At 64.7% G+C, this 121,896-nt stretch overlaps 14 protein-coding genes across 18 annotated transcripts; 9 read left to right on the top strand and 5 right to left on the bottom strand.

Moving 5' to 3' along the window:
- Nucleotides 1-929: 929 nt before the first annotated feature.
- Nucleotides 930-3,936, bottom strand: LOC132084013 (basic proline-rich protein-like). The gene is made up of 5 exons (XM_059489008.1): nucleotides 3,932-3,936; nucleotides 3,146-3,442; nucleotides 2,480-3,078; nucleotides 1,278-1,444; nucleotides 930-938 (listed from the first exon to the last, which is right to left on the bottom strand). The coding sequence occupies exons 1-5, from the start codon at nucleotides 3,934-3,936 to the stop codon at nucleotides 930-932; spliced, it is 1,077 nt and encodes a 358-aa protein (XP_059344991.1).
- On the top strand, nucleotides 2,987-17,243 carry SLC4A1 (solute carrier family 4 member 1 (Diego blood group)). The gene is made up of 22 exons (XM_059489063.1): nucleotides 2,987-3,091; nucleotides 4,536-4,627; nucleotides 4,732-4,828; nucleotides 5,764-5,833; nucleotides 5,929-6,026; nucleotides 7,095-7,168; nucleotides 7,329-7,506; nucleotides 7,586-7,721; nucleotides 7,922-8,063; nucleotides 8,446-8,515; nucleotides 9,293-9,477; nucleotides 10,557-10,767; nucleotides 10,857-11,060; nucleotides 11,437-11,585; nucleotides 12,291-12,485; nucleotides 12,925-13,092; nucleotides 13,217-13,306; nucleotides 13,416-13,582; nucleotides 13,692-13,945; nucleotides 14,030-14,199; nucleotides 14,387-14,560; nucleotides 15,740-17,243. The coding sequence occupies exons 2-22, from the start codon at nucleotides 4,610-4,612 to the stop codon at nucleotides 15,818-15,820; spliced, it is 2,931 nt and encodes a 976-aa protein (XP_059345046.1). The 5' UTR covers nucleotides 2,987-3,091; nucleotides 4,536-4,609; the 3' UTR covers nucleotides 15,821-17,243.
- A 4,589-nt stretch (nucleotides 17,244-21,832) lies between these two features.
- UBTF (upstream binding transcription factor) lies at nucleotides 21,833-39,582 on the top strand. Of its 3 annotated transcripts, XM_059489064.1 has the most exons (22): nucleotides 22,037-22,164; nucleotides 24,626-24,759; nucleotides 27,616-27,791; nucleotides 28,054-28,137; nucleotides 28,727-28,882; nucleotides 29,586-29,650; nucleotides 30,177-30,306; nucleotides 30,755-30,865; nucleotides 31,148-31,281; nucleotides 31,850-31,991; nucleotides 32,283-32,324; nucleotides 32,993-33,106; nucleotides 33,223-33,378; nucleotides 34,126-34,281; nucleotides 34,482-34,592; nucleotides 34,687-34,775; nucleotides 34,938-35,127; nucleotides 35,361-35,408; nucleotides 35,650-35,718; nucleotides 36,044-36,190; nucleotides 36,496-36,615; nucleotides 36,989-39,582. In XM_059489064.1, the coding sequence occupies exons 2-22, from the start codon at nucleotides 24,702-24,704 to the stop codon at nucleotides 37,100-37,102; spliced, it is 2,412 nt and encodes an 803-aa protein (XP_059345047.1). In that variant the 5' UTR covers nucleotides 22,037-22,164; nucleotides 24,626-24,701; the 3' UTR covers nucleotides 37,103-39,582. The 3 variants fall into 3 exon arrangements, with proteins under 3 accessions (XP_059345048.1, XP_059345049.1, XP_059345047.1); XM_059489065.1 differs by lacking the exons at nucleotides 22,037-22,164; nucleotides 36,496-36,615 and adding an exon at nucleotides 21,833-21,860 and having other exon boundaries at nucleotides 30,177-30,297; XM_059489066.1 differs by lacking the exons at nucleotides 22,037-22,164; nucleotides 30,755-30,865; nucleotides 36,496-36,615 and adding an exon at nucleotides 21,834-21,860 and having other exon boundaries at nucleotides 30,177-30,297.
- A 736-nt stretch (nucleotides 39,583-40,318) lies between these two features.
- Nucleotides 40,319-46,765, top strand: ATXN7L3 (ataxin 7 like 3). The gene is made up of 13 exons (XM_059489098.1): nucleotides 40,319-40,485; nucleotides 41,943-42,049; nucleotides 42,140-42,272; nucleotides 42,636-42,807; nucleotides 43,273-43,370; nucleotides 43,575-43,597; nucleotides 43,671-43,716; nucleotides 44,123-44,154; nucleotides 44,269-44,337; nucleotides 44,581-44,624; nucleotides 44,731-44,802; nucleotides 45,366-45,499; nucleotides 46,047-46,765. Exons 2-13 carry the CDS (start codon nucleotides 41,999-42,001, stop codon nucleotides 46,196-46,198), a joined length of 1,026 nt encoding a protein of 341 aa, XP_059345081.1. The 5' UTR covers nucleotides 40,319-40,485; nucleotides 41,943-41,998; the 3' UTR covers nucleotides 46,199-46,765.
- Nucleotides 46,766-48,074: 1,309 nt separating this feature from the next.
- On the bottom strand, nucleotides 48,075-50,022 carry TMUB2 (transmembrane and ubiquitin like domain containing 2). The gene is made up of 3 exons (XM_059489099.1): nucleotides 49,949-50,022; nucleotides 48,975-49,705; nucleotides 48,075-48,699 (listed from the first exon to the last, which is right to left on the bottom strand). The coding sequence occupies exons 2-3, from the start codon at nucleotides 49,436-49,438 to the stop codon at nucleotides 48,330-48,332; spliced, it is 834 nt and encodes a 277-aa protein (XP_059345082.1). The 5' UTR covers nucleotides 49,439-49,705; nucleotides 49,949-50,022; the 3' UTR covers nucleotides 48,075-48,329.
- Nucleotides 50,023-50,504: 482 nt separating this feature from the next.
- Nucleotides 50,505-53,103, bottom strand: ASB16 (ankyrin repeat and SOCS box containing 16). The gene is made up of 5 exons (XM_059489085.1): nucleotides 52,669-53,103; nucleotides 51,890-52,157; nucleotides 51,047-51,539; nucleotides 50,854-50,967; nucleotides 50,505-50,776 (listed from the first exon to the last, which is right to left on the bottom strand). The coding sequence occupies exons 1-5, from the start codon at nucleotides 52,967-52,969 to the stop codon at nucleotides 50,591-50,593; spliced, it is 1,362 nt and encodes a 453-aa protein (XP_059345068.1). The 5' UTR covers nucleotides 52,970-53,103; the 3' UTR covers nucleotides 50,505-50,590.
- Nucleotides 53,104-53,318: 215 nt separating this feature from the next.
- Nucleotides 53,319-57,080, bottom strand: HROB (homologous recombination factor with OB-fold). Of its 3 annotated transcripts, none has more exons than XM_059489084.1 (10): nucleotides 57,020-57,080; nucleotides 56,719-56,769; nucleotides 55,772-56,608; nucleotides 55,222-55,305; nucleotides 54,968-55,108; nucleotides 54,650-54,758; nucleotides 54,481-54,566; nucleotides 54,022-54,126; nucleotides 53,715-53,907; nucleotides 53,319-53,599 (listed from the first exon to the last, which is right to left on the bottom strand). In XM_059489084.1, exons 1-10 carry the CDS (start codon nucleotides 57,020-57,022, stop codon nucleotides 53,526-53,528), a joined length of 1,683 nt encoding a protein of 560 aa, XP_059345067.1. In that variant the 5' UTR covers nucleotides 57,023-57,080; the 3' UTR covers nucleotides 53,319-53,525. The 3 variants fall into 3 exon arrangements, 2 of the variants coding, with proteins under 2 accessions (XP_059345067.1, XP_059345066.1); XM_059489083.1 differs by having other exon boundaries at nucleotides 53,728-53,907; XR_009420035.1 differs by having other exon boundaries at nucleotides 53,586-53,599; nucleotides 54,650-54,789.
- A 760-nt stretch (nucleotides 57,081-57,840) lies between these two features.
- On the top strand, nucleotides 57,841-77,064 carry HDAC5 (histone deacetylase 5). Its single transcript, XM_059489056.1, has 27 exons — nucleotides 57,841-57,937; nucleotides 59,217-59,330; nucleotides 61,384-61,458; nucleotides 63,248-63,453; nucleotides 64,090-64,222; nucleotides 64,312-64,426; nucleotides 64,531-64,658; nucleotides 64,759-64,890; nucleotides 65,875-65,981; nucleotides 66,209-66,337; nucleotides 67,037-67,271; nucleotides 68,332-68,525; nucleotides 68,815-69,084; nucleotides 69,328-69,478; nucleotides 70,284-70,417; nucleotides 70,498-70,618; nucleotides 71,413-71,462; nucleotides 71,533-71,640; nucleotides 72,136-72,191; nucleotides 72,284-72,371; nucleotides 72,451-72,570; nucleotides 72,651-72,748; nucleotides 73,710-73,828; nucleotides 73,920-74,053; nucleotides 74,302-74,386; nucleotides 75,344-75,497; nucleotides 76,225-77,064. Exons 1-27 carry the CDS (start codon nucleotides 57,841-57,843, stop codon nucleotides 76,262-76,264), a joined length of 3,393 nt encoding a protein of 1,130 aa, XP_059345039.1. The 3' UTR covers nucleotides 76,265-77,064.
- A 1,389-nt stretch (nucleotides 77,065-78,453) lies between these two features.
- G6PC3 (glucose-6-phosphatase catalytic subunit 3) lies at nucleotides 78,454-83,556 on the bottom strand. Its single transcript, XM_059489095.1, has 7 exons — nucleotides 83,477-83,556; nucleotides 82,343-82,584; nucleotides 81,429-81,535; nucleotides 81,188-81,278; nucleotides 80,772-80,890; nucleotides 80,545-80,686; nucleotides 78,454-79,436 (listed from the first exon to the last, which is right to left on the bottom strand). The coding sequence occupies exons 1-7, from the start codon at nucleotides 83,492-83,494 to the stop codon at nucleotides 79,085-79,087; spliced, it is 1,071 nt and encodes a 356-aa protein (XP_059345078.1). The 5' UTR covers nucleotides 83,495-83,556; the 3' UTR covers nucleotides 78,454-79,084.
- A 158-nt stretch (nucleotides 83,557-83,714) lies between these two features.
- On the top strand, nucleotides 83,715-91,382 carry LSM12 (LSM12 homolog). The gene is made up of 5 exons (XM_059489103.1): nucleotides 83,715-83,874; nucleotides 85,684-85,817; nucleotides 88,702-88,811; nucleotides 89,136-89,262; nucleotides 90,401-91,382. Exons 1-5 carry the CDS (start codon nucleotides 83,754-83,756, stop codon nucleotides 90,491-90,493), a joined length of 585 nt encoding a protein of 194 aa, XP_059345086.1. The 5' UTR covers nucleotides 83,715-83,753; the 3' UTR covers nucleotides 90,494-91,382.
- A 428-nt stretch (nucleotides 91,383-91,810) lies between these two features.
- Nucleotides 91,811-95,324, top strand: TMEM101 (transmembrane protein 101). Its single transcript, XM_059489101.1, has 4 exons — nucleotides 91,811-91,956; nucleotides 92,490-92,670; nucleotides 93,176-93,322; nucleotides 95,016-95,324. Exons 1-4 carry the CDS (start codon nucleotides 91,820-91,822, stop codon nucleotides 95,322-95,324), a joined length of 774 nt encoding a protein of 257 aa, XP_059345084.1. The 5' UTR covers nucleotides 91,811-91,819.
- Nucleotides 95,325-99,433: 4,109 nt separating this feature from the next.
- LOC132084108 (peptide YY-like) lies at nucleotides 99,434-100,255 on the top strand. The gene is made up of 3 exons (XM_059489104.1): nucleotides 99,434-99,612; nucleotides 99,721-99,792; nucleotides 100,231-100,255. The coding sequence occupies exons 1-3, from the start codon at nucleotides 99,434-99,436 to the stop codon at nucleotides 100,253-100,255; spliced, it is 276 nt and encodes a 91-aa protein (XP_059345087.1).
- Nucleotides 100,256-106,133: 5,878 nt separating this feature from the next.
- Nucleotides 106,134-113,389, top strand: MPP2 (MAGUK p55 scaffold protein 2). The gene is made up of 11 exons (XM_059489096.1): nucleotides 106,134-106,280; nucleotides 106,748-106,906; nucleotides 107,015-107,164; nucleotides 107,970-108,197; nucleotides 109,389-109,520; nucleotides 109,957-110,062; nucleotides 110,320-110,388; nucleotides 110,491-110,652; nucleotides 111,637-111,839; nucleotides 111,919-112,047; nucleotides 112,768-113,389. The coding sequence occupies exons 1-11, from the start codon at nucleotides 106,164-106,166 to the stop codon at nucleotides 112,942-112,944; spliced, it is 1,632 nt and encodes a 543-aa protein (XP_059345079.1). The 5' UTR covers nucleotides 106,134-106,163; the 3' UTR covers nucleotides 112,945-113,389.
- Nucleotides 113,390-115,308: 1,919 nt separating this feature from the next.
- Nucleotides 115,309-121,172, top strand: LOC132084012 (all-trans-retinol 13,14-reductase-like). Its single transcript, XM_059489007.1, has 11 exons — nucleotides 115,309-115,480; nucleotides 115,774-115,956; nucleotides 116,648-117,041; nucleotides 117,317-117,726; nucleotides 118,140-118,337; nucleotides 118,637-118,762; nucleotides 119,329-119,467; nucleotides 119,550-119,659; nucleotides 119,880-120,046; nucleotides 120,129-120,288; nucleotides 121,027-121,172. Exons 1-11 carry the CDS (start codon nucleotides 115,309-115,311, stop codon nucleotides 121,170-121,172), a joined length of 2,205 nt encoding a protein of 734 aa, XP_059344990.1.
- The last annotated feature ends 724 nt before the right edge of the window (nucleotides 121,173-121,896 follow it).

Below are 121,896 nucleotides of genomic sequence, written 5' to 3'. Positions count from 1 at the left end.
GGGGGGCTGAGCATCACCCCCCCATCTCCCGGGGGTCTGATCCCACCACCTTCATGGGGTGGGCGGGGGTGGCGGTGCCAAGGGGCAGCGCCCCCACCGCGTTCTTCAGCGTGCCTCAGTTTCCCCGTCGTTGTGACGGAGATATTGGGAACAAGGCTGGTGAATCCGGCAGCAGCAGCGTAAACCTCCACCAAACAGCCCCCAAATAAATCAGTCACCCTCAGCACGCAGACACCCCAGTGGGGACACGTGCCACCTCCCTGTGCCCACCACCGGGGTGCCACACGCCCGCTGTGCCCATGCCAAGAGACTGGGGGGGACAGGTGGGCACAGGGCGGGGAGGGACCCCCAAAATCCCCGAGGCTGGGCAGGGAGGGGAGCCCTTGGCAGTGCCCAGATAAGGCCGGGGCTGTTATCGGGACACCCAGACCCAGCACCACCCCTCTGTCCCCTGGGGGTGCCACCAGGTCCCCAATGTGTGCCATGAGCCCCCAGGCTGGATGGCACAGCGGGGACAGCTCTGGTGTCACCTCACTGTGAGGGGGCCCTGTGGGTGTCCCCAGGGACCAGGGGTGGGATGGGAATGTGTGTGTGCACAGGTGTGTGTGTATATGTGTGTGTGTGTGTGTGTGTGTGTGCAAGGCTCACCCACCTCGCCCTGGGACTGGAATTGGGATTTTGGGCCTGAGATCCTTTTAGGAAAGCTGTAAATGTAGAGACACACACATCTGTGTGCACACACATCCACAGGTGTGAGCACAGGTGTGCACACACACACACAGGGCCACGGGCCCCTCTCACACACACACAAGTGTGCCCATGGGTGGGCACTAACACGGGTGCGTGCACAGGTGTGTGCATGTGTGTGTATGTGTGTGCAAGGCTCACCCACCTTGTCCTGGGATTGGGATTTTGGGCCTGAGATCCCTTCAGGAAGGCTGCACATGTAGAGACACACAGGTGTGTGTGCACACACGTACACAGGTGTGAGCACACGCACACACACAGCGACACGGGCCCCTCTCACACACAGGTGTGCCCACGGGTGCCCTCACCCCTGCCCTCCTCCAAAGCATCCCCCCCTCTCCAGGGCCCCCCAATCCCACGGCGCACAGGGACACCCCATTCCGTGTCCCCCTGCTCCTCCTCCCCGGGGAACCTCCCCAGGAACCCCCCTTTTTTTTTTTAATTTTTTTTTTTTTTTAACGAGAACACCCCAACCCCGCGGGAAGGGAGGGGGGACACGGGGGGATCCCGGGAATTCCCTGCGGGGAAACCCCAGGTAAACAAGATTGGGGGGGCAGCGGGAGCAGCTCGGGGGTGCCGGGCTGGGCGAGGGACGGACAGGAGGACAGCGGGAGCAGGCGGGGCTGAAGCGGGGCGCAGTTTTGCAGATGTTGCACCCCGATAACCTTGTTTTTCCGGGGGGGCCCGGGGGGGCCGGCTGAGCCCGAGGGGGGCGAGATTAGGGAGGTGAGCGTGACTCAGGCATCGGCGCTCACAGCCCGGGCACCGCACAGAGAGCGCGGCAGGGCCGGCGGAGGCACCCAGGGGTAGGTGCGGGGTCACCTCGGGGTGTCCCCGGGGCTGCCGGGGGGGACACGGGGGGACCTGGGGCTGGGGGGGCACCCTGGGCTGCCCCAGGGGGGTGCTGGGGTGGGAGGTGCTGCGGGATGGGGGATTTGGGCTCCAATGGGGAGCCAGCAGTGCGGTGTGGATGGCCTGGGATGTGCGGGCTCCGTGCTGAGCCGTGCCGGGCGCTTTGCGGGATGAGAGATCCCAAATACGCTGCCAGGGACGGCCTGGGATGTATGGACTCCATCGGGAGCCCCGGGGCTGGCCCACGGAGGGAAGGAGCAGTCCCAGGTTGTGTGAAAGGTTCGGGATGCGCCGGCTCCAGACGGAGCCCAGCCAGGAGGCAGGAGGGGTCCCGGCCGTGCCGCAGGGATGCTGAGGGATGTCAGGGCTCCGCGGAGCCGCGGTGGCCGCGGGAAGGATCCCGGTGACCGTGCGGGGCTGGCGGGGGGGTGTGCGGGCTCCGTGCTGAGCCCTGCGCGGCGTTTGGTGCGGGAGGGGCGAGCCCAGCCCTGAGCCTGGCAGGGGATGGATGGATGGATGGATGGATGGATGGATGGATGGATGGATGGATGGATGGATGGATGGACGGGCCCCATGGGGCTGTACCCACTGAGGGGGACCCCATAGCATTGTACCCACTGAGAGATTCCCCATGGGGCTGTACCCACTGAGGGTGACCCTATAGGGCTGTACCCACTGAGGGGGACCCTATAGGGCTGTACCCACTGAGGGATTCCCCATGGGGCTGTACCCACTGAGGGATTCCCCATGGGGCTGTACCCACTGAGGGTGACCCTATAGGGCTGTACCCACTGAGGGGGACCCCATGGGGCGGGCTGTACCCACTGAAAGGGACCCCACGAGGTTGTACCCATTGAGGGGGTTCCCCATGGGGCTGTACCCACTGAGGGGGACCCCAGCCGCGCCCTGGCTGCCGGGGGATGTGCGGACCCCACGGGGACGGCGCTGTCGGTGCGGTGTGGGGCTGAGGGCTCCGTCCCGCACACACCGTGTGGGACAGGAGCCCCGCACCGAGCTCCGTCCTGCCGTGCCCGGGGCTCTGCGGGGCAGGGATGAGTTCGGCGGCTCCCGGTGACCTCGCTGCCGGTGCCGCAGCCCCCGCGGGTCCCGGTGCCGCAGCCCGGCCCGGGGCGCGGTGGGGCAGAGCGGGTGGAGCGGGGCAGGGGCCGACGCCCGGTGTCGGGCGTTATCAGCGGGGCACAGCCCGGCGCACCGGGCTGATGCAAGAGCCGCCGGCGGGCTGGGGGGGCCGGGGGGGCCCGGGGCAGGCCGGGCTGGGGGCCGGGGGCCGCCGGTGCCGGGGCCAGGCGGGGCAGGAAGGAGACGGCCGAGTCAGAGGCTCGCCGTCCATCCCGTGGCCCCGCCGCGGCTCCCGCGCCCCGCCGGGGATCCCGCGTGGCCCCAGCGGGGATCCCGTGGCCCCCGCGGGGTGTCCGGGACCCCAGCCCGGCTCCCCCAGCCCCGGCCGGGAGCGAGCTCCTGCATCACCCTGGTGAGATCGCGGGGGGCTGGATCCCCCCAAAGCCGCCCATTGCCCTGACCTTGCCCCCGAGCCCCCAGCGGGGTCACCGGGCCGGGGGGGCTGGGGGGGCGGCCGGAGCCCCTCGGCCCCCCAGGCTCGGGGGGTCCCCAGGGGGCGGCTGGAACCGCGGCTTTGGGGGTCCCGGACCCCTCCTCAGCGACTCGGGGCGGGGGCGGGCGGGGGGCAGCAATGGGGGGGGTTACAGGGGGGGGGTCCGGAGCCCCCCGGGTCCCTCCGGGGCTGCCCCGGGGGGGGCGGGGGGGGGCGCAGTGCGGGCAGGGCGCCCCCTGGCGGTTGTGCCGCGGAACAGCCCCGGGGCAGCTTGGGGGCGCAGGGGACACTCAGGGACACAGGGGTCACACAGGGGACACAGGGGTCACAGGAGACACAGGGGACACGTAGGGGACACCCAGGGGACACAGGGGACGCAGGGGAAGCGCAGGGGACACAGGGGTCACAGGGGACACTCAGGGGATACAGAGGACACTGGGGTCACAGGGGACACACAGAGGACACGGGGAACATGCAGGGGACACGCAGGGGACACAGGGACACAGGAGACATAGGGGACACACGGGACACAGGGGACACAGAGGGGACACAGAGGACACAGGGGTCACAGGAGACACAGGGGTCACAGGAGACACAGGGGACACGCAGGGGACACGCAGGGGACACGCAGGGGACACGCAGGGGACACAGGGGTCACAGGGGGTGCGGGCACTGCATGCTGCAGGGATCTGGGGCTGATGGAAGGGGGGCAGAGGGGCCTCCCCAGCTGAGCACCCTGGGTGGGTTTGGGGTGCTCACCCCATCCGGGTTTGAGCTGTCCTGCGAGTCCAGCTGTGCCTCAGTTTCCCCCCTTCTACCTTTCCCCTCTGCCAGGGGCTGGGGCTGTGTGTGGGGGATTTGGGACCCCAACCCCCGTGTGTGGGACTGTATGGGGCCCTCATACAGGTGCAAGGGGCTGCAGGGGGCTGTGTAGGACCCCAGACACATGCCTGGGTCTATACAGGACCCCCACCCACACACGAGAGGGTGGTGTGGGGTCGCAGCCCCTGAGCGTGGGTCCCTAGGGGACCCAACCCCGGCTGTGACCCCAGCACAGGGCACGGCGTGCGTGGGCACGGGTGGCTCAGGGCAGCATGCCACGTCCCTGGTGGGAAGCTCTGCCGTGCCCTGACGTCCGTTCCCATCCCGTGCGGCGGCAGGGCAGGGCATGACCTCCCTGGGGACCCCCAAGCCCGGGCCCTCCCGGCCCGTGGGGAGCGGGTTGGGCGGGCAGGGGCTGCGGGAACGGCCACGGGGACAAACAGCCCTTGGGACAAACGCCACCGTCGCGGGGGCACCGAGCGATGCCCTGCCTGCTCTCTGCTAACTTGTTCTCTCTCGTTTCCCCGTGCCCGCCCCGCAGAGCGCCGGGTTATGGTGGCACCGGGCTGAGCGCCGGGACGCGCCGAGGCGGCAGCGGGGGCCGAGCCCGGAGCCATGGAGGGGCCTGGCCAGGTAGGGACCCCCGGCCCCCGCCCCGGCTCCGCGCTGCGCCCCGGCACGGCCCCGGCACGGCCCCGGCGCGCCCCAGCCCGCTGACCCCTGTCTGTGTCCCGCAGGAGGCCTACGAGGAGGGGATGAGGAGGAGCCTGGACCCCGAAGGCTACGAGGACCCCGGGCTAAAGAGCTCCCACCTGTCGCTGGGCGAGATGAGCAGTGAGTGGCTCTGGGGCGCTGGTGGTGTGGGCACCACGGGGCTGGCATTGCATGGGCACCAGTGTCACAGGGTGCCAGCGCTGCGGGGCGTGGCAGGGCATGGGTTCCGATGTGGCAGAGGTGACAGCGTTGCATGTGTGACCACGGCATAACACGGGTGACAGCTTTGCAGGGCTGATGGCACCACAGGGGCACTGGCGCCAGCTGGGTGCCAGCGTTGCAGGGCCACCAGTGGCTCAAGGTCAGGCGTTGTGTGGGCAGAGTTTTGTGGGTGCCGCTGGGCAGGGACACCAGCATGGCTCAGGGTCATTGCATGGGCACCAGCAGTGCGTGGGCACAGGTGTTTCATGGCTGCCAGCTTCTTGTGGGCACGCATGGCACATTAGCACTGCGTTGCATGGGTGCCAGCAATGCATGGGCACAGGTGTTCCATGGCTGCCAGCTTCTCATGGGCACGCATGACTCATTGGCACGGTGCTGCATGGGCACCAGCAGTGCATGGGCACAGGTGTTTCATGGCTGCCAGCTTCTGGTGGGCACGCATGGCACACCGGCACGGCGCTGCATGGGTGCCAGCATGGCGCAGGCACGTCGCATGGGTGGCACAGATGAGTTGCATGAGCACACAGGTCTTGCACGGACGCGTTCCCCGGGTGCCAGCGTGGCAGCGGCAGCAGGGCCAGGCAGGGACACCCCCTCAGGGCAGTGAGTCCCTCTGAGGTGCCACCTCCAGCTGCGGGTGCCCGGAGCGGGGCTGAGCCTGGGGACACCCAAGCTCCTTGAGCCCCCCGAGAGGGAGGTGAGGGCAGTGTGGGCACTGGTGCCGCACAGCACCCCCCGCCCAGGCACGGCTGTTTCGGAGCTGCCACCCCGAGGGGCTGTTTGTCACCGTGGGGTGGCACAGACGGGGTAACGCTGCCCCCTGTTCTGCGCAGGGGCCGGCGCTGGCATCGGGTCCCCGCTGCAGGCGTGGAGAGCCAGGGCCGAGGAGATGAATCCCCTGCGGTGAGTGCCCAGGTCGGGGCTGGCACCCCGGGGCAGGCTGGGGGCACCCGCGGTGCCCGCGCTGAAGCCCCGTGCCCGCGCTGTGTGTTTTGCAGCCAGTATCTGCCCGGCCGCCGGGGATTTTATGACCTGGACGGGAAGCGGCGCTCGGCCGGGGCTCCCCCGGGCCCCCCCAGCCGTGGCGAAGGGCAGCGTGAGTGACCGCGGGGGCCCCGGGGGACAAAGCCCGGCCCCGGCGTCCCCCCCACCCCGAGCTGCCCACCCCCGTGTCCCCCCATCCCGCGTGGGGACTGTCACCCACCCGGGCGTCAGGGCGCGCCGCGGGGTGACCGCTGCCACTTGCCCGTAATCGCCCACTGATTGCGGATAAATAAACTCTTTGTTTGGGGTGAGGACAAGAACCGCTCGGGGCTGAACGCCGGCTGGCGCCGGGCGGCTCGGTGGCGGTGGCGGCGGGCAGGGACGGGGACACGCTCGTGCCCGCGTGCCAGGGCCAGCGCCGTCGGGGACACGGTGCCAGGGGACGCGCCCCACGCCCGCTCCCGAGGGCGCAGCATCCTTCCCCTGGCAGAGCGGGATGCGGCTCCTGCAGCATCGCCCCGCAGGGCGGGTGACACGGCCGGGGACGGCCAGGGGACCGCGGTGGTCCCCGCCGGGGGTGGAGGGACGCGGGGTGAGCCCGTCCCCGCCGTGGGGTGACAGCGGGCGGGCGGGAGCCGCGCCGGTGTTTACTGTCAGCAAAGGAAGGGCTGCGGGATTTACGGTGCGCACGGGGCGGCCGCGGGGATCGGTCCCCGCGTTATAGGGACGGCGCTGCGGGGACATGGGGAGCGCAGGGGGGGCCGCAGGTAGGCAGGGGACGGGGATGGGGACACGGCGGGGGTCAGGCTGGCCGGGGATGTGCTGTCCCCGTGTCCCCATTCCGGTGCTCGGTGCTGGGGCTGTGCCACGAGCCCTGTCCTCACCCCGGCTCCAGGGATGTCCCCAGGCTGTCACCCTGCCCCAGGGTGGATGTGAGGGACCGAGGTGGGCACGGGCAGGGCGAGAGATGGCAGAGTGGCACATCCGGCAAACTCCAGCTGGGTGTGGGGTGGGACAACACGGGAGGCACATCCACAGTGCCCAGCAGGGCTGGGGTGGGGATGATGGAGAAGGGGACACGTCCAGGTGACCCCAAAGGGGCTGGGATGGGTGTGATGGTAGAGGCACCTCAAGCAGGGGGTTTGGGCTGGGGCTGACACCTTGGTGGCTCCACTTGCAGCTGTGTCCGTGACCGATGTGGACCTGGAGGCAGCAGGGAGCAGGAGGCTCCTGTCCCAGCCGGACAGCCATGAGGTGGGTGCTGCCCCAGGGACCCCCATTGCCTCCCCATTCTGGGGCTGGGTGGGCTGTGGTGACCGTGGGACCAAGCTCACGGGGCACTGAGGGGGATGCTGAGTGTCCTGGGGGTCACAGTGTGACCAGGACGTGCTGACCCCTCCATCTCTGCCTGCAGGGATACGTGGAGCTGCACGAGCTGGTCCTGGACAATGCAAAGGACTTGTGCTGGATGGAGGCCGGCCACTGGCTCAGGCTGGAGGAGGACTTCCAGGAGTCCGGGGACTGGAGCCAGCCCCATCTGTCCTTCCTGACCTACCACAGCCTCCTGGAGATCCGCCGGGCCCTGAGCAAAGGTGGGGACAGCTCCGAGGACCACCAGGAGGGTGGTGAGCGCCCTGCGCTGGCCGGATGGTGACAGTGCTGTCCCCACAGGTGCCATCCTCCTCAACCTGGAGGCCAACTCGCTGCCGGCCGTCGTCCACATCCTGCTGGACCAGCTCATCTACGAGGGGCAGATGAAGCCGCAGGACCGGGACGATGTCATGAGGACGCTGCTCCTGCGCCACAGGTACGGCCAGGGTGGGGGTCCCGGGGGGTCCCGGGCTCTGGGACCCTCCCCGGTGTGTGCAGGGAGCTGGAGCTTGGCTCTGGGTGGGAAAGCTCTGCCTCTCATCCCTCTTTGGGGGTTCCCGTGCACCCCCGGGGCTGGGGCTGTGCTGGGCAGCAGTTGGGGGCGCCGGGGCGTGTGACACCCGCCCGTGTCCCCAGCCACCCCACCGAGGACGAGTCGGTGTGGACGATGCCGCCGGCGCTGGTGCAGCGCTCGGGCACCGGCAGGGCCGACGTGGAGCGGCCTCTCCTGAGGGAGCAGCGGCCCGTGGAGATGAGCAGGATGGCGGGGAAGGAGCAGGTGAGGGGGACAGGGGGCTCGGGGGGCGCTGGGGACATTGGGGTGCGGGCTGGGAGTGGGAGATGCACACTGGGTACGCTCACGCTGTGGCACACGCAGGTGCACACGCGCACACACGCAGGGAACAGTGGGGACACTTTGGGGACAGAAGGGGGACTCAGGAATAGTGGGGGACATGCAGGAGGTGGAGAGGGACATACAAGGAACAGAAGGAGGGTCACGGGATAGAGTGGGACGTGCATGGAGAGGGAGATGCAGGGGAACACGCAGGGGGTGGTGGGTGGCACACACAGGGGCAGAGAGGGGGGACATGCAGGGTACACAGGGGACCACAGGGGACAGCCACCAAGGCTGATTCCTGCCCTCCATCTGCCTGCAACAGAGCGGGGTCCCCAAACCCCAACTCCTGGAGACGATCCCAGAGGGTGCTGAGGCCACCCTGGTCCTTGTGGGTGAGTGGTCAGCAGGATGGGGGTGCTGGGTGCTGGGCGCTGGGTGCTGGGCGCTGGGTGCTGGGTGCTGGGTGCTGGGTGCTGAGTGCTGGGCTGGGTGCTGGGTGCTGGGCGCTGGGCGCTGGGTGCTGGGTGCTGGGTGCTGGGCGCTGGGTGCTGGGCGCTGGGTGCTGGGCTGGGTGCTGGGTGCTGGGTACTGGGCTGGGTGCTGGGTGCTGGGCTGGGATCAGGGTGCAGGTGGAGGGTTGGGGTGCAGGGGGTGCTTTGCCATGTGCCCCTCGCTGTGCTCGCTCACACGCTGCTTTTCTTGTGCCTTTTTTGCCTCTCCCCCTCCTCAGCTCTCGCCGCCGCCTGCTGCTGCTCGGCGCTGCTCTCTGGGTTCCTCTCCCCATGTCCCTTGTCCCCATGTCCTCATGCCTCTATGTGCCCTGTGTCCCCATGTCCCAATGTCCCTGTACTCCCATACCCACCCATCCGTGTGTCCCTGTGTCCCTGTGTCCCCGTGTCCCAATGTCCCTGTACTCCCATACCCACCCATCCGTGTGTCTGTGTGTCCCTGTGCCCATGCCCCACGTCCCTGTACTTGCACGCCCACTTACCCCTTTGTCCCAGTGCCCTTTGTGCCCCTGTCCCATTCTCCTTGTCCCCTCTGTGTCACCTCGTCTCCATTCCTGATGTCCCCACGTTTTGCTGTCCCCGTGTCCCTGTGCTCCCACGTCTCCTGTGTCCCTGTGCATGCTCCCCCATGATCCCTGTCCCGTGCCATCCTCCCCCCAGGCTGTGCAGCCTTCCTGGAGCAGCCCATGCTGGCCTTTGTGCGCCTGAAGGACGCGGTGACACTGGACGGTGTCCTTGACGTGTCCATCCCCGTCCGCTTCCTCGTCGTGGTGCTGGGGCCCGACACGCCCCAGATCAGCTACCACGAGATCGGCCGTGCCATCGGCACCATGATGTCCGAGAGGGTACGGCCAGCACCAGTGCCACCACCCACCCCTGAGCACCTGGGGTGCAGCGTGTCCCCCTGTGCCACGTCCCACTCTGATCCCCATGTTCCCAAGACTCCGTGTCCTCACCTCCCTGTGTCCCCTCATCCCCAAGCCCTGGGGTGTCCCCTTATCCCCCTCTCCCTGTGTCCCCTCATCCCCAAGCCCTGTGAACCCACGTCCCCAAGCCCGGTGTCCCCACGTCCCCAAGCCCTGTGTCCCCTTATCCCCCAGCTCTGGGGTGTCCCCATGTCCCCCTCTCCCTGTGTCCCCTTATCCCCAAGCCCTGGGATGTCCATACATCCCCTCTTACCCCATGTCCCCTTATCCCCAAGCCCTGGGGTGTCCCCATGTCCCCCTCTCCCTGTGTCCCCTTATCCCCAAGCCCTGTGTCCCCTTATCCCCAAGCCCTGGGGTGTCCCCATGTCCCTCTCACCCTCTGTCCCCTTATCCCCCAGCTCTGGGGTGTCCCTATGTCCCCCTCTCCCTGTGTCCCCTTATCCCCCAGCTCTGGGGTGTCCCCACGTCCTCCTCACCCTGTGTCCCCTTATCCCCATCTCTGTGTCCTCTTGTTCCCAAGCCCTGTGTCCTCTTATCTCCAAGCCTTGGGGTGTCCCCACATCCTCCTCTCCCTGTGTCCCCACATCCCCAAGCCCTGGGATGTCCATACATCCCCTCTTACCCCATGTCCCCTTATCCCCAAGCCCTGTGTCCCCTTATCCCCAAGCTCTGGGATGTCCCCATGTCCTCCTCTCCCTGCATTCCCTTATCCTCAAGCCCTGTGTCCCCTTATCCCCAAGCCCTGGGGTGTCCCCACGTCCCCCTCACCCTGTGTCCCCTTATCCCCAAGCCCTGGGGTGTCCCCATGTCCCCCTCTCCCTGTGTCCCCTTATCCCCAAGCCCTGTGTCTCCTTATCCCCAAGCTCTGGGGTGTCCCCATGTCCCTCTCACCCTCTGTCCCCTTATCCCCAAGCTCTGGGGTGTCCCCCTGTCCCCCCTCACCCCGTGTCCCGTGGTGACACCCACCACGGCTCAGTCCCCGGCCCGTGTCCCCGCAGGTGTTCCGCCGGGACGCGTACCTGGCCGAGGGCCGGCAGGAGCTGCTGCGGGCCGTGGAGGATTTCCTGGACGCCAGCATCGTCCTGCCGCCCACCGAGGCCCCCAGCGAGCCGCTGCTCCGCGCCCTGGTGCCGCTGCAGCGGGAGCTGCTCCGACGGCGCTACCAACCCCTGGAGAGGCTGCACATCGGGGACTTCCTAAAGGATCTGGGTACGGCAGGGACCCCCGCAATCCGCTGCGCCCGGTGGGACCCCCTCCTGGGACACGGGGTCCCTCATGGGCACCTGGTGTGTCCCCAGGGAAGGACGAGGCGGCTGAGGAGGATGACGACCCCCTGCGCAGGACGGGGCGGCCCTTTGGGGGGCTGGTGCGGGACATCCGCCGCCGCTACCCCAAATACCTCAGCGACATCAAGGATGCCCTGAACCCCCAGTGCCTGGCCGCCGTCATCTTCATCTACTTCGCGGCGCTGTCCCCCGCCATCACCTTCGGGGGCTTGCTGGGTAATGGGGGGACAGGCTGGGGGCGCTCCTGGGGACGGGGATGTCCCCGCAGCTGGGTGTGGGGCTGGGGGTGTCTCTGCCCAGGGGGGCTCTTCCCCCCAGTCCCGGTGCCCAGAGATGTGGGGTGTGGGCACAGCGCTGTCTCCCCAGCTGGGTGTGGGGCTGGGGGTGTCTCTGCCCAGGGGGGCTCTTCCCCCCAGTCCCGGTGCCCAGAGATGTGGGGTGTGGGCACAGCGCTGTCCCCCCAGCTGGGTGTGGGGCTGGGGGTGTCTCTGCCCAGGGGGGCTCTTCCCCCCAGTCCCGGTGCCCAGAGATGTGGGGTGGGGGCACAGCGCTGTCCCCCCAGCCCGGCACCCACCGGCTCCGCTCCCACCAGGTGAGAAGACCAAGGGGATGATGGGGGTGTCAGAGCTGCTCATCTCCACCTGTGTGCAGTGCGTGCTCTTCAGCCTCCTCAGCGCCCAGCCCCTCCTCGTCGTCGGCTTCTCGGGACCCCTCCTGGTCTTTGAGGAAGCCTTTTACTCGGTGGGTGCCCCCTGTGCCCCTGGGTGCCTCCCAGCTGCCACCAGCTGTGCCCACAGTGAGGCTGGGGTGTCCCCACCAGCTTTGGGACAGGAACAGGGACGGGGATGGGGATGGGGATGGGGACAGGGACAGGGACAGGGACAGGGACAGGGACAGGGACAGGACAGGGATGGGGATGGGGATGGGGACAGGGACAGGGAGAGGGACAGGACAGGGATGGGGATGGGGACAGGGACAGGGACAGGGATGGGGATGGGGATGGGGACAGGGACAGGGACAGGGACAGGGACAGGGACAGGACAGGGATGGGGATGGGGATGGGGATGGGGACAGGGACAGGGAGAGGGACAGGACAGGGATGGGGATGGGGATGGGGACAGGGACAGGACAGGGACAGGACAGGGATGGGGATGGGGATGGGGACAGGGACAGGGTGCAGCTGTGTGGGGGATGGCACAGGGGGATGGCACATGAAGGTGATGCCACCCATGTGATGACCCAAGGGTGAGAGCACACAGGTAGAGCCACCCAGGTGCTGGCCCTGGGGTGATGTGACACCAGGTGGGTGATGCCAACCAGCTGCCCCCGTGTGGGTGACACCCTAGGGGGGTTCCCAGGCAGGTGCTGCTGGGTGGGTGACGCCACAGGGGTCCAGCCCAGCTGGGTGCCCACACCCTGACAGGGCCGTGCCCTCTGGCTGCCCAGTTCTGCAGCAGCAATGGCCTGGAGTACATCGTGGGACGGGTCTGGATCGGGTTCTGGCTGATCCTGCTGGTGCTGGTGGTGGTGGCGTGCGAGGGCAGCTTCCTGGTGCGCTACCTGTCCCGCTACACGCAGGAGATCTTCTCCTTCCTCATCTCCCTCATCTTCATCTTCGAGACCTTCTCCAAGCTGGTCACGGTGAGGGGCACCGGGGTCCCACGGTGGGGGTGGGGGGCTGCAGATTGTGGTTATCACCCAGATTTCCATGGAAACAGTGGGATGCAGGTGAGGGATGGAGTCTCCTGGTGCTGCCTCCCCTTTTCCAGGTGTTTCCCAGCTCATGAGGCCCCTTCCAGTGCTGACTGTTCTGTGATCCTGTGATCCACGCTTCTCTCTGCAGAGGGATTTTGGGGCACACTTGTCCATCCCCACTGCACCACGCAGCCCTTGCTCTGTCCCCACTTCCAAAACCACAAAAACACCCCCTGCTCAGTCTGTGCTGAGCTCTCAGCCTCTCCCAGCCCCTGGTTGCCATCCTGAACCCACATGGAAGCTGCCACAGGGCTCCCACCACGGCAGGGGGGTGCAGAGCATCCCCATCCCCACTCTCCCTCACCCTCTCCCCTTCTCTCCCCAGATTTTCAAGCAACACCCACTGAAGAGGGAATACAGAGTGCAGGCTGAGGTGCAGCCCGGGGTGCCCGAGCCCAACACGGCGCTGCTGTCCCTGGTGCTCATGGCTGGCACCTTCTTCCTGGCCTACTTCCTCCGCGTGTTCAAGAACAGCTCCTTCCTGCCCGGCAAGGTGAGGGTCCCCCTGCGCCCAGGGGGGACAAAATCTGGGGGTTCAGTGGCCGTTCCTGCAGGGGAAGGGGTGGTGGGACCCCCGGGATGAAGGGCCCTGCAGGTTTCTCATGCTGTCCCCACAGGTGCGGCGCCTGATCGGGGACTTTGGGGTGCCCATTTCCATCTTCATCATGGCACTGGCCGATTTCTTCATCAATGACACCTACACCCAGGTCTGGGAGGGCAGGGCTGGGGGGGAAGGGTGTCCCCACATGGGGACATGGGAGAGGGTGCTCGTCCCTGTGTCCCACCCCTCATTGTCCCATCTCTGCTGCCCTCCAGAAACTCAGCGTCCCCAAAGGGCTGCAGGTCACCAACGCCACCGCCCGGGGCTGGTTCATCCACCCCATGGGGGACACCACCCCCTTCCCCATCTGGATGATGTTTGCCTCCGTGATTCCCGCCCTTCTGGTCTTCATCCTCATCTTCCTCGAGACACAGATCACCACGTGAGGACGGGGATGTGGGCAGGGGAGGGCTGTGGGGTGCCTGGTGGGCTGGGGATGGAGGGGACCTCCCCTGGCATTGTGTCACCAACTGCTCCCTGCGTCCCCACAGCCTCATCGTCAGCAAGCCCGAGAGGAAGCTGGTGAAGGGCACCGGCTTCCACCTGGACCTGCTGCTGATCGTGGCCATGGGGGGGCTGGCAGCCCTCTTTGGCATGCCCTGGCTCAGTGCCACCACCGTGCGCACCATCACCCACGCCAACGCCCTCACCATCATGAGCAAGACCTCGGCCCCGGGGGGCAAATCCCAGATCCTGGAGGTCAAGGAGCAGCGCATCAGCGGCCTGCTGGTGGCTGTGCTCATTGGTGAGCTGGGCAGGGGTCCCCAGATGGGCAGCGAGGGTCGGGGGTCCCCAGGGACTCTCCCCAACCTCTCCTTCTCCCCCACAGGCGTCTCCATCCTGATGGAGCCCATCCTGAAGTACATCCCCCTGGCTGTGCTCTTTGGCATCTTCCTCTACATGGGGGTCACCTCCCTCTTCGGCATCCAGCTCTTTGACCGCATCCTGCTCCTGCTGAAGCCCCCCAAGTACCACCCTGATGAGCCCTACGTCACCAGGGTGAGTGGGCTGTGGGTTTGGGGTGTCCTGGGGCTCCCCAGGGAGCCAACTCCTCCTTCAGCACTGCTGGGTGGGACCCTGCACTGCTCCCCCAGCAGCCAACACCCCACAAAGGTGTGGGACACTGTCCCTGTCCTCAATGTGGGACGCTGTCCCTGTCCTCAACCCTCTGCTCCTCGTCCCACAGGTGAAGACTTGGAGGATGCACCTCTTCACCTTCACCCAGATCGTTTTCCTCGTGGTGCTGTGGGTGGTGAAGTCCACGCCGGCCTCGCTGGCTCTGCCCTTTGTCCTCATCCTCACCGTGCCCCTGCGGCGCTTCCTGCTGCCCAGGATCTTCCGGGACATCGAGCTCAAATGTGTACGCAGCCCTGGCACTGCCAGCCCAGTGCCAGCCCCACCTCTCTCCCTGCTCCTGCTCCTGTCCTCGTCTCCATTTCTGCCTTATTCCTGTCCCTGTTCTCCTCCCCATCGCCGTCTCCATCCTCCCTCTGTCCCCATCCCCATCTCTGCCACCATCTGCATCCCTCATTCCCACCCGTGTCCCCATCCCTGCCCCATCCCTGTCCCTATCCTATTCCTTTCCCCAGCCTCATCCCAGCCCCTCCCTCATCTCCAGCCCCAGCAGTGTCCCTGTCCTCCATCCTGTCCCCATTCCATCCCATTCCTCAGCCTCATCCCAGCTCCTATTCCCACACTAGCCCCATCAGTGTCCCTGTCCCATTCCTGTCCCCATCAGTGTCCCTGTCCTCCATCCTGTCCCCATCCCTGTCCCTGTCCCGTTCCTGTCCCCATCAGTGTCCCTGTCCTCCCTCCTGTCCCCATCGCTGTCCCCATCAGTGTCCCTGTCCCATTCCTGTCCCCATCCCTGTCCCTGTCCCATTCCTGTCCCCATCAGTGTCCCTGTCCTCCATCCTGTCCCCATTTCTGTCCCCATCCCAATCCCAGCCCCTATTCCCACACCATCCCCGTCAGTGTCCCTGTCCTTCCTCCTGTCCCCATCAGTGTCCCTGTCCCATCCCTGTCCCCAATCCTGTCCCCATCCCAGCCCCTATTCCCACACCATCCCCATCAGTGTCCCTGTCCCCATCCCTGTCCCCATCCCTGTCCCTGTCCCCAATCCTGTCCCCATCCCTGTCCCCATCCCTGTCCCCAATCCTGTCCCCATCCCTGTCCCATCCCTGTCCCTGTCCCATCCCTGTCCCCATCCCTGTCCCTGTCCCATTCCTGTCCCCAATCCTGTCCCCATCCCTGTCCCTGTCCCATCCCTGTCCCCATCCCTGTCCCTGTCCCATCCCTGTCCCATCCCTGTCCCTGTCTCTGTCCCTGTCCCATCCCTGTCCCCATCCCTGTCCCATCCCTGTCCCTGTCCCATCCCTGTCCCATCCCTGTCCCATCCCTGTCCCCATCCCTGTCCCTGTCCCCAATCTTGTCCCCATCCCTGTCCCTGTCCCATTCCTGTCCCCAATCCTGTCCCCATCCCTGTCCCTGTCCCCATCCTGTCCCATCCCGTCCCCCTCATGGCCTCCACTCCCCTCAGCTGGACGCAGATGACGCCGTGGTGACCTTTGACGAGGCAGAGGGGACAGATGTGTACAACGAGGTGCAGATGCCCAGCTAAGGGCGCCCCCAACGCCCCCCCAGCCCCGCTGCCATCTGCACTGCTGCCATCCTGAGGCCACCGGGCCACCAACAAGGACTGGGGACACAGTCCCCACCTGCCCACCCTTGGGAACGGAGCCTTTTTGTTGTTTTTTCCCTTTTTTTTTTTTTTTTTTTTTTGGGTCTATTTTAAAAATTATTTTGGATGATGTGATCTCACCCCCACTTTGCTTCCTCCTGCTGGGGAAGGGGCTGGGCTGGCCGGGCCCCATGTGCCACCCGTGGCAAGGTGGATGTGACACTGTCCTGTCCCCAAGGCCACCACCAGCGTGGGAAAGAGCTGGAGGAAGACCCTGGAGGGAGGAGGAGGAAGGCAGGGACAGAGATACAGCAGGATGGAGTTCTCCCACCATCCTCCTCCTCCTCAGGGAGCCCCCCCAGCCCAGCCCCTCTCCCCAGATGAACTTTGAACAAGCTGGGACAGACCCATCACCATGTGGAGCCTTTTTCCCATTTTCTCCATCACCTGCTCCACAGGATGGTGGCAGCTTCTCCACTGCACATCCCAGATCCAGGGTGTAAATAGCCCAGCAAGGGGGTTTATACATTTACAATGAAAACAATCATGCTTAAAACACACAGAAAAATACTTCCAGTTATGCTGATGCTTCTGCAGGTAAAATTCACTTAGAGCCAAGCAAAAATTAAAAAAAAAAAAAAAAAAAAGCTGAAAAAGTACCTCAAAAATAGAAAAAAAAAAGAAGAAAAAAAAAAGAAAAAAGAGTAGCTGCAAGGAGTGATCTGTATATTTGATGCTACTGGGGGGGTTTGTAATTTATTTTTCTGGCTGGTTGTGCCCCCACTGCAGTGGGGCCAAGTGTGTGTGTGTATATACTAGAGAATGATAGCAAAACCTAGAATTTTCTAGAAAAGATGATTTTAGAGAATCCTGGTCAGGGCCTAAACTCGATGGACCAGTCTGGCAGCGTCATTTAACTGATAAGTTAGTCTTAATTAGTTAATTAGTCCTCTTTATTTTTATAGCGTTTCAGGTAAATCCATGTAGGTTTTCCTTGATTTTTCCCTTGCTTGCTCACCGTGTTTTGCCCCATTTCCCTTGGGATTGCTCCAAGGGATGCCCCAATCCTGCCAGGGCTGGTTCTGCTCCAAGGGTTGGATGTGACCAAGGTTGCAGAGCACCAGATCAGGCTCCAAATTTGCTCATTTTTGCATAAATCAGAGTAGGGGACCTCAAAATCAGCATTGGGGGGTGGGAAGGGGCAGCCACACCCAGGGCTGCGCTGCCTCACGTTTGGGTTGGTTTAGTTTTATTAATTATTTGTCTGAAATAAAAATGTTTTGATCTTTGGGGGTTTCTCCTTCCCTTCCCCACACCTCTGCATCGGGCTTTAATAAACAAATTAATAAAATCAGAAAGGAAACGGGGGTTTTCTTTCCAGCTGGGAATTGTCTGGGATGGAGCCTTAATTCCCTCCCAAAGGAGAATTAATTGGGGGATTGGGAATATCCCAGTCCCCATTCCAGGGGGATTGGGAATATCCTGATCTCCGTTCCAGGGGGATTGGGAATATCCTGATCCATGTTCCAGGGGGATTGGGAATATCCTGGTCCCCATTCCAGGGGGATTGGGAATGTCCTGATTCCCATTCCAGGGGGATTGGGAATATCCTGATCACTGTTCCAGGGGGATTGGGAATATCCTGATCCCCATTCCAGGGGGATTGGGAATGTCCTGATCCCCTTTCCAGGGGGATTGGGAATATCCTGATTCCCATTCCAGGGGGATTGGGAATATCCTGATCCCTGTTCCAGGGGGATTGGGAATATCCCAGTCCCCGTTCCAGGGGGATTGGGAATGTCCTGATCACTGTTCCAGGGGGATTGGGAATGTCCTGATCCCTGTTCCAGGGGGATTGGGAATATCCTGATCCCTGTTCCAGGGGGATTGGGAATATCCCAGTCCCCGTTCCAGGGGGATTGGGAATATCCTGATCACTGTTCCAGGGGGATTGGGAATATCCTGATCACTGTTCCAGGGGGATTGGGAATATCCTGATCCCCGTTCCAGGGGGATTGGGAATATCCTGATCCCCATTCCAGGGGGATTGGGAATATCCTGATCCCCGTTCCAGGGGGATTGGGAATATCCTGACCCAGTGCTGCTGGCACAGGACCCAGAGCAGCCCCTGCCCTTCCCCCAGCCCCTGGCACGGGGCTGACCCCGATTATCCATAATCCCATTAAGGAACGGGGGGGGCACCGGTGGGGCCGTGGGAAGGGCCGTGCCCGCTCGCCCCCAGGCTGTCCATGGGGCAGGAACTGGGAGCAGCATCCATGATCCCAAACAGAGCCCCAAACTCTCTCTGAGGGGCTGGGATAAACCCCAGCGTGGCTCCCAGCCTGTCCATGGGGCAGGAACTGAGAGCAGCATCCATGATCCCAAAACAGAGCCCCAAACTCTCTCTGAGGGGCTGGGATAAACCCCAGCGTGGCCCCCAGCCTGTCCATGGGGCAGGAACTGGGAGCAGCATCCTCGACCCAAACAGAGCCCCAAACCCTCTCTGAAGGGCTGGGATAAGCCCCAGCGTGGCCCCCAGCCTGTCCCAAACCCAGCAGAGCTGCTGCCTCCTCTTTTTCAGAGAGGGAAGCACACGGATGGCACTTCCAAACCCAAGGGCCAGCTCGTGTCCCTGTGTCGCTGTGTCCCTGTGCCACCTCTCGTGGGCAGCCCACGCCGCTGCCATCCCCAGGGCTGCCATCCCTGCCTGCATCTGCCTGCAGCCCTGGTTGACGCTCCCCAGCCCGGGAAGGGCTCGCTGTTCCCCGGGAGATGGCAGCGAGGTCACTGCTGCAGGATCCAGCCCGGCCTGGGGTGGGAATTTAGGTCAAGCTCCTCTTTGAACCCGCCTCAGCCCTGGGAAACGGGGAGGGAATTAGGGAAGGTCGGGAGAAACGAGGGGGAGATAAATGCTGATTAATTGGTTGCTAATGAGGGAGGGAGCACGGAGTTCCTGAGGGGGATCAGTCCTGGAAAGGGAGAACCCCAGCGCCTGCAGCATCACATGCCTCCACACCATCCACTGGCATCTGCTGGCAGTGCCACTGAAAAAGCAGAAAAGTAAACAAAAAACCTCCAAACCTGCGGCTTTATTCCCCAAAAATATTAACTGACACAAGTAAGAGCAAATAAAAAAATTCCCGTGGTCAAAAGGAAGGCCTGGGAAGGGCAAGGAGAGAGGGGGTGGCATTTAGGGGGGGGGGGGTCCCCATTTCCAGCCCACCCGCTGCAGGGTCTGTGGTTGATTCCCAGGTCTCCAGTGTGTCCTTGCTGGTAACAAAAGCCCCAAAACCACGTTGGGAGAATTGTGACTGGAGCACATTGACAACTCCATTGATTTTTTAAAAAACCCTGAAAAATTATAAATGTCAATTTTCACACGTTGGGCCTGATTTGCTCTAAATATTTTATGTTGCCTTTTTTTTTCTTTTTTTCTTTTTTTTTTTACTTTTATAATTTTTCCCTCTTGCAAAATAGCAACAATTCCTGAAATTCAGGGATCCACCCCAGGCCAGGCCCTTTTTCCACGCAGAATTAATACATATATATTTATTTTTAAGCTCTCGCAGGAGGGATTAACCACCCGGCGCCAGTGCTGCCTGGCCGGGCTTGGCACAGCTCGGGCAGGACGTGGCGGAGGAGCCGGCTGTCCGCCTGTCCCTCCCTCCGCCTGATCCTTCCCTTCGGAAAAAGCCAAAATAATCCACTTGCACAGCCAGGCACTGCCCCCGCACCCCAAACCAGCCGGGGGGGGTGTGTGTGTTACCCACATTTAGGGATTATTATATTTATTATATTATATTTCTATATAAACAGGCGTGAAAACCCCGCGGATTTCGGCCATCCCCATGCGGTCAGCCGGGGAGATGCGCGCAGCCCACCGAGCCGGGTGTGAGTGTGTTACCCACATTTAGAAATTATTATATTTATTATATTTCTATATAAACAGGCGTGAAACCCCCCAGATTCCGGCCATGCCGGGAGATGCGCGCAGCCCGCCGAGCCTGGTGTGTGTGTATTACTCACATTTAGGGATTATTATATATTTTATATTATATTTCTATATAATAGAAATATAATTTCAGCCATCCCCACGCGGTCAGCCTGGTGCGTGTGTTACCCACATTTAGGGATTATTATATTTATTATATTTCTATATAAACAGGCGTGAAAGCCCCCAGATTCCGGCCATGCCGGGAGATGCACGCAGCCCACCGAGCCGGGTAACCGCACGTTCCCAGCGCCCGTCCCGCATTCCCGGCGGGGCCGTGCCGGTGTCCCCGGTGCTACCGGAGCCGGCCCGGCCGGGAGCAGCGCCACGGAGCACGCCAGGGCCGGGCCTGGAGCGGCCGTGCCCGGTAACCGGAGCCGCCCGGAGCTCCGGGAGCAGCGGGGAGGCCCGGCCAGCCGAGTTGCTCGGTGCCGCGGCGGCATCCGGTGCTACGGGAGCTGCCGGTACCGGCGGGGTGCTCGGCACCGCGGAGGCCGCCGGGCCGGCCTGTGGCACGGAAGCAGCCCGGGATGGCCCGTACTGTGCCGGCAGCCGGGATGGCCGGGAATGTGCAGGCGCTGCCCGGCCGGGATTGGCTGCGGGGAATGACGCCCAGCACAACAAAGGTGGAGTTGGAGAAATTCCATTAAAAAAAATTAAGAGAGAGAGAGTGAGAGAGAGAGAGAGAGGGAGAGGAGAGAAAGGGAGCGGAGGGAGGGAGGGAGGAGGGGAGGAAGCTGCCCCTCGCCCGCCCCGCCGGGCAGAGCCCCCCCCGCCGCCGTGTCCCGGGGCCGCGGGGCGGGCAGGAGCGCGGCCCCGCCGTGCCGAGGGGGCCCGGCTCGGCTCCCCCCCCCTTCCCCTTCCCGCTTCCCCCCCCCTTTATTTTCTTTTTTTCTCATTTATCTTTTTTCCCCCCTATTTTTTTATTTTTTTTTTCTTTATGCAAACGCCGGCCGAGGATTGTTGCACATGTAAGGAGATTTTTTTTTTTTCTTCCTCCCTTCCCCCCCCCCCCACCCCACCCCCCCCCCCTCCTTTCCCTCCTCTTCTCCTTCCTCCTCCTCCTCCTCCTCTTTTTCTTCTCACCACAGTGTTGCAAAAGCAAAGAGCAATAAAAAACCCGGCGGAAAGCGGCGGCGGGGCGGCGGGGCTGGCGGGGAGATCCCGGCGGATCCCGGCGCGCTCAGCCCGGCTGATTGGAAGAGCGAACGCAGCGCCATGGAGGCGGGGGAAAGCGCGATCGTCTCTGCGGGGACTGGAGCGCGTCCACGCCCGGGGCCAGCGCTGCAGAGCTGGCCGCCGTTCAACCGCCGCTCCCCCGCCCCGGCCCCGCCGAGCGAGCCCCGAGCCCCCGCCGCCCCCCAAAGCGGCGGCCCCGCCGGTACGTGCCCGCGCCGGGGGAGCCGCCGCCGCCGTGCCCCGCCGCGCCGCGCCGTGCCCGCCGCCCGGGCTCGCCATTCGCCGCCGCGCCGCTCCGCCGGCGGGGCTGGAGGAGGCGCTTTGTTCCTCCCCGGGCTCCCGCTGCCGCCGCCGCCACCGCCGCGCTCCGGGCTCGGTAAGGCGCTCCGCCGCCGCTCCGACGGGAACGGGGAGGGGGTCGCGCCCACCGGAGCGATTTTTTTTTTTTTTTAGAGAGAGAGAGAGATAGATAGATAGATAAATATAAAAGAGAGAATATTTTTTTTTTTTTAGAGAGGCTGGTTTCGCGCAGGCCCCGCGGGCAGGAAGCCGCCGCCGCCACCGCCGGGGCTCGCCCGCCTCGCCCGCCCGCGGGGGGCACCGCGCTGGGGCTCGGGGCGGGGGGCAGCGCCCGGCTCGGCGGCCCCGGTGTGCCCCCCCCTTCTCTCCCTCCTTTTTCCCTTCCCTTCCCTCTCCTCCTCCTCGCTCCCTCCCTCCTTCCCGCTCGCCTTCCCTCCCTCCTCCCCGGTGCCGCAGCTGGATTTCGGGGGCAGGCTTCCAGCGCTGCCCGCTTGTTTTTCCCGAGCCCGGGTGAGTCCCGCGCCGCGGCGGGAGCTGGGCGCCGCGCTCCGCCGGTGCGTGCCGGGGCTCGGCCGACCCCCCCCGCGCTTCATCTCCCCTTATCCTCGCTCTATCCCCTCTTTATCCCTTTTTTCTCCTTATTTTCTTTTTATCTATTTTTTTCCCCTCCCCCTCTTTTATTTTTTTTTTTTTCCGCCTTTCACCCCCCTTCCCTTCCTTTCTTCCCTCCGGACCGGGAGCGGGGCTCCAGCCCCTCGCTGGGTGGATGGGTGTTTGCGGGCTCGAGGAGGGGTCGCGGAGAGAAAAGAGGGGGGTAAGAAAGGGAGGAAAGGAAAGGAAAAACGAGGAAAGGAAAAGCGAGGAGGGGGCGGCGGTGGGGAAAAAAGAGAGGGGGGGGAGGATCGGGTAGGAGCCGCTCCCCGGGGGTCGGTGCGGGGAGGTCGCGCTGCCCTCGCCCGGCTCGCTGCAGCTGCCCGGCCGCCCCCAGCCGGGCATCCCCGCCCCCCCTTCCCCCTCCTCCTCCTCCTCCTCCTTCTTCTCCTTCTCCTTCTTCTTCTTCTTCCCCCAGCGGCTCCGGCGGCGGGGTTGGGGCTGCGGCGGCTCGGTTAGAGCTCCCCCCCACACCCCCCCCCCCTCCAACCTCCTCCCTCCTTCTTCCACCACCACCTCCTCCTCCTCCTCCTCCCCCTCAGCAGCCCGGAGAGGTGGGTTTGTCTCGGCTTTATAACCGCGGGTGGAGGGGAAGGAGCGGCGGGCGGAGGCGGGCGCAGCCCGGCCATTGTGTGCCGCGGCGGAGAGCGGCCGGTAACGATGGGGGGATGCGGGGGGGGATGCGGTGAGGGGGGGGATGAAGCAGCGCATCGCATCGCTCCGGGGGGCCGGGGGTGCGGAGAGGGGCCGGGGGAGCGCTCCGCGTTCCCCCGGCCCCTCTCCGTACCCCCGGCCCCCCGAACTCGCCTTCCATTGTCTGCCCGGGTGTTGTTGGAGGGAAAGAAAAAAAAGGGGGGGGGGCTCAGCTCGCTGGCGCCCGGGTGGGAACCGGGGGCGGGGGAGGCGCCGCCGGGGCCGCCCGCGCTCGGTCCCACCCGGTTCCTGCTGCCTGCTGGAGGAGGAGACTGGAGCTGGCCGGCGGCGCAGGGCATGTGCGGGCTCCCCGCCTCCGCCCGCCGGCCCGGCCCCTTCCTCCCCCGCCTCCTCCTCCTCCTCCTCCTCCTCCCCCCCTCCGGGCGCGGGATCCGGTCCCCCCCCGGCTCCCCCGCGGGGGGATCCCGCACCCCCTCCCCGCGCGCCCCCCGGGGATCCCGGTGCGCGCGCACCGCCCCGCCCCGCCATGATCCCACGGATCCCTCCCCCTGTCGCGATCCCGCCTTTCGCGACACCCCCACGCGTCCCCCCCCCCCCCCCCCCGGCTGCGATCCCCCGCTCGCAGCCCGGGGCGATCCCCGCGTTCACGCCGCCCGGGGGCCGGGCTTGATCCCACCCCGCGGCGATCCCTCGGCCGGCCCCGGGGGTGGTCCTAGGTCCGCCCCCCGCGGGGGTTGATCCAAGGCTGGAGCGGTTCCCCCCATCCCGTCAGGGCTCGTCCCGCCCCGGGCGCTCCTCGGTCCCACGCTGGAGGGGTCTGCGCGCCCCTCACCCGCCCCAGGTGATCCCCCAGGCCGGATCTCCCTCTGGGGGTCCCGCATTCGGTCCCCCCGGGGCTGGCCCGGCCTCCGGGCCTGGCGGGGCCTGCACCCCGCGGTGCTCCCGCATTCGCCTCCCGCAGCTCGTCTCCCCCGGGGCCATCCCGGATGCTGCCGGGCTTTCTGCACTCCGGTGCCGTCCCCGGGTGCTCCTCCCTCAGGCCCAGGGCCCGGCTCTGCCCGAAGCCCCTGGACCCTCTCCCCAGGCCCCCCCCAAGCCTGGATTGCCCCGGGGTCCCCCAGGCCCAGCCCGTCCCCAGGCCTGGGCCTGCTCTGCCCCCCAGGCCTGCGGCCTGTCCCTCAGGGGATCCCCCTGAGGCCTCCTGCCCGCTCTGCCCTCCAGGGGCTCCCCCAATGGAATCCCCCGTGGGGATCCCCCCTGGCTACTGTCCTGCCACCCCCCCCAACCAAGTTTCGGGATCTCCATCGCTAGGTTATCCTTCCCCATGGAGACATAAGATGCTTCCTAATGGGGACTGAAGGCATCCTTCTCCTGGAGCCCCCTTGTTGAAATACTTTCCTCCAGCTTGTTCTCCTCCCTTGGGAGACCCCTGAATCCCCCTGAGGTCCCCAAATGCCCCCCCCCCAGCTCCCTTGGATCTGGGGGACCCCTCTCTTCTCCAAGCATGTCCCCACCTCTGGGGAGGATTTTGCTGGATCTGTGGGCCTTCCTTTGAAACCCTGTTTTGCAGTGAGGGGAGTAAACCCCCTTACAGGAGATCACTTGGAGCCCTTGATTCAGATTCTCTTGATCCCAGGCTTTTGGATCCCACCCACCCCAGGGAGCCACCTTGAACGTGTCTCCTCTGGGATTTATTGGGATCCCTCTCAGATCCTTTTCCCCACCTTGGGGACAAACCCCTGGACCCTTCTCCTCTGCCCACAGACCCCTTTTCTCCTCTCCTGCCCAACGTGGGAGTCACATCACCAGGAAGGATCCCCCATGCTGGAGCTCTCTCCAGGGGATATTCCTGCACTCGTTCATTGGGAATGGAGAAGATGGGTGGATCACGTTTGCCCCACTCCCCGTTAGGAGTTGGGGTCCTGCCATCACGGTGGGGATGCCTAGCAGGGTTCTCCCTTTCCTTGCAGAGCCGTGCGGGAGTGATTTCGGGAAGAGGGTGAGGAGGGAGCCGGCGGGACCGTGCTGGGCACAGGCAGGTGGAGGATGAACGGCGAAGCTGAGTGCCCTGCAGACCTGGAAATGACAGCTCCCAAAAACCAAGGTGAGCCCCCGGCAGCCCCCCCCAGCATGTGCTCCCAAAGGAATGCTGCTGCCACGCTTAAAAATAATAATAATAAATAAACCTCAGAGCGGCCGTTTTCTCAGAGGGATGGCGGAGGAGGAGGGATGGAGAGGGAGGAGCGATGGAGGATCCGTGATCCCGGCTGCCAGCAGGGTGAGGTGGGGGGGAATCTGCCTCTCCGAGTTCTGATCCCCCTGGGGAACACACACACACGTGTACGAGCACACGGATTCACGCTCCAGTGCACCAGCAACCCCTTGGCACTGGGATGCTCCTGGGGGGGATTGGGAAGGGGGGGCTGGCACGGAGGTGCTGCCCTCCCTGCTCACATCTGGGCTGCATTAAAAGCCGAGCCGTTACCTTGGGCCTCCAGCTTCCAGACCCCAGCATGACATCAGAGCTTCAGCTTTTATTGGAAAAGGGGCAGGAAAACAAGGGAAACAAGAGAGATGTTTGTTTAGGGCGGCTCGCAGGGCTCTGCCACTCCACCCCTTAAAAACCCCCTGGCTCCCCCAAACCTGTGGAGCGCCGTCCATCCCCTCACACCTGCCGGGTCCCCCCGTTTTCCTCCGTCCCTGCTGCAGTCGGGGTTGTTGCCTCGAGCGAACCCGGCCGAGCACGTGTCCTTCTCCGGGACTTGAGATGGATTTAATTACACCGGGGCAGCTTTCCTAATATAGGCCCGGCCGGTGCCAGGAGAGCCGGGATAAATCGGTCCCAGGGCACAGACAGCCCCATTCATCCTGCTGGGTGAGCGCCGCAATTCCAGCGTTCCTCAGCGTGCCCCAGGTCGAGGGATGGGGATGGAGGGCTGAGTGTGGGGGTCCTGTTGTCCTCACCGTGCTGCCAGCGAGGATTTTAGGATGTTTCCACTGGTTTTAATGTTTTGCTTTGGGATGCGGTTGTTCCGGCTGTGTGCCAGTGGAGGGTTCACACAGGGCCAAAGGTCTCCGGGTGTTTCTGTATTTGAGGGGGAAACTGAGGCACTGGGCTTGATGGGGGTGGGTTTAGGGGGGTGTCTCATCCCCTTCTCCATCCCCTCTGGAATTTTGTGGCTGTGCTGCTTTTGGTAATTCCTCCTGATTTCTGCGAGTAAAGTTGGCACCAGCTTCCCAGCCCTGTTCTGCCTCATCGGTCCTTGCCTGGGAGGCTTGGAAAGTGGACGGGAAAAACAGGAAGACAGAATTTGGGGCTGTGTTCTCCCTCCCTCAGCTCTGATCTCCCCCAGCTCTGTGGGGAATGGGAGTTTCCCCATCTCTTTTGCCTCCTCATGGTGTTTTGGGTTGAAGCCATGAGCATGGGGACACACCCCAAGCCACCAGGCTTTCCAGGGGGGCTTTTTCTGTCTTCTCCCTCCTTATTAATTCCTAATGAGGTCACTCAAGGGACCAGCTGGATCCCAAACTGTTCCTACCTTGACCCCAAACCAGGCAGGTCCAGGAGGGGACATGGGATCCTGTCCTGGCTTTGCTTCCTTCTCCAGGTGCCATATGTCCTTTAACATCCCTTGCTTGGATTTGGGAATCCAGGGGAATTGTCCTTCCCCAGACCCCTGCAAGGGCAGGAGGTGGAGGTGTTTTTCCTCATGTTGAGTTTTGAGTGGAAGGAGAGCTGCAGCTGGAGAAATCAATGCAGCTGGATATTTCTGGGAGCTTGCTTTCATTCCCGGAGATGGAGGCAGAGATGCTCCACTCAGATCCATGACGAGCCACCCTGTCCCCATCTCTGGGGGCCTCCATGTCCCCAAACACCTCGGCCTTCACCTGACACCTCGGCCTTTCACCTGACCTGCGGGAACCCCGGCGCCCATCCCGGGCTGAGGCAGCCGGGGCTTTGTGGGCGGGTGGCTCCGGGCTCTGCTCCGCCTCCAGCCCATCCCTAGGGAATTTTCCTTCCGCTCCCAGGCCCCGCTGCATTCCCCAGGGCCACCCATGTTTGCAGAGCGCCCTGGGCTGTGCTCCCCTGCTGGCCTGGAAGCTCGGAGCAGGGAGGAATTCCCCTGGCAAGGAAGCAGCCCCAAGGTTGGGGCAGGATGAGATGTTCAGGGCTGGGATATCCTGCCTGCTGCCTGTCCCAGCACGGTGCTGCTGCCTGTCCTGGCCTCCAGGCTGCTCCAGGCTCTCGGGCTTTGCCACGTGCCCATCCCACCATTCCAGTAGCATGTTCCTATGGGAGCTGGGGATGCTCCTCCCAGCAGTTTGGGGGATGTTGGGGTGACATGAACATCACCCTGCACTGTCAGAGACCCCTCTGTGAGACAGGAGGGCTTTGCTGGGCTCTGGCCCCCCCCACTTTGTGATCTGGGAGCTTTGACCTTGGCAGAGGTCACGGTGGAGCTGGGCCCAGGTGATCACAAAGCTGTCTGAGGTGCAGGAAAAGCAATGCTGTGGTTTTCCACTTTCTCTGGACACATCCACTTAGAAAGTGGGTTTCTCTGATTCCTGCTTGGCTGGAGAGCTCATTGCCATTGCTCCTATGTCACTCTGCAGGGCTATGAAATAGCCCTCTGCTCCCGTGCAGCAGAGCCATCCCTTATCTGATGGTTCTCTGGGATGAGCGAGTCTCTCTGGTTTGCGCCGAGTGGAATTTCTAGCTTTGCCCAGATTGTTTTGGCCCGTAGAGAGTTGCTCGAGGGTGATGGAAACAGCCACGTCCCTTTGATCTTTAATCTCCAGAGGCAGCATGTGGAGATTACGTGTCCTGGCGTGCGGTCCGGAGCGGCACGCCGGGAGCTGTAGTCCCTGGGAAGGGAAGGGAAGGGAAGGGAAGGGAAGGGAAGGGAAGGGAAGGGAAAAGGCTTCCTGCCCCTGCCTGATCCTGTTTCTCACTGCTCAGACCGCTGGTCACAGGAGGACATGCTAACCCTCCTGGAGTGCATGAAGAATAACCTGCCCTCCAACGACGGGAGCAAGTTCAAAACCACCGAGTCCCACCTGGATTGGGAAAAAGTGGCTTTCAAGGACTTCTCAGGGGAGATGTGCAAGATGAAGTGGATGGAGATCTCTAATGAGGTAATTGACACCTTGTGGGGCTTCCTGGGGGCATTGTGGCAGGGTCTGAGCGTCCTACTGACATTCCCTAGGCTGTTGGAATTGTCCAAATTGAGTGCCCAGAGCCCTCGGCCCTTGGTGCAGGCACCATCCTGTGACCCCCTCAGAGGGGCTGGGATCAGTCATTTTTGGGGTGGCATCACAAAACCCAGTGGCCTTTCTGCTATGCTGGGGATCTGCCCTGCCCCCTATTCAACCCTTTGTCTCTTCATTTCCTGCCCAGGTGAGGAAATTCCGGACCCTCACAGAGCTCATTATGGATGCTGAAGAGCACGTGAAGAATCCTTACAAAGGCAAAAAGCTCAAGGTATTGGGCAAGAATTTGTCTCAGTCCCTAAAGGGTGACCCCACACTTCCCCAGGATGTGGTCCTGTTGTCCCTTTGGCACCTCAGATCCACGTGGCTCCACAGTGGGAGCCCCTGCAGGCACCTCAGTGCCCCTAATCCCGGTGTCCGGCTGCCCAAGGCTCTGGAGGCCGTAGCTCTGGGCCTGGGCCAACTCCTGGGTACATTTAATATGGCTGGCCGTACTGCTGGCAGCCTGCATCCAAGTTTAGCTCCAGAGGGGCTGGGAGCTGCTGTCCTATTCCTGGCCTGCCGGGTCCATCCCTGGGAGCTGGGTCCCATCCCCTCCTCCTGCCCCAGTGTCCCCTCTTGCTCTGTGCTGACAGCTCTGGATGGCTGGAGGCTGCTCCCAAGGCTCCCAGCCATGGGATGCTGTAGTTCCTTGGGGAGCCCTCATTTCCAGCAGTTTCCCCCTCCTCGCCTGCTGTGCCTGGATGACCAGCAGGGCTGGATGGAGGCAGCCCCCAGGTCTGGGGAGCCATGGGTTAGGCTGTGTCCCAGTGGTGCTGCCAGCTCCATGCTCAGTGTCCTCCACTCTGCTGTCTCCCCAGAAACACCCCGACTTCCCCAAGAAGCCCCTGACTCCCTATTTCCGCTTCTTCATGGAGAAGCGAGCCAAATACGCCAAGCTTCACCCCGAAATGAGCAACCTGGATCTCACCAAGATCCTGTCCAAAAAATACAAGGAGCTTCCCGAGAAGAAAAAGGTATGGGGGAGGTGAGGGAGGGGTCAGCAAGCCCCTTCCCACCATGGGCCTCTCTGTGTTGGGCTCTGCTCAGCTCTTCCAGTAAAACCAGCAGAGCCCAAGCTCTGCCTGGCCAGGGCTTAATGCAGCTCTCGATGGGAGAAGCCAGGTGTTCCTTTAGTCCTGTCAGACCTGTAAGACTTCCTTGGCTTTTCCTGTCCTGGTTCCCAGGATCCCTGGGGTGGAGGCCGGTTGGGTCTGTCCGTTGGTCCGTCTCTTCCTGACGGACCTGGATGGTGGCTTTGCCACTGGGTGGGTCTGTGTTTAAAGGGGTTAAGGCACACGCCCCACTGTGCCACCCTGTCCAGGTGAGGGACACAGGGACAGGCTCTGGGAGAGGCTGGGAGCAGAGATCTGCCCCCCTGGAGATGCCAGAGCCCGGGCAGGGCTTTGGGGTGCCCATCTTTAACTCTGGGGTGTCCAGGAAAAGTCCAGGGCACAAGGTCCTGCTGTGCCCTTTGCCAGGGCTGCTGGGGTACACAGAGAGGGGAGATGCCAGCTGCTGAGTCTTGGGCAGGCTGGAAACTCTCTGCAGGACCATTCCATGGGCTGGAGAGCCTCTTGGAGTGGTGGGATGCCCAGCCAGGTGGATGGGGATGTATCTTCCTGCCTGTTCCTGGTGCTGACGTCCCTCTCCACCTCTGTGGTGGCTTTGTGTCCCCAGATGAAATATATCCAGGACTTCCAGCGAGAGAAGCAGGAGTTTGAGAGGAACTTGGCGAGGTTCAGGTGAGCAGGCAGCCCCACTCCCCATATTTCCCCAGACCCCTTCAGGCAGATCCAGATTGCCCTCCTGCGCATAGCTCATAGAGCCCACTGATGGGCTTTTGGCTTGAAGAGAAGGGGGAATTCAGCAAAAAGAGAGCAAGGAAAAGGTGTCTGAGAGCAGCCCTCCAGCTGGGAGACTAGATGAGGGACCAGCCCTGTTCTGGGGGTCAGGGGACAGCGCTGATAAAAGCTGAAGTGCCCCCCCAGTCACTCCAGACCTTCCCTTTCGACGTGATTGTTGTGATCCAGGTGGATCCTTGGCATTCCCAATGACCTGCTGCTGCTTCAGGGTTGCAACTGAGCTGTAGGCAATGCTCCCCAAGGAGTGATGAACTTAAATCTGTCCTAAAACCCTCCTGCTCTTTTTGGGGACCCCCCAGCACCTGAGCCCATGGAGGCTCTGCCCTGCAGTGAGGTTTAGGGGTGCTCTCCTTGCCACTGTCACCTCCCTGACGCTCTCCCTTCCCCACCTGCCCTCCTGCTGAAGGGAAGACCACCCGGATCTCATCCAGAACGCCAAGAAATCCGACGTCCCCGAGAAGCCCAAGACGCCCCAGCAGCTGTGGTACAACCACGAGAAGAAGATCTACTTGAAAGTGCGTCCAGATGTGAGTACGGTGGGTGGGAGTGAGTGCGAGTGTGAGTGCTGGGGGGTCCTGGACCCCGCTGCTGGGGCAGGAGGGGGAAGGGAGAGAAGCATTTCAGGGGGTCGGGATGGAGGACACCGCTAGCAGCTCCCGGAGCCTGGACCCAGGTAAGGAGGGGCTCTGCACACCTGGAAGAGGCTCAGGGATCCAGCCCCCACTTTTTGCCAGGAAGGGGTGACCACAGCCTGAGTCAGGGCAGGAAAAGGAAAGGATTCCAGCACAGACATCCACCTCTGGCCATGCCCCCCACTCCCACACAGCCCCACGGCTCCCAGCCACCCCATGCCGGGTGCTGTCAGGCCCCGGCAGGCCACGCCATTTTTTTTGCCATTTTTCTGCCATTTTTTCATATTTTTTCATCCCTCTTTTTTTTTTGGATTTTACCCCTCTGCCCTCACCTCTGGCTTTGGGTTTTCAGGCCACCACGAAGGAGGTGAAAGAGTCGCTGGGCAAGCAGTGGTCTCAACTCTCGGATAAAAAGAGGCTGAAATGGATTCATAAGGCCCTGGAACAGCGGAAGGAGTACGAGGTAGGGAGCAGCCTCACCCGGTCCCCTCCACACTGGTCCCAACATTCACTCTGAGCCTCTCTGCATCCCAGCCCTGCAAGGCCTCTCCCGATAGCCAGCGTGGGGATCAGGCAGGTCCTGGCAGGTCCCTAGTGAGTGTGAGCCCTGCCTCTCCAGCCATGTGTGAGGCAGGCAGCAGCATCCCAGGGCACAGGATCAGGGCAATGGTTGGCTTCTCTCTCCTCCTCCTCCGGGCCCAGCAGCGGGGGTGGCAGCCCCTCTGACCGCTCTCCGTTCCCACAGGAGATCATGCGGGATTACATCCAGAAGCACCCGGAGCTGAACATCAGCGAGGAGGGAATCACCCGCTCCACCCTCACCAAGGCCGAGAGGCAGCTCAAGGACAAGTTCGACGGACGACCCACAAAACCTCCCCCGTGAGTCCTGTCCCTCCTGGAGCCAGGGCCTGTGGGGTGCTGGTTCTTGCCAGAGAGGAAACTGGGCTTGGGGAGCCCAGATAACTTCTGGGGTCACAGACACCGAGGGGTTACATGGGGTTTGTAGGACACATTTTTCATGGACAAGCCTGGGAACAGGCTGCCCAGGGCAGTGGTGGAGTGACCATCCCTGGAAGGGTTCAAAAAGTGTGGATGTGGCACTTGAGGACATGGTTTAGTGGTGGCCTTGGCGGTGTTAGTTCATGGTTGGACTAATGATCTTAGAGGGCTTTTCCAGACTTAAAGATGACATGATTCTGTGGTGATCCCTTTAAACCAGTTCTTGAATATACATCAAATACACATTTTGGGGAGCATCTGAGTGAGGTTTATGATGATACTCTGGCTTTTAGGGGGTGATCCAGCAGCCAGCTGCCCTAAAACACAGGCACTTCACTTCCTTGCCTGGTGCAGCCTAGCTGGGGGGTTTTGGAAACTCCTTTTGGACCAAGCCAGCTACACAGGGGCAAGTTTTCCCTAACACTGGGTCCCCCTGTGGGTTTTTCAGGAATAGCTACTCCCTGTACTGTGCAGAGCTGATGGCCAACATGAAAGACGTGCCCAGCACGGAGCGGATGGTGCTGTGCAGCCAGCAGTGGAAGCTGCTCTCCCAGAAGGAAAAGGACGCCTACCACAAAAAGTGTGACCAGGTGAGTGATGGACAGGTAGGGGAAGAGGCAGGTTGGCCCCAATGCAGAGTCTGGGCTACAAATATCCCTGGAAACACCCTCACCTTTGCTCAGTCCCTGTGCTGGTCTGCATCACCAATTCTCCCTGAGGTCCTCGGTCACCTCCCTTGATCCTGTCTCCTGTGTGGGACTAACAGATGGTCCAGGTGGAGGGTGCTGTTGCCAAGGGATGGGGCTGGGTCAGGGGCTGCAAGGGGCAGGGATATGAAGTAAGGGATCTCTGTGTAACCACACATCTCCATCTTCTTCCAGAAAAAGAAAGATTATGAGATTGAGCTGCTCCGCTTCCTGGAGGTGAGTGATGAGGGGGTGCTCAGCCATCAGGTGCTGGAGATCCCAAATCTGAGAATGGGGAAATTAAATGGGGAGCTGCCCTCTCTGCTCCCCCAAAACATGTCTGGCCCAGCTGTGAGTGCTGTGGAGGTGGTTGCACGTAGCCTTGACCTTCTGTCTGTCCTAACGCCTGACTCAGCATCTTCCAGTTGGGCCCTGGGAGGTGAGGGTGGGCCCCCAGCTGGGGTGAGCAGAGGGCTGGAGCTGCAGGGGAGGCTGTTCAGTGGCTGTGGCTGTGCAGCCTCTCACTTCCTTCCCTCGTGGGCGGGGGAGCTGCACCGAGGCCACCCCAGCGTGGTCCCCGTCCCCAGGCGGATGTGACGCGGCCCCGGCTGCGGCTGCAGGGCCACGAGGTGGAAAACCCAGGGGTGTGCCCGGACCCAGGCACCTGCCCACCTGCTTTCACTGGGAAATAGGGGAGAGGGACACTGCCCAGATAGGGGGTGACGGCACAGGAAGCCCAGTCTGTACATGTGCAGTTCCAGATGCTGGTCCTGCCTGGGACGGGATGTGGATCAGGACACCCAAGTGCATGAATTCCCCTTCCCCAGAGTCCCTATTCCCCCATTGCCTCAAGGCCTCATTAGCACTGGGCTGTCTAACGAGTTCTCTCCTCCTGTGCCACCCAGAGCCTGCCCGAGGAGGAGCAGCAACGGGTGCTGGGCGAGGAGAAGATGCTGGGCAGCAACCGGAAAGGGGCGACGAGTCCTGCATCCAAAAAATCCTCACCAGAGACCGGCAAGGTGGGGGCAGCACCTGCCAGAGCCTTGGGCTGGGGTTGTGCATCTCAAGGGGCTTTGAGGGGGGCTGTGGTCCCTGCAAGGGCTCCAACCCCTCACAGCCCCGTGTGCCCCCTCAGGCCAGCTCAGAGAAGCCCAAGAGGCCCATCTCAGCCATGTTCATCTTCTCGGAGGAGAGGCGGAAGCAGCTGCAGGAGGAGCGGCCGGAGCTGTCAGAGAGCGAGCTGACCCGGCTCCTGGCCCGCATGTGGAACGACCTCTCCGAGAAGAAGAAGGTGGGTACCATCCTTGTATTCATTCCTCCTCCATCTCCATCACCATCCCTGTATTCCTTCTCCATCACCATCCCTGTATTCCTTCTCCATCACCATCCCTGTGTTCCTTCTCCATCACCATCCCTGTGTTCCTCCTCCATCTCCATCACCATCCCTGTGTTCCTTCTCCATCACCATCCCTGTGTTCCTCCTCCATCTCCATCACCATCCCTGTGTTCCTCCTCCATCTCCATCACCATCCCTGTGTTCCTCCTCCATCTCCATCACCATCCCTGTGTTCCTTCTCCATCACCATCCCTGTGTTCCTCCTCCATCTCCATCACCATCCCTGTGTTCCTCCTCCATCTCCATCACCATCCCTGTATTCTTTCTCCATCTCCATCACCATCCCTGTGTTCCTCCTCCATCTCCACTGCTCCTGTGGGCATCTCGAGCAGTGCAGGGGGTGCTCCTGTCCTTGTCCTGCACCAAGGGGCGCAAACATTCCCTGGAGCATCACAGTGACCTGTCACACACGTGCCAATGTTGGCATTGGCTGTGCCTCCCCCTCTCATCACCTGGGGGGTCAAAACCCACCAGATAAAGAAACCTCAGAGGACCCATCAGGCTTTGGTGGTTTTCCTGATGGGGGGAGTCCTGGTATGGGGTTGGGGCTGTCAGTGGGAACAGTGCTGGGGGAGCTCCATGTCCCCCTGTGCTGGGGGCTGTGTCCCTGCCATGCCCCCTCACCCTGTGCCCCCTGCCCAGGCCAAGTACAAGGCACGGGAGGCGGCGCTGAAGGCGCAGTCAGAGAAGAAGCACGGCTCAGATAAGGAGGAGCGTGGGAAGCTGCCCGAGTCTCCCAAAACTGCTGAGGAGATCTGGCAACAGAGCGTCATCGGGGACTACCTGGCTCGTTTCAAGGTGAGGAGAGGGCTGGGAAAGGGGCTGGAGGTGGGATCATCACTCCCACCAGCAGGAATTCCCAGGAATTTCTCTCTGGCTCTCACACCTGGGTTTGGGCTGGGAGCTGTGGGGAGAATGGGGGTCCCAGGGGGAGCAGCACCCCAATGTCCCAGGGGTTTTGGGTGCACCTGATGCATCGTGGTGGTTCTGTCCCACAGAACGACCGGGGCAAAGCGCTGAAGGCCATGGAGGCCACTTGGAACAACATGGAGAAGAAGGAGAAGCTGATGTGGATCAAGAAGGCAGCGGAGGATCAGAAGCGATACGAGGTGAGTCTCTCTCTGCCCATCCTGCCTCTCACCGTGTCCCTTAGCCAGCACTGCCCCTCTCCCTGACCCTCTCTTTCTCTCTCCTGTGGCTCAGAGGGAGCTGAGCGAGATGCGGGCCCCTCCGTGCTCCACCAACTCCACCAAGAAAATGAAATTCCAGGGAGAGCCGAAGAAACCCCCAATGTGAGTACCTGGGTGTGAAAAACTGGGTCTGGCTGTGCAGAGGGGAAGGACTTGGAGGGAGAGGGAGGTTGGGTTGGACCCTGGTGTGGCTGGATGGGGTTTATGGGCACCTGGCTATCTGTGCCCCCTGTCCCAGCCCGGTCCCTGCGCTCTCCCGTGCAGGAACGGTTACCAGAAGTTCTCCCAGGAGCTCCTGTCCAACGGGGAGCTGAACCACCTCCCGCTGAAGGAGCGCATGGTGGAGATCGGCAGCCGCTGGCAGCGCATCTCCCAGGGCCAGAAGGACCACTACAAAAAACTGGCAGAGGAGCAGCAGAAACAGTACAAGGTGCACCTCGACATCTGGCTCAAGGTGGGTGCTGGATCCTGATTCCTGGTGGGAGACTGGTGTCCCTTGGTTTTGGGGATGATGTTTGGCATGGTCTCTGTTCCCACGCCTCCTCCAGCAACCAGCATCTCCAGACCATTTTTTGACATTTTGTAACTTTAAAGGATAAAAGTTATATACATGGGGAGGCTGTGCCCTGTGCTAAAGCCCTTCTGTTCCGTGCCCTCCCATCCCTGACTGTGTCCCTGTCCCCACAGAGCCTCTCGCCCCAGGAGCGGGCTGCGTACAAGGAGCACATTTCCAACGTGAGTATCCATGTGGCACTGCTGTGCTGGGATCCCAGGAGTTTGGGAATGGGATGGAGTTACTGGGGGCTTGGGACTGGGCAGGATCAGTCCTGGGGGAGGTTGGGATGTGCCACCCTCCAGAGAGCCCCTCCAGTGGGGATTTTTCCCCATGGCATCTCACAGTGAGATTTTCTCTGGGCTGGACACTGGGAAGGAGCTGAACTTGAGCCCTAAAAAGCTTTTTTTTTTGTTCCTACAGAAACGCAAGAGCATAGGGAAGATTCGGGGTCCCAACCCCAAGATGAAGCCAACGATGCAGTCCAAGTCGGTGAGTCACAACACCCATCCCTCCCTGGGGAGCGTGTTTGAGGCATCCTTTGTGCTTCCAGCTGCCTGCCCTGTCCTTGAGACCATAAACTTTCCCCAAATCCCTGCTCAGAACCCATCCAGGTTGGGTTTTGACCCTGGTACCTGCTCAGGGACCCTTTTTCAGTATAAATGGGGAAAGGCTCCCAGCAAGGTGTGGGGTAGGGAATCCCGATCTGCTCAATGGCCGGAGGAACCCAAAGGGGCATTGTCAGGGATGATGGCGTGGGAGCTGCACCCATGGGTGTGGAGGTCTGGGAACTCACCAAGCCCCTCCTGACCTGCAGGAGTCAGAGGACGATGACGAGGAGGAAGAGGAGGAGGAGGATGACGATGAAGATGAGGATGACGATGATGACAACGGTGACTCGTCAGAGGAAGGCGGCGACTCCTCGGAGTCCAGCAGCGAGGAGGAGAGCGAGGACGGGGACGAGGTGAGGCTGTGGCACGGGGAGGGCACAGGGCCCCCCTCACCTTCTCCCTGGGCTGGGGGCTCAGATAGATCCATGGCCGAGGAGCCCCCCGGGCAGCAGGGGGACGTGGGGAGAGGATGGGGAGCAGGATCCCCCCGGAGCTGCCGGGGAGGGCACGAGGAGGAGCAGCCGCGGGGCGCAGTCAGGAGCAGCCTCGGGCCCCAGAGGTGCGGGGGGGTGTGCAGAGCCCCCGGTGAGCAGAGAACAATCTCCTGTCTTTTTCCTGCTGGAGATACTGAGTCTGGTCTCGGCTCCGTTTGCGCCAGTGTGAATGCCGAGTAAGTCACCAGAGTCAAAGCTTTACACCGGTGCAACTGAAATCAGCCTATGCTGGATGGCGCTGGGGGCAGAAACCGTGTCCGTGCCTTGTGCTCGCCACCGCACAGGTGAGGTGTTTCCACCCCCTCGCTGGTCTCAGCTCTCGCCTCTTCCTTCCCTGGCTTTAGAGGGGGGAAACTGAGGCCGGAGGCGGGTGGGGCAGCCTCCCTGGGATCGTGTAGCGAGGCAGTGGCAGAGGTGAGGGCAGGACCCCGTGCGCTGCTCCGGCACGTCCGCCCCCCGAGCTGAGCCCTCGCTAAACTCACTCCTGGCTCCTGCCCGTGTCCTTCCTCCTCCTCCTCCTCCTCCCCCAGATCCCCGGGGACAGCGATGGGAGGGTGGGGGTCACACCCTCGCTCTGAGGGGTGAGCAGGGGACAAGGAGGTGATGATGACTAACTCTGCCCTGACCTCCCCCTGCTCTCTGCCACCCCCCTCCCAGAACGACGACGATGATGAGGATGAGGATGATGAGGATGAGGACGAAAACGACTCAGAGGGCAGCAGCAGTTCCTCCTCTTCCTCGGGGGACTCCTCCGACTCCGACTCCAACTGATCGGCCAAGCTCTTTGTAACGTCGTTTGGTTTCTCGGTTTCGGTCCCAAATCCCCCCTGCAGCCCCTCAAAATCCTTCCTCCTCTTCCTCGTGCCCCCCAGCGTGGGGAGCGGGGGCCGGGGGGACCCCTCCGCCAAGCTCACACTACGGAGGGGGATCAGGGGCTGCTTCCCCCAGGCTGGGGGGCCAGGAGAGAGCCCCCCACCCCTGCCCCCCGCTTTACTCCCGAGGGGAAGCGATTTTTTTTTTTGGAATTTAATTCTTCCCAGGGGGGCGTCTCTCCATCCCTACCCCCATCACCCCCTCGCTACCAGCTCTGGACTTTCTAGAAAGAGAAGAAAAACACACAGGGAAAAAAAAAAAAAAAAAAACAAACAAAAAACAAAACAAACCGACAACACCCCCCCACACCTTTTTTTTTAATTAAAAAAACCCAGAAATGGGAAGAAAAATCCCCTGGCGGCGAAGCCCCTCCGGCAGCGGGCGCGGAGCACGAGCCGAGGGGCTCAGGACTCAGCCGATGGGACAATGCCTCCTCGCAGCCCCCCCTGCCCTCTGCGCACCCCCAGCGTCCTGGGGGGCTCCTCCCCACCCCCCAAAAAACCTTGTACAGTCTGGAAGCTGCCCCGGGAGCTGCCCGGGACCTCCACATCCACGGCACTTGGGAGCGCCGGCCAGGGACGGGGACAGGGACAGGGACAGGGCCAGGACAGGGACGGTGACCCGCGTGTCCCCGGGGGGGTGTGGGGGTGTGGGTGCGTGTGCGAGCGTGTGAGTGTGTGGGGGGGGCACCGGGGCCGCCCCCACCCGGGGCCGGCGGCTCAGCGTGACCAAGGGGGGGCGCGGGGTCCCCCCCGCTCTGTTGTCGGTGGTTGTTGTGCCGTTGTATTTTATTTTAATTTTTTTTTTGTTGTCGTTTTTGGGTTTTTTTTTTTTTCCTTTTTATAAAACGAGAAAGATCCATCTTTTATTTTTCATTTCCCCCTTTTTCTCCTTTTTTCCTCCTGCCCCACCTCCCCATTTCCTCCCTGTCTCTGGTGAAGCTGCTCCTCTCCCTTCCTTCCAGATCCTGGGGGGGGGAACCAGAGCTCCCCTTGCCCCATTAACCCCATTAATGCCAGTTCATGTCCCCCCCCCGGGCCATGCTGTAAATTTTGGTGTGGTTTGGGTTTATTTTGGGGGGTCAATGTCCCCTCCTGGGTAGGGGATGGGGCCGCGGGGACCGGGGTGGGTGCATGGGGGGCCTGGCAGGGCCCCCCCTTTTTTTAAGCAGACACGAGCACCAGCAATCCCACGGCACCTCCCTGCAGGGTTCTGTCCCCACCTCGTGCCACCCCCCAAAAACCCACCCAGTGTCATTGGGGACCCCCCCCCCAGACCCCCACTCTAATTGGGGGGGCTCAGGATTTGTTCCTTCTCCCCCCCCCATCCTGTCCCTGGAGAGGAGCTGGGCTGGGGGACAGGATTTGGGGAGCCCCAGAGAAGGGGATGGGGGTTCTGGGGGGGTTTCTCTCTAGGGCTGTAATTTAGCCATTTTTCTCTTCTCCCAAAGCTGTGGGGGCAGCAGGGGGGGCCATGCTGCAGATTTTGGGTTTTGAGGGGTCCCTGCCCCCCCAGCTCTGTAACGCCCCCCAGGTTTGCTGCTCTCAGCACCCCAAATCCAGCCCCCCACAGAGACATTGGGGACCCCCTCAGTGCTGAGGGGAAGGTGGGGGCAGCACCCCCTGGCCTTGCCTCACTTTGGGCTGACAAAACACCATTTTGGGCAAACTGCCCCCAAACGTGGGGCAAGGGGGTGAAGCCGGGTGCCCCCGCACGGACAATCCCCCCGAGTCCCCCCAGGACCGGGGCCCCCGAGAGAACCCAGATGGTGTCCCCCCCCTCCCCAGTGTCCATCTGTCCGTCCCTCTGCTTCCCCCTCCCACTCACCCCAATCCATTTGGGATTTTCCTTTCATTTTCATCCCAATTTTTAATCGCCGCCCCTCCCAAAATCCCCTAAGGGGAACCCCCCCCCAACCCCTTTTTTTCTGCTGAATGTACCCAGCACTGTCGTGTTTTAGTGGATGTGTTTTTAGTACAAAAAAAAAGACAAAAAAAAAAAAAAATTAATCCCCACCTTTTTTTTCCCCCCTCCCCACCTTTTTTTTCTGTTTAAAAAAAAAAAAAAAGGTAAAAAAAATGAAATAATAAAAAAGAAAAATTCTTACAGCGCCGACAATTTGGGAGGGGGGGGAAAGACGTTTGCGCTGCAAGAGAATTCCTGAGTGCATTTTGGCACTGCCACAAAATCCCGGGATCCTTTAGATGGAAGTTCTTGTGAATTACGTTAAAAAAAAAAAGGCAAAAAAACACCAAAAAAAAAAAAAAAAAGATAAAAAAAAAATCATCTTTTTTTTCTAATATTTAAAGAGTGTTTTTGTAGGTTTAAAAAAAAGACAAAAAAAAAAAGGAAAAAAAAAAGAAAAATAATAATAATCCCGACTTGGAATTTGTACGGCTGAGCGGGACGCAGGGGTCGCGTCCCCGGTTTCCCGGTTTGCTTGGGGTTTTGGTTCTTTTTGTTTTGTTTTGTTTATTTTTTGAGTTTTTTGGGGTTTTTTGTTTTTCCTTTTTTTTTTCTCTTTTTTTTTCTTTTTTTTTTTTTTGTATAATAAAGTGAAAAATAATGTTTCTGTTCTCATGTCATTACTATAAAAAAATAAAACTTTAGGAAAAAAAAAAACCGGACAAGCCTGAGGAGTGTTTTTCCTCCTATCTATGGGATCTCCTTTGGGGGTCCATTGTGGGAGGGCTCATTTTTGGGGGTTCTGTGGCGCTGGGGGTTTGCAGGGTGGGATCTGGAGGCATCCGTGGAGCTGGAATGTCCCTGGGAGCTCGCAGTGGGGGATGTAGGGGTGAGGGTCGGTGTATCCGGGGGTTCCGGGGGGATTCGGGGGGTCCGGGGGGTGCGGGAGGAGCTCCAGGCCCCGCCCCTCCGAGCCCCGCCCACCACAGCCCCGCCCATTCTGGCTCCGCCCCCATCGCCCCGCCCCGCCCCTCCCCCGTGACTCTGACGAGGCTCGCGCGGCGGCGGCGGCTCCGGCCCCTCCCATTGGCCGCGGCCCCTGACGGCGCCTCCCCATTGGTCGGCGGCGGCGGGGCGGGGCCGGACCGTGCGCGCGCCGGGCGCGCCGCCCCGCCCCTCCCTCACCCCCCTCACCTCCCTGGGCCGCCGCCGCCGCCGCCGGGCGGAGGCACCGCCAGGCCCGGCCCGGCCGCTCCGTCCGCTCGGCACGGCCCCGCACCGGCCCCGACCATGGCGAGTCGCCGCCGGGCCCCGCGCCGGAGCGGCGGGGGCCGCTGAGCCGGCCCCGCCCCGGCCCCGGCGGACCCTCCGCGCCGGTGAGTGACCGCCCGAGCCGTCCCTCCCGGCCCGGAGCTCCCGCCCTCGGGGCCCTGCCCGCCCGCCCGTGGGGCCCCGCCGCACCGGAGAGCGGCCTGCTGACCCCGCCCCGGGGCGCCCCGGGACCCCGCGATCCGCCCGGGATCAGCCCCGGGGCCGCCCCGCCGGTGCCCTCCCAGCCCCCGTCCCGGAGGCCCCGAGACCTTCCCGGGATCCTGAGCCTCCCCTTCCTGTTCCCCCTCCCTCGCTCTCTACCTGAGGGCCTCCAAGGCTCTCTCGGCCCCCCCAGGCCTGTGGGGAACCCCTGAGATCCCCTTCTCCTCCCTTTTCTGCCCCCCCCGATTCCTGAGAGTCCCTACAACCCTCACTGGCCCCCCAGCCCTATGTGAGACCCCCCCGGCCCTCAGATCTCCCTTCCTCCCTCATTTTCCTGTTTTTCCATCCACTCCCGAGAGCTCCAGGGCCCTCCCTTGTCTCCCCCGGACCGGCGAGAGACCCCCCCGAGCCGCCCCTAACCCCCCTTTCCTGTCTGTGCCCCCCACCCTCTTCTCCTGAGAGCTCCCAGCAGCAGCCCTGGACCCCCAGGCCCTGAGACCCCTCATTCCCTACCCCCCACCCTGATCCTGAGAGCCCCTGGGACCCTCCCTGGCCCCCCCAGCCCTATGGGAGACCCCCTGAGCTCCCCCTTCTCCCGCTCCCTTTTCTGCCTCAGCTTGGGGGTGCACTGGGGACTGAGCCAATTCCAGCCCCTGTTTCCTCTTTCTGTTGTGGAAGGAAGAAATCCGTGGATCAACGGGATTGGGGTGTGTAGGGGGGTATGGAGACCCCTCTTGAGTCCCCCCCACCCCAGTGGCCGGGCAGAGTCCCCCAGCTCCCCCAGTGACAATCAGGGGTTCCACTGCTCAGCCCCAATGGGTGGTGGGGGTGTCTGACCATGACTTTGGGGTCTTTAGACTCCCATTGTTGGGGAGAGAGGCCAGGCCCCATTTTGGGGGGGCACACAGTGCTCCCCTCCCTGCCCTGTCCGCCCTCCATCTGCTGCAAGGGAGGGTGATGCAGCAAAACCCGCTGGTTGGGGACAGTTTGGGGACACCCCGAGTCCCCTGTGCTCACCTACAGCCCTGAGACAATGGGGGGTGAGGTGGGGCTCCTGAGGGGTTTGACACCTCTCTGAACGCCAGGCACGTCCAGGCTGGCCTGAGGGGTGGGGGGACAGTGGGGGACATCCCACCTATGTCAGCCAGTGTCCCCCACTAAACTGGGGGGGTTCCATGCCGGGCTGGGGAGGGTCCTGCCCAGCTGGGAGACCCCCAAGATCCCCCTACTTCACTCCTGGAGGGTTTAACCCCAGGACTGGGGACATCCCAGGCTGTGCAGTGGGGTTCTGGTGGGGAAGGGATGGGGAGGGGTCTGCAGGTGAGGGTGGAGGTGCCAGTGAGACCCCCGGTGCCCCCAGCCCCCCGTGTCCCGTGCTATGAGCGTTCGGCGTGACTTCTCCGCAAGCAGCTGCAAATGAAAATGGAGGATATGTCTTTGTCTGGCCTGGATAACAGCAAACTGGAGGTGAGCTGTCCTGTCTGGGGGGTCAGCCTGTCCCCTGGGGTGTCCGTGTGTCCCCCCCCCCATCCCTAACAGCCCCCCCTGGGCCCCCAGGCCATCGCACACGAGATCTACACGGAGCTGGTGGAGGATGCCTGCCTGGGGCTGTGCTTTGAGGTGCACCGGGCTGTCAAGTGCGGCTACTTCTTCCTGGATGACACGGACCCCGACAGCATGAAGGACTTTGGTGAGCCCCCCGAGTTCCCCAGGGCTCAGGGTGACACTGGTGACAGGGACACAGCCAGGACCCTGCTCTCTGAGGGGATTGGTGCTCCCCACACACAGGGATTTGGGTTTGAGGGCCGCTGATGGGCATTAAACACACAAATGTCCCACCAGCAATGACCAGAGAGGTAAATGGGGGGGGGCACTGAACCCCAAAATGTGGTGCTGGGGCGCTGGGGGGGCACAGCTGGGCTGTGGGTGGGAGGTGGCAGAGACCCCCTGCTTTCAGCCCCGCTGAGGCTGTGGGGAGGGTCTGGCAGCCCCAGGGACCCCCCCAGAGCAGATGTGGGGTGTCAGGGCAGGGCCTGAGCGTGTCCCCCCGCAGAGATCGTGGACCAGCCGGGCGTGGACATCTTCGGGCAGGTGTACAACCAGTGGAAGAACAAGGAGTGCGTGTGCCCCAACTGCAGCCGCAGCATCGCCGCCTCGCGCTTCGCCCCGCACCTGGAGAAGTGCCTGGGCATGGGCCGCAACAGCAGCCGCATCGCCAACCGCAGGTGGGGCTGCAGCTCTGGGGAAACTGAGGCACCGGGGCCTGGCTGGGGGGGGTCTCACCCTGGGGGTGCTGTGGGTTCCAGCTCTGGGGAGCCTGGGATGGGAATTTGGCCAAGTCTGGGTCGTCCTGGTCTTCGCTTTCCATCCTGAGGGTGTCCAGTTTGGTTCACCGTGGAGCTCTTCTTGTTTTGTTCCTCCCTGCCCCTGGAGCTCCTCATGTTCCTCCCTGCCAGTTTATCCCTCCTGGGAAAAGGAGCTGGGAACCCCTGGGTCCTGTGTGATCCCCCTGGGTCCTCTGTCCCTCCTGGGTCCTCTGTCCCTGCCTCGGTGGCAGCTGGGGACTCCTGTCTGGATCCCTGGCTGCAGGGGAGGATGGGAGGGTACCAGGGGACATGGGATGGATGCTGAGGTTCCGTGGATGACGTGGGGCAGACCCCAGCCATGATCTCCCTCCCCTCCCCGCTCAGGATCGCAAGCAGCAACAACCTGAACAAGTCCGAGAGTGACCAGGAGGACAACGATGACATCAACGACAATGACTGGTCCTATGGCTCTGAGAAGAAAGGTGGGGAGGGGTCTCTGGTGCCCTGAGGGGTCGGGGACACATCCTGCCTGTCCCATGTCCCCTGAACCCCGGTCCTGGGTGGGTGTGTAGGGGGAGAGCAGCCGTGGGTGGTGGTCCCAGCCCCGGGGAGGCAGCAGTGGCTCTGGGCTTGGGGATGCAGGCCCTGGAAAAGGTCAAACCTTTCCTTTCTCTCTCTCCCCATAGCAAAGAAGAGGAAGTCGGATAAGGTGAGGGGTGCAGGGAAGGGTGGGGGGCGCGGGGAGGACACAGGACACCCCCAACCCTCCCCTCTCGTTGCAGAACCCCAACTCGCCCCGCAGGTCCAAGTCCCTGAAACACAAAAATGGTGAGAGGGCGGGGCTTAAAACAGGGCGGGGCTCACAGATTTGGGGCGGGGCTAAAAATGGGGAGGGGCTCACACCTTTGGGGCGGGGCTAAAAATGGGGAGGGGCTCACACATTTGGGGCGGGGCTCACACCTTTGGGGCGGGGCTAAAATGGGGGAGGGGCTCACACATTTGGGGCGGGGCTCACACCTTTGGGGTGGGGCTAAAATGGGGGAGGGGCTCACACCTTTGTGGCGGGGCTTGCATGGGCTGGGCACGTGTAGGAGTGGGGTATTTGGGGTGGGTGGGGCAGCTGCAGTGGATGGGGCTTGTGGGGGGGGGGTGGAGCTCTCCCTGGCTGTGGGAGGGGACCCTGGGGGTCCCAGGCTGGGGGCAGGACCCCCCCCTCACCTTTCCTCTCTCCCAGGTGAGATTGGCGGGAACCCCGACCCCTTCAAGGTGAGCCTGGGATGGGGGGAGGAGATGGCTGCCAGTCCCTGCTCTGCCTCCCCAGGGGCTGAATTGCCCCCCAGGAGGGTCCCCCCAGGCCTGAGCCTGCTCTCTGCCCCCCAGTACAGCAACTCAGCTGGCATCAACTACGAGACGCTGGGCCCCGAGGAGCTGCGGACGCTGCTCACCACGGTGAGGGGATGGGACAGGGACAGGGGGGCTCCACAGGGGATGGGACCCCAGGGATCTCTCCCAGCTGGGCTCCATCCCACTGGGGCTGGTTTCCAGGCTGGGAATGGGGACCTGCAGCAGGTCCTGATCGTGGGGTGGTGGCTGCTTTGTCTGGGCCTCAGCACTGGGAGGCTGTGGTGGTGCAGCACAGCCCTGGGGTCACTCACCTGTCCCCCCGAACTCACCTGTCCCTTCCCTCCCCAGCAATGCGGGGTCATCTCCGAACACACCAAGAAGATGTGCACCAGGTGAGGGTGGCCCTGCTCACTCTGGGGAGCTTCCCCAGGGTCCCCAACATTCCCACATCCCACGGGAGGGGGGAAGGCCCAGCTCAGCGCCGTGTCTCACCCCCAGGTCCCTGCGGTGTCCCCAGCACACGGATGAGCAGCGCAGGGCAGTCCGGGTTTACCTCCTCGGGCCCTCTGCGTAAGTGGCTGCACAGCGGGGTCCCCAAGGTCTGGGGTCACTGTGCAACAGGGACTGGGGGCTGCACGGGGTGCTCAGGTGGGGCTGGGGACAGGGACAGCCCTGGGGGGGCCTGCAGGGGATGGGAGCCCAGGGCTGGGCTTGGGATCTGCAGCCCAGCAGGGTGGTGAGGGCAGGGCTGAGCCCCTGGGGAATGCCATCCCCTTGGCATTGGGAGGACTCTGTCCCCACCTGCCCTGTGTGACACCTGTGCCCAGGTCCCTGCCCCTGGGCATCCCCCTGGCATTGGGAGGGCTCTGTCCCCACGTGCCCTGTGTCACACCTGTGCCCAGGTCCCTGCCCCTGGGGAATGCCATCCCCTTGGCATTGGGAGGACTCTGTCCCCACCTGCCCTGTGTGACACCTGTGCCCAGGTCCCTGCCCCTGGGCATCCCCCTGGCATTGGGAGGGCTCTGTCCCCACCTGCCCTGTGTAACACCTGTGCCCAGGTCCCTGCCCCTGGGCATCCCCCTGGCATTGGGAGGGCTCTGTCCCCACGTGCCCTGTGTCACACCTGTGCCCAGGTCCCTGCCCGAGGCCGAGGGTGGTGTGGAGAACGACAGCTTCGAGGTGGCCGAGAGCCAGGCCCTGATGAGCCGCCTGCAGTGGGACGGCTCCTCCGACATCTCCCCCTCCGACTCGGCCTCTTCCAAAGCCAGTGAGTGTTCAGGGGCTGGGGAGCAAATCCTGGGGCACAGACCCCTCTGAGGGGCAAACTCTGGGGCTCAGACCCCTCTGAGCGGCACATCCTGGGGCACAGACCCCTCTGAGGGGCACATCCTGGGGCACAGACCCCTCTGAGGGGCAAACTCTGGGGCTCAGACCCCTCTGAGCGGCACATCCTGGGGCACAGACCCCTCTGAGGGGCAAACTCTGGGGCACAGACCCCTCTGAGGGGCAAACTCTGGGGCACAGACCCCTCTGAGGGGCAAATCCTGGGGCTCAGACCCCTCTGAGGGGCAAATCCTGGGGCTCAGACCCCTCTGAGGGGGCAAACCCAGCCATTCTGGCACGTCCCCAGTACAAGAGGAGTTGAACAGACCATGGCTCCAAAGCCTGGAGCACCTTGTCCCCCACTTGGGAGGGGCAGGAACATTTTGGGGTACATTTTCTTGGGTGTTGACCAGAGTTGGGCATCACCCACTCCGTTTTAGGGCTCATCTCCTCCCTGACACCCCCATTTGTTCCCTTCCTCCCCTCCCCAGGTACAAACAACTCCGAGTCCCGCAAGACCAAGAAGAAGAAGCCGCACCTGGGGCTGGTGAGCGGCGCCCCGGGGCTCGGCTCCAGCAAGAAGAAGAAGCCCAAGCCCCCCGCCCCCCACACCCCCAGCATCTACGACGACATCAACAACTGAGCCCCGCCGAGCTGGGGAGGGGCAGGACGGACAGAGGGACCGACAGAGGGATGGACAGGGGCCAGGACAGCCCCCAGGCACCCCCCGGGCCGGACACAACGTGGGTACCGGGGCACAGAGGACTCAGCTGTCGCTGGAGTGGGGCTGGATTTGGGGAGCCCCCGTTAGTGCCCCCCTTCCTCCCCCCTGCCCCGGTGCCTCTATTTATTCTGTGACAGTTTTTGTACCTGGGGCTCCTGTTGGGGGTCACCCTCAGACATGGGGGTACAGCCCCCCCTTCCCTCCCTCCCAGCACCCCCAAAGCCAGCTGTGCCCCCCACACCCACTCCTCACTCACCCCACTGGGGTGGGGGGCACCTGGACACTCTGGGCCTGGGTCAGGGGGTGGTGAGTCCTCCCTGCCCTGGGGTTTTGGGGTGAGCCCCCGCCCTGGGCTGGCACTCGCCGGTCGGGCTGGCTCAGGAAGGGGGGTCACACTCAGAGGACAAGGGAGCACCCCGTCACCCCAGATCTGTTCAGCTGTGCCTGCATTTGGCTGTTGGGGGTCCCGAGGGCCTGGCAGTGCCCACACAGGGGGTCACAGGGGGCTGCATGCTGCATCCTTCATGTTTGGGGCTGTTCAGGGGTGGGTTTGGGGGTGGGTGGGGAGCTGCTGTGACCATCCCTGTGCCAAACTGTTTGGGGAGGGGGCACCCCAACCTGCCAGAGTGGAGCTGGGAATGGAGCAGAACTGGGGGGGAAGCCCAGCCCAGCTTCAGTGCGGAGCCCCCCGCTCCTGGTGTCCCCAGGGCAGCTCTGTGTGCCCTCCACGCCTGCCTGGGGACCTGCTGCTGCACTCGGGGGGTCGGTGGGGACCCCCACAGCTCCGGCAGGTGTTTGCACCCCCACAGGCTCTGCTGTTGTTTGGGGGGCCGGGACCAGCGCCCCGCTGTGCGGGCCGGGGGGGGGACAGGTCCCTCTGGCTGGATCCAGCTCACCCCTGCCCTGGGATCCCCTCCCTGCAGCTTTGTCCGTGCCAGGGGCTGTGCTGGGGACAGGCTTGGCTCCATGCCCTCTGCTGTCCCCCCCCCGTGGCTGTCTGACCCCCATCTGGCCGTGTGTCCCCGGCGTGGGGCTCTGTCTGTCCCCCCAGCGCGGTGCCCTGGCCCGTCCTCTCGCTGGGATCACACATTATGGTGCTCTGACTCTGGATTTCACTATTTGTTTTCAAACTGCTGCTAAAGGCTGGGCTGGGGCAGGGGGCGGGGGGGTCCTGCAGAGCCCTGGGCACCTCAGAACGCTGCAGCCCCCCCTGCATGGGGGCCCCCGTGTGCTCCCTCCTGCTGCAGCTTTGGGGCTGGGCCGGTGTGGCCACCGGGGCATGCCAAGCTGGCCTTTGTGTGCCCCGGGGCCCGAGCACGGCGCTGTGGGCACCCAAAAACACGGGGAACCACCCCAAACTGCCTGGGGGGGGCACGGTGAGCTGGGGCTGTGGGGGGAGGCAGCCTGAGCCCCTTCCCCTGCAGGAGGGGCGCTGCAATTTGGGGTCCAAGGGGTGCAGTGGGGTTTGGGGGGCTCAGATTGTGCCCTGTGACCCCCCCAGGTCGGTGTCCTCACCCCCCCCCCCGGTGTTTCTGCGTGTCCCCCCCGCAGGGGAACTGAGCCCTTGTGAGGTCTGTGTGTCCCGTGAGTGGGTTGTGGCTGCCCCTGTAAATAAAACTGCATCTTGACTTGGTATCCCTGGCATTCATTACAGCTCCTTAATTAAACAGGGCCTTTACCCCTCCCATCCATCTCCCCCCACTCCGTTCACCACGGGTGGGGCCGGATTTGTTTTTATGCCCCCCAGAAGTGTGCGTGGGTAGGAAAGAGCAGCCCCAGGGCAGGAAGGCAAGCAGTGGGGTGACTTGACACCCTTTATTTGCATTAAAAAGTCCTTGGGATGAAGCCACGGCCCGTTCCGGTGCTGCCCCACTCCCCGGAGCTGGGGTTGGGGTGGGGGCAGCGGGGTTTGAGGGGGGCACAGCCCCTTTTTGGGGGGTAAAGTCCGGCAGCAAGGCTGGCACGCACACGCTGAGCTGCCACCGCGCTGGCTCTGGCCACAGAGCAGGGACAGCGGCGCCACCGCGGTGCCTCCCCAGCCCCTGCCCCCTCAGCCCGCCTGTCCGTACAGCCCGAAGGCCAGGAAGGTGACGAGCACGGTGACACCGATCAGCGACACGGTGGCCGGCGCCGTGAAGAGCTGCCGGTAGTTGATGCGGAAATACCAGCCCAGCGCCAGCACCACCATCACCGTGGGCACCATGAGCGTGCCCCCGCCCAGCGGCAGCGCCGGGGCCGCGGGGCCGGCGGGGCCGGGCTCGGGCAGCGCGGGGGCGGCCGCGCCGGTGCCCCGGCAGCGGTGGCAGTGGATGACACAGTTGTCGGTGATGCGGAGCGAGCGCAGCGTCCGCGCCTGGTCCTGCAGCAGCTGCCCGCGGTAGATGAGCTTCATCTGGCTCTCCTGGCCCGGGAAGTATTTGCTGCGGGAGTATTTGCCCGGGAAGTATTTGCTGAGGGAGGCTTGGAGGCGGCAGAGAGGGGCTCGGGGACCCCCACCCGGGGTGGGAACCCCGCCACATGGACCCAGTCGGGGACGGGAACCCCCGCACTGTGTGACGGGGAGGGGACAGGGATGGCACCGCCACCGCCGCCTCTTTCAAACTCGCCGTTTCAAAGCCCACGGGGTATTTTCGGCACAACGGGAGGGAGGGGGCGGTTTGCACCGGGGGAGGGGCTGCTCACACCCGGGCCTCACCTCTTGAGAATCCCCACGGTGTCCTCGGGCCGCGCCACCGCCACCTCCTCGGTGTCGTTGAGGAACTTGAGGCGGATCTTGATGAGGCCGGGACAGGCGTCCCCCGCCCCGGTGGCACCGGGCTCGGTGTCCGGCAGCTGCTCCCGGCCGGGACCGGCACCGGGGCCGCTCCCGCTGTCCGCCCGCGCCGCCGCCCCCCGTTCCTCCTCCGCTTTCTCCTCCGCGCTCTCGGCGCTCCCGGGGGGCTCCGGGGCCTCGGCCGCCCCCGCGGCTCCCGCGTACGGCGGGAGGGGCCCGAGGCGGATGACGGCCGCGTCCCCGGTGCCCAGGAGCTGCCCGCTGCCCTCGGCCACGTACGTGGACAGCCAGGCCAGCACCAGCGCCAGCGCCAGCACGGCCAGCCCGGCCACCAGCGTCACCTCGTCCCCAACGCCCGGGATGAGCGGGGCGGCCGGGGGCTCCATCTCCGCCACCCCCGAGCGGTTCCCGGTGTGACCGAGCTGTGCCCCGGTGCCGCCTGCGGGCTCAGAACAGACCCCGGGGCCGCTGCTCCCGCTGCCCGGAGACCGCAGGGACGGGAGCTCCTCGCTGCGGGTTTTCCTCCTCGCTCCCGAGACGCCGAAGCGGCAGCGCTGCGCTCACCTCACCGGGCCCGGCGGAGGCTCCCGGGGGTCCCGGAGGGTCCCGCAGCCCCTCGGTGCCCAGCGGGGCAGGGTCAGGCCATCCCCGACCTGCAGGGAGCGGAGCGGTGCGGTCAGCGGGGCCCGGGCACGGCGGGGCGGGAGGAACCGGGGATGTCCCTGCCCGCTCCCGAGGGTCCCGGTGCGTCCCTACCGGTCCCCGTGTATCCCGGGGGTGCCGGTGTGTCCCTGCCATCTCCTGCCATCCCGGGGGTGCCGGTGTGTCGCTGTCGGTCCCGGGGTGTCCCCGCCATCCCCGGGGGTCCCGGTGCCCCCCCCCCCCCCCCCACTCACCGCCTCCCGCCGCCGCCGCCCGCGCCGGAAGCGCCACGTCACAGCGCGCCGCCGCTAGGGGGCGGGACGTGGCGGTGGGCGCGCGGGGTTACGTCACGGCCGCGCCCAGTGGGCGTGGTCAATAGGGGCGGGGCGAACTTGACTCGCCTTGAGTGGGCGTGGCTATAAGTGGGCGGGACTATGTCGGGAGGCGGGGTTTGCTGGGGCGGAGTCACGGCCGCGGCGGGGCGGGGCGGGGCCTCGGGAGCACCGTGGGAACCCCCGGGCTGACCCCCCCCCCGCCATGGGGTCTGACCGGCACCGGATCCCCCCGGCCGCGTTGTCACCGCCTCCGCGGTCCCCACATCCGCCAGGGCCCGTCTGTCCCCTCCGTGCCGCCTGTGACCCACTGGCTCTGTCCCCCCTCATCTCCTGTCCCCACAGTCCCCTGTCCCCACTCATCCCGTGTCCCCACAGTCCCCTGCTCCCCCTTATCCCCTGTCCCCACAGTCCCCCGTCCCCACAGCAGCCGCCATTGCCCACCCTGCTCCCACAGGGACAAAGACGCCTCAAGGGCCACCTCTGCCATGTCCTTTATTGACACCAGGGCACGGGGAGCAAGGGGACATGGAGGGGACTCCAGTGGGGACACACAGGGCGCCCTCAGGAGATGAGCCCCTCGATGGGCAGCTGGAGGTAGCGGCGCAGGGGGGGTGGCAGTGCCAGCCTGGGCACGGCGGCGCGGCAGCGGGCGCCCAGGTGACGCCGGATGGCCACACGTGCCAGGTGCTGCAGCCGCCGTGGCTGCCCCGCCATGCGCACGGCCGAGGCATAGAACTCCTGGTGCTCCTGTGGGGGGGACAGGGGCTCAGTGGGCTGGCTGGGGACACGGGGACACCCCAGGACCCCTTAGGACACCCCGTTACCTCCCAGAGCTCGGCGGGCACGGCCTCCACCCAGCCGTCGGCGGGGGGCACGCGGTCGTAGGCGTTGAGCATCACCTCCAGCGCCGGCGGGTGCTGGCAGCACAGCCTGAGCATCTGCCAGCAGAGCTGTGTCACCAGGGGAGTGACACCGCCAGTGCCACCTCCCCGTGCCCCCCGTCACCCCCTGCCCCACCTTGGGGTGCGCGGGGAGGGCTCCGTGGTCCAGCAGCAGGGTGAGGGTCTCCTCGGGGCGCTGCTGGCGGTACTCGCGCACGGCGCGCAGGGCGCAGTCCATGGGGGTGTCCCCGGCGCCGTTGGGGACGGTGGCGTCGGCGCCGTGGCGCAGCAGCAGCCGGGCCATGCCGGGGTGCCCGTTGGCACAGGCGTTGTGCAGCGGCGTGTGGCCCTTGCGCCCCGCGGCCCCGGGCTCGGCGCCGGCCTCCAGCAGCCGCTCGGCCACGCGCAGGAAGCGCTCCGAGTCCTCGGGGCGCTCGGCCGCCGCCGCCGCCGCGTTCAGGGGGGTCTCGCCCTGGTGGGTGCGCACGGAGGGGTCGGCGCCGTGGTGCAGGTACAGCTCCACGTGGGCCACCAGCCCCTGGCGCGCCGCCACGTGCAGCGCTGTCACCTGCCGGTCACGGGTGCCCAGGTTCACCTGCGCCCCGTGCGCCAGCAGCAGCTCCGCACACCTGGAGGTAGGGTGAGAAGGGTGAGGGGACACTTTGGCAACCATGGGACACAACCAGGACGTGCCATGGTTCCCATGGGACATCCCTAGGGACGTCCTCAGGACATAATGGAGAGGCTTGGCTCCCAAGGGACACCCCCAGGGACACCCTGGAGAGACCTGTCACCCATGGGACGCCCCCAAGGACACCCAGGGACCCTCCCAGGACACCCCACAGGCCCCTGGCTCCCAGATTAGGTGGGTGGGGCAGGAGTGACGATTTCATGGGCGGGGCCTCTCATGCAGATGAGCCCCACCCTAGTCCACAGGTGAGCCCGTACCTGAGGCTGTAGGACACAGGTGATCCCATACCTGAGGCTGTGGGGCGCTGTGCAGAGGTGCAGCGGGGCAGAGCCTTCGGCGCTCAGCACATTGGGGTCGGCGCCGAAGGCCAGGAGCAGGCGGGCGCAATTGGGGTGGGGGGCGGCCGCGCTGTCGTGCAGGGGGGCTCTGCCGCCCACCACGGCGTCCACGGCCGCGCCCCGCAGCAGCAGGTGCCGGGCACAATCCTCGTAGCCGCGGGCGGCGGCGATGCGCAGGGCGGAGGTGTGCTGCCGGCGGGGGCTCAGCACCCACAGCCCTGCGGGGTCACACCGGAGAGCAGCTGGGCCCCCTGACCCGCACCCACCCACCCAGAACCCTGCGGGGTCACACTGGAGAGCAGCTGGGCCCCCTGACCCGCACCCACCCACCCAGAACCCTGCGGGGTCACACTGGAGAGCAGCTGGGCCCCCTGACCCGCACCCACCCACCCACAGCCCTGCGGGGTCACACCGGAGAGCAGCTGGACCCTCCTGACCCGCACCCACCCACCCACAGCCCTGCGGGGTCACACCGGAGAGCAGCTGGGCCCCCTCACCCGCACCCACCCACCCACAGCTGGAGTGGGGGAAGCAGGGGGGCACCGTGGGGCTGCCCTGTGCACCCACCCCACTCCTGACTCCTGCTCCCCCAGGAACCGGAGCAGCCGGCCCTGCTCCCCCCCCTGCCCACCTGGAGCTGCACCCCTGTCCTGGCCCCCCACCTGTTTTGCAGGGGGAACGGGAGGGAAAGGAGAAGGGAGAAGAAAGGAAGGACCCCCGGCCCCGTACCCTGCTCCGGTGACCACACCAGCTCCTCGCTGACCGTCTCCAGCACCACATTGGCCGTGGCCTCGTCGCTGAAGATGCTCTGGACGCGGCGCAGGTCCCCGGCGTAGAGCGCGTTGTGCACGGCGGGGTCGCGGCAGACCTGGCGCCGCCGGGGGGGGCTCGGGGGCGTCGCGGGCAGGAGGCGGCGCTCGGTGGATGCCCGGGCCAGCGCCCGGCGCCGATCGTCCCGCTCCAGCAGCTCCCGCTGCAGCCGCAGCGAGCGCAGCGCCGACGGGCTGAAGGCGAACGACTCGTGGGCCATGGGGAGCCCCGCAGGGCAGGGGAGGCTCCGGGGACAGCGAGCGGGGCCCTGAGCCTCGGGAGGGGGTTATAAATAGGGCTGTGCCCCACACACGGATGTGGAATCAAATCCCAGAGCCAGGGGCCTATAAATAACTCGTGGTGGTAAACAGAGTCACGGGGTGCGGGGCGGTTTGACCTGTTGGCGGGTGCGAGGTGGGGATGTCCCATGGGGAGGGATCTGAGGTGGGGATGTCCCATAGGGAGGGATTTGGGGACCCTCACCAGTCCTGTGGGGCTGTGAGAGCCTCGGGAACGGCTCATCCCAGCCAGGGAAAGGACAGAGGGGTGACACACGAGGACACAGGCGATGCAGAAACAAAACAGCCCTTTAATGCAGGTTTGGGAGCGAGAGGGGCCCCTGTGCCCCAGGATTGGGGACAGTGCTGAGGACACTTGCCCCCGGGCCTCCCCAGCTCTCAGCTCCACCACAAACAGCACGGACACGCAGAGGGAGGAGCAGGTGGGTGGGTGGCAGGTGTGTCACTGCTCCTCGGCACTGTCACCCTCTGCTGGGCTCAGCCACAGTCAACCTGAGCTGGGGCTGAGAAGAAATCCTCGGGCAGCTCTCCCAGGAGCCCATCCAGGTCATCTGCAAGGCACAGCAGGATGTGAGTTTTGTGTGATGGTGGAATTGTTTAGGTTGGGAACCTGCTCTCCACAGGACACAGAGCTTTTCCTTCCCTCCCAGAGTGGGTCTGACTCACCCATGTCACATACATCAGCTCCCGCTGGCTCTTCCCAGCTGGGATCAGAGCTTGGTGGGCACAGGGAGAAGCCCCCAGGACGCTGCTCTGCACTGTGTCCACTTGTCCTTGACTGTCCCCAGTCCTCAGGAGCAGGGACACCCCGGGTGGGCTGTGCAGGGGGGTCTGGGGCTGGCTCAGCCTGGGCAGGGACCTGCAAAACCCAGCGGGGATGAATTATTGGGGGATTCATCCAACCCTCCCCCTTCTCTCAGGGGTCCCCATAGCCCAGACCCCCCTGGGGGTCCCAGCAGTGCCCCCTCCTCACCTGCCGGGGGGAGCAGCCCTCGGGCTCAGGTGGGAAGATCCTGAGGAGGTTGGTGGGGGTCACGTTGAGGTAGTGGTTGCGGTGGGAGGGGGAGAAGACCCCGACCTGCAGAGAGGGCAGAGACAGCTCCTGGATAAACCCCCCGAGTTACAGGGCCCCATTTATGGAAATCTTAGGAAATGAAGGGTGAAATTTTAGCAAGAGTTGAGAAAAATCCTGAGGTGCAAAACTGCGGGAGACCCTTTTCTTGTATTTGTACTGCCAGGGTGCTATGGAATGGGAACGGGGGTGTACCACATGCGCTGGTTCCTCTTATCCCCTTATCCTAATCCTTACATTCCTAATTCCAGGGTTTAATGGGGTTGGGAATGGGACAGGCGATGGGCTGTATCACCACCCTGCATTCCCCTGGGATCAGACCCCACTGGGGTGGGATAAGGAGCCCCCAGCTCTCCTCACCTGCCTCAGGAGCAGCACGGAGCCGGCCCGGAGCTCGCTCTGCCTCTGCTCCAGCAGCAGCCGGTGCACGGTGCCCTGCATCTCCCCTGGCAATGAGGATGGCATCCCTGAGCCCTGGGGGCGATGGGCAGAGCCCCACCGGGCACAGGAACCACGGGGGCACACTCACCCGTGGGGTCCCGGAACACGGCACCAGCACCAGCGCTGCTCTTGGTCAGGGTTTTGATCATCACGGCCATGCTGGGGACTTTGTTTTTTGGGAGCTGCTTCAGGGCTGCCTGCACAGCACAACGGAGATTTTGGGGTGACCTTGGCCAGGGCTGGGAGTTGAACCCCGTGTGGGGTATCCCAGGATTCTACAGCCCTCATCAGCCATGGGATGTGGATGTCTGTGCCCAGCTCAGCTCAGCCCCCTCCCCAGAGGTTCCCAGCCCTACAAGCAGCTCTGAGGGGCGAGGGAAGAGCAGGAGTCTTGGGCTGTCCTCACCTTGCGGAGCACCATGACCACGCTGTAGGTGTGGAGGAAGCAGCTGGGGTCCCTCTCATCCAGCCCCAGCTCCGTTTTCATGGCCAGCCAGGGCCCCTTCCCGAAATCCTCCTCGGTGGGCAGTGGGGAGCTGGACAGCGCCTGGAGTCAGGGACATCATGGTGACAGAGCCCCAGGGGCTCCCTCTCAGCCAGCATCCCACTGGGGGATTCCCACTGGGGTCTGCCCGAGCAGGGGTGGGATGGGGGGGTTACCTGAGCCCGTGGCTTTGCCACAGCCCCGTGAGCAGGAGTCTGGGGAGCCGACACCAGGATCTCCTCCAGCAGCTTCCCCGAGTGCTTGTGGGGCACGGAGAAATGTCCAGGGATCTGCCTGGCTTCATCAGATGCTCCCATCCCATCCCATTCCAACCCACATCCAACTCCCATTTCTGTCCTGTCCCAACCCAGTACATTCCTGCCTCCATCCCCATCCCATCCCATCCTCACCTGGTTCCCATGCTGTCCCTGTCCCCATCCCAATCCTCACCCCGTTTCCCATGCTTTCCAGATCCCCATCCCATCCTCACCCCATCCCCATCCCATCCTTACCTGGTTCCCATGCTGTCCCTGTCTCCATCCCATCCCATCCCATCCCATCCCATCCCATCCCATCCCATCCCATCCCATCCCATCCCATCCCATCCCATCCCATCCCATCCTTACCCAGTCCCCACACTGTCCCCATCCTCACCCCATTCCCACACCATCCCCATCCCCACCCCACCCCATCCCCACCCGGTCTCCCCCACCCCGTGCCCCCCACCTGCTGGGGCAGGATCCCGGCCGGCCCCGGGAAGCGCCGGCTCTCCCTGCGCCCGGGGGCTCGGGGGGGTCCCCGGGGGGCTTTGCTGGCCGCTGTCACCAGCTGCACCAGGTGGTTGGTGACCACGGGGGCGCTGGGGGGGCCGGGAGCGTTGGGAGCCACCGGGGGGTTCGGGAAGCTGGGGGAGCCTGAGGGGGGTCTGGGGGGCAGCCGGGGCTGGGGGCAGCTCTGTGCTGGGGGGGTCCAGGGTGCTGAGGGGCTGCTCCTTGCTAGGGGTGCTTGGATGGGCCTCAGGCACGGAGCCCCTGGAGCAGGGATGGAGCCTCCGGAGCTTCCCGTGGAAATGGGGGGTCTGGGGGTGCAGGCACCGGCCGTGCTGGGCCGCAGCACCAGTTTGGGACTGGGGAGGGGGCTCTGCTTGTCCTGCACCCCCCTGGAGCCAGGGATCAGCTCCTCTCCCACCCTGAGCTTTTTGGGGACCCCACATTCCTGAGCGTTCTCCTTCCCTGGGCATTTCCATGGCGGCTTCTTGCAGTGCTCAGGGGGCACCGGGGCAGTGCCAGCCCCCAGGGGCACCTCGGGACCCTCCAGCTCCGTGCAGGCCGCCAGGAAAAGGTCATTGTCCAGCTCATCCTGGGGGACTGTCCCCAGAGATGGGGGGCCCTGGAATCCCACGGGAGGCTCGCCCTGCCCGGCAAGGGGCCGGAGGGTGGGGGCTTTACTGGGATGGGGGTTACTGGGATGGGGTTCACTGGGAGGAACCGAGACGACGCTGGATGAGGAATGCCCGGGGGTCACAAACTGGTTCTCTGCATCTTCCACAGCAGAGAGGAAATCCTGTGGAAATAAACAGCGGGAATTCAAACGGCTCCGTGCGTTCCCCAGACTCCCCCCGCAGGCTCAGCGCACCTCGGGGGGGGGGGCCCAGGCCATTGGGGGTCCCTCACCTCATCCTCCAGCTCCCCGTCGGTCCCAAAAAGCTTCTGCAAGTGGCAGGACTGTGGGATAAAGGAGAAGAACGGGGCTGGGAGGGACACACAGGCTGGGGGACCGGGATGGTCCCGGAGGTTCCGCCGTGGGACGCTCGGGGGCCCCGGAAAGGCCTCACAGGCCCCGAGGCGACCCCGGATCGGCCCCCCGTAACCGCGCGGGGCCCACAGAGATCCCTTTGTGGGGAATCTCCGTGGGAACCCCAGATCAGCCCCCAGGGCACCCCAAAACCGGCTCCGTCCCCCCCGGCCCCGTTACCATGGCAGCGCCGCGACCCCGGCCCGGCCCCGGAGGCGGAAGCGGCGGGGCCGGGACTCGAACCCGCGGTCCCCGGGGAAGGGGCGGAACTTCCCCTGCGGCACCGGGCGCCCCCTGGCGGCGGGTAGGAAGAGCGGCCGCGCCCCTTAAAGGGCCACGCACCCCCTTTCCCCGCGCGTGTCACATGTGCACACGCGTGTGTCCCGCGTCACCCGGCCGGGCCCCGCGGCGCCGCCGGTGACTCAGCGCGGCCCCGACCCGGCGTGATTCATCCCGCATGTCCCCGCGGCACGGGCTGAGTGACCCCCCCAACTCGGGCCTGCTACACCCACACGCGTGCGTGGACAAGGCCACAGGCGTGTGTGTGTGTGTGCATGAGTGTCCTGCACACGCGTGCCTGCGTGTGCCCCGTGTCCGGTAAGTGTGGCAGGCTGACGTGCAGCTGCTCACCGAGCACGCGTGTGCCCTGCGGAGCGTTTCCCGCCTGGCCTGTGGCACGTGTGTGTGTGTGCAGCATGGCCTGTCACCCGTCACACACCCGTGTGTGCCCTGGCACGCTCACACTCACTCACACTCCCACGCTGCTACATGCTCATTCATACACCTGCGTGCCCTTGCACGCACACAGTCACACGAAGCTGTTACACGCTCATTCACACACCGACAGCGCCTCACGCTCGCTCGCTGCTCGGCCCCTTTAAGGCTCGAACAGGCTCCGCCCCTCGTTAGGCACCGCCCCTTTAAGGGGGGAGGGGCTCCGCGCGCGCGGGGCTATTTTTAGCGCCGGGCGCCGTCACGTGACCGCGGAGTGACGTCACCGAATGTTGTTGTCGGGGCGGGCGGGGCCGCGCGGCGAAGATGGAGGAGGAGGCGGGGGGGCGGCGGGGCGCGCGCCGGGCGGCACCGGGGGGACCCCAGGTACGGGCGGCACCGGGGGGACACCGGGGGGGCCGCATCGGGGCGGGGACCCGCGCCGGGGGGGGCTCCGCGGGCTGCGGGACCCCCGGGGGGGCTCCGTGCGGCGGAGGGGGGGCTGCGATCCCGGAGCTCCGGTGCGGTTCGGGGCCGGGGTGGGGGGGTCTGTGCAATGGGGGTGCGGTTCGGGGGGCGCGGGGCGCCCCATTGCATTCCTGGGGCGCGCCGTGCGGAGCGGGGGGGGCCGCATGGGGACCCCCGTGCGGGTTTGGGGGGGCTGCAGCGGGGGGAGCCCTGCGCGGGTCCGGGGCTGCAGCGGCACCGCGGGAGGCGGGGCGGGGGGGTCCCGGTGTGCTCGGGGAGGGGCTCCGGTGAGGGGGGGGGGTTCCGCTGCGGGTCGGGGTCTGCGCTGGGGGTCCCGGTGCGATCCGGGGCGGGGGCTGCAGGAGGGGACCCCGGTGCGGGAAGGGGGGCTCCTGTGCATTCCGGGGTCCCGGTGCGGCTCCAGGGGGGAGCGCCCGTGCAACGGGGGGGGCCCTGCGGCCCGGACCCTCCCCCTGCGCAGTTCGGGGGAGCCCCGCAGTTTGGGGGGTCCCGCTGCCATCGGGGGGTCCCGCTGCGGTTCGGCGGGGCGCCGCAATGAGCGGTCCCGGCGCGGCTCGGGGGTCCCGGTGCGATGATGGGCCGCGCACGGTGCAGCGGGGGGGGTCCCGGTGCTCTCGGGGGGCTCCCGCAGTGTCGGGGGGCCCGTGCGCGGCACGGCGGCGGCTCCGCAGCGCGGCCGGGGGGGCCGGGGGGGCCCCGCTGCACCGCGCCGGGCTCGGCGCTGCCGGCGGCGCCGCTGCCGTGTGTCCGTCCCCGTCCCCCCCCCCGCCATGGGGTCCGTCCCGCCGCGTGGCCCTCGCGGGTGACGCCCCCAGACCCCGATCTCGGGGTGACGCCTCGGTCTGGGGGGGTCAGCGTGTGTCCCCCCTCCAGCCGCGTTCTTATGGGGGTCCCATCCGTGTCCCCGTGGGGTGGCACGGCCGAGGGTCGCTCCCCGTTATCCCGCGGTCCCCCCCTTTTCCTGCAGAGCCTTGTCTAACGCTGCCGAGCCCCAGGTCCCTTCTGGGGGTGCCCCCAGCCCCCCCATCCCGGCGAGCACCGGAGGGGAGGGGGCCGCATCCTGCCCTGGGTGGGTGCTCGGGGGGGGCTCGGTGCGGGCTCAGACCCCCCCCTCCCCCGTTTGCTGCGGGGGGGAGTTTCGGGGGTCCCGCGGTGCTGACGGCGTTTGGTCCCGCAGGGCTCCCGGGCGGCGCGGGCACAGCCCCGGTGCCCCGGCCGGCGCTGACGGACACGCGGCTCTGCGAGCCCCCCCGGCACCCGCGGGCCACCATGGACCCCCAGAGCGACGCAGGTGAGAGCCCGAGGGGGGCTGTGCCCGCTGGGCACCGCCGTGTCCCCCCCTGGGCACTGTCCCCACCGTGTCCCCTATCCCTGCTGTGGCACCCAGCAGATATTGGGGTACCGGGGCCCGCAGCAGCGTTCCGCCCACCGGGGCGCATCCGCCCCGAACGGGGGTACCGGGGGCACCCCCTGTCCCGGTTATCCCAGCCGGTGCCGCCGCCGCCCCGCCGGGAGGGGAAACTGAGGCACGGCCGGCGGCCCCGTCGTGGCGCGGCTCACACGTGGCTCTTTATGGCACCGGGGGCGGGTCCCCGCTGCCCCCCAGGGGTGCCACGCGTGGGGACAGGGACGGCCAGCCGTGCTGGCCGCCGGGGCCGTGCCCGCGCTGTCCCGCCCTGTAATTATCCCGGGGGGAGCTCCGGCGACATCTGGGCGCGCTGGTGTCCCCCCCGCTCCCGCCCCGAGAGCGGGACACCGACACCGCGGGGGAAACTGAGGCACGGGGCGGGGGCCGTGTGTCCCCTCCGTCCCCGGCCACCCCCCCGGGTCCCCGCCGGTGTTGCTGGAGCGCGGCCCGGCCGTGCCTGGCACGGGGCTGGCACGCGGCGCGGTGGCACGGGGACGCGGCCGGGCCGCCTCTGCCATCCCCGGCCGCTTTCTCTGGGGTCCTGTCCCGCCTTTGGGGCTGTCTGAGGGGGTTTGGGGACCCCTCGGGGGTGCCGGGCTGGGGCCATCGGGGACGTGGCAGAGGCCACCGCTGTGCTCAGTGGTCCCCATCCAAGCCCTGGGGGTCCCCAATCGCCCTGGGGCTCCTTTTCCCAGCCCCATCCCGGAACCGGGGGGGTCCCATGGGTGCTGGTCCCATCTCAGGGTGCACCCCTCTCCCTCCTGGAGTTCTGGGGGTCCCCACTGCTGTCCCCAAGACCCCCTAGGGTCCCCCGTGTGTGCCACCACCTCTGGGGGGCTCCGCCGCCCGCTTTCCCTCCTGTGCCCTGCCGTGGGAGCCGGGAGAGGAGCCCGGCTGGGATTTGGGGTGCAGCCCCGGGAAGGGGCTCCGGGAGCCGGGCGGGCCCGTTGCCGTTGCCGTTCCCGCGGCCTCCCGGCCGCCGGCAGCACCAGAAATAACCGGGCTGACGTCAAGGCCCGAAGCACCCCGGGGGGGGCAGCGGGGGGGGCGCGGGGTGTCCCAGAAATATCCCGGCTATTAAAAGGCTTGGCTCGGGATTAACGCCTGGTAAATAAACGTGGCGCTGCCGGGGGGGTTACGCACGGTCTGGGCGCCGTAGGGGGGGTCCCCGTGGGTGAAAAGGGGGGGATTCCGCACCTCAGCACGGTGTCACCCCCCTCCCGCCCAGGATTGTCCCCGCAGAGCCGCTTGGGGACGGCGATCCATTGGGAAATGTGCTGGGCTGGCAGCTGTGCCCCCCACCCAGCCCCTCTTGGGGGGTCCCGTTGGGGGTCTGGAGTGGGACTGGGGGGGTCCCTCGGCCTCCAGGTTCCCAAAATGGGGTTAATCCCCCCTTCGGCACATCCCAGCTTTGGTTCCGGCAGCGCTGATTAACGTGGATTAACGTCCCTGGTAATTAGCGGGATGTGAGGGGTGCCATGGAGCTGGGGGGTCCTGGGGACCCCCAAACCCCTCCCCAGGCAGGGCAGCCCGTGCCCCCCCAGCCCCCGGGGCAGTTGTGGGGTGCAGCGGGGTCTGGGGGGGCAGGGACACAGCGCTTCCCCTGCCGGGATCTGCCGTGCCCCCCCCCGGCACAATTCCCTATTTATAGCCGGCTCCTCCCGTGCTGTAGCCGGCTATTTCCAGGCGCCACAGAGAATAGCCTGGATTGGGGGGGGGGGCGTGGGTGAGGGGGGGCCCCTCGGCCCTGCCCTGCCTGCAGTGGGGGGGCTGCAGTGGCTCCCGTCACCCCAAAACCCAGGGATGCTCTGTGACCCCCCCAGCCCCACCTGCTGGGGAGGGATTTGGGGGGCTGCAGTTGGGTTTGGGGGTGCAGGCGGCCCCCCCCCCCCCCCCTTCCCAGCCCGTTCAGGGGGTCCCGGGTGTCTCTCTGCAGAGGGGGGGTCCGGCCGTGAGCCCCCGCTGGAGCTGCTGCCCCGTGTCCCCCTGCACGCTGCCCTGCCCGCCCCAGGTGAGTGGGGGCGGCCCCCTGTGCCCCCCAAAACCCGGTGAGACCATCCCATACCCGGTGATGCCCCCCAAAACCCGGTGATACCATCCCAAACCGAGTGACACCCCCCCAAAACCCGGTGACACCACCCCAAACCTGGGGACACCACCCCAAACCTGGTGAGATCCCCCAAAACCCGGTGACACCACCCCAAACCTGGTGATACCATCCCAAACCGAGTGACACGGCCCCAAAACCTGGTGACGCCCCCCCCAAACCCGGTGACACCCCCACAGGCGTGCAAGGGGGGAGCTGCTCTTCAGGTGTGTAAGAGGGAGAGCCCCCCCTTGCACAAACGTGTGTGCAAGGACAGGTGCTGCAGCCCTGGGGATCCCCAGCCCCTCCCGTGCCCCCATTCCATGGGACACCCCCGTTGTGCCCACGGGGACCTCTCTGTTTGGGGGGCCCCGGGCAGCAAGGGGTTAAACCCCCGTGTCCCTCAGGGGGGCCGCAGGTGGGGTGTGCCCCCCCCGCAAAGCCCCCACTGACCCCAAGGTGCCCCCTTGGCACCTCGGAGCTGGGTGCTGAGACCCCCCCTTTGCACCCCGACACCCCTCGGGGCACTTTGGGGACCCCCGGCTGAGGGGGGGGCTACCAGGAGTACCCCCAAATACCCCCGGGAGAGCCAAACCCTGGGGCTGGATGGGGCTGGGGGTGGTCGGGATATGGGGGGGGGGGGGTCTGGCTCTTTTTGGGGGGGGGGTGCAGGAGTACCCTGGTGTACCCCCAAATACCCCCCGGGAAAACCAAACACCGGCATTATATGGGGGTGCTTCTTCTCCTGGGGTTGTCTGTCTGTCCTGGGGGGTCTGTCTGTCCTTGGGGGGGGGGTCTGTGCCCCCCCCTCCGTGCCCGGTGACGTCGGTGGGTCCGCGCGGGGACACGTCAGTGCCCCGTCAGTGCCCGGGGGAGGGGGCTGGGCTGGGGATGGGGGGGGGGCGCTCATTGACATGCACCGCGTGCCCCCCCCCCCCCGCCCATTGCCCGCCCCCGCCTTCCTGTGTGCGTGGGGCCGCCCCCACCCCCACCCCGGTCCTGCGTGTCCCATCCCTCCCTGTCCGTGCCCCCCCCCCACCGGTGGATGTGTGGGGGGGATATTTTGGGGGGGGGGTGTGGGATATTTGGGGGGGGGTCGGTGTGTGCTGCAGATGGAGGGGTTTGCATTGGGTGAGGGACCCCCATTTTTATTTTTGGGGGGGTTGAGTGGGGTAGGGGTTTATCCAGGTTGATGGGGCTGGGGGAGACCCCTGAGAGCTTCCTTGATACCCCCAACCCCCAGAACCCACCCCAAACCACCACTGACCCCCCTTCAATGAGTCCCACCTGCCAGCATCACCCCCGGGACACCCCCAAACCGCTCTGCGCCCCCGGAGCCCCCCAAACCTGCCCCTTGAACCCCTGCCAGCCCCCTCCATCCCTCCCGGGCTGTCCCCATCCCATTTCCCTCCCGACCCAGCGTGTCCCCATGGAGATGGAGGGGTTTGCATTGGGTGGGGGGCCCCCTCGGTTTTATTTTTTGTGGGGGTCGATGCAGGGGGATGGAGCTTGGGGGAGATCCCCGAGGGCTTCCTTGACGCCCCCAAGCCCCAGAACCCACCCCAAACCACCACTGACACCCCCCCCATCTTGGAACATCACCCCCAGGACACCCCCAAACCGCTCTGAGCTCACCCCAAAGCTGCCCCTCGAACCCCCCCCCAGCCCCCTCCATCCCTCCCGGGCTCTCCCCATCCCCTTTTCTCCCTCCCAGCGTGTCCGGCAGGGCCGGAGGGGCCGGGGCCCGAGGCGGGGGTGGACGCGGGGCTGGCGGCGGCGCGGGAGCAGCAGCTGCAGCGGGAGCTGGTGGCCCTGAAGCAGCAGCAGCAGCTCCAGAAGCAGCTGCTCTTCGCCGAGTTCCAGAAGCAGCACGAGCACCTCACCCGCCAGCACCAGGTGCAGCTCCAGAAGCACCTCAAGGTGGGTGGGGGGGGGGATTGGGGGTGGGGGGATCTGGGGGGATGGAGATGGGGGGTGTCACCCATTGGGGGGGATGGAAATGGGGAGAGGGATACTGGGGATGATGGGGATGTGGGGTGTCAGTCACTTTGGGGGGATGCTGGGGATGATGGAGATGTGGGGTGTCACCAGTCTGGGACTAATGGGGCTTTTGGAGGGGTACTGGGGATGATGGAGATGTGGGGTGTCACCAGTCTGGGACTAATGGGGCTTTTGGAGGGGCACTGGGGATGATGGAGATGTGGGGTGTCACCAGTCTGGGGTGACGGAACTGGGGAGAGGGATACTAGGGATGATGGAGATGTGGGGTGTCACCAGTCTTGGGGGGGAGATGGGGCTTTTGGAGGGGTACTGGGGAGGATGGAGCTGCTGGGGGAGGAATATGGGGGTGATGGAGCCACGGGGTGGGATATTGGGGCTGATGGAGCCTTTGGGGGGGATACAGGGAGCGATGGAGCCGTGGGGTGTCACCGATGGAGGGTGAGGGAGCCATTGGGGGGCACACCGGGGGTTCCAGCACCTGCCCTTGGGGCCGGGGGCTCGGGGGGGCTCCCGGGGCCGTTCCCGGGGTGCCACGGCGGTGCCCCCTCCCCACAGCAGCAGCAGGAGGCCCTGGCAGCCCGGCGGCAGCAGGAGCTGGAGCAGCAGCGGCAGCGGGAGCGGCAGGAGCTGGAGCAGCAGCGCCTGGAGCAGCTGCAGAGCCTGCGCCCCAAGGAGCGGGGCCGGGACAGTGAGTGGGGGGCTGGGGGGGGGGATGTGGGGGGCCGTGCTGCCCCCTGACCCCCCCGTGCTGCCCCTCTGACCCCGCCGTGCCCCCAGGCGCCATCGCCAGCACGGAGGTGAAGCTGAAGCTCCAGGAATTCCTGCTCAGCAAGACGAAGGAGCCGGGCCCCGGCCCCCCCAACCATTCCCTCCCCCAGCACCCCAAATGTTGGTAGGTGCCCCCGAGCCCCCCAGGACCCGCCTTAGCCACCCTGGGGGTGACCCGGGTGTCCCAGCGGGGTCTCTGCCACCTTCCCCCCCCCCACCCCTCTCCAGGGCTCACCACACCTCGTTGGACCAGAGTTCCCCCCCCCAGACCGGCAGCCCGGGGACCCCCCCGTCCTACAAGCTCCCCCTCCTCGGCACCTACGACGGCCGGGACGATTTCCCGCTCCGCAAAACCGGTGGGTGGTGGTGACATCGCCGCGGGGGTGACACGGTGACACTCCCGGTGGTGGTGACACGGTGACACTCCTGGTGGTGGTGACACCTTCGTGTCCCCAGCGTCCGAGCCCAACCTGAAGGTGCGCTCGCGGCTGAAGCAGAAGGTGGCGGAGCGGAGGAGCAGCCCCCTCCTGCGGCGCCGCGACGGCTCTGTGCTCAGCGCCTTCCGCAAGCGCCACGTGGAGATCACCGGTGCGTGCTGGGGACACCGCGGGGACAGTGGGGACACCGCGGGGACACGGGCTGGAGTCGCTCACGCAGGTCGCCAGTGCTTCCCCAGAGCTCCCGTGGCCTCTTGTGGCTGGGGTGACACGTGTGACACGTGCAGGGCGTCAGGGTGTGACACAATATGTGACAGAGGGCAAATGTCCCCGTAGCCTTGTGGCAGAGGGCAGTGTCCTCGTGCCCATGTGACGTGTGTGTCACACACTGATAGTATGTGACATGGAGCAGTGTCCCCGTGTCCGTGTGACACACGCATGTCCCACAGTGTCAGGGTGACATAGGGCAGTGCCAGTGTGTGACACACTGTGTGACATGGGGGGCAGTGTCCCCATGCCCGTGTGGCACAGGGCAGTGTCCCCATACCCGTGTGGCACACGTGTGTCAGTGTGTGACACAGAGCAGTGTCCCTGTACCCTTGTGACACACCTGTGTCCCCATACCTGTGTGATGCAGGGCAGTGTCCTCATGCCCATGTGACACCTGTGTCCCACAGTATCAGTGTGTGGCACAGGGCAGTGCCCCCATGCCCATGTGTGACACCCGTGTTCCCCGCAGTGTCAGTGTGACACAGGACAGTGTCAGTGTGAAATGGAGCAGTGTCCCCATACCTGTGTGACACACGTGTGTGTCCCGCACTGTGTGTATGTGACACAGGGCAGTGTCTGTGTGACACAGGGCAATGTCCCCATGCCCGTGTGGCACAGGGCAGTGTCCCCATACCTGTGTGACGCACAGTGTCTGTGTGGCACAGGGCAGTGTCAGTGTGACATGGAGCAGTGTCCCCGTTCCTGTGTGGCACACTCGTGTCCTGCAGTGTCTGTGTGTGACGCAGAGCAGTCTCCCCATGTCTGTGTGACACCCGTGTCCCCTGCAGTGTCTGTGTGACACAGGACAGTGTCAGTGTGACACACCTGTGTCCCCATGCCCGTGTGACACCCGTGTCCCCCGCAGTGTCGTCAGTCTGCAGCAGCGCCCCCGGGTCGGGGCCCAGCTCCCCCAACAGCTCCCACGGTGCCCACAACGGCCTGGCAGCCTCTGTCCCCAACATCCACAGCGAGGTACGGCCCCGTGGGGACAGGGACAGGGATGGGGACACACGGGTGGCGGGGAGGGTGCAGTGGTGTCCTGTCCCCACACGTGTTGGTGGCATGTTGTGTCCCTAACGTGTCGGTGGCGTCATGTTCCCACACGTGTTGGTGGTGTATCCCCACACATGTTGGTGTCCTGTCTGTCCTGTCCTGTCACCCTCGGGTGTTGATGCCACCTGTGCCATGTGGTGCCACAGCAGCTCCTGCCCCAGCCCCGCGCCCTGGCCCTGGACGGGGCCCAGCTCAGCCTCTACACGTCCCCATCGCTGCCCAACCTGTCCCTGGGGCTGCAGGCCACTGTCACCGTCACCAGCGCCCACCTCCCTGTGAGTGGGGGCACGGGGACACTGGGCTGGGTGACACGGGGACCCCGGGCTGGGTGACATGAGGACCCTGGGCTGCTTGGCACTGGGGACCCCGGGCTGGGTGACACGGGGACCCCAGGCTGGGTGACACGGGGACCCTGGGCTGCTTGGCACTGGGGACCCTGAACTGGGTGACATGAGGACCCCGGGCTGGGTGACACGGGGACCCCGGGCTGGGTGACACGGGGACCCTGGGCTGCTTGGCACTGGGGACCCTGAACTGGGTGACATGAGGACCCCGGGCTGGGTGACACGGGGACCCCGGGCTGGGTGACACGAGGACCCTGGGCTGCTTGGCACTGGGGACCCTGAACTGGGTGACATGAGGACCCTGGGCTGGGTGGCACCGGGATCCCGGGCTGGGTGGCACTGGGGCTTGGCTGGGGGGACATGGGAATCCCACAGGCACCTGGAACTCCACAGAGGGAACATAAGGCACCCACGGGGACACGGGGACACTGTGGCGGGTGGCACTGGGACGTGGAACTCCACGAGGTGGGGATATGGGGATGCAGTGGGGAGTGGCATGAGGGCCTGGCACCCTACAGCAGGAATGTGGGGACCCTGCAGGGGTGGCACAGGGACCCCACAGGGGTGGCACAGGGCCCTGGCAGCCCTGGGGTGACATGGGCACCCCCGGCGTCACCACTGTCCCCGCAGGTGTCCCCCAAGCTGTCGCCGCAGGCGGAGGGCGAGCGGCCGGGGGTGCCCCCGGGGGTGTCCCCGCTGCGCCCCGGGGCCGCCCTCACCGGGAAGTTCCTGAGCACGTCCTCGATCCCGGGCTGCCTGCTGGGGGTGGCCCTGGACGGGGGGGACACCCCCAGCGGGTCCCCGTCCCTGCTGCAGCACGTGCTGCTGCTGGAGCAGGCGCGGCAGCAGAGCACCCTCATTGCTGGTGAGCCCCAAGCGCCTGCTGCGTGTCCCCTCGGTGTCCCCTCGGTGTCCCCCTGGTCCCCACTCGGTGTCTAGTGTCTCCCTGATCTCTTCTTGGTGTCCCCTCAGTGTCCCCCTGCTCCTCCCTCTGTGTCTCCCTGACCCATTCTCAGTCCCCCCTCAGTCTCTCCTCAGTGTCCCCCCAATCCCTCCCTCAATGTCCCTATAATTCCCCCCTCAATGTCCCCTCAGCGTCCCCCTGGTCCCTCCCTCAATGTCCCCCCAATACCCCCACACTGTCCCCATGATCTCCCCCTCAGTGTTCCCCTGCTCCTTTCTCGGTGTCCCCCTGATCCCCTCTGAATGTCCCCTCAGTGTCCCCCTTATTCCCCCCCAGTAGTTCCCCAATTTGCCCCCGTTTTCCCCCCAGTCCTGCCCAGTTCCCCCAGTTTATCCAGCATTTTCCCAGCGCTTGGGTGGCTCTGACGGTGTCCCCGTGTCCCCACAGTGCCCCTGCACGTCCAATCCCCACTAGTGACAGGGGGGCTGGGGGTGGCTCTGACCCGATGTCCCCATGTCCCCTTAGTGCCCCTGCATGTCCAATCCCCACTAGTGACAGGGGGGCTCGGGGTGGCTCTGACCTGGTGTCCCATGTCCCCGCAGTGCCCCTGCACGTCCAATCCCCACTAGTGACAGGGGGGCTCGGGGTGGCTCTGACAGTGTCCCCATGTCCCTGCAGTGCCCCTGCACGGGCAGTCCCCGCTGGTAACGGGAGGTGGATCGGGTGGCTCTGTGGGGCTGGGGGTGGCTCTGACGGTGTCCCCATGTCCCCTTAGTGCCCCTGCACGTCCAATCCCCACTAGTGACAGGGGGGCTCGGGGTGGCTCTGACCTGGTGTCCCATGTCCCCTTAGTGCCCCTGCACGTCCAATCCCCACTAGTGACAGGGGGGCTCGGGGTGGCTCTGACAGTGTCCCCATGTCCCTGCAGTGTGCCCGGGCGGTCCCCGCTGGTAACGGGAGGTGGATCGGGGGGCTCTGTGGGGCTGGGGGTGGCTCTGACGGTGTCCCCGTGTCCCTGCAGTGCCCCTGCACGGGCAGTCCCCGCTGGTGGCGGCAGAGCGGGCCGGGGCTCCCCGCGGGGGGGGCAGCAAGCTGCCGCGGCACCGGCCCCTGAGCCGCACGCAGTCCTCGCCCCTGCCCCAGAGCCCCCAGGCGCTGCCCCACGGGCCCCTCCAGCAGCACTTCCTGGACAAGCAGCAGCTCCAGCTGGCCAAGGTGGGCCTGGGGGGAGTGTGGGGTGGGTTCTGGGGAGCTTTGGGGCACCGCTGACCCCCAAAATACAGCAGGGGGAGCAGTGCGAGCGGGGGAAACTGAGGCACAGGGTGGGAACTGGGGAAGGGCTGGACAAAGGTCTGTGGGGTGGCTGTGGGGTGACTGGGGTGTGGGATGGGTGTGGGGTGGGTACTGGGTGGCTGTGGGGCACAGGGTGGGCACAGGGGGGCCGTGGGGCGGGCATGGGGCAGGTACAGGGTGCGGGGGCTCACTTAACCCCCGTGCCCCCCAGCTGCTCCCCAAGGGGGCAGAGCTGGCACGGCAGCCCCCCACGCACCCCGAGGAGACCGAGGAGGAGCTGACGGAGCAGCAGTCGCCCCCCCCGGGGGACAGGGGCCCCCCCGGCCCCCCCCTCGGCCCCCCCATCGCCCTGGTGTCCCCAGAGGCCGGGGACCCCCCGGAGCAGCCCCAGGAGCCCCAGGGCTGCCAGGAGCCGGGGGACAGCGGGGACGAGGCCCCTGGGGACCCCGACGTCACCGAGCTGGGGGTCACCTACAAGCAGGTGAGACTTTGGGGGGCACCCAACCCTCCCCAGCTCCCTGAATCCCCCCAAACCCCAGCTCCAGCACCCCCTGCCCTCCCCCAGCCATGTCGCGCGTGTCCCCCCTGTTTTGGGGACGCTGCAGCCGCAGCGATGACTCGCAAGGGTCGGTGACTCATCCCCCGCTCTGTCCCCTGTCCCTGCCACCCCCACGCCGTGACCCCCCCTCGGTGAGTCAGCCGCCCCCTCCCCTCGCCTCGCCAGGTGTACCCCGAGGCGCCGCTGCAGCTCTTCCCCGCGCCCCCCCTGGGGGTCCTGGCTCTGCCCCACGCCGCCCTCGCCCGCACACAATCGTCCCCGGCCAGCGTGAAGCCCCCCCAGCCCGAGGGGCCCCCCAAGCACCTCTTCACCACAGGTACGGTACTGGGGGGTGGGGGGGTCCCTGTGCCTTGGGGTGCTGGGATTTGGGGGGTCCTGTCCCATGGGGAGGGGCAGGGATGGCTGTGTCCCCCCCACCCCCGAGGGTCCCTTTCTGTGGTGGGGCTCTGGATGTTCCTCTCCTGTGGGGTTCCCTTCTTCCCTGGGGTTCCCAATCCTGGGGGGTGCCCAGGGGTCCCCCAGCCCCACAGGGTCCCTCTGTCCTCTGGGGTTCCCAATATTTTGGCATGTCCTGGGGTTCCTCAATGCCACAGGATCCCTTTGTCCCTGGAGTTCCCTTGCTCCATAGGATCCTTCTGTCCCCTGGGATTCCAAATATTTTGGAATGTCCTGGGTCCCTCAGTGCCACAGGATCCCTCTGTCACTTGGGATTCCCAATACTTTGAAATGTTCTGGGTCCCCCTACACCATAGGATTCCTCTGTCCTTGGATTCCCAATGCTTTGGAATGTCCTGGGGTCCCTCAACTCCACAGGATCCCTCTGTTCCCTGGGGTTTCCAATACTTTGAAATGTTCTGGGGTCCTCTTACACCATAGGATCTCTCTGTCCCCTGGGCTTCCCAATATTTTGGAATGTCCTGGGGTCCCTCTATAGCATAGGATCCCTCTGTTCCTTGGGGTTCCCAGTACCTGGGGGTGCCTGCTGTCCCCCATCCCACGGATTCCCTTTGTCTCCCGGGCTTCCCCACACTTTGGGGTGCCCAGGGATCCCTGTGCCCCCGGGATCCCCCTTCCCCTGGGGGTGTCCGGGGGTGCCATCTGTGCCAGCTGTGCCGTGCCAGGTGTGGTGTACGACACGTTCATGCTGAAGCACCAGTGCACCTGCGGCAACACCACCATCCACCCCGAGCACGCCGGCCGCATCCAGAGCATCTGGTCCCGGCTGCAGGAGACGGGGCTGCTGGGCAAGTGTGAGGTGAGGGGGGGTCCCCGTGTCCTGGGAGGGGTCAGGACGGCGTGGGGAGCCCGGGGGGCTCAGCCTGTGCCCCTCCCCAGCGGATCCGGGGCAGGAAGGCGACGCTGGAGGAGATCCAGACGGTGCACTCGGAGCACCACGCGCTGCTCTACGGCACCAGCCCGCTGAACCGCCAGAAACTGGACAGCAAAAAGCTGCTGGGTGGGTGCTGGGGGGCTTCTGATGCCTGGGACCCCCTCTCTAGAGCTGGGGTCACCTTGCTGCCCTGTTCCTTGTGATCCCTCTGTTCCCTGTGGGTCTCCATCTCCAGGAGAGTCCGTGTCCCATGGAGGGTTCCAGTCCTTGGGGTGTTCAGGGGTCCCATGGGATCCCTCTGTCCTTGGGGTTCCCCCATCCCTTGGGGTGTCTGGGGTTCCTCCTGTCCCATGGGATCCCTCTGTCCTTGGGGTTCCCCCATCCCACAGGCTCCTTGTCCCCTGGCATTCCCAATCCCTTGGGGTGCCCAAGGGTGCCCTTTTCCCATGGGATCCCCCATCCCTTGGTGTTCCCAATCCCTTGGGGTGCCTTTTTCCCATGGGATCACCCTGTCCCCTGGGATTCCCAATCCTTTGGGGTGCCTGGGGTTCCTCCTGTCCCACAGCGTGTCCCGTTGGCTCCTTGTCCCCTGGCATTCCCAATCCCTTGGGGTGCCCAAAGGTGCCCTTTTCCCATGGGATCCCCCATTCCCTGGCATTCCCAATCCCTTGGGGTGCCCAAAGGTGCCCTTTTCCCATGGGATACCCCTGTCCCCTGGGGCTCCCCCATCCCTTGGGATGCCTGGGGTTCCTCCTGTCCCATGGGATCCCCCATCCCCTGGTGTTCCCAATCCCCTGGGGTGCCCTTTTCCCATAGGCTCCTTGTCCCCTGGCGTTCCCAATCCCTTGGGGTGCTCAGAGGCCCCGTTACCCCACGGGACCCCTGTGTCCCCTTGTCCCCATGACCCTTTGTCCCCGCAGGTCCCATCACCCCGAAGACGTACGCGGTGCTGCCGTGCGGGGGCATCGGGGTGAGTGTGGGGCAGGCCTGGGGGTGTCCCCGGGGTGGCCGTGCCCCTGTGACCCGCGGTGTCCCCGCAGGTGGACAGTGACACGGTGTGGAACGAGCTGCACTCGTCCAGCGCCGTGCGCACGGCCGTGGGCTGCCTGCTCGAGCTGGCCTTCAAGGTGGCCGCAGGGGAGGTCAAGGTGAGCGGGTGGCACTGTCACTCTGTCACCCTGCCTGCCTGCACGTGTCCCTCCCTGTCCTGTGCGTGTCCTTGTGTCCCAGTTGTGCCCCAGTGCCACACGTGTCTGTGTCACACGCTTCCCTCTGTGTCCCACACATGTCCCTCCCTGTCCCATGCATGTCCGTGTCCCAGTTGTGCCCCAGTGCCACACGTGTCTGTGTCACACACTTCCCTCTGTGTCACACACACACATCCCTCTGTGTCCCACACATGTCCCTCCCTGTCCCATGCATGTCCGTGTCCCAGTTGTGCCCCAATGCCACATGTCTCTGTGTCACACACACATCCCTGTGTGTCCCACCTGTGTCCCAGTTGTGCCCCTGTCACACACGTGTCTGTGTCACACACACACGTCCCTCCCTGTCCCATGCATGTCCCTTTGTCCCAGTTGTCCCCAGTGCCACACTTGTCTGTGTCACACACGTGTCCCTCTGTGTCCCTCTCTGTCCCCCAGAACGGCTTCGCTGTCATCCGCCCCCCAGGCCACCACGCCGAGGAGTCCACGGCCATGTGAGTACAGGGACAGGCTGGGACCCTCACCCAGGGCCACCCCCTGCCCAGTGCCACCCCCTCCACTGATGTCCCTTGTCCCTTGTCCCCAGGGGCTTTTGCTTCTTCAACTCAGTGGCCATCTCGGCCAAGCTGCTGCAGCAGCGGCTCAGCGTGGGCAGGATCCTCATCGTGGACTGGGTAAGGGGGGCACAGGGGTGACCCCACAGGCCTTGGGGGTGGCCGTGGGGGTGTCCCTGACCCCCGGGTGCCCCCCCAGGACATCCACCACGGCAACGGGACCCAGCAGGCCTTCTACAGCGACCCGCACGTGCTCTACATCTCCCTGCACCGCTACGACGACGGCAACTTCTTCCCGGGCAGCGGCGCCCCCGAGGAGGTACCGGGGGGGTTTTGGGGTGTGGGGGGGTCCCTCCGTGCCCTCCTGAGGCACAGGGGGTCACCCGTGGCTGTGCCCAGGTGGGCAGCGGGCTGGGCGTGGGCTACAACATCAACATCGCCTGGACCGGCGGCGTGGACCCCCCGATCGGGGACGTGGAGTACCTGACAGCCTTCAGGTGGGGGGGCTGCGCCTGGGGGGTCCATGGCTATGGGGGGGCTCTGCCTCGGGGGGTTCTGCTGTGCTGGGGGGGTTCCTGAGCCCTTGGGGTGCGTCTGTCCTATGGGAGGGGTCCCTGTGTCCTTGGGGAAGGGTCTCTGTGCAGTGGGGAGGGGTCCCTGCATCAGGGGGTCCTCTGGATCCTGGGAGGGTCCCTGCTCACCTTGGGGGGGATCCCTGCTCACCTTGGGGGGGTCCCTGCTCACCTTGGGGAGTCCTGCTCACCTTGGGAGGGGGTCCCTGCTCACCTTGGGGGGGTCCTTGCACACCCTGCAGAGGTCCCTGTGCACCTTGGGGGGTCCCTGCTCACCTTGGGGGGGGTCCTGCTCACCTTGGGGGGGTCCTTGCACACCTTGGGGGGGGGTCCCTGCTCACCTTGGGGGGGTCCCTGCACACCTTGGGGAGTCCTGCTCACCTTGGGGGGGTCCCTGCTCACCTTGGGGGGGTCCTGCTCACCTTGGGGAGTCCTGCTCACCTTGGGAGGGGGTCCCTGCTCACCTTGGGGGGGTCCTTGCACACCCTGCAGAGGTCCCTGTGCACCTTGGGGGGTCCCTGCTCACCTTGGGGGGGTCCTGCTCACCTTGGGGGGGTCCTTGCACACCTTGGGGGGGGGTCCCTGCTCACCTTGGGGGGGTCCCTGCTCACCTTGGGGAGTCCTGCTCACCTTGGGGGGGTCCCTGCTCACCTTGGGGGGGTCCTGCTCACCTTGGGGGGGGTCCCTGCTCACCTTGGGGGGGTCCTTGCACACCCTGCGGAGGTCCCCGTGCACCTTGGGGGGGTCCCTGCTCCCTGTGGGTCTCCCCGAGTTCTGGGCTGTCCCTGTGCTCTGGGAGGATCCCCATATCCTGGGGGGTGTCCCCATCCTCCCGGGGGGCTCCCCCAGCGCTGGGGGGGTCCCGAGCTGCCGCTGCCCCCCCCAGGACGGTGGTGATGCCCATTGCCAAGGAGTTCTCCCCGGACCTGGTGCTGGTCTCTGCCGGCTTCGACGCCGTCGAGGGCCACCTGTCCCCTCTCGGTGGCTACTCTGTCACCGCCAAGTGTGAGTGGGGGTCTGGGGGCATTCTGGGGGTCTGGGGGCCTTCTGGCGGTGGGACCCCTGCCCTGGCACCCCTCACCCTGTGCCCCCCCAGGTTTCGGGCACCTGACCAAGCAGCTGATGATGCTGGCGGGCGGCCGGGTGGTGCTGGCGCTGGAGGGGGGACACGACCTGACGGCCATCTGCGACGCCTCCGAGGCCTGTGTCACCGCCCTGCTGGGCCTCGAGGTACAGGGGGACACCCCTGGGGTCACCCCGAGCCCCCCAGCCCTTCCCTGGGGGCGTGCTGGGGCTCACGCCCCGTGTCGTGCCTCAGTTTCCCCTCGTTGGTCGGTCAGGGGCTCTGGTTTCATCTCTGCTGTGGCTTTGGGGGGGCTGTTGGCAGTTTGGGGGTGCTGGTGGCAGTCTGGGTGTTCTGGTGGCAGTCTGAGGATGCTGGTGGCACTTTTGGGGGTCTGACAAGGTGTCCTCCCCAGCTGGAGCCCCTGGACCCAGCCCTGCTGCAGCAGAAGCCCAACGCGAACGCGGTGGCCACGCTGGAGAAGGTCATCGAGATCCAGAGTGAGGACGGGGGCACGGGAGGTCCCCGAGGGGTCCCTGGGACCGGTTCTGTCACAGGGGGGACACGGGAGGTCCCCGAGGGGTCCCTGGGACCGGTTCTGTCACAGAGGGGACACAGGGAGACATGGGAGGTCCCTGAGAGGTCCCTGGGGCTGGCTCTGTCACAGGGGAGACACGGGAGGTCCCTGAGAGGTCCCTGGGGCTGGTTCTGTCATGGAGGGGACACGGGGGGGTCCCTGCCCGCTCGGTGCCAGCCCTGTCCCTAGGCTGGCACTGGGGCTCTGTCACAGGGGGGACACGGGGCTCAGTGCCCACTTGGTGCCAGCCCTGTCCCTGTCCCCAGGCCGGCACTGGGGCTCTGTCACAGGGACACAGGGGCTCAGTGCCCGCTCGGTGCCAGCCCTGTCCCTAGGCCGGCACTGGGGCTCTGTCACAGGGGGGACACGGGGCTCAGTGCCCGCTCGGTGCCAGCCCTGTCCCTAGGCCGGCACTGGGGCTCTGTGACAGGGACACAGGGGCTCAGTGTCCGCTCGGTGCCAGCCCTGTCCCTGTCCCCAGGCCGGCACTGGGGCTTTGTGACAGGGACACAGGACTCAGTGCCCGCTCGGTGCCAGCCCTGTCCCTGTCCCTGTCCCCAGGCCGGCACTGGGGCTCTGTCACAGGGACACAGGGGCTCAGTGCCCGCTTGGTGCCAGCCCTGTCCCTGCCCCTGTCCCTGTCCCCAGGCCGGCACTGGGGCTCTGTCACAGGGACACAGGGGCTCAGTGCCCGCTCGGTGCCAGCCCTGTCCCTGTCCCTAGGCTGGCACTGGGGCTCTGTCACAGGGGGACACGGGGCTCAGTGCCCGCTCGGTGCCAGCCCTGTCCCTGTCCCTAGGCTGGCACTGGGGCTCTGTCACAGGGACACAGGGGCTCGGTGCCCGCTCGGTGCCAGCCCTGTCCCTGTCCCTGTCCCCAGGCCGGCACTGGGGCTCTGTCCGGCGCTTTGCCGCCGCCGTGGGCCGGTCCCTGCTGGAGGCGCAGCGTGGGGACACCGAGGAGGCCGAGACGGTGACAGCCATGGCCCTGCTGTCCGTGGGGGCCGAGCACGGCAGGACAGAGCCACAGGCCAGGTACGGCCTGGGGACACGGGGGGACATGGGGAGGGTGTGACACTGGGGGACACAGGGAGTGTGTGACAATGGGGGACACAGAGGGACAGAGGGGGGACACGGGGCTGTGTGACAATGGGGGACACAGGGAGTGTGTGACAATGGAGGACACAGAGGGACAGAGGGGGGACACGGGGCTGTGTGACAATGGGGGACACAGGGAGTGTGTGACAATGGAGGACACAGAGGGACAGAGGGGGGACACAGGGCTGTGTGACAATGGGACATGGGGGGATGTGACACTGGGGGACACTGAGGGGTACGGATGGAGCCAGGTGTGACACTGAGGGGACATGGGGGACACGAGGGGGTGGTGAATGGAGCTGGATGTGACACTGGGGGGGGACACAGTGGAAATGGAGGGGGTGTGACACTGGGGGACACACTGGGGTGTGAATGGAGCCAGATGTGACACTGGGGGGACACAGGGGGACAAGAGGACACAGGATGGGGGTGAATGGAGCCGGGTGTGACACTGGGGGGAACATGGGGGACACAGGGGGACGTGAGGGACATGGAGAGGGTGTGACATGAGGGACATGGGGATGATATAACATTTGGTGACACAGGGGACACAGAGGGTGTGTGACACTAGGAAACAGGGGGGTGTGAATGGAGCCAGGGGTGACACTGGGGGTGTGACACATGTGCTGTGGGGGTGACAGCCACTTGTCCCTGCCCTGCCCAGGCCAGCAGAGGAGCCCATGGAGGCCGAGCCCACGCTCTGACCCGCCCGGCTCATCCACCAAACCAAGGAACACCTGGAAGAGATGAAAAACACACAAAGAAAAAAAAAAAAATCACAGTAAAAGGAAAAAAAAAAAAATCCAAAACACACACACACACAAAAAAAAAAAAAACACTAAAAAAAAAAAAAAAAGACAAAAAAAAAAAAAAAGGCAGAAAAATCGAAAGGAAAACCAGAAAAAAAAAAAAAAAAAAAAGAGGAAAATATTTTCTTTTTCTATTAAAAAGAGGAGAAAAACACAAAAAAATCCCCCCGCCCGTCCTGTGCCCCGGCTCCCCGCGGTGTTTGCGGTCGTGTCTCTTGTGCAGCAGCAGTTCCACCAGCACCCCCTGTGTCCCCCCGTGTCCCCAATTGTCCCCTGTGTCCATCAGGTCCCCCCTGGGGCTCCTCGAGATTTTTTTTAGGGTTTTTTCCTTATTTTCCCCCCATTTTTGTGTCTCCTCCCCTCGTTCCCTCCCTGGCTCCAGCTCTGTCCCCCCCTGGGGGAGGCAATGGGAAATATTCGTGCCTTTAAGTAAGTATTTTTTTTTTTAATGCCTTAATTTCCCTTCATTTTGGGTTTTTTCCTTATTTTCTTGGGTTTTTTTGTTTTCCCTTCGGCCTCCCCGTTTTGGATGGGGACAGGAGACAAAGGGACGAGCCCTTGTCCCCCAACCCCCCCTCTGTCACTTTGTCACCCCTTTGTTGGGATCAAATTTATCCTTATAGGAGAGGGAAAAACAAACAAAAAAAGAGAAAAACAAACAAAAAAAAAAGGCAAAAAAAAAAAAAGAGGAAAAACCACTTTATTTTCCTGTTTTGTCACCAGCCTGAGGGGCCTCGGAGCGATTTTAGCTTTAAAAGAGAGAAAACCACCCAACCCCCCCCAAAAAAGGGATATAATTTTATTACAGATGGATTATTTAATAGTATTTTTTTAATGGGGGGGCGGAGGGGGGGGCTGGGACAGGGACAGTCGTGGGTTAAATTATTCCGGGGGTTGGGGGGGGGGGTTTGGGGTGGTCCCAAATTAGGACAGAGGGCTCAGGGTGTCCTTGTCACCTCTCCTGGGGGAAGGACCCGGGTTTGGGGGGGATCGTGCGTGTCCCCAACTTTGGGGACACCCCGAGTGTGTGGGGATCCCCCTCCCATCCCAGGAGAGGAAAACCCCTCTGGATTTGGGGGGGATGAGAGCCTCCGGCCCCCCCCGGCTTGCTTTGGGCTGGTGTCCCCGTCCCCTGCCCCGCCGTGTGTCCCCCGGTCCGTCCGTCCGTCCCCGCTCACGCTCGCTCTGGGTGTCGGTTCGGTATTTTGTAAAATGTCACCGATGTTCGTCCTTGTATAAATAAACTGTTTCTGGCAATAGCCACGGGCCGGTGCCTCTGGGGGCTGGGCTGGCCCTGGGGCCCTGTCCCTGGGTCCGTGTCCCTGGGTCCCTTTTCCTGTCCCTGGGTCCCTTTTCCTGTCCTCAAGTCTCCTTTTCCTGTCCCTGTGTCCTTTCCCTGTGTCCCTGTCCCTGGGTCCCTTTTCCTGTCCCTGGGTCCCTTTTCCTGTCCTCAAGTCTCCTTTTCCTGTCCCTGTGTCCTTTCCCTGTGTCCCTGTCCCTGGGTCCCTTTTCCTGTCCCTGTGTCCCTTTCCCTGTCCTCAAGTCTCCTTTTCCTGTCCCTGTGTCCTATCCCTGTGTCCCTGTCCCTGGGTCCCTTTTCCTGTCCCCGGGTCCCTTTCCCTGTGTCCTTTCCCTGTGTCCCTGTCTCTGGGTCCCTTTTCCTGTCCCTGTGTCCCTTTCCCCTGTGTCCCTTTTCCTGTCCCCGTACCCCTTTCCTTGTCCCCGTGTCCCTTTCCCCGTGTCCCTTTCCCTGTCCCTGGGTCCCTTTCCCCGTCCCCGTGTCCCTTTCCCCGTGTCCCTTTTCCTGTCCCCCTTTTCCTGTCCCCGTGTCCCTTTCCCTGTCCCTGTGTCCCTTTTCATGTCCCCGGGTCCCTGTCCCCGGGTCCCCGTTCCCTCCCTCTCCCTGTGTCCCTTTTCATGTCCCCCTTTCCCTGTGTCCCTTTCCCCGTGTCCCTTTCCCCATCCCTGTGTCCCTGTCCCCGTGTCCCTTTCCCTGTGGAGGGAACGGGGGGTCCCCTTTGTCAGCCCCGGGCTCGGGGGGCTCTGTCTGTCCCCGCTGTCCCCCCGCAGCACTCGGGGCCCGGCTCGGTCTCGGTTCTGCTGCTTTATTTGGTTCCAAACGGGGACGGCCCCGCACGCACCGGGCTGAGGGGGGGTCCCATCCATGGGGGGGGTCCCATCCCTGCCGCAGAGGGGTGGGGACAGCTGGGGAGGGGGTGGCAGCTCCGTGTCCCCGCGCCGGGACTGTCCCTGGGCTGTGTCCCCAGACCCCGCTGGGCAAGGGGCACCCCCAGGGGCAGGGGAGGGGGTCAGGGACCCCTGCCCGGGGTGAGGGGGGGTCCCTGGGGCAGGGGAGGGGGAGCATGAACTGGGACAATGCTCACTTTGGGGAGAAGGAGTGTGAGAGTGAACTGGAACAGAGCACAGACCCCCCACTCAATTTGAGGGTCCCTGGGGGAGAGGGAGGGTGAGGATGAACTGGCAACAGAGCACAGACCCCCCACCCAGTTTGGGGGTCCTGGAGGAAATGAAAGGTGAGGATGAACTGGCACAGGAGTGGGGACCCCCCACTCAATTTGAAGGTCCCTGGAGGAAAAGGAGGGTGGGGATGAACTGGGACAGAGCAGACACCCCCCACTCAATCCGGGGGTCCTTGGCACAGGCGGGGATGAACCGGGAGCAGACCCCCCCCTCTCGCCGACATTGAGGGGGGCTCTAGGGGGTCTCGCGGAGCCGCCGCAGGGTGAGGATGAGCAGGGGCAGCAGGGTCCCCACCAGCACGGGCCCCAGCGCGTAGCGAGCCCCCACGTTCAGGTACCACAGGGCGGTGCTGTCGCTCTTGGGCAGCTTGTGCAGCACGTCGAGCGCCAGCAGCCCCAGCGCGGCGCTGCCCAGCGGCGGCTCCAGCAGCCGCAGCTCCTCGGCGGCGCGGCGGCTCAGGGGCAGCCCGGCGGCCACGGCCAGCCCCAGCGCGCTGCCGCCCACCCGGCACAGCGAGGCCCAGGGCCGCGTCTCGGGCCGCAGCCACGCGGGCTCCGAGCAGCGGGAGCTGGCCCGGCGGAGGGACCTGCGGGGACAGCGGGGATCGGGGTGTGACACCCCCGGGAAGGGCTATGGGATTGTGTGTGTGTGACATCCCCGGGAAGGGGTCTGGGATTGGGGTGTGACACCCCCGGGAACGGGTCTGGGATTGGGGTGTGACACCCCCGGGAACAGGTCTGGGATTGTGTGTGTGTGACACCCCCGGGAATGGCTATGGGGCAGCCCCCTCCCCAAACCGCCCTGCGGGGACAGCGGGGATCGGGGTGTGACCCCCCGGGAATGGCTATGGGATTGTGTGTGTGTGACCCCCCGGGAATGGCTATGGGGCAGCCCCCTCCCCAAGCCGCTCTGGGATTGGGGTGTGACCTCCCGGAACGGGTCTGGGATTGGGGTGTGACACCCTGGGAATGGCTATGGGATTGTGTGTGTGTGACACCCCGGGAAGGGCTATGGGGCAGCCCCCTGCCCAAACCGCCCTGCGGAGGCACCTGCGGGGACAGCGGGGATCGGGGTGTGACACCCCGGGAACGGGTTTGGGGCAGCCCCCTCCTCAAACAGCGCAGGGATTGGGGTGTGCCCCCTCCACAGCAACGGCTATGGGGGCAGAACCCCCCCAGGAACTGGTGTGGGGGCAGCCCCCTCCTCAAACTGCTCGGGGATTGGGGTGTGACCCCCCTCAGGAATGGCTCTGGGGGCAGAACCCCCCAAGGAACAGCTCTGGGATTGGGGTGTGACCCCTCCCCAAACCACTCGGGGATTGGGGTGTGACACCCCCAGGAACGGGTCTGGGGGCAGCCCCCTCCCCAAACCGCTCTGGGGGCACATTCCTGGGGCTGGCCCTGGCACATCCCTGGGGCTGGCCCTGGCACATCCCTGCGGTTTGTCCCAGAATGCTGGGGGTGCCCCCCACTCCAGCCTGGAGGGCTGTCCCTGGGGATACCCCTCCCTGGTGGGCACAGCCCTGGGGGGGACCCCCTGACACCCCAGAAGCTGATCCATGTGACAGCCCCGTCCCCCTGTGACACCCCCATCTCCCTGTGCCACCCCTTTCCCCTGTGACACCCCTTTTCCCCCATGACACCCCCGTCGCTGTGACACCCCTGTCTCCTTGTCCCCCGTCCCCGGGCTCTCACCAGTCCAGGTCCAGCCCCGCGGCCGTGGCCAGCCCGTGCAGGGCCAGCGCGCTCAGCAGCAGCCCCAGAGCCGTCAGCAGGAAGAAGCGAACCTTGAGGAAGTTGGGGGGCCAGCGCTGCAGCCCCCAGCCCAGAGCCAGCCCTGGCGCGGGGACAGGCGGGGTCGGCACCGGGCCGGGCTGGGAAGGGGCTGCGGGGATGGGGAAGGGGCTGGGAGCTCCCCTCACCTGCCAGGGAGCCGGAGATCACCTGGTGGGGGAAATGGGCCAGGACGAAGATCCGGGAGAGCCCCATGGCCGCCAGCAGGAGGAGGTAGAGCAGGAACGGGAGCAGCCTCAGCAGCCGGCTGGGGGGGAACGGGGTCAGAGGGGCGGGAAGGGGGAAAGCACAGCAGAAAAAGGTCCTGGGGGGCGTTCAGGGGTCTCACAGCCTCCTCCCGAGCTGCCAGGGGAGGGATCCTGATCACCCTCCATGGGTGATGTTCACTGAGTGGGGGTCCCACATCCATCCCCTCTTCCCACAGGGGCTCTGGAAGCTCCCAAGGGATGGGGTCTCCATGCCGGGACCCCTCCTTCTGCCCCACATCCCACTCCCCTGCTCCCACAGAGGCCCAGGACGCTGCCCCCGCCCGTCCCACACTCACCTGCGGCTGCACCTGGACACTGCCTCGCTCAGGGCGGTGACAATGGGCCACAGGGCCGCCCCCAGGATCATGCAGTGCCCCGAGGGGCTCCCTGCGGGATGAAGCACAGGGGGGCTGTGGGGAGAGCTGGCCATGCCCAGCCCAACCCCTCCCCAATGCTCAGGAGGGGATTTTCCCACCTCCAGCCCAGCGTTCCCACACGTTTGGGGCTCTTGGGGCTCCTCCCCGGGCCGGGACTCACCTGGTCCCGTCTCACAGGTGACCGGGAACTGGCGCAGGGGGAGCTGCTCCCGCTCAGCCATCCCTGACTCGTGCATCCACCAGTACGGGCGCTCCCCGAACAGGAACCTGCGGGAACAGCAGGGGAACGTGGGAGGGAGCCCAGAGCCGGGCAGGAGCCCTGCAGGCAGCCCTGGGATCCAGCAGGGCAGGATCCCATCCCAGGATTTCCAGGAGAGCAGGATCCCTGCAGCCCATCCCAGGACAATCCCATCTCCAGAGGAGATGAGGCCACAGAGGATCAGGATCCCTTGCCAGTCCTGCTGCCTCCCGGGCTTTTCCCTGCCAGGAATTCCTGGCAGATGCTCAGGGGGCAGCTCGGGTGACCCTGGGGAATGCCACAGGCAGGGAATGAATGTGTGCCCAGAGTGCCCCAGGCAGGGAGTGTGTGCCCAGGGTGCCACAGGCAGGGAGTGTGTGCCCCCAATGCCCCACACAGGGAGTGTGTGCCCCCAATGCCCCAGACAGGGAGTGTGTGCCCCCAATGCCCCAGACAGGGAGTGTGTGCCCAGGGTGGCACAGACAGGGAGTGTGTGCCCCCAGTGCCCCAGACAGGGAGTGTGTGCCCCCAATGCCCCAGACAGGGAGTGTGTGCCCCCAATGCCCCTGACAGGGAATCTGTGCCCCCAATGCCCCAGACAGGGAGTGTGTGCCCCCAATGCCCCTGACAGGGAGTGTGTGCCCAGGGTGGCACAGACAGGGAATCTGTGCCCCCAATGCCCCACACAGGGAGTGTGTGCCCCCAATGCCCCAGACAGGGAGTGTGTGCCCCCAATGCCCCACACAGGGAGTGTGTGCCCCCAGTGCCCCAGACAGGGAATCTGTGCCCCCAATGCCCCAGGCAGAGCGCAGGGAGTGCCCCAGTGCCCCCCTCACCACTTGAGCACCACGTTGAGCCACTCGGCCAGCAGGGCGATCCAGAGCACCATGAGGGACACGTGCTCGTCCAGGCCGCGGGCCAGCGGGAAGCACACGGTGTAGATGGAGCCGGGGCCCAGGTGTGAGCTCAGCAGCAGCCACAGCTGCTCCAGCCAGGGCGGCCCAGCCTGCAGGGCCACGGCGGCGTGGATGCCAGCCTGGTGCAGGGTGTCCATGGCACTGGGCTGGAGCGCTGGCTCCTGTGCGGGGAGTGCAGGGAGATCAGCCCTGATCCCCTGGGATCCCTTGGGGACAGCAGGGGAGGGGGCTGGATCCCTTGGGGACATCATGGGAGGGGGCTGGATCCCTTGGGGACATCATGGGAGGTGGCTGGATCCCAAAGAATCCTTAGGAATCCCTTGGGGACAGCAGGGGAGGTGGCTGGATCCCTTGGGGACATCATGGGAGGGGGCTGCATCCCTTGGGGACATCATGGGAGGTGGCTGGATCCCAAAGAATCCTTAGGAATCCCTTGGGGACAGCAGGGGAGGTGGCTGGATCCCTTGGGGACATCATGGGAGGGGGCTGGATCCCTTGGGGACATCATGGGAGGGGGCTGGATCCCAAAGAATCCTTAGGAATCCCTTGGGGACAGCAGGGGAGGTGGCTGGATCCCTTGGGATCCCTCGGCACTGACTCAGGCAGTCATTCACCACTCAAAGTTTACCCACAAATGACTGCCAGGTTCCTGCCCCAGGGCAGAGCACACCCGTGGCTCCGGGCTGCGGACCAGGGCAGGATCCCGGGCTTGGTGAGGGGTTTGCTGGAGCAGCTGAGATGCTCTCCAGAGCCACCACCTCCCTGGGCTTCCCCTTGGCAACCTCCTGGGTGTCCCGTGGTCATTCTGCAGTGGGCCTGGGGTGTCCCTGGAGCCACCCTTGGTTTTCTTTGGGGTTTTTTCCCGGGGTCTCCCCAAGGCCGGTCCTGCCCCTCCCTGGGGTCCCTCTGGGGTCCCTCCGGGCCTCCCTGTGCTCTCAGGCCCGAGGCCTCCCTGGGGTCTCCCTGCATCACACCCGCGGCCTGCCCATCCCCACCAGCCGCCTCTGAGCTTCCCGGTGGCGCTGCCCACCCCCCGGTACCGGCGGGAGGTACCTGCGGGGGGGGCTCCATCCCGGGGACCCCTCAAAACTCCCTCCCGCCGCTCTCCGCGCCCTCTTCCGCCTACACTTCCCATCACCGACCGCGGGGCGGCGCGCTACGGCGGGGCGGGAGGGACAAACCGCGGCCGGGCTGGGCTCAGCCAATCAGAACGCGGGGCGGAGCAGATCGGCGGGGCGGAGCGCCAATCCCCGCCCTCGCTGCCGCGCGGCCCCGCCCCCGCCGCGCCTGGCCGAGGCGAGCGGAGCCGCGGGCGCTGCGGGCGGACAAGATGGCGGCGCCGGGCGAGTACTTCAGCGTGGGCAGCCAGGTGTCCTGCCGCACCTGCCAGGAGCAGCGCCTCCAGGGCGAGGTCGTCGCCTTCGACTACCCCAGCAAGATGCTGGCGCTCAGTATCCACCCGCCCGCGCCTCGCCGCGCTGCTCCCGGCCCCGGCGCGGCCCGCTCGGGCCTCTGCGGCCCGCCCGATGGGGGGGGGGGGGGCGTGAGGGAGGGAGGGGAAAGGGGGAAAAAGGGGAGGGGGTGTGAGGGGATCGAGGTGGGCGGCGACGGGGAGGGGTCTGAGGGGCTGCGGGAGACCCCCGGGGAGCGGGGGAGCGGGGAGTCCGCTCGGGAGGTTTGGGGGGATCGGAGAGGTTGGTGTTGGGGTGAATGGGGGGATTGGGGAGCGCTGGGTGCGGGGATTGGGGCGATTGTAGCCAGCGAGAGGGGATTGAGGAGCCCTGAGCTGGAGTGAATGGGGGAGTTGGGGGTCTTGTAATGGGTGAATGGGATGGGGGGTGTCCTGCAGGAAGATTCTGGGGGGATTGGGGAGGTTGGTGTTGGGGTGAATGAGGGGATTGGGGAGCTCGGTGCGGGGGGATTGGGGTGATTGTAGCCGGCGAGAGGGGATTGAGGAGCTCTGGTGAGTGGGGGAGGTGGGGGTCTTGTAATGGGTGAATGGGATGTGGGGTGTCCTGCAGGGAGATTTTGGGGGCAGTGAGGAGGTTTGTTCTGGGGGGATTGGGGAGCCTGTGTTAGGGGGATTGGGGGCCCGTTTTGGGGTGAATGAGGGATGGAGGGGCCCTGCATTATAAAGAGCTTTAGGGGGGCAGTGGAGAGCTCTGTACTGGTTTGAATGGGGGCAGAGAGAGCACCCAGTGTAGAGCACCCAGTTTGGGGGAGAATGGGGGGGACAGTGGTGTCCTGGAGGTTTTTGGGGGCAGCACTCAGGAGCCCTGTAGTGGGGTGAGTGGGGGTGTGGCATTCACTATGGGGGGGTTGGGGAGCCTCGTGTTGGGGTGAGTGGGGGGCAGTGGGGTGTTCCCTGCCCCCCCAGTGTGAATATCCATGGATGTGGTTTTGTTTGGAATCTGCAAGGAACGGGAAAAGCCGAGGGCTGTTGGAAAGCAGTGGAGGGTCCCAGGAGGTGGGGGAAGGAGAATGCTCAGCTCAGGGCTGGTGTTGGAGTTTTGGGGGGCCCGGGGTGGCTTCTGCAGGGAATGAGGAGCTGGGAGAGGGTTTTGTGGGAAACAGGACAGGAAAAGGCCCCCTGGGTGCCTGGGATGTGCTTGGAGCCAGGAGAGCTCCCAGGTCCCACTGGAGGCAGCAGGAAAATCCCAGAGGGTCCAACAGGTTGCTCAGTGCTGCTTGTCAGCCCCACAGGGGGCTGAGCCAGCCCTTCCCAAAGTCCAGCTGTTCCTGCCCCATCCATCCATCCATCCATCCATCCATCCATCCATCCATCCTCATGGGAGCAGAGGAATTGTGCAGGAATCAGCTCTGACAGGAGTGGTTTGGGTTTTTTTTTGGGGTGCTGTCTCATTCCCAATAGAAAGGAGTGTTTTGGGGTTTTTTTTGGGGGGTGCTGTCCCATTCCCAACAACCAACCTTGTGTGTCCCTCTCCTGGGAATTCCCTTCCTTAGGCAAGAGAATCCTCCCTGGGGATGCTGCTGCCTGCAGGAGGAAAAGAATTTTGGTGGGAAAAGTGCAAATTTGGTGGTGCTGGCTCAAACCAGTGGTGCTGGTGGGCCAGGGCTGGAGAATCAATCTGGATTTGGGGTAGACCAGAATCACCCACAGCTGCAGAGGGAGATGAGATGGGATCACTGATAATCCCAAGGCAGCAAAGGAGCTCCCCACAACCCCAGCCTCCTCCTGCTTTGCTCCTCACCTACAAAACCCTCTTTCTGGATTTGTTTTCCTTAATGCCCTCCTGCAGAATGCCCCTCTTCCAGTGGCAAGCCCAACCACGCAGACATCCTGCTCGTAAACTTACAGTACGTGTCAGAAGTGGAAATAATCAATGACCGCACGGAAACACCTCCCCCTTTAGCCTCCCTCAACGTCAGCAAGGTGAGAGAGCCCCTCCTCAGCAGGGCTCCCCCAAAATCCTGCAGGGATCCCCTAAAATTGTCCAAGGATCCAGCAGGATTCACCACTGGAGCTGCTCCCAGCGCAGCTTCCCCGAGTTCCATCCTGGATCTGGGGTTTGGTGATTTGGCTCTGGGTTTTGCCACTTTGGGCTCTGGGTTTTGGCATTTTGGGGCCTGGATTTTGTTGGGTTTAGGGTCTGGGTTTTGGCATTTTGGGGCCTGGATTTTGTTGGGTTTAGGGTCTGGGTTTTGGCATTTAGGGCCTGGGTTTTGGGACCTGGATTTTATATGTAGATATATATATATATGTTTAGATTTTTGGCATTTGGGGACCCGGATTTTGGTATTTTTGGGCTCTAAGGTGATCTTGTTTTGGGGTTTGCATTTTGAGGGGTTTGGAGCCTGGATTTTGTTGGGTTTAGGGTCAGGGTTTTGGCATTTAGGGCCTGGGGTTTGGGTGGTTTTGGGGCCTGGGTTTTATATCTAGATTTTTGGCATTTGGGGACCCAGATTTTGGTATTTTTGGGCTCCAAGGTGATCTTGTTTTGGGGTTTGCATTTTGAGGGGTTTGGAGCCTGGGTTTTGGTAGTTTGGGCCCAGGTGGTGGTGTCTGGGGTCTGGATGAGGCTATTTTGGATCTAGATTTTGGAGTTTTGGAGTGCACACAAAGGGGAACTCCTGGAATTCCGAGGAATTGCTTTCCATCCATCCTGGAATGGGATCACTGCCCATTCCCAGTGAGGTGAAGAGCAGGGAAGGTGACCCCGAGCCCTCAGTGCTGGGGTGAATCCAGGTGTGGGGTGCTCATTGTCACCTCCTTGTGCCACAGGGACACCTCTCCCGTGGCTTTGTGCCACACAGGTGGCACCAGCTGGGTGTCCACGCCCTCCTGGGTCCCTTCCCGATGGATTAACACATCCAGGTCTCAAATGACACAGCTGCTACCACAGTGTGACTGTTGGCTGTCACTGCAGTGGGTGACATGACTGGGAGTTCAGCCTGAGGGGAATCCCCTCAGGAATTCAGTGTTCACTTTGGGGAACCCCCTCAAGAATTCCAGTGCTCATTTGGGGATTCCCTCAGGAATTCAGTGTTCACTTTGGGGAACCCCCTCAAGAATTCCAGTGTTAACTTCAGGGAACCCCTCAGGAATTCCAGTGTTCACTTTGGGGATCCCCCTCAGGAATTCCAGGTAAATTCAGGGAACCCCTCAGGAATTCAGTGTTAACTTTGGGGATCCCCCTCAGGAACTCCAGTGCTGACTTTGGGGAACCCCCTCAAGAATTCCAGTGTTAACTTCAGGGAACCTCTCAGGAATTCCAGTGTTAACTTTGGGAACCTCCTCAGGAATTCCAGTGCTCACTTTGGGGAACCCCTCAGGAATTCAGTGTTCACTTTGGGGAACCCCTCAGGAATTTTCCAGCATCTCAGAGTTGTGGGTTTGGATTTGGGGGGGTGACAGATGCAGTCGGGTTGGAAGGGGCTGTTCCAGTGGCGCTGCCCCCCATCCCCATGGGGGCTCAGGCAGGCTGGACTGGGATGTTGCTGGTGGTACTGGTTGTACTGGGAGAAGGAGGTGTGTGCACATGGGAGTGCTGGCAGCACTCCAGGGAACCCAGAGAGCTGGGGACTTTGGGGGACACCTGCTGCAGGGGGTGATGAGCACAGGGATGGATCCTTTGGCAATGCTGGGCTGCTGCTGCTGGCACCTCTCCAGGGGTTCCAGTCACCTCCTGGTGGCCTCTTGTCAGGGCTGTCCCCAAGTGTGGGTGCAGCAGCTGCTGGAGGAACATCCCAGGGCCTGGGACAGAGGGGATCTGAACCTCGGGCTGGGAAGGGGGATCAGGTCTGGCTGGGGAAGGGGGATTTGCTCAGGGGTGACATGGCAGAGGGGATTCTCATGGCTCTGTCCCACAATTCCAGCCCATCCCAGTGTGGTGAGGGAGGTTCCCACTTCTCCAGGCAAGTTCCTGTGGAACACTGTGCCTGGTTTGGAAGCCTGGCTGGTGGTCTTGGACAGAGCCATTCCCTCATGGAATGGGCTAAGTGGTGAGGTTGTGAGGGTGAGGAAGGCTCCTGTCCCTGCTGAGGCAGTCAGGGAGCATACCCCAGTGCTCTGCAGTGCCTGCAGCCACCAAGAGGGGACTGGGGATGGCTGGGGGAGGAACTCCTGTCCCTCAGGGGCACTAAAGTGTCCCCAGTCAGAGGGAGCTGGGGCTTTCCAAGGGCTGAGACCCTCTCAGGCAGCAGCAGGACGCCAGAGCAGCTCTGGGTGTGCTCCCAGCAATGAGCAGGCCCCAGGAGGAGGAAGAGGAGGGATGATGCTGATGTGGCTCCTCCACTGCGGCAGCTCCAGCCAGGAAAAGGCAGCTGGTCCGAGGCTGCTGCTTCCTTCCCCTCCCACATCCATGGGATGCAGCCTGGGGGAGGCCAGGGTCGGGGTTTTCCATCTCTATTCCAGCACCCTGTGTGTAATCACACCTCCCCACACACGGATGCAGCTCCCAGATAACCAATTCTGGTTGTTTTTTGGGAGCAAACCAACTGCTGCAGGCTAAAGTTGCTCCTACTCCTGCGTGGAGCATTTACTCCCAGCGTGCTGGGTGTTCCAAGCTCCTCTTCCTCATCTCCATCCCAAGTGAGCTGAGTAGTGAGGGGGGTTTGCACCTAAAATTCCAGAATTAATTCAGAAAGGGGCAGGGGGATGTGAGGAGATGGCACCACCATCCCCCAAAACTCTGGGAGGCCCTGGCAGTGCTGAGGGCGAATTCAGGCTGGAATCACAAGGGGCAGAGCCATATCTGCGGTGTCCCCGTGTCCCCTCAGTGCTCCCAGCCCAACCCCCTGTCCCTGTGTGTCCCCAGCTTGCCAACAAAGCACGGACGGAGAAGGAGGAGAAGATGAGCCAGGCGTATGCAATTAGTGCTGGTGTCTCTCTGGAGGGACAGCAGCTCTTCCAGACCATCCATAAGACGTAAGTGCCCACCCAGGGGTCCCCAGTGCCCACCCAGGGGTCCCCAGTGCCCACCCAGAGGTCCCCAGGCTCATTTTGGAGTCCCCCACAGCCTTTTTGGGGGATTGCCATTGCTGGGTTTGCCCTGGAACGTTCTGGTGTGTCCTGGATGGGATGCTTGGGGGTGAGGGTGGCTCCCTGCCCGCTCCCTGCCCTGCCTGGCACATCCCACCCCACCCCTGGGGTCCCACCCCTCTCCAGCCGGACCCTGGTGTGACCGGGGGGCTCTGTGCCTCCTCAGGGGACAGTGGTGGCAGTCCCTGATGCCATTGTCCCTCCCCTCAGCATTAAGGACTGTAAATGGCAGGAGAAGAACATAGTTGTGATGGAAGAAGTCGTCATTGCCCCTCCGTACCAGGTGGAGAACTGTAAAGGCAAAGAGGGGAGCGCCCTGAGCCACGTACGCAAAATAGTGAGTGTGGGCTGGGGACACTGCGAGGGTGGCACCTCCTGGCAGGGTGGCACATCCCTGGGGACAGCCAGGAGCCTCCTTGGATGGGCTCCAGCCCCTCCTGGCATCGCCTTCCCTCTCCAGATCCCCCTTTTTGAGTTGTGTGCTCGGAGTGGTGAGCAGGGGATGGGGGCACTGGGAAGGACTGGGTGGGTGTCACCTCACTGGGGACACCTGAGACCCTTCCTGGCTTGGCCTCCAGCCCCTCCTGGGGTTCTCCAGCACCTTCTTGCTTGGCCTCCAGCCCCTCCTGGAGTTCCCCAGCCCCTCCTGGGGTTCTCCAGCCCATGCTTGCTTGGCCTCCAGCCCCTCCTGGAGTTCCCCAGCCCCTCCTGGGGTTCTCCAGCACCTTCTTGCTTGGCCTCCAGCCCCTCCTGGGGTTCTCCAGCCCCTCCTGGGGTTCTCCAGCCCCTCCTGGGGTTCTCCAGCCCATGCTTGCTTGGCCTCCATCCCCTCCTGAGGCTCCCCAGTTCCACCTGGGGTTCTCCAACCCCTCTTTGCTTGGCTTCCAGCCCCTCCTGGGGTTCCCCAGCCATTCCTGAGGTTCTGCAACCCCTCCTTGCTTGGCCTGCATCCCTACTTGGGGTTCCCCAGCCATTCCCAGGGTTTTCCAGCTCCTCCTTGCTTGGCCTCCAGCACCTCCTGGATTTGTCCAACCCCTCCTTGCTTGGCCTCCAGCCCCTCCTGGGGTTCCCCATTTCCTCCTGGGGTTCTCCAGCCCCTCCTTGCTTGTCTTCCAGCCCCTCCTTTCTGCCCTCCAGCCCCTCTTGGGGTTTCCCAACTCCTCCTGTGGTTCCCCAGCCCCTCCTGGCTTGGCCTCCAGACCTTCTAGGGGTTCTCCAGCCCTTCCTAAGGTTCTCCAGCCCCTCTTTGCTTGGCCTCCAGCCCCTCCAGGGGCTCCCCAGCCTCTCCAGGGGTCCTCCAGCCCCTCCTGAGGCTCCCCAATTCCTCATGGGGTTCTCCAACTCCTCCTTGCTTGGCTTCCAGCTTATTCTGGGGTTCTCCAGTCCCTCCTTGCTTGGCCTCCAGCCCCTCCAGGGGTTCTCCAGCCCCTCCTGGGTTCCTCCCCTGACCCCCTCCACGCCCCCTTCCCCTGCAGGTGGAGAAACACTTCCGGGACGTGGAAAGCCAGAAGGTCCTGCAGCGTTCACAAGCACAGCAGACACAGAAGGACACGTCCCTGTCATCCTGAGGCCACCTCAGGGCCACCACCACCACCCCGTCCCCGCGTCCCCTCCCCGGAGGTGGCGCCGGGGGCTCCTTCAACTTTTATTTCCTTTTTTTTTTTTTTTTTTTTTTTTTTTTTTGGGAAAATCTCAACCAATTCCAAACTTTAGACTTCAAAACAAACGAGAAAAGAGAATAATTTAAAGCTCCTCACGCATTACTTGACTAACAGACTTTGTTTTTCCGCCATGGTTTCTCCCTCCAGCCAGTCAGACTCTGTTAATTTTATTTTTTGGCCTTGTTTTTTTTTCTTTCCCCTTTTCCTCCCAATTCCTGCCTCCCTTTTGCCCAAAGATCCCTCCAGAAAATAAAGCTAACGAGCTGACTGTGGTGGCTGACCCGGGACCCTCGTGACCAACGTGGTCTCGTTTTAATTTTGTTTGCACAGGGCAAGGCTTGAATTGGTCTTATTTTTCTTATCTTTAAATATATATATATGAATATATATTAAAATGTTCTTTAAATATTTGTCTGCTTCTAGGGTCGTGGCAAAAAATCCCTCAAACACACCCTTGGGAGCAGCCAGAACCTGGATTTGGGGTTTTCACCCCATTTCCTTTATGTTTTTAATTATTTTTGCCCTTTTTCATTTAATTTTTAATTTCTTTTTTAATTTTAAATTTTTTTTTGCCACGATCCTCCCTGTCCCCCTTTTGTTTCCTCCCACTGTTTTTTTGTTTGGATTTTTTTTTTAATTAAAAAAAAAAGCAGATCAAACTCAAAACAATTCAAGCCCTGCCTTTAGGAAAATTAAAGATTAAAAAAAAAATTTAAAAAAAGAAAAAAAAAAGGAAAATTTTTTAGTCTTGTTTAGCAAAAAACAATAAAAACCCGAAATTTTTTTAACCATCAAAGGAGTCTGTGGGGGCTCAATGGGGCGTGGCCTCGCGAGGGGCGTGGCTAAGAGGAATGGGCGTGGCTTATGGTGGGGTTTGTTACACCCATTGTTATGGGGCGTGGCTTCAGCGGGGGGGCGGGGCTTGGCGCTGCATTTTCAATGAGGGTTTGTGTGATTGATGGGGTGCGGCTGAGGCCATGGCGGGGTTTCGGGGGGAAGGCGCGGCCCGGGGCAGGCTGGAGGCTCGCTGGGCGCGGCTGTCACGGAGCGCGGCCGCGGTTTTGGGGCGGGAGCCGCCATTTGAATGGAGAGGCGCGGCCTGAGGGGAATGAGGGCGCTGCCATTAAAGGGGCGTGGTTTGTACCGTGGGGGCGTGGCTTCCTCCTTGCGCGGCGCTGATTGGTCAGCGAGACGGCTCTTCCGGCGCGGCATTTCCGGCGGGACGGCCCGGTGATGGCGGCGGGCCGCGGGTGGAGGCGGCGGGCGCTGCGGCTGCTGACGGCGGGCGGCGGCGTGCTGCTCACCCGCTTCCCCTTCTGGCACTGCTTCAGCGGGCTGCTGCTGTGCGCCGAGCGCGCCGACCTGCGCCGGTGCGGGACGGGGCCGGGCGCCTGCGAGTGCTCCTGGGGAGCCTGGGCCTGTGAGGGGCTGCGGGTGGTTGTGAGGGCAGGGGCGGCTGTGGGGCTTGGCTGGTGGGGATCTGTGAGAACCTGGGCTCTGGAGGGACAGAGGGGGTGTGGAGTGTGCGGCGTGGAGGGTCTGGGGGAGTATCCGGGGTGCAGAGGCTGCTGCGGGGCCCTGAGAGCCGGGGGAGCCCCGGGGTGTGAGGGGCAGGGGGTGGGAGGTGCTGGTGTGGGGCAGCTGGGGGGCTCCTGGGTCAGTGTGGGGCTGGGCAGGTGGCAGGGACCCTCGGGGGGGCTGGGCAGGTGACAGGGACCCTCGGGGGGCTGGGGCTGAGGGAGATCCCGGCAGCGTTGGGGTCTGGGCTCTGGGAAGGGGACAGAGCAGCAGAGGGGGCTCTGTGGGGCAGGGGAGGGCTGTGGCTGCCCCATAACCCAGGGGATGCTCTGGGGGCTCTGGGGTGAGTATGGGGGTGCCGGAGCTTTTGTCCCTGTCCCCGCAGGAAGCCGGACATTCCGGTGCCCTACCTGTACGTGGACATGGGCGTGGCCGTGCTCTGTGCCAGCTTCATGTCCTTCGGGGTCAAGCGGCGCTGGTTCGCCCTGGGCGCCGCCCTGCAGCTGGCAGTGGCCACCTACGCTGCCCACGTCGGGGGGCACGTGCACTACGGAGACTGGCTCAAGGTGAGACCCACACCCTGCTGCCCCCAGAGCCCCGGGTGGCACTGAGGGGCAGCCCTGGGGTGGCACTGATGAGCAGCCCTGGGGTGGCACTGCTGGCTGCCCAGGTGGCACTGAGGGTACTCTGGGTGTCACTGATGGGCAGCCCCGGGTGGCACTGAGGGCAGTGGGTGGCACTGAGGGTGCTCTGGGTGGCAGTGAGGGCAGCCCAGGTGGCACTGAGGGTGCTCTGGGTGTCACTGATGGGCAGCCCCGGGTGGCACTGAGGGCAGTGGGTGGCACTGAGGGCAGTGGGTGGCACTGAGGGTGCTCTGGGTGGCAGTGAGGGCAGTGGGTGGCATTGAGGGTGCTCTGGGTGGCAGTGAGGGTGCTCTGGGTGGCAGTGAGGGCAGCCCAGGTGGCACTGAGGGTGCTCTGGGTGTCACTGAGGGCAGTGGGTGGCACTGAGGGTGCTCTGGGTGTCACTGATGGGCAGCCCAGGTGGCACTGATGGCGGTGTGCCCCCCAGGTGAGGATGTACTCGCGCACCATCGCCATCATCGGCGGGTTCCTGATCCTGGCCAGTGGCGCCGGCGAGCTGTACCGGCAGAAACCCCGCAGCCGCTCCCTGCAGTCCACGGGCCAGGTGTTCCTGGGCATCTACCTCATCTGCCAGGTACCGGCGCTGGGGACAGCCAGGGGACAGCTGGGGACAGAGGCACCCCTGTGCTGCGGGCTGGGGACACAGTTCCCTGCTGGAGAAGCCTTGGGCAGTGCTCCAGATCGTCCCTGCTGCGAGCCTCGGGGACGGTCCAACGCCTCAGGATGGTGTCACCAGTGTCACCAACCCCACACTGTCCCCAGGACAGAAGCCTCGGGCAGCAGATGTCATTGGGGGATTGTCCCCCATGAACTTCTGGTTTTGGGCACCCCCTTCTGCCACCTTTCCCCATCCTAGAATTCTTGTGTGGACGTTCCCAGTGCCACCACACTCCAGGTCCCCCTTGTCCCTGGGGGTGAAACCTTGCATGGCACCGGTGCCACCACCTTCCATCCCCCACTGCAAGTGTCCCCTGCATCCCCCATGACCCCCAGGTTTTGGGGACCCCCTTCTGCCACCTCTCCCCATCCCAGAACTCTTGTGTGGGTGTTCCACTCCAGGTCCCCGTTGTCCCTGGGGGTGAAACCTTGCATGGCACCAGTGCCACCACCCTCCATCCCCTGCAAGTGTCCCCTTGTCCCAGGTTTTGGGGACCCCCTTCTGCCACCTCTCTCCATCCCAGAACTCTAGTGTGGGTGTTCCTACTGCCACCACACTCCAGGTCCCCGTTGTCCCTGAGGTAGAAACCTTGCATGGCACCGGTGCCATGCCCCACTGTGAATGTCCCTTTGTCCCAGGTTTTGGTGGGACTCTCCCATCCCACAGCTCTTGTGTGGGTGTTCCATACTCCAGGTCCCCATTGTCCCTGGGGGTGAAATCTTGCATGGCACCGCTGCCACCCCTCACTGTGAGTGTCCCTTTGTCCCCTCCGCCATCTCTCCCCATCCCAGAACTCTTGTGTGGGTGTTCCCAGTGCCACCACACTCCAAGTCCCCATTGTCCCTGGGGGTGAAACCTTGCATGGCACCAGTGCCACCACCCTCCATCCCCTGCAAGTGTCCCCTTGTCCCAGGTTTTGGGGACCCCCTTCTGCCACCTCTCTCCATCCCAGAACTCTTTGTGTGGGTGTTCCACACTCCAGGTCCCCGTTGTCCCTAGGGGTGAATCCTTGCATGGCACCAGTGCCATCCCCCACTGTGAATGTCCCTTTGTCCCAGGTTTTGGTGGGACTTGGGGTAGGACTTTCCCCATCCCAGAACTCTTGTGTGGATGTTCCCACTGCCACCACACTCCAAGTCCCCATTGTCCCTGGGGTAGAAACCTCAGATAGCACCGGTGTCACGCCCCACTGTGAATGTCCCTTTGTCCCAGGTGGGACTCTCCCCATCCCACAGCTCTTGTGTGGATGTTCCACTCCAGGTCCCCATTGTCCCTGGGGGTGAAACCTTGCACAGCACCGCTGCCACCCCTCACTGTGAGTGTCCCTTTGTCCCCTCCGCCATCTCTCCCCATCCCAGAACTCTGTGTGGGTGTTCCCACTGCCACCACACTCCAAGTCCCAATTGTCCCTGGGGTAGAAACCTCAGATAGCACCGGTGTCACGCCCCACTGTGAATGTCCCTTTGTCCCAGGTGGGACTCTTCCCATCCCAGACTCTTGTGTGGATGTTCCACTCTAGGTCCCCGTTGTCCCTGGGGGTGAAACCTTGCACGGCACCACTGCCACCCCTCACTGTGAGCATCCCCTTGTCCCCTCTTTGTCCCCCCAGGCCTACTCCCTGCAGCACAGCACCGAGGACCGCCTGGCCTACCTGGACCACCTGCTGGGGGGTGAGCTGGCCCTGCAGCTGCTCTTCCTGCTCTACGGGCTGCTGGCCCTGGCCTTCCTCTCGGGTTACTACGTGAGGACAGCAGCCCAGGTGCTGGCTGTGCTGCTGCCCCTGGCCATCCTCCTCATCGATGGCAACCTGGGCTACTGGCACGCGCTGCGCCGCGTCGAGTTCTGGAACCAGATGAAGCTCATCGGCCAGAACGTCGGCATCTTCGGGGCTGTGGTCATCCTGGCCACTGATGGATGAGGGGATGAAGGGTGGGAGGGTTTTTTTAAGGAGCAATGCTATTTATTTGTTGTTTTTTTTTTTTTTTTTTTTTTCTTGGGTGGGTTTTTTTTTTTTTGTTTTGTAAATATTTGATAATTTTGGCGGAGGATGGGATGGGAAGGGGTCCTGCCACTGTGTGGTCAAGGTGTCTCACTCTGCTGAGGGGTGTCACTGCTCCACCCCCAAAAAAAAGTATTTTTACTGATGCACTGAGAAATGTTTAATGTCTCACCCCGGGGGGATCAGCTTTGGGTGCCAGGGTTAGGAGGGGCTGCAGCTTTTGGGGCACAAACTGCTTTTGGGGTGCTGGAGTGCAGTGCATGAGTGCTTTGGGGAGCTGATGGTGAGGGAGGGGCTGCTGTGGGGGAAACTGCTCCAGAGGAGTCACTTTGGGGGGAGCTGATTCAGGGGAGATGATTTTGGGGAGGCTGGAAGGGAAGAACTCCTTAATGAGCTTGGGGTGGAGGGGCTGCTGCAGGGCAGCTCTTTTGGGGGACCCTCATGGGAGCCACTTTGGGGGGACAGATCTGGGGAGGGATGTGAGTCTGAGGGGTTTGGGGTGAGCTGTTTGAGGGGGAGCCACTCTGGGGACTTGGCTGTGGGTGTTCTGGAATGGGTGGGGGTCCCAGGGAGGGGCTGGCAACCCCCAGGGTCCCCGTGGGCTGTGGCCTCAGTCCTCTCATCCTGTCCCTGGGCTGTGTGTGTGTCCCCAAAGCCCCAGTGCAAGGCAGGTGTCCCTGTCCCCCCTCAGGTGTCTGTGTCCCCCTCCTGGGCTGGGCGGGGCTGTGTGTCCCCCCTGAGCTGGGCAGGTGTCCGTGTCCCTCCCAGGTGTCCCTGTCCCCCCCTTAGGTGTCCGTGTCCCCCCCTTAGGTGTCCCTGTCCCCCCCCCAGGTGTCCCCCCCTCAGGTGTCCGTGTCCCTCCCAGGTGTCCCTGTCCCCCCCTTAGGTGTCCCTGTCCCTCCCAGGTGTCCCTGTCCCCCCCCAGGTGTCCCTGTCCCCCCCAGGTGTCCCTGTCCCCCCTTAGGTGTCCCTGTCCCCCCTTAGGTGTCCCTGTCCCCCCCAGGTGTCCCTGTCTCCCCCAGGTGTCCGTGTCCCCCCCCCAGGTGCCCGTGTCCCCCCCAGGTGTCCGTGTCCCCCCGCCGTGGCCGGAAAAGCAAACAGGGCTGATAAGGGGCTTCCTCCGGGGGGCCCTAATGGCGCCTCCGGCGGAACCGGAGCCATAAAACGCGGGCAGGCGGCACAGTGTGCCCGGTTTGCCCTGTTCGCTCGGGGGGGCACCTCCCTCCTCAGCCCCGGCACCCCCCGGCGGCTCCAGCCCCGCGCCCCCCCCCCCCCCCAGACCCTCCTCTTCCTCCTCATCGCCCCCGGGGGGGTGCGGGCAGGCAGGGACCCCCCCAGCCCCGTCCCCGCCGTGCCGGGGGTGCCGCCCGCGCCCCCCCCGCGGCAGAGCCATCCTGTGACCTTTGGAAAATGTCTGTTTGCTGTCACTGCGATAAATGGGGCAGAAAGCTCCGGTCCCCCCCGGCCGGGGGACAGCTGTGACGGCGCGGTGACATCGTCCCGGTGCTGCCCGAGCCCGGCGCCGCTCGGCCGGGACCCCCCGCCCGTGTCCCCGCAGCCCGCGGGTGTCACAGCGCGGCCACGCCACGGGGGACAGCCCCGCCAGTGCCACCAGCCGTGTCCCCGCCGGTGCCACCAGCCGCGTCCCCGCCGGGTGCCGCTGCCCGGGTCACAACCGGGGCAGGAGCGGGGGGCGCGTCCCCTCCGGCCGGGGCTGGCACCTCCCGTGTCCCCCCAACCCCGGGCTGGCCCCTCCCGTGTCCCCCCAACCCCGGGCTGGCCCCTCCCGTGTCCCCCCAACACGGTGCTGGCACCTCCCGTGTCCCCCCAACCCCGGCTGGCACCTCCCGTGTCCCCCCAACACGGTGCTGGCACCTCCCGTGTCCCATCCAGCCGGGGCTGGCACCTCCCGTGTCCCATCCAGCCGAGGCTGGCACCTCCCGTGTCCCCCCAACACGGTGCTGGCACCTCCCGTGTCCCATCCAGCCGGGGCTGCCACCCTCCCGTGTCCCCTCCGGCCGATTCGTGTCGCCTCCAGCCGCGCTGGTGGCACCCCACAGTGTCCCCACGGCCGTGTCCCCTCCGTCCCACTGGTCGGAAGCCATCCCGGCGGTTTTGGGGACCGCCTTTCTGCCACCTGTCCCCATCCCAGCACCCCCGCGGTGGCTTTGGTGGCCCTGCCCGGCGGGCACGTCCCTCCGTGCCTCAGTTTCCCTCAGTGATTGCTCCTTAATGGCAAATCCAGACGGGATTGATGTCGCCGCACGGGGGACTGGAAAGGTCACCTCATCCGTCCTGCGGGTGGTGACAGCGCTCGATGGCGGTGGCGGGGCTGTGGTGGCGGCTTCGTGCCTGGTCTGGGGAAACTGAGGCAGCCGCGGCTGTGTGTCTGTCCCCTGCACTGTCCCCCGTGCGCGGCTCAGGGCCGTGGGTCTTGTCCCGTGTGCCACGTTTGTGTCCCTGGGTGTGGCTGATGTCCCCGTGTCCTTCTGCCACATCCCGCGGCTGTGTCAGGGCAGGTTTGTGTGACACGGCTGTGTGGGACACCCGTGTGTGACATCCGTGAGTGACATCCGTGTGTGACATCGGGGTGCGTCCTGTGTCCTCGTGCCACAGCCGTGTGTCCCATCCATGTCAGTGTTCCTGTCCTGTGTCCTCGTGCCACGGCTGCGTGTGACATCCCTGTATGTCCTGTGTCCTCGTGACACAGCTGTGTGTGACATCCGCGTGTGACATCCGTGTGTGTCCTGTGTCCTCGTGCCACAGCCGTGTGTCCCATCCATGTCAGTGTTCCTGTCCTGTGTCCTCGTGCCACGGCTGCGTGTGACATCCCTGTGTGTCCTGTGTCCTCGTGCCACAGCCGTGTGTCCCATCCATGTCACCGTGCCCTGGCTGCCTGTCACATCTTCCGTGTGCCACTCCGTGTGCCCTGGCCGCCTGTCACACCTGTGTGTGCGCCATGGTGACATGTCACACCCGCGCCCGTGTCCCGTGCCCGCCTGGCATTGCCGTGTCCGTGTCCTGTGGCCACACGCGTGTCCCTGTGTCCCCGTGTCCGTGTGTCCCCCTCTGCTCTGTCCTCCCCATCCCCTCCGTGCCCCAGCCTGGGGACCGTGCAGGTGACAGCGACAGGGTGGCGGCACGTGTCCCCTGGCCGCGGGGGGGGCCGCAGTGTCCTGCGTGCCCGTGGGTTTGTCACGCGTGAGGGAGGAGCCGCCGGCCCCCCTGGGGCTATAAAAGCCCGGGCGGGTGCGGGAGCCGCCGTGTCCCCGGCACTGTCACCCCTCTGCCAGGCCCTGGGTGCCACTTCTGCCTCCGCCATCGTGAGTGCAGCCACGGGTGGGGCCCCACGAGGGACAATCAGCTCGGGGACATGTGGGGACCCCTTTGGGGGCACAGGGTCTTTGGGGTGGGACAGCTCCCTTGAGGGGGGGTCTTTGGGAGGGAGGTGTCCCCGTGGGATATGGGGGGGTTCCGGGGGTGGCGGTGACCCTTGAGTGGGGCTGGGGTCCCGGGTGGGGGGTGAAACAAACCCTTGGGGCGCTGGGGGGGCTCTGAGGATGAATGAACTGGATGAGGGGGGCAGAGCTGGCTTGGGGGTTCCGGGGGATTTGGGATGGGACAGCTCCCTTGGGGACACTGAGGGGGGTCCTTGGGAGGGAGCGTCCCCGTGGGATACGGGGGGTCCCGGGGGTGGAAATGTCTCTTTAATGGGTCTGGGGTCCCAGGTGGGATGTGAAACAAATCCCTGGGGAGCTGGGGGGTTTGGTGGGGGCAGAGAGGGGTTGGGGGTCCCGGGGGCTATGGGGGTGCAGAGCCGGGTGGGGCGGTTTGGTGGGGGCAGAGCCCGTTTGGGGGTCCCGGTTTGGTGGGGGCAGAGCCGGTTTGGGGGTCCCGGGGGCTATGGGGGTGCAGAGCCGGTTTGGGGGTCCCGGTTTGGTGGGTGCAGAGCCGGTTTGGGGGTCCCGGGGGCTATGGGGGTGCCCCCCCTGGCAGCCACAGCCGCCCCTCGTTCCTGTCCCCCGCAGATGGTGCCGTCCCCGCGGCCGTGGCGCGCGCTGGTGGCCGTGTCCCTGTGTGCCCTGCTGTGCCTGGCGGCCGCGTACCCCCCCAAACCCGAGAGCCCCGGCGAGGACGCGTCCCCCGAGGAGATGGCGCGCTACTTCTCGGCCCTCCGCCACTACATCAACCTGGTCACGCGGCAGAGGTGAGCGCGACACGGGAGGGTGACACGCGCGATCCCCTGTCCCCGCGGGGTCCCCTCCGCCCCCCCGGGCGCGCACCCGCGGCTCAGGCGCGATCCCGTGTCCCGCAGGTACGGGAAACGCGCCAGCCCCGGCGCCGCGGGGACGGAGCTGCTCCTGGGGACCGGCAGCGACAGGTCACGGTGAGTGTCCCTGTCCCTGCTCTTGGGGACCGACAGGTCACGGTGAGTGTCCCTGTCCTTGCTCCTGGGGACCGGCAGCGACGGGTCACGGTGGGTGTGTCCCTGTCCCTGTCCCTGCTTCTGGGGACCGACAGGTCACGGTGAGTGTCCCTGTCCCTGTTCCTGCTCCTGGGGGCTGGCAGTGACAGGTCACGGTGAGTGTCCCTGTCCCTGTTCCTGCTCCTGGGGGCTGGCAGTGACAGGTCACGGTGAGTGTCCCTGTCCCTGTTCCTGCTCCTGGGGGCTGGCAGTGACAGGTCACGGTGAGTGTCCCTGCCGCTGTCGCTGTCTCCCCCCTGTGCCCAGCGCACTCCGGGCTGGGGGTGCCCGGGGCAGTTTGGGGTCCCGGGGGGTTTGGGGGTCTCATTTCCCCCTCTCTCACACCAGCTCTTCCCGCAGGTTCGATGACGACTCCTCGTGGTGACCGCCCCGCCCTGCTCACCCCGTGTCCCCCAAATCCTCCCCACATCTCCGGGACCCCCCAGAGGACCCAGGGCCAGCGCAGGACCCCCCGCTGGAAGGCCGGGGACCCCCAGAACCCGGCCCGGGGGTGTCCCCGACCCTGTCCCCTCCCCAGCGCTGCCGGGGGGGTCCCGCGTGGTCCCTGCACGGCCCCGCAGCGACAATAAAAGAGCGATCGTGGGCACGGCGGCTCCGAGCTGTGCGTGGGGGGCGCGGGGGGCATGGAGGGATGGAAGGGTGGGGGGAGATGGAGGGGTGCAGGGAGGATGGGGTGATTGGGGTGCAGGGAGGGGGGTCAGAGGGGTGGGCAGGGATTTGGGGGTGATAGGAGGGGAGTGGAGTGGGGATTTTGGAGGAGGGGGTGCGTAGGGAATGGTGGGGCTGGGGCGCACTGGGGTTGGATACTGGGGTGCGCTGGGTGTGGGGTTTGGGGGGGCACTGGTGAGGGGATCCACCGCTGGTGAATTTCGGGGTGCTGGGGGGCGTCCGTGGGGGTGCTGCCCTTCCACAGTCCCCCTGTCCCACTCCGCCCCTTCCATCCCTGCCACCCTTGCACCCCACCAGCCCCCCAGCTGTGTTCCTCTGTCCCCACACCTGTCCCTCTGTCCCTCCGTGGGGCCGGACAGCCGTGCCCACGTCCTGTCCCCTCCGGGCGCCCCCTCAGCGCGGGGTCAAACATTAACCAGGGGCCAGCTGTCCCTGTCACCCCCTGCCACCAGCCCTGTCCCCCCTCCCCGTCCGAGTGGGCACCTGGCCACAGGTGCTGCGTGGCAGGGTGACATCAGCGGGGACACGGGGGATAAAAGGGCCGGCACGGCGGTGGCAGCAGCGGCACCGAGCACCCGGCGTGTCAGGCAGCGTCCCCTCGTCTCGCCGTGTCCCCGTGTCCCTGCCCGAGGAAGGAGGTGAGTGGGGATGGGGAGCTGTGGGTGTGTGACAAACAGGCTTGTGACAAACAGGTGTGCGTGTGACACGTGTGTGCAATGGTTTGTGAAAGGGTGAAGGTGTGCAGGAGTGGGACGCTGGGTGTGCAGGGGTGGGAGTGTGGAGATGTGTGCAGGTGTGTGTGTGCTGTGTGCAGGTGTGTTCAGGGGCATTCAGGTGTGCACAGGTGTGTTTGCATGTGCTGTGCATGCAGCTGTGTGCAGGTGTGTGCAGTTGTGTTCAGGTGTGCACAGGTGTGTGTTTGCATGTGCTGTGCATGCAGGTGTGTGCAGGTGTGTGCAGTTGTGTTCAGGTGTGCACAGGTGTGTGCATGCTCTGCGTGCTCTGTTCAGGTGTGTGCAGGTGTGCACAGGTGTGTGTGATGTGTGTGTAGGTGTGTGCAGATGTGCACAGCTGCGTCCAAGTATGTGCCGATGTGTGTTAGGTGTGCACAGCTGTGTGTAGGTGTGTGTGATGTGTGCTCAGCTGTGCACAGGTGTGTGTGCAGGTGTCTGTAGGTGTGTTCAGGTGTGTCCAGCTGTGCACATCTGTGCATGCCCCGTGTCTGAGCACGCCCTGTCCCATTCCCCCATCCCGGAGTGACCCCGCTGTCGCTGTCGCAGCCATGGTGGCCCCGCCGCTGCTGTTGGTGGCCTGTGCGGTGGTGGCGCTGCTGCCGCTGCGGCCCCGCGCGGCCCCGGCCCAGCCCGCGTACCCGGGGGACGACGCGCCCGTGGAGGAGCTGCTGCGCTTCTACAACGACCTGCAGCAGTACCTGAACGTCGTCACGCGCCCGCGGTGAGCAGGGCCCGGAGCTGGCTGCCCTGATGTGCTCCCTGTCGCGATACACCCCTTATCGCGACATGCTCCCTGTCGTGACATCCCCTATCGCGACGTGCTCCCCATCCCAGTGTGCTCCCATCACAGCGTGCTTCCCCTCGTGATGTGCTCCCCATCTAAACGTGCTCCCTGTCGTGACACACCCCTTATCGCGATGCACTCCCTATCGCGACATGCACTCCCTGTCACACCTATCCCCTATCGCGACATGCTCCCCATCCCAGCATGCTCCCACCATGGCGTGCTTCCCTTCGTGACACCATCCCCATCCCAATGCACTGCCTGTCGCGACACACCCGCTATCACGATGTGCTCCCTGTCTCGACACTCTCCCTACCGTGATGCGCTCCCCATCCCAATGCGCTCCCTGTCATGACATGCTCCCTGTCATGACACTCTCCCTGTCATGACACGCTCCCCATCAATCCCTGCTCCCTGTCGTGACACTCTCCCTGTCATGACACGCTCCCCATCAATCCCTGCTCCCTGTCGTGACACTCTCCCTGTTGGGATTTATCAATTCAGGGCAGCCCCAAGACAGTGAACGATGTGCTCTGACTCCATGATTTCAGAAGGCTCAACAAACACTTTACTAAGCTAGTTATATCACACCAATGCTATACCTAGGTTATATCACACCAATGCTGTATCTAGGTTATATCACACCAATGCTATACCTAGGTTATATCACACCAATGCTATATCTAGGTTATATCACACCAATGCTATACCTAGGTTATATCACACCAATGCTGTATCTAGGTTATATTACACCAATACTATATCTTGGTTATATCACACCAATGCTATACCTAGGTTATATCACACCAATGCTATATGTAGGTTATATCACACCAATGCTATACCTAGGTTATATCACACCAATGCTATATCTAGGTTATATCACACCAATGCTATACCTAGGTTATATCACACCAATGCTATATCTAGGTTATATTACACCAATGCTATATCTTGGTTATATTACACCAATGCTATATCTAGGTTATATCACACCAATGCTATACCTAGGTTATATCATACCAATGCTATATCTAGGTTATATTACACCAATACTATATCTTGGTTATATTACACCAATGCTATATCTAGGTTATATTACACCAATGCTATATCTAGGTTATATTACACCAATGCTATACCTAGGTTATATTACACCAATGCTATATCTAGGTTATATTACACCAATGCTATATCTAGGTTATATCACACTAATGCTATAACTAAATCTACACTAAAGAGTTACTCTACTAAAGAGATACTACAGGCAAACCCTGTGTCTGACACTACGGACACAGCTTTGACCCCATTGGCCAATCAATCCAAACCATCACCAGGATCCAATTAACAAATCACTTTTATTAAGCAATCTCCATAACACATTCCGCATGTGCCGAATGCAGGAGCAGCAAGTGAGGTAAGAACTGTTTTCTTCTCTGAGCTCCTCGCTGCCTTCCCCAGGAGAAATCCTGGGAGAGAGAATTGTGTCTGTCTGTTCAGAGGATGTGAGTGCCACAGGGACGCGCTCCCTGTGCTGTGTCACCGTCACCCTGTCCCCTAACGTGTCCCCATTGCAGGTACGGCAAGCGGGCAGGTGGGCGAGCGCTGGGCCAGGAGCCCCTGGGAGCCCCAGGGTGCTGAGCCCCAGGTGAGGGGCTGGGGGGTGGGAGGAGCCCCCCAAAACTCCCCATGGCCTCAGGGTCCCCATGGGGACAGACTGGGGGGAAGGGGGGCTCTGGGTGGGGGAATTTAGGGTGGGAGTCCTGAGGGTGTCAGGGTGGGGGATGTGGGATTGGGGGGATCTCGGGGGGGTTCTCAGAGTGGGGGACGTGGGACTGGGGGTCTTGAGGGGGCTCTGAGGGTGTCAGGGTGGGGGATGTGGGATTGGGGAGACCCTCAGGGTGTCAGGGTGGGGGATAGGGGATTGGGAGGTCTCAGTGGGGAAGGGGACACAGCGTGACCCCCCCGTTTTGTTTCAGGGACACTGCCGGGCCTGAGTGGGTGAGGAAGCCCAGAGGGTGCAGCCCCCCCACCCCTGCTGCACCCCCGGCCTCCCCAGAGCCGTCACTGTGGGGCCAGGACAGACCCCCAGCAATAAAACCCCCCCTGCAGCCACCGCCTGTCTGCCTCTGCCGGCTGGGGACACTGGGGACACTGGGGACAGTGGCCGGGGGGGATGGGAGTGCTGGGGACACTGGGGGTGTTACAGACACTGAGTGTGGGGACCGTGGTGATGCTGGGGACAGAGGGGGCGATGCTGGCTCTGGGGACACTGAGGCACTGAGGGTGTTGGGGACACCGAGTGGCCGTGCTGGGGACACCGGGGGTGCTGGCACTGTGGACACTGGGGACACCGAGTGGCCGTGCTGGGGACACCGGGGGTGCTGGCACTGTGGACACTGGGGACACCGAGTGGCCGTGCTGGGGACACCGGGGGTGCTGGCACTGTGGACACGCCTACGCGGCCGTGCCAGTCGCTGTCCCCGTCGCAGTCCCCGTGCGCTCGGTGCCAGTCGCGCGTGTCCCGCCGCTCTGTCGCGATGCCGGCGGCCGCCCCCGCCTCAGTCACGGGTGAGCGCGCACCGGGCGGGCACGCGCGCGTGCAAACACCCCCCGTGTACGCGGGGAGGGGGGGATGTGCCCGGGTGGGGGGCGCAGGGTGCGCGTACGCGGGGCACACCCAGGCCTGGCACACGCGTGTGCAAGGTGTGTGTGTGTGGGGGGGGTGTCGCTCTGGCGGGGGTGGGCTCTCGGGTGCGCGCTCTCGTCGGTGCGCGGGTGCGCGCGCGTTGCACGCGGCCCCTTTAAATCCGCGCTCCCGCCTCCCCCCCTCCCACCGCCCCCTTAAAGGGGCCGAGCCCCCGCCGTCCCCCTCCCCACGCCGCGGGTCCCACCCGCGAGCGGGGTGGGTGTGCAAGCACGGGCGTGCAAGCGCGGGTGAGCAGCGGGCACGGGGAAGGGGGGGCGCGGGGAGCGCGCCCGTGGGTTTGCGCGCGGGCGGGAGCGCGCGTAGGAGCGCGCGGGGCCGCGCGTGTCGGCGAGAGCGCGCACACGCGGATGCGCGGCGGTGTTTGAGTGTGCGGGGGTTGCGTGGGTCCGTACACGCGCGTGAGCGCGCTCGGGCGGTTTGCACGCGTGGATGCTCGCGCGCGTGTGCACCCGCGGGAGATGCGCGTGCCCGAGCCGTGCCCGCGCGCGCGAGCTCACGAGGCTGCTCCCCCCTCTCCCCCCTTTTCTGCTGGGCGTGCAAAGCTGTCGCAGCGTGCCCGGTGCACACGCGTGTGCAAGGCGGGGGGCGCGGGCCCCACGCGGGCCCGGGGGGGCGGCGGTACCCGGATCTGGGGCGGGGGAGCGCGGCCCCGCAGCCATGAACCGCCCCGGGCCCGGCTCCGTCCCGCCCGCCCGCGCCCCCCCGGCTCCCCCAGGTACGGGGGGGGGCTCAGAGGGGCCGGGGGCGCTGCCCCAGGGGGGGGACAGAGCGCTCGGGGGGCGGCCCGGGGCGGGGATGCGGTGGGGGTGAGGCAGGTGGGGGAGATGGGGCTGGGGGCTCGGGTGGTGCTGTAACCCCCCCCTCGGTGTGGGGGGGCTGATGGATGCGCCCCCCCCCGGCTGCATCGCCATCCATCGGCCCCCGCCATTGCAGCGCAGCCGCGCAGCCGCTCCCGCCCCCGCGGGCCCGGATGCGGCCCCCCCTCAATTGCATTGCCCCCCCCCATCCCATCGCACCCCTCCCCCTTCCATCGCCCCCCCCCCCCCTTGCATCCCCCTCCCCGTTACACCGTGCTCCGGGGGGCCTCTGACTGCACGGCCACAACTGGGGGGGGTCCATCCCCTTGTCCCTCCCGCTGAACGAGCAGGGGACACTGGGACATTTCCGCACTGCCAGGGGACCCCGACACTTGTCCCCGTAATGGGGGGGGGCAGGGCTGGCTGTGACGGGAATGGGGGGACACGAGCACCCCCGGCTGCACCTTCACCCCCGGCGCTGCTCCTGCACCCACTCCGTGTCCCCCCCACCATGTCCCTGTGTGTGTGTGTGTGTCCCCCGTGTCCCTGTGTGTGTGTCCCCCGTGTCCCCCCCAGCCATGCAGCAGGTCCTGGACAACCTGATGGGGCTCCCGGGGACCCCGGGGGTGGCGGACCTCGACCTCATCTTCCTCCGCGGCATCATGGAGAGCCCCATCGTCCGCTCCCTGGCCAAGGTACGGCGGGGGTGCCAACCATGTGTGTGTGTGTCCTATTCCCTGCACCCAGGGCTCCCCAATCCCCCCGAGATCCCCAATTCCTTCCGTCCCTGGGCGTCCCTAATCCCCCCATCACCCCCCGATCCCTAATTCCCCGCACCCAGAGGTCCTTAATTCCCCCCAGATCCCCAATTCCCTCTGTCCCTGGGGGTCCCTAAACTCCCTGTCCTTCGGGGTCCCCAACATCTCTGCCGTCCCTACCCCCTGAGCCCCCGGTTCCGCAATCCCCTCGGCCCCTCCGAGTGTCCCCAATCCCCCAGAGGTCCCTCATGCCCTTCCCAGGGGTCCTTGGGGACGCCCTGTCCCACCGGGGCTCCCCAATCCCCTCAACCCCCGGAGATCCCGCATCCCCCCGGCGGTCCCGAATCCCCCCCGGCACTCGGGGGTCTCAGGGGTGTCCCCGGGGGTGTCCCCGCTGTCGCCAGGCCCACGAGCGGCTGGAGGAGCGCAAGCTGGAGGCGGTGCGCGGGGACAACCTGGCGCTGGTGCAGGAGATCCTGCGCGACATCGGGCGCCTGGCGCGGCCCGAGGCGCAGGGGGCGGCGGCGGAGCTGGCCCGGATCCTGCGGGAGCCGCACTTCCAGGTGCGGGGGACACCTGGGGTCCCCCTGTCCTGCACCGCAAGGCGCGTGACACACGCGTGTGCCACACGAGTGGGACACAGCGGTGACACCCCCGTCCCCGTGTCGCAGTCGCTGCTGGAGACCCACGACTCGGTGGCTGCCAAGAGTTACGAGCCCCCCCCGAGCAGCCCCGGCCCGGAGGCGTCGCTGGGGTCGCAGCCGGTGCCCCCCGACGCCGTGCGCATGGTGGGCATCCGCAAGGCGGCCGGGGAGAACCTGGTGAGCCCGGCCGGGGGGCACCTTGGGGGGCACGGGGTGCTGCAGGGGCGCCGGGAGGGGATGGGGGGACGTTTTGGGGTGCTGGAGAGCGTTGGCGACATTGGCAGCATCATGGGGTGCTGGGGGTATTTTGGGGTGATGGGGCGTTTTGGGGCGCCGTGGCATTGCGAGGCACCGGGCGGCTTTTTAGGGTGACTGGGAGCATTTTGGGGGGCTGGAGAGTGTTGGGGAGATGGGAGATTGGCAGCATCATGGGGTGCTGGGGGTATTTTGGGGTGATGGGGCGTTTTGGGGCGCCGTTACATTGCAAGGCACCGGGCGGCTTTTTAGGGTGACTGGGAGCATTTTGGGGTGCTGGAGAGTGTTGGGGAGATGGGAGATTGGCGGCATTTTGGGGTGCTGTGGGCATTGCGAGGCACCGGGGGCTTTTTAGGGTGACTGGGAAATTTTGGGGTGTTGGAGAGTGTTGGGGGGATTAGGACATTGGCAGCATCATGGGGTGCTGGGGGTATTTTGGGGTGATGGGGCGTTTTGGGGCGCCGTGGCATTGCAAGGCACCAGGCGGCTTTTTAGGGTGACTGGGAGCATTTTGGGGTGCTGGAGAGTGTTGGGGAGATGGGAGATTGGCAGCATTATGGGGTGTTGTGGGGTGATGGGGCGTTTTGGGGTGCCGTGGGCATTGCGAGGCGCTGGGTGGCATTTTAGGGTGGCTGGGAGCATTTTGGGGTTCTGGGGCTGTAACGGGGTGTCGCGGGTGTGTCACGGGTGTGTCACAGGTGTGTCACGGGTGTGTCCCTCCCCTCAGGGGGTGACGTTCCGCGTGGAGCGGGGGGAGCTGGTGATCGCCCGCATCCTGCACGGGGGGATGGTGGCGCAGCAGGGGCTGCTGCACGTGGGGGACGTGATCCGCGAGGTGAACGGGCGCGAGGTGGGCAGCGACCCGCGGGCGCTGCAGGACAGCCTGCGCCACGCCAGCGGCAGCGTCGTGCTCAAGATCCTGCCCAGCTACCAGGAGCCACACCCGCCCCGACAGGTACCGCATCCCACCTGCCTCCGACCTGTATCACACCTGAATCCGCCTCGTATCCCACCCGCATCTGCCCTGCACCCTGCCCTGCATCCCACTTGTATCCTGCCCTGCATCCGCCCTGCATCCTGCCTGCATCCGACCTGTATCACACCTGAATCTGCCTCATATCCCACCCGCATCTGCCCTGCATCCTGCCCTGCATCCCACTTGTATCCGCCCTGCATCCGCCCTGTATCCAGCCCTGCATCCCGCCTGCATCCGACCTGTATCACGCCTGAATCTGCCTCGTATCCCACCCGCATCTGCCCTGCACCCTGCCCTGCATCCCGCCTGCATCCCGCCCCACGTCCCACCTGTATTTCCCCCACATCCCACCTGCATCCACCACGTATCCAGCCCCGCATCCCACCCGCATCTGCCCCGCATCCTGCCCTGTATCCCACCTGTATCCGTCCTGCATCCCACCCCACATCCCACGCACATCCCACCTGCATCTGCCCTGTATCCAGCCCCACATCCCACCTGCAGCCCGTCTGGATCCGCCCCACATCCAGCCCCGCATTCCCCACCCACCATCCCGCCCACAGCTCCCCCTGCCCTCTGTTCCCATCCTCGTCTTGTCCCCCTGTCCGTGCCATGTGCCCCTTGCTGGTGGGACCCCCGTGTTCCCTCCCGTGTCCCCCTGTGCCCTCTCTGTGGGCTCTGGTGCTCCCTGCCCTGTCCCTGTCCCCACACACGGGTCCCGGCTGGCAAAGGGTGCCCTGTGCTGCCCTCCCCGCCCCGTGCCAGCCACGGCCGTCTCCGAGGGACAAAGCAGCGCTGTCCCCACGAGCGCTGTCCCCACGAGCGCTGTCCCCGCGCTGTCCCGCTGCCCCACGGCCGCGTGTCCCCGCACGTCCCCATGTGCGCCATCGCGGGCGCGGCGCTGGCGGCGCTGGGGACACTCCTGTGCCTGTCGCTGGCGCTGGGGCTGTGCCTGGGGGTGGCCGTGGTGCTCGCGTGGGGCGCGGCGGCCGCGGCCGGGGCTCTGTGCGTGTGCGCGGGGGCCGTGCGGGCCTGGCTGCGGGCACGGCGGGCACGGCCGGGCACGGGGGGCTCCAGCGGGGCACACGCGCGTGGCTGAGCGTGGCCACGGGTCCCGCGTGTCCTCTCGAGGTGCGGAGGGTCCCCCTACTCTAATCCCCCTGTCCCCAGGTGTTTGTCAAGTGTCACTTCGACTACGACCCGGCCACCGACAGCCTGATCCCCTGCAAGGAGGCCGGGCTCAAGTTCATGGCCGGGGATCTGCTGCAGATCGTCAACCAGGATGACCCCAACTGGTGGCAGGTCAGGGGGGCCCTGGAGGGGCGGCCTGGGGGGTTTGGTGGCACTTTGACCCCGTCCTGGGCCAGGGAGGGTGAGGGGGTTCTGGGGGTCCCTGCAGGGTTGGGGTGCGCCTGGGAGAATTCCTGTAAACTGGGGGGTCCCTGGAGCTTGGGACGTGTCCTTGCAGCTACTGGGGAACTGGGGGATGCCTGGAGCAAGGGAGGGTTCCTGTGTGGGCTGGGAGGTCCCTGGAAATGATGGGATTTCCTGGAGCTCGGGATGCGCGTGCCTATCGGGATTTGGGGCTGAGGAGAGTCCCTGGAAATGGGGAGGGTCCTTGTGGAACTCGGGGTGTCCCCGGAGCTGGGGGTGTTCCCTGAGGTCGGAGGGGTCCCTGGAGCCCAGGGGGGTCCCCGTGGGGCTGGGGGGGTCCCCACGCGTGGCTCCGTGTCCCCAGGCGTGCCACGTGGAGGGCGGCAGCGCGGGGCTGGTGCCCAGCCAGCTGCTGGAGGAGAAGCGCAAGGCGTTCGTCAAGCGCGACGGGGAGGTGGCGCCCTCGGCAGGTACGGGGACACGGGATGGAAGGGCCACCTCCCGAGGGGGAGCGCGGCGGGTCCCCTGCGCCCCGTGACAATGTCCCCGTGACCCCAGGGCCTGTCCCCATGGCACAGTCCCGCAGGGAATCCCCGGCTCTCAGGGTGATGTCCCCATGGCGCTGCCCCTCAGAAGGTCCCAGCTGCTGTGCCCATTGTCCCCGTGCCAGGATGCTGTCCCTGTCCCCGTCCCTGCCCCCAGCTAATCCATCCCCTTGTCCTCACAGGGGCCCTGTGTGGCAGCCTCAGCGGGAAGAGGAAGAAGAGGATGATGTACCTGACGACGAAGAACGCCGGTGCGTGTCCCAGGGCGCTCCCGGGGGATACAGTGGTGGCACCCGCTGGGACAGGGTGCCCTGGGGTGCCCAGGGACGGTGCCAGCCCTGTCCCTCGCCCAGAGTTCGACCGGCACGAGCTGCTGATCTACGAGGAGGTGGCGCGGATGCCGCCGTTCCGCCGGAAAACGCTGGTGCTGATCGGGGCGCAGGGCGTGGGGCGCCGCAGCCTCAAGAACAAACTGATCATGTCTGACCAGGCGCGCTACGGCACCACCATCCCCTGTGAGTGTCCCCGTCCCCTGTGAGTGTCCCTATCCCCTGTCACCACCATCCCCTGTGAGCGGCCCTGTCCCCTGCAACCATCCCTGTGAGTGTCCCTGTCCCCTGCCACCATCCCCTATGAGTGTCCCTGTCCCCTGTGAGTGGCCCTGTCCCCTGCCACCACCCCTGTGAGTGGCCCTGTCCCCTGTCACCACCATCCCCTGTGAGTGTCCCTGTCCCCTGTGAGCGGCCCTGTCCCCTGGCACTACCCCTGTGAGTGTCCCTATCCCCTGTCACCACCACCCCTGTGAGTGTCCCTGTCCCCAGTCACCACCATCCCCTGTGAGCGGCCCTGTCCCCTGCCACCATCCCTGTGAGTGTCCCTGTCCCCTGTCACCACCATCCCCTGTGAGTGGCCCTGTTCCCTGCCACCATCCCCTGTGAGTGTCCCTGTCCCCCAGCACCTCCCCTGTCCCCTGCAATTATAATCGTCCCCGTCCCCTGTCACCACCCCTGTGCCCCATCATTGTCCCTGTCCCCTGTGCTCATCCTTGTCCCCAGAGCATTGCTGCCCCCTGCGATCATCATCGTCCCTGTCCCCTGTGCTCATTGTTGTTTCCACAGCGTCGCTCTTCCCTGCCACCTCCCCTGTGCCCCATCGTCGTCCCTGTCCCCTGTGCTCATCCCTGTCCGTGCCAGCGTCCCTGTCCCTGCCAGCATTCCTGCCCCTGCCATCCCTGACCCTGCCAGCATTTCTGTCCTCGTGCTCATCCCTGTCCCCTGCCAGCATCTCTGTTCGTGCCAGGGTCCCTGTCCCCGTGCTCTCCCTGTCCCCTGCCAGCGTCTCTGTCTGTGCCAGGGTCCCTGTCCCCTGTGCTTATCCCCGTTCCCTGCCAGCGTCCCTGTCCCCGCCCCGCTGCCACCCCCGTCCCCGCGATTGTCCCGGTGTCGGTTCCCGGCCGGGACCCCGGGCCAAGGGGATGTCACTGCTGTCCCCCCCGGCAGACACGTCCCGGAAGCCGAAGGACAGCGAGCGGGACGGGCAGGGCTATCGCTTCGTGTCGCGGGCCGAGATGGAGGCCGACATCAAGGCGGGCCGGTACCTGGAGCACGGCGAGTACGAGGGGAACCTCTACGGCACCAGGATCGACTCCATCCGCGCCGTGGTGGACGCGGGCAAGATGTGCATCCTGGACGTCAACCCGCAGGTGGGGACGCGGCCAGGGGACGGTGACGGCCGCCGCCGCGTCCCCCGGGCGCGGGGCTGAGCGCTGTCCCCACGGCCAGGCCGTGAAGGTGCTGAGGACGGCGGAGTTCGTGCCCTACGTGGTGTTCATCGAGGCGCCCACGCCCGAGAGGCTGCGGGCCATGAACAGGGCGGCCCTGGAGAGCGGCGTGGCCACCAAACAGCTCACGGTGAGGGAAACTGAGGCAGCTCCGGGGGGCAGGAAGAGCGCACACAGTTGGCGATGGGATTTTCTTACCATATCAGGGGGTGATGGGGAAACTGAGGCAGGTTTTGGGGGGCAGGAGGGCACAGTGGGTGTCCCCCACCATCTCTGGTTGTGATGGGGAAACTGAGGCAGGTTTGGGGAGCAGAGGACACACAGGATGCAGTGGGTGTCCCCTACAGTCCCGGGGGGGTATATAGGGAAACTGAGGCAGGTTTGGGGGACAGGAAGAGGACACACAGCTCCTGTGGGATTTCCTCACCATGCCTGGGGGTGATGGGGAAACTGAGGCAGTTTTGGGGGGCACTAGGGGGACACACAGGTCGCAGTGAGTGTCCCTGGCGGTGATGGGGAACCTGAGGCAGTTTTGGGGTGCAGGAGGCAAACACACAGGTCGCAGTAGGTGTCCCCCCCTGTCCCTGGTGGTGATGGGGAAACTGAGGCAGGTTTGGGGGGCAGGAGGCGGACACAGTGGGTGTCCTCCCCTGTCCCTGGCAGTGATGGGGAAACTGAGGCAGGTTTGGGGGATAGGAGAAAGACACAGATGTTGCAGTGGGTGTCCCCCCACCCGTCCCTGGTGGTGATGTGGAACCTGAGGCAGTTTTGCGGGGCAGGAGGGGGACACACAGGTCACAGTGGGTGTCCCTGGTGGTGATGGGGAAACTGAGGCAGGTTTGGGGTGCAGGAGGCGGACGCCCAGCGCACGGTGGAGGAGAGCAGCCGCATCCAGCGCGGCTACGGGCACTACTTCGACCTGAGCCTGACCAACGATGACCTGGAGCGCACCTTCGGGCGCCTGCGCGAGGCCATGGAGCTGCTGCGCGTGCAGCCCCAGTGGGTGCCCGTCACCTGGGTCTATTAGGGACCCCCGCACCCCTCAGCCCCACCCGGGAGGGTTGGGGGGCCAAGGGGGGCTGTGTTTCACTATGAGCTCGCAGGGGGCGGGGGGGCTCTCTGCTCTGCCCAGCCCGACCCCTCTGTCCCCCCTCGGTGTGCCCCAAACCTGGGCTGGGGCGGCCGTGGGGACCCATGGGGGGCACAGCCCCCCCGCAGCTGAGTCACTGCCAGGACCCGGGGCCGCCCCCCGGGTTGGGGATGGGTTTGGGGGGGTCCCCTCCCTGTGCCCCAGGCCACACCCCCCCCCCTCGGGGACCCCCTTCTCCCCTTACCAGGGTGGGGGTCCCTCAGTGTCCCTCGTGTCCCCTGTCACCCCTTCCCAGGTAGCAATAACCCCGCGCCCTGTAATTAACCCTTAATTAACCCGTAACCGACCTTGTAATTAACCCTGTAATTAACCCGGTGGGGGGCTGTGGCTGGGGCCTCGCTGAGGGGGGGTCTGGGCTGGTGACAGGGGGTGTCCCCAAGGGACAGGGACACGGGGGGTGCGGGGGGTGTCCCCGTGTCCCTCCTGCCCCGTGTCCCTGCCGCCGTTTCCTCCTTTTTGGTACTTTGCTGTCAATTTTATTAAAGGAGACAAAAAAATGGGTTTGGCCCTTGTGGTGAACGCGAGGGGGGGTTGGGGCTGGCGCCACCCGTGTCACCCGTGTCACCTGTGTCACCCGTGTCACCCGTGTCACAACCAGCCCTGTCCCACGTAGCGCCGATGTTTTTATTGTAAATCGCCATTTCCCACCAGTTTGGGGCTGGGAGGGCACCGGGGGGGTTGCGGTGAGTGTGTCACACGCGTGTCACCTTGCACACGCACGGGGCCCGCCCTTCCTTGGTGCCGCCGGGAGGGGTCAGCAGAGCTGCAGGCACCGGGGAGGGCGTGTGGGTGTGCAAGGGGGTGTGTGTAGGTGTGCAAGGGGGTTTGCAGACGGTCCTGGTGTGCAAGGGGGTGTGTGTAGGTGTGCAAGGGGGTTTGCAGACGGTCCTGGTGTGCAAGGGGGTGTGTGCGGGTGTGCAAAGGAGGTTTGCAGACGGTCCTGGTGTGCAAGGGGGTGTGTGTAGGTGTGCAAAGGGGGTTTGCAGACGGTCCTGGTGTGCAAGGGGGTGTGTGCAGGTGTGCAAAGGGGGTTTGCAGACGGTCCTGGTGTGCAAGGGGGTGTGTGCAGGTGTGCAAAGGGGGTTTGCAGACGGTCCTGGTGTGCAAGGGGGTGTGTGCAGCTGTGCAAGGGGGTTTGCAGGGGGGTGGGTGTGCAGAGGGGTTTTGGCTCCTTTGCGCAGGTGTGGGTGTGCCCGTGTTTGTGTGTGCAGCGCTCTGAGGTGACACACACGTCCCCACCTTGTGCACACGCGTGGGCACCTCCCAGGGGCTGCCGTGGCCATGGGGTGTCACTGGATGTCACAGGTGCCAATGGGGTGCCATGGCCTTGGGGTGACATGCGGTGCCATGAGGTGCCATGGGGTGTCATTGGATGTCACAGGGTGCCGTGGGGTGCCATGGCCGTGGGGTGATGTGTGGTGCCACAGGGTGACATGGCCTGGGGTGCCCCATCCGTGGGTGCTGTGCCCATGGGTGCCCTGTCCGTGCTGTGCCCTGTCCATGGGTGCTGTGCCCATGGGTGCAGTGCCCTGTCCAAGAGCTCTGTGTCTTTAAGCAGCGCTGTCCCTAAAGCCGCTGTATTGGCCGGTCCATAATCCCCGTGTCCCTAAGCTGCCGTGCCTATAAGGGCTGGGCCGTGTCCCTGTGTGTCTGTGCTGTGTCCCTGCTGTGTCCATATGTGTCTGTGATCGTCTGTGCTTGTCCCTGCATGTCCCTGTGTGTCCCTGCTGTGTCCATATGTGTCTGTGATCGTCTGTGCTTGTCCCTGCATGTCCCTGTGTGTCCCTGCTGTGTCCATATGTGTCTGTGATCGTCTGTGCTCGTCCCTGCATGTCCCTGTGTGTCCCTGCTGTGTCCCTGCTCTGTGTCCCTGCTGTGTCCATATGTGTCTGTGACTGTCCGTGCTTGTCTGTGCATTGTCCGTGTGTGTCTGTGAGTGTCCCTGTGTGTCTGTGACTGTCTGTGGGTGTCCCTGTGTGTCTGTGACTGTCTGTGAGTGTCCCTGTGTGTCCCTGTGTGTCTGTGACTGTCTGTGAGTGTCCCTGTGTGTCCCTGTGTGTCTGTGACTGTCTGTGGGTGTCCCTGCCGTGTCCCTGTGTGTCTGTGACTGTCTGTGAGTGTCCCTGTGTGTCCGTGTGTGTCTGTGACTGTCTGTGAGTGTCCCTGTGTGTCCCTGTGTGTCTGTGGGTGTCCCTGCCGTGTCCCTGCCGTGTCCGTGCACAGCCACACGCAGTGACAGCCATGTGGCCCATGGTGCTGCTGCTGCTGCCGGTGGCGCTGGCCGTGCTGGCCCTGGCCCGGGTGGCCCATCGGCTGCTGGCCCCGTCCGGCAACCCCTTCTCAGGGCCACCCCTGGAGCCACCGCGGCCCCTGGTGACCGACCAGCGCGCCCGCGACAGGGTCCTGAAGCAGGGTGAGTGCTGTCCGTGTGTCCCTGTGATCATGTGTCCGTGTGTCCCATGCTGGCTGTGCAGAGCTCAGTGTCCCTGTTGGTCACTGTCACCTGTATGTATGTGCACAGCTCAGTGTCCCTGTTGGTCACTGTCACCTGTGTGTATGTGCACAGCTCATTGTCCCTGTTGGTCACTGTCACACCCGTGTGTGTGTGCACAGCTCAGTGTCCCTGTTGGTCACTGTCACACCCGTGTGTGTGTGCACAGCTCAGTGTCCCCTGTTGGTCACTGTCACCCCTGTCTGTGCGTGCAGGGTTCAGTGCCCGGCGTGTCCCAGCCCCGCTGGACGCCGTGGTCATTGGCAGTGGCGTGGGGGGCCTGGCGGTGGCCGCCACCCTGGCCAAGGCGGGCAGGCGGGTGCTGGTGCTGGAGCAGCACGACCAGGCCGGGGGGTGCTGCCACACCTTCCAGCAGCACGGCGTGGAGTTCGACGTGGGTGAGGACATCCCTGTCACCCCCTGTCACCCCCTGTCACCCCCTGTCACCCCCAGTCACCCCCTGTCACCCCCTGTCACCCCCTGTCCCTGCAGCCCCACTGTGAACCTGCTGCCAGCCCCAGTGTGTGCCATACCCCTGCCGTGTCCCTGCCATGTCCTGTCCATGCCCTGTCCCTTCCATGTCCCTGCTATGTCCATACTGTGTCCCTGCCATGTCCTTGTTGTGTCCCTGCCCTGTCCCTGCCGTGTCCCTGCCATGTCCTGTCCATGCCCTGTCCCTTCCATGTCCCTGCTATGTCCATACTGTGTCCCTGCTATGTCCATACTGTGTCCCTGCCATGTCCCTGCCATGTCCCTGTTGTGTCCTTGTTGTGTCCCTGCCCTGTCCCTGCCGTGTCCCTGCCCTATTCCTGCCATGTCAATGTCCCTGCCATGTCCCTGCTCTGTCTTGTCCTGTCCATGCCGTGTCCCTGCCATGTCAACGTCCCTGTCATGTCCCTGGTGTCCCGGCCGTGTCCCTGCCATGTCAACGTCCCTGTCATGTCCCTGGTGTCCCTGCCCTGCCCAGATCCCACCCCTGCCCCTCAGTGCCATACCAAAGCCAACCCTGCCCTCCACGGCCACTCCCTCCGCGTGTCCACGCGCTGTCCTTCGCCGTCCTCCACCATGTCCCCTGTCCCCACCCCTCAGGCATCCACTACGTGGGGCAGCTGCACGAGGGGAGCCTCCTGCGGGTGGCCCTGGACCAGGTGACAGACTGGCAGCTCTGCTGGCACCGCCTGCCCGACCCCTACGACGAGGTGACCCTGGGGGCGCGGCGCTACCTGCTGCGCTCGGGCAAGGTGGCCTTTGTCACCGCGCTGGAGGAGCAGTTCCCCGAGGAGAAGGAGGCCATCAGGGAGTTCATGAGGCTCTCCAAGGTGTGCCCTGGGGTCACCTCCCCACGTCCCCAAGGAGGGGTCGGCTTGGGGTGGTGGCACTGGTGGGGACGTGGGGGCGTGGGGGTGTTTGTGATGGGGAAGGGGCTGGGCTGTGGGAACAGTGGGGACACAGGTGACAGTGGTGGTGGAGACGTGGCTGATGGGTGTGGTGGAATGGTGGGGACACAAGTGACAGTGGTGGGGACATGGGTGATGGGCATGGTGGGAATGGTGGGGACACAAGTGACAGTGGTGGTGGGGACATGGGTGATGGGGAAAGGGTGGTGGGAATGGTGGGGACAAAAGCAGTGGGCACAGAAGGGACACAGAAAGGACACGCAGGGGACATGTGCGATGGCCATGGTAGGGACAAGTTCTGGAGATAATGAGGGATTTTGGGGGGACATCTGCTGAGCCATGGGTGGCCCTGGGGCCACAGCAGTGACAGTCCTGAGAACGCGGTGGTGGCCAGGCAGGGCAGTGCTGATGGTGGCACACAGGTGGCTGCGCTCAGGCTGTCCCCAGCTGCCATGGGCGGTGGCACTGTGGCTGTCCCCACTGATGTGGGCGGTGGCGGTGGCACTGTGGCTGTCACACGTATGGCACTGCGGCTGTCCCCAGCTGCCGTGGGTGGCACCGTGGCTGTCGCGCAGGTGGCCTCGCGGCACGCGGCGCTGCTGGCCCTGCTGAAGCTGTCCCCTCGCTGGCTTGTCACCGTCCTGCTGCGCTCGGGGCTCCTGCCCCGCCTGTCGCCCGTGTTCCGCATGGCCGCCACCAGCCACAGCCAGGCCGCCGCCCGCCTCACCTCCAACCCCGACCTGCGCGCCCTCTTCGGATACCTCTTCTACGGTCAGGGGCCCTCGCGACAGGGAGGGGCTGTCGCGACAGGGAGGGCGCCGGCTGGAGGAGCAGGGCGGTACCGCGATTGTGTCACGACAGGGGGTGGCACCATCGCGATATGGGCAGCGCTGTGTCGGGATGGGGGCGGCGGGAAGAGCAGCGTCGCGATACAGAGAGGCCACGTGACACTGCGGGAGGGCCGTGTCGCGATAGTAAAAGGATGTGTCGCGGTATGGGAGGGCCATGTCCTGATAGTAGAAGGATGTATCGCGGTATGGGAGGGCACCGTGGTGCCAGCGGAGGGCTGTGTCGCAACAAGAGAGGGCGATATCGCGGTGAGGAGCGCTCTGTCGCGACACGGGAGGGCTGCCCCGCCCTGCGGCGGGCTCCAGCCGTGCCCGTGTCCCCTCATGTCGCCGCAGGCACGGCCCCGCGGGACTCGAGCTTCCTGGTGAACGCGCTGATGGTTCACCACTACCAGCGCGGGGCCTGGTACCCGCGGGGGGGGGCCAGCGAGGTCGCCTTCCACGCCGTGCCCGTCATCGAGCGGGCGGGGGGCGCCGTGCTCGTGCGCGCCCCCGTCACGCGCGTGCTCGTCAGCGCCGACGGCACCGCCCTGGGTGAGCGCCGGGACCCCACGAGGGACGGGGACACGGTGGCGGTGACCCCCGAGGGACGGGGACACGGTGGCGGCGACCCCCGAGGGATGGGGACACGGTGGCGGCGACCCCCGAGGGATGAGGACACGGTGGCGGTGACCCCCGAGGGATGGGGACGCGGTGGCGGCGACCCCCGAGGGATGAGGACACGGTGGCGGCGACCCCCGAGGGACGGGGACGCGGTGGCGGCGACCCCCGAGGGATGGGGACACGCTGGCGGTGGCGCCCCCCGTGTCCCCTGACCCCGCCGCTGTCCCCAGGGGTGGCGGTGCGGGCGGGACCCGGTGAGGAGGAGCTGGAGATCCGCGCCCCCCTGGTCATCTCGGACGCCGGGATCTTCAACACCTTCGGGAAGCTGCTGCCCCCGCACGTCCGCAGCCAGCCCGGTAATGTGGCGCTCGTGTCACCGTGGTGCTCGTGTCCTCGGTGTCACCAGCATCCTTGGTGTCCCCAGTATGGCCAGACCCTCATTGTTCCTGCACCCCCGTGTCCCTGCACATGCAGGGTCAGATGCCACCCCTCTGTCACCTGCCCGGGCTCAGGTGCCACTCCCGTGTCCCTGCACTGGGTCAGGTGTCATCCCCACGTCCCCTGCCTGGACAGGCTCAGGTGCCACCACCACGTCCCCTGCACACACAGGTCCGATGCCACCCCCATGTCCCTGCCCGGGCTCAGGTGCCACCCCCGTGTCCCTGCACTGGGTCAGGTGCCATCCCCACGTCCCCTGCACACACAGGTCCGATGCCACCCCCATGTCCCTGCCCGGGCTCAGGTGCCACCCCCGAGTCCCTGCTTGGACAGGTTCATGTGCCACCCCCGTGTCCCTGCTTGGATTCAGGTGCCATCCCCCTGTCCCTGCCCAGGCTCAAGTGCCGCCCCCGTGTCCCCGCCCCGCTCAGGTGTCCCCCCGGTGTCCCCGCCCCGCTCAGGTGTCCCCCTGATGTCCCCGCAGGTGTGCGCTCCCTCCTGGCCATGCTGCGCCCGGGCATGGGCTCCTTCCTGGTGTTCGTGGGGCTGCGGGGCAGCGCGGCCGAGCTGCGCCTGCCCCCCACCAACTTCTGGATCTACCCCCACAACGACTTGGATGCCATGTGAGGGCTCTGGCACCGCGGGGAGGCGGCACGGGGGGCGGGTGGGGGGCACGGGGGGCATCCCACCCCTCTGTTCCCGCAGGATGACCCGGTACAGCGCCCTGAGCCGCGACGAGGTGCCCGACAACCTGGCCATGATGTTCATCACCTTCCCCGCCGCCAAGGACCCCACGTACGAGCAGCGGCACCCAGGTACCCTCGGGGGGGGGCTCCGAGACCCCCCAGCTCCCTCTGCGGGCTCAGAAGCTCCTCAGTCCCCTCCCATACAAGCAGCGGCACCCAGGTACCCTCGGGGGGCTCCGAGACCCCCCAGCTCCCTCTGCGGGCTCAGAGGCTCCTGAATCCCCTCGGCACGGGGTGGGCGCTGCCACCGCCACCACCCGGGATGTCACCAGCTGTCTCTGCCCCACAGGCAGGTCCTGCATGACCATCCTGACCATGGCACGCTACGAGTGGTTCGAGGAGTGGGCCGGGAGCCGCCCCCGCCACCGCGGCCCCGAATACCAGCGCTACAAGATGGACATCGCCCAGCGGCTGCTGGACAGGGCCCTGCTCCGCTTCCCGCACCTGCGGGACAAGGTGGGGCGTCCCACAGGGCCGGAGCGCCCATCCGTGCCCCCCGGTGCCCCCTGGCACGCCGTGAACCCCCCATCCCGCCCAGGTGGAGTTCGTGGAGGCGGCGACGCCGCTGAGCAACCAGCACTACCTGGGGGCGGCGCGGGGGGAGATGTACGGCACGGAGCACGACCTGCGGCGCTTCAGCCCCGCCGCGATGGCGGCCCTGAGACCCGACACGGCCGTCAGGAACCTGTACCTGACAGGTGAGGGGCTGCGGGTGTCCCCACGGCCGTCAGGAACCTGTACCTGACAGGTGAGGGGCTGCGGGTGTCCCCACGGCCGTCAGGAACCTGTACCTGACAGGTGAGGGGCTGCGGGTGTCCCCATGGCCGTCAGGAACCTGTACCTGACAGGTGAGGGGCTGCGGGTGTCCCCACGCCACGTCTGGCTGTCCTTGAGACCATCTGTCCCTGTGTCCTACCGCCCCTGTGTCCTGCTGTCCCCATGTCCTCCTGTCCCCACGTCCCCACGCCATGTCCTGCTGTCCCTGAGACCGGCTGTCCTTGTGTCCGGCCGTCCCGGTGTCCTGCTGTCCCTGTGTCTGGCTGTCCCTGTGTCCTGCTGTCCCTGTGTCCCCACGCCATGTCCTGCTGTCCCCATGTCCCCCATGCCGTGTCCTGCTGTCCCCATGTCCTGCTGTCCCTGTGTCCCCGCGCCATGTCCTGCTGTCCCTGTATCCGACTGTCCCCGTGTCTCCACACCATGTCCTGCTGTCCCCATGTCCTGCTGTCCCTGTGTCTGGCTGTCCCTGTGCCCCTATGCCATGTCCTGCTGCCCCCGTGTCCTGCTGTCCCCGTGTCCTGCTGTCCCCGTGTCCAGCTCTGCGCTCTGGGTGCTGTCCCTGTGGTTGTGGTGGCCACGTCCCCATGGTGGTGGCTCTGTCCCGCCCCGGGGATGGCCGTGTGTCCCACGGTGTCTGTCTGTCTGTCTGTCTGTCCCAGGGCAGGACGTGTTCTCCTGCGGGCTGGCGGGGGCCGTGCACGGGGGGCTGCTCTGCGCCTCGGCCGTGCTGGGCCGGCTCCTCTACCTGGACCTGCTGCTCCTCAAGAGGAAAATCAAGCGGCGCCAGGGCCGCCACACGGCCTGAGGGGACAGCGGGGACAGCAGGACACGGGGACAGCTGGCCCCGGGCTGGGAGGGGCTCCTGGCTCAATAAACCCCGATATCCCAGTGGCCAGCGGCTGTGTTTGGGGAGGGGATGGAGATGGGGGTGGGAGAGGGACGGGATGGGGATGGGATGGGATGGGATGGGATGGGATGGGGTGGGGACTGGAATAGGGATGGGACAGGGGTGGGATGGGAATGGGGATAGAGGTGAGAATGGGATGGAGAGAGAGTTGGGATGGGGATGGAGATGGAATACGGTTGGGATGGGGACTGGGATGGGATGGGAATGAGGATAGGGGTGAGACTGTGATGGAGACAGGACTGGGATGGAATGGGAATGGGCACAGGGAGCACCCACAGCTGGGGATGAATGGGGGGTGCAGAACCCCCCAAACTCCCCACCCTTCTCCCTTTGCACTCCCCGAGCTTCCCCATCCCCTCCTTCCCCCCAGCAGAGTCCGGAATTCTTTACACTTTAAAATATAAGAAATAGGGGAATTCTCAGTGGGATGGCTTGGGGAAACGGGGCCGTCCGGGTGGTCCTCAAGGGTCCGTGTCCCCCTGGGTGACAGGGAAGTTGTCACCAGCTGTCCTTGGAGGTCACCTCTAGGTCTGGGCGCTGACGGGGGGCTGAGCTGTGGGGTTGTGGCCGCACTGGGGGCACGGCCCCTCGGGCAGGGGGTACAGGAAGGGCTTGGCTGTCA

Source organism: Ammospiza nelsoni, chromosome 26, assembly GCF_027579445.1.
Source record: "Ammospiza nelsoni isolate bAmmNel1 chromosome 26, bAmmNel1.pri, whole genome shotgun sequence".
In the NCBI taxonomy this organism is placed as follows: Eukaryota; Metazoa; Chordata; class Aves; order Passeriformes; family Passerellidae; genus Ammospiza; species Ammospiza nelsoni.
Note: the sequence above shows the minus strand (reverse complement) of the source record. Positions and strands in the feature narration are given on the sequence as shown.

What these genes read in the sequence shown, in the direction of transcription:
- HDAC5 (XM_059489056.1), top strand. Translation starts at nt 57,841, where the DNA reads ATGTTGTTGTCGGGGCGGGCGGGGCCGCGCGGCGAAGATGGAGGAGGA. An exon ending in TCACCAGCGCCCACCTCCCT is followed by an intron (nt 66,338 to 67,036) that starts GTGAGTGGGGGC and finishes CTGTCCCCGCAG; the next exon opens with GTGTCCCCCAAGCTGTCGCC. An exon ending in GGATCCTCATCGTGGACTGG is followed by an intron (nt 72,372 to 72,450) that starts GTAAGGGGGGCA and finishes GTGCCCCCCCAG; the next exon opens with GACATCCACCACGGCAACGG.
- SLC4A1 (XM_059489063.1), top strand. An exon ending in GCTGGTGGCTGTGCTCATTG is followed by an intron (nt 13,946 to 14,029) that starts GTGAGCTGGGCA and finishes TCTCCCCCACAG; the next exon opens with GCGTCTCCATCCTGATGGAG. An exon ending in GGGACATCGAGCTCAAATGT is followed by an intron (nt 14,561 to 15,739) that starts GTACGCAGCCCT and finishes CACTCCCCTCAG; the next exon opens with CTGGACGCAGATGACGCCGT.
- MPP2 (XM_059489096.1), top strand. Translation starts at nt 106,164, where the DNA reads ATGCAGCAGGTCCTGGACAACCTGATGGGGCTCCCGGGGACCCCGGGG. An exon ending in AGGCGGCCGGGGAGAACCTG is followed by an intron (nt 107,165 to 107,969) that starts GTGAGCCCGGCC and finishes CCCTCCCCTCAG; the next exon opens with GGGGTGACGTTCCGCGTGGA. An exon ending in TCCTGGACGTCAACCCGCAG is followed by an intron (nt 111,840 to 111,918) that starts GTGGGGACGCGG and finishes CCCCACGGCCAG; the next exon opens with GCCGTGAAGGTGCTGAGGAC.
- LOC132084013 (XM_059489008.1), bottom strand. An exon ending in ACCCCGCTGGGGGCTCGGGG is followed by an intron (nt 3,079 to 3,145) that starts GCAAGGTCAGGG and finishes AGGGTGATGCAG; the next exon opens with GAGCTCGCTCCCGGCCGGGG. An exon ending in GCTGGGGTCCCCCTCAGTGG is followed by an intron (nt 1,445 to 2,479) that starts GTACAGCCCCAT and finishes CCTCGGGCTCAG; the next exon opens with CCGGCCCCCCCGGGCCCCCC.
- UBTF (XM_059489064.1), top strand. Translation starts at nt 24,702, where the DNA reads ATGAACGGCGAAGCTGAGTGCCCTGCAGACCTGGAAATGACAGCTCCC. An exon ending in CGACCCACAAAACCTCCCCC is followed by an intron (nt 31,282 to 31,849) that starts GTGAGTCCTGTC and finishes TGGGTTTTTCAG; the next exon opens with GAATAGCTACTCCCTGTACT. An exon ending in ACTACCTGGCTCGTTTCAAG is followed by an intron (nt 34,282 to 34,481) that starts GTGAGGAGAGGG and finishes TCTGTCCCACAG; the next exon opens with AACGACCGGGGCAAAGCGCT.
- LSM12 (XM_059489103.1), top strand. Translation starts at nt 83,754, where the DNA reads ATGGCGGCGCCGGGCGAGTACTTCAGCGTGGGCAGCCAGGTGTCCTGC. An exon ending in CCTCCCTCAACGTCAGCAAG is followed by an intron (nt 85,818 to 88,701) that starts GTGAGAGAGCCC and finishes GTGTGTCCCCAG; the next exon opens with CTTGCCAACAAAGCACGGAC. An exon ending in TGAGCCACGTACGCAAAATA is followed by an intron (nt 89,263 to 90,400) that starts GTGAGTGTGGGC and finishes CTTCCCCTGCAG; the next exon opens with GTGGAGAAACACTTCCGGGA.
- HROB (XM_059489083.1), bottom strand. An exon ending in CCGGGATCCTGCCCCAGCAG is followed by an intron (nt 55,306 to 55,771) that starts GTGGGGGGCACG and finishes GTGCCCCACAAG; the next exon opens with CACTCGGGGAAGCTGCTGGA. An exon ending in TGGTCATGGTGCTCCGCAAG is followed by an intron (nt 54,759 to 54,967) that starts GTGAGGACAGCC and finishes TGTGCTGTGCAG; the next exon opens with GCAGCCCTGAAGCAGCTCCC.
- G6PC3 (XM_059489095.1), bottom strand. An exon ending in CTCAACGTGGTGCTCAAGTG is followed by an intron (nt 81,536 to 82,342) that starts GTGAGGGGGGCA and finishes CTGTTCCCGCAG; the next exon opens with GTTCCTGTTCGGGGAGCGCC. An exon ending in GTGTCCAGGTGCAGCCGCAG is followed by an intron (nt 80,891 to 81,187) that starts GTGAGTGTGGGA and finishes GTTCCCCCCCAG; the next exon opens with CCGGCTGCTGAGGCTGCTCC.
- TMEM101 (XM_059489101.1), top strand. Translation starts at nt 91,820, where the DNA reads ATGGCGGCGGGCCGCGGGTGGAGGCGGCGGGCGCTGCGGCTGCTGACG. An exon ending in GAGCGCGCCGACCTGCGCCG is followed by an intron (nt 91,957 to 92,489) that starts GTGCGGGACGGG and finishes CTGTCCCCGCAG; the next exon opens with GAAGCCGGACATTCCGGTGC. An exon ending in GCATCTACCTCATCTGCCAG is followed by an intron (nt 93,323 to 95,015) that starts GTACCGGCGCTG and finishes TTGTCCCCCCAG; the next exon opens with GCCTACTCCCTGCAGCACAG.
- ATXN7L3 (XM_059489098.1), top strand. Translation starts at nt 41,999, where the DNA reads ATGAAAATGGAGGATATGTCTTTGTCTGGCCTGGATAACAGCAAACTG. An exon ending in ACCAAGAAGATGTGCACCAG is followed by an intron (nt 44,625 to 44,730) that starts GTGAGGGTGGCC and finishes TCTCACCCCCAG; the next exon opens with GTCCCTGCGGTGTCCCCAGC. An exon ending in TACCTCCTCGGGCCCTCTGC is followed by an intron (nt 44,803 to 45,365) that starts GTAAGTGGCTGC and finishes ACCTGTGCCCAG; the next exon opens with GTCCCTGCCCGAGGCCGAGG.
- LOC132084108 (XM_059489104.1), top strand. Translation starts at nt 99,434, where the DNA reads ATGGTGCCGTCCCCGCGGCCGTGGCGCGCGCTGGTGGCCGTGTCCCTG. An exon ending in AACCTGGTCACGCGGCAGAG is followed by an intron (nt 99,613 to 99,720) that starts GTGAGCGCGACA and finishes CGTGTCCCGCAG; the next exon opens with GTACGGGAAACGCGCCAGCC. An exon ending in ACCGGCAGCGACAGGTCACG is followed by an intron (nt 99,793 to 100,230) that starts GTGAGTGTCCCT and finishes CTCTTCCCGCAG; the next exon opens with GTTCGATGACGACTCCTCGT.
- LOC132084012 (XM_059489007.1), top strand. Translation starts at nt 115,309, where the DNA reads ATGTGGCCCATGGTGCTGCTGCTGCTGCCGGTGGCGCTGGCCGTGCTG. An exon ending in GCACGTCCGCAGCCAGCCCG is followed by an intron (nt 118,763 to 119,328) that starts GTAATGTGGCGC and finishes ATGTCCCCGCAG; the next exon opens with GTGTGCGCTCCCTCCTGGCC. An exon ending in CACAACGACTTGGATGCCAT is followed by an intron (nt 119,468 to 119,549) that starts GTGAGGGCTCTG and finishes CTGTTCCCGCAG; the next exon opens with GATGACCCGGTACAGCGCCC.
- TMUB2 (XM_059489099.1), bottom strand. Translation starts at nt 49,438, where the DNA reads ATGGAGCCCCCGGCCGCCCCGCTCATCCCGGGCGTTGGGGACGAGGTG. An exon ending in ACCGTGGGGATTCTCAAGAG is followed by an intron (nt 48,700 to 48,974) that starts GTGAGGCCCGGG and finishes ATACTCCCGCAG; the next exon opens with CAAATACTTCCCGGGCCAGG.
- ASB16 (XM_059489085.1), bottom strand. Translation starts at nt 52,969, where the DNA reads ATGGCCCACGAGTCGTTCGCCTTCAGCCCGTCGGCGCTGCGCTCGCTG. An exon ending in GGTGTGGTCACCGGAGCAGG is followed by an intron (nt 52,158 to 52,668) that starts GTACGGGGCCGG and finishes GTGACCCCGCAG; the next exon opens with GGCTGTGGGTGCTGAGCCCC. An exon ending in CCCTCCCCGCGCACCCCAAG is followed by an intron (nt 50,968 to 51,046) that starts GTGGGGCAGGGG and finishes CTCTGCTGGCAG; the next exon opens with ATGCTCAGGCTGTGCTGCCA.